This window comes from Thrips palmi, unplaced genomic scaffold, assembly GCF_012932325.1.
Source record: "Thrips palmi isolate BJ-2018 unplaced genomic scaffold, TpBJ-2018v1 HiC_scaffold_10, whole genome shotgun sequence".
NCBI lineage: Eukaryota > Metazoa > Arthropoda > Insecta > Thysanoptera > Thripidae > Thrips > Thrips palmi.
Genome location: NW_023144621.1, coordinates 3345958 through 3462277, shown reverse-complemented (window position 1 = coordinate 3462277; position 116320 = coordinate 3345958). Strand labels below are relative to the sequence as shown.

Sequence of the window (116320 nt, the reverse complement as noted above, 5' to 3'; positions counted from 1 at the left end):
TCTGTGTCTCTCTCTGTCTCACTCGAGCAGGAAATAGGGCGAGCGCACGGCCGCCTGTGCACCGCCTGGGCATCTTGGTACACTGTGTCAAGTTGGAACGCCCAGTGCCCCAGCTGTGTTTACTCGGTCCTTCCGTCCTCCATCCGCCAATGATCGGCGACATTCGCGCAGTTCCTCCGATGCCGAAGGGGCGTGCAGGTTACGTGACACTCTGGGAGGAGGTGGTCCACACCACCTGCCCCAGGGACGGGGTCACGCGCCCTTCGGACAGGGGTTGCGGACAGCCTCTTGGAAGAGAGCGCAGGGGGTGGACGGGCCCGTGGCTGCCGGCTGGGGGAATGCCACGGGCCCGGCCAAAGGGTCGGCCTCCCTTCGGCACCGCTTCGCTGCCCGCTGGGGGAATGCCACGGGCCCGGCCAAAGGGTCGGCCTCCCTTCGGCACCGCTTGGCTGCCCGCTGGGGGAATGCCACGGGCCCGGCCAAAGGGTCGGCCTCCCTTCGGCACCGCTTGGCTGCCCGCTGGGGGAATGCCACGGGCCCGGCCAAAGGGTCGGCCTCCCTTCGGCACCGCTTGGCTGCCCGCTGGGGGAATGCCACGGGCCCGGCCAAAGGGTCGGCCTCCCTTCGGCACCGCTTGGCTGCCCGCTGGGGGAATGCCACGGGCCCGGCCAAAGGGTCGGCCTCCCTTCGGCACCGCTTGGCTGCCCGCTGGGGGAATGCCACGGGCCCGGCCAAAGGGTCGGCCTCCCTTCGGCACCGCTTGGCTGCCCGCTGGGGGAATGCCACGGGCCCGGCCAAAGGGTCGGCCTCCCTTCGGCACCGCTTGGCTGCCCGCTGGGGGAATGCCACGGACCCGGCCAAAGGGTCGGCCTCCCTTCGGCACCGCTTGGCTGCCCGCTGGGGGAATGCCACGGGCCCGGCCAAAGGGTCGGCCTCCCTTCGGCACCGCTTGGCTGCCCGCTGGGGGAATGCCACGGACCCGGCCAAAGGGTCGGCCTCCCTTCGGCACCGCTTGGCTGCCCGCTGGGGGAATGCCACGGGCCCGGCCAAAGGGTCGGCCTCCCTTCGGCACGCTGGCGGACCGCTGGCCCTGCGGCGACTGCAGGTTCGCTCGTCGTTGGAGGCTCGGCGCGCCGCACGGAGCCCCACGGCCATGCGCAGAAGCGCGCCCCGCCCCCATCCCCGCGACCCCCCTGCTAGAGCCCCTCGGCGAGGACCAGGCCGGCCCCACCAGGCTACGCCGCTACGCCAGGGTCTGGCCGCGCTGGCTGTAGGCGCGCTTCTAGTCTCCGTGTGAATCGGGTGCGCGAACGTCAAGTCAGTCCGCCGGTCCGCCAGACATGGCCAACTTCCTGCTGCCCCTCGGCGCCGTGGCGCTGGTGCTCGCCCTCTTCTCGCAGCCCGGTAAGCACCCCGTCAGGCCGTCGGCGGGCCGTCGGCGGGCCGCCCTGCGGTGCGTGCTGCGTGCCCCGTGCTGCGTGCCCCGTGCTGCGTGCCCGCCAGACGGCTTGGCGGCTTGGCGGCGAGGTACCTCCTCGGGTCGAAGCGGCCCGCGGCGCGGCGGGGTGGGGGAGGCGGGCAGCGCGGCGGGCTGGGTACCGCACCGCCGCCCTGCCGCCCCCTGGCCACCCTCGGCCGCCAGCCCCGCCACCCCGCCAGCCCTGCCAGCCCCGCCAGCCCTCGGGAACCTTTGACCCTTCGGCGCCGCGGGTCTCCAGCCGCCCGCCCTTCAGGCCCTGCAAGCCCTGCAAGCCCTGCAAGCCCTGCAAGCCCTGCAAGCCCTGCAAGCCCTGCAAGCCCTGCAAGCCCTGCAAGCCCTGCAAGCCCTGCAAGCCCTGCAAGCCCTGCAAGCCCTGCAAGCCCTGCAAGCCCTGCAAGCCCTGCAAGCCCTGCAAGCCCTGCAAGCCCTGCAAGCCCTGCAAGCCCTGCAAGCCCTGCAAGCCCTGCAAGCCCTGCAAGCCCTGCAAGCCCTGCAAGCCCTGCAAGCCCTGCAAGCCCTGCAAGCCCTGCAAGCCCTGCAAGCCCTGCAAGCCCTGCAAGCCCTGCAAGCCCTGCAAGCCCTGCAAGCCCTGCAAGCCCTGCAAGCCCTGCAAGCCCTGCAAGCCCTGCAAGCCCTGCAAGCCCTGCAAGCCCTGCAAGCCCTGCAAGCCCTGCAAGCCCTGCAAGCCCTGCAAGCCCTGCAAGCCCTGCAAGCCCTGCAAGCCCTGCAAGCCCTGCAAGCCCTGCAAGCCCTGCAAGCCCTGCAAGCCCTGAGCCGCAAGCCCTGCAAGCCCTGCAAGCCCTGCAAGCCCTGCAAGCCCTGCAAGCCACCTGCAAGCCCTGCAAGCCCTGCAAGCCCTGCAAGCCCTGCAAGCCCTGCAAGCCCTGCAAGCCCTGCAAGCCCTGCAAGCCCTGCAAGCCCTGCAAGCCCTGCAAGCCCTGCAAGCCCTGCAAGCCCTGCAAGCCCTGCAAGCCCTGCAAGCCCTGCAAGCCCTGCAAGCCCTGCAAGCCCTGCAAGCCCTGCAAGCCCTGCAAGCCCTGCAAGCCCTGCAAGCCCTGCAAGCCCTGCAAGCCCTGCAAGCCCTGCAAGCCCTGCAAGCCCTGCAAGCCCTGCAAGCCCTGCAAGCCCTGCAAGCCCTGCAAGCCCTGCAAGCCCTGCAAGCCCTGCAAGCCCTGCAAGCCCTGCAAGCCCTGCAAGCCCTGCAAGCCCTGCAAGCCCTGCAAGCCCTGCAAGCCCTGCAAGCCCTGCAAGCCCCGCAAGCCCTGCAAGCCCTGCAAGCCCTGCAAGCCCTGCAAGCCCTGCAAGCCCTGCAAGCCTGCAAGCCTGCAAGCCCTGCAAGCCCTGCAAGCCCTGCAAGCCCTGCAAGCCCTGCAAGCCCTGCAAGCCCTGCAAGCCCTGCAAGCCCTGCAAGCCCTGCAAGCCCTGCAAGCCCTGCAAGCCCTGCAAGCCCTGCAAGCCCTGCAAGCCCTGCAAGCCCTGCAAGCCCTGCAAGCCCTGCAAGCCCTGCAAGCCCTGCAAGCCCTGCAAGCCCTGCAAGCCCTGCAAGCCCTGCAAGCCCTGCAAGCCCTGCAAGCCCTGCAAGCCCTGCAAGCCCTGCAAGCCCTGCAAGCCCTGCAAGCCCTGCAAGCCCTGCAAGCCCTGCAAGCCCTGCAAGCCCTGCAAGCCCTGCAAGCCCTGCAAGCCCTGCAAGCCCTGCAAGCCCTGCAAGCCCTGCAAGACCTGCAAGCCCTGCAAGCCCCGCGGCCCGCGACTTTTAAACGGGGCGTAAAGGGCTGGCCGCGTGCGCTGAAATAGGAAAGTGCGTTGCCTCAGTTGTTGGCAGCGCGGCTGCCCTCACGGATTTGCATGAAATCCATCGATTCAAGGCCGCTTTGCGCGCCCCCTTCTGGACGGGTGTCTGCACGATACCTAACCTAACCTAACTGCACGATAATCCGTGCACCGGAAAAAAGTGGTGCGTTGGTTCCGCCTGAGCGCACGCGTGCTGGCGCAGCGTGGGTAGCCCACAAGGTAGCCCACCTCGGCCCACCTCGGCCCGACCGCCAGCGGCAGACAGCCGCACCGCACCGCCGATGCCAAAGCGCCAAAACAGCGACAGAGCGGGTAGAGAAAAACAGAAATCGCGTCACGAGACTTATAAATAGAAACACGAGTGCGGCACATTCGTCTCGCCGCCCAAAGAGAACGAAGAGCACGCCAGCACGCCCCCGGTGCGCTTATCGTCGCGGATCACCACTTTCGTGTTCGGGCTCTATTTTCGCTGCAGACTGATTCCGAGAGTCTCTCTCGCACTCGCGCGGCGTTCCGTGTGGGTGCGAGAGGGACAGCGCGACGGACTCGACTGGGTGCGCTCGGTACTCGCTGACCGCCGAATGAATGGAGGGGAAGGGGGCACTGTTTACATTTTGATTCGCGTGTCGTTGGCGCGGCGACAGGAGCAGGACGTCGGCGATGTCGGCGCGGCCATCTCGCGAACTCCTGGCGGCGGAAGGAAACGATGTCGTTTCTTTTATCGGCGTTCGTAATGCTCGGCGACTTATCGGCGGTGGCGCACTCGCGACTGCACCCGTCGCTCTGTCTCTCTCCCACCCATGGCGTCCGTAGGGGTGCGAGAGAGACAGAGCGGGCGGACGGCGTCTCCCGGGAATCGCCGGCCGAAGGCCAAAAGGTGCACCCGCGTCATGCTGCATATTGGCGCGCTGCAGTGGCGCCTAAATCCACTCCGTGGCACGCTGTGCGGCCTGGCCGACGGACGGCCTGGCGCGAACCCCGCGAGTCCGCGTCACACTAGCTCGGCCGCAGAGCAAGTTCCTACGGTGTGTCGTCGCTCTGTCTCTCTCGCACTCACGGGGCGCCGCGAACAGGGCACCGAAGGCACGGCTCGGTTTCAGCCTGCTGCTGGCAGGCCCGGCAGGCCTGGCAGGCGTCATGGAGGAATACGGCCTTGCACAATGGAGGCGGCAGTGCACCTGCAGGCTGAGCCCTGCACCGGCCCCGGGACGCGGACAGGACACGGAGGTGACGAAAGCGGGGGAAGCGATGGAGAGCGAGAGAGACGAGGCGACACTCGGTGAGGCGGAACCGAGCCGAACGGGCGCGCCTCTCTGGGGCCCGCCTCTCTGGGGCCCGCCTCTCTGGGGCCCGCCCTGCGCGCCCTGCGCTACACTGCCCGACACTGCCACGCCGCGTGGGTTCGAGTCCCCGCAATGCCTCCTTTTTTATCGCCCATACGGCTAGCTTGCGCGGAGCGGAGTGCATCCTTTATCCGCATCCCCGCGCCGACTTTGACTCGGAGCAAACCGGAGAAAACCAACCTTCGTTAATACGCGGCCCGCGCAGTCGTCCTCGCCGATACGCAACTCTGTCTCCATGGCGCCAAGTTTGGCGGCCGCGTGCGGTGCGGTGTGTGCACTGATAAGACGAAGGGCGAGAGGGCGAAGTGCCCTCTCACACTAGGCGACGAAAGGGCCGCAAAGGGCCTCCGCCGCGCGGAGGTTCGAACCAACGAACCCGATCGTGGCTATGCAGCCATGCGGCTAGATGCTCTGCACGCGCACTGACTCGCAGTGTGGGGCGGCGTTCTCGGACTTTCGGCTGCTTTCGGTGGATCGGCTGACTGAAGCGACAGGGACCTGCAGGCAGGGCAGGCAGTCGCCGGCTGAAAATGAGACAGCACGGCGTCGGTGCCTGTGACAGGTCGCTCGCGTCGCTCGCTCGACGCGCAGAGTAGACGACCCCCTTCCCCTTCCCCTCTCACCTTCCCATGCCAGCTCTGCGAGCTGCAGCAGTCGCTCCAGCTCCGTGCCTTGCCGTGGCTTGCCGGCCGACTTGGCAAAAAGTCCGAACTCTGCCGCCGCAGTCGCGCAGCTTCCTCCACCCGGCGCGACCCCCTCGACCACCGCGCGCGGTCCGCGGGGCACCGGCGGGATGCCCGGCTGATTCCGGACAGTGCCTCCGTCTCTCTCGCACTCGTGGCGCACCCCGTGAGCGTGCGAGAGGGACGGAGCCGCGAAAGCACTGTTCGGAATAACCGCGCTCTGGTGGCCGAGATCTGGCCAAGGCCATCGTCGCCATGCTTCTCCCGCTGTCATCCCCAGACTCCCCGATCCCCAGTGAGCGCCCCCGCCCCGCCCCCGGCCGCACCCCGCCGCCAAGTTGAAACCGCCAGGACCGGGTTCGCGCCGCACCGCCCTCCAAAGGGATGGTCGGAAAGGTCCGAAAGCGGCCTTCGCGCCCCGCCGGCCTCCTGCAGACTGATTCCGAGAGTCGTCCTCGCCGCTCTGTCTCTCTCGCACTCATGGGGCGCCCCGTAAAGGTGCGAGAGAGACAGAGAGACGAAGGACTCTCGGCGGGTCGTTAGCGCGTGGAGACATACCAGAGTCTCGGCCGTCTGTCTGCCTCGGCCGTCTCGGCTGTCTCCATGGTTAGCGCTGCGCTGCGCTGCGGGGCTGTTCCTCTATTTACTAATCAGCCAGGCGGCGGCGCGGCGCGGAGCGGCCACTTTCGAGTTGACGACCACGTGCGAAAGCGAGGCGTGCGTGGCGGTCGGCCGGCCGCATCTCGAGGGACCGTCCCGTCGCCCTGTCTCTGTCGCTCTCCAGGGGCGTCCCGTAGGGGTGCGAGAGAGACAGCGACGAAACAGGCCTTCCGAATCAGGCGGCTGGCTGGACCACGCGCCTCTTTGCCCCATTGATTCGCTGCCATTCCCCGCGACACCGAATCTGAAACCGCTTCTCCGCGGCGTCCTCGTCGCCCTGCCTCTCTCGCGCTCCTTCGGGACGCCCCGTGAGTGCGAGAGAGACAGAACGACGAGGACACTGTACGGAGTGAGCCGTGTGTCGCTGTGCGGCGGCGACACGCAAGTCGCCTCGCTTTGCTTCGCTTGCGGTCGTCCTGCCAGTGTGGCGGTGCAGTGCCTCTGCCCTGTCATCAAGAGTGTCCTCTAGAAGGACAGCCTGCCCCAGGCCTGCCCCCCTGGCGTGCGGACACACTCTGCGGCCGAGCCGCGAGGACCCTGTCGGTCGTGGCTGTCTCTCTCGCACCCATGAGGCATGTCTCGCCAGTGCGAGAGAGACAGAGCGACGAAACGACTCTCCGGAACCGCTCGGCTGGTCTTCCCTTTCTTCGCAGTGCTTCACGGTCGCCGTAGTCGCCGGGAAGCGACAACGCGCTGCCCAATAAAAAGGACCGAAACTGGTGGAGGGGGGGGGGCAAGGTCGCAGCGGCCGCCACCCTCCGCCGCCGCGGAGAGGGCGAATGGGAACGTTATTCCCGCTGGAGTGGACCGGTTTTATTTGGTTTCGTCCCGCGGCGGAAAGAAAAAGGAAAAACCGAACGGTAGAATGGCCACTAAACCCACTTCTCCACGTCGGACATGAAATGCGCTGCTTGGTTCAAGGTTTCCCATTCTCAGAGATGCGTGCTCGGGCGTTGCGGGAATCGATGACTTTGAAAACAATAGGGCCAAGTTGGGCAAAGTGAAGGGGTAGTGTGTCGGGGTGGAGGGCGTGGAGGGCGTGGAGGGCGTGGAGGGCGGCCTGGGCCTCGGCCTGGCCAGGGCCCTGCAGGGCGGCGCGTTGGATCGTTGGATCCCTTGGTTACCATACCGCGGGATTGAGGGGGGCGTTATGGCGCGCCACGTGGTATGCTGCGTCCGAGGGGCGGGGGAAGGGGGAGGGGGGAGGGGGCCTGGGGGGGGGGGGGCTAGGCGTCAGGGGTAAGGGGGTGCCCCCTCCCCTCCTATCGACCCGGAGGAGCCGGAGGCGGAGGCTGCGGGGACGTCCGCATCGCCTCGCCGGCTAAATACGGGTCACCGGCGTGGTGCCGCTATCAAACCCCCCTGGTCCTGGTCGTCCTCCATCGCAGTCGCAGCGGCGTACAGGAAAATCGGCCAACAGAGCATGAGCCCCGTGCCATTTGAGGCCCGATGGACTGGGGCCCAACCAGAGCCCCAAACGAACCCAGACTTGCGATTTCACCTGAGTTCTAAGGTTTAAACCGGTTTGGGGCTCGGTTGAGACCCAAGTTCCAGTTAGGGGTTTCCACCCGCAGCCTGAGGTTTGCTTCACATTCTGGACTCAGCTGGGTTGGTAGCCCCAGGTCGGGCCTAAACGAGGGCCTAGCCGTCGAGGCTCAAACGGGATGAGGCTCATGTCCTGTCCTGGTATGCCGCAAAGTTTTGCATTTCATGTCCCTTCTTGTTCGAACCGCGAACCAATTCGCAACTCTCTTCCTCCTGCGCAGGGTACGGGCTGACGTGCTACGAGTGCAACTCCAAGAACGACAGCCGGTGCGCGCTGGACCTGCCGCCGGACTCCCTCAAGAAGGACTGCAGCGAGCACATCGAGGGCTCCAAGTACACCATGTGCCGGAAGATCACCCAGTCCATCGACTTCGAGGTCAACGGATGTAAGTACAGTGCCAAGTAGGGCTTGGCCAGGCTTGGCGCGCGAGTGAGGCGGGCCGGGCGGCAGCGGAGCGGGCCGAAGCGATCATTTGTGGTCCAGCCATTAATCGCAATCGCAATCGCCTGCAGCGTAGGCACCCGTCCGGGCTGCGTGCGCGTGTGCCGTGCCGCGGCCTACCCTCCCGGCGCTCGCCCCCGCCCTCGCCCCGCTCGACTCGCACGGCTTGTTAGTTTTATCACGCTTCGCGCCGCTGCCCTGCGGACTGTTTCCGAGAATCGTTATCGTCGCCTCGTTTCTCTCGCACCTATGCGGGGCGCCCCATACGTGCGAGAGAGACAGAGCGACGAAAACGAATCTCGGAATCGGTGTGCTGCAAGCTCACGACTCGCACGGGGCGCCTCGCGTGTCGCGTGCGCGGACGGCCCTCGGCCCTCGGCGCGGCCAGGCAGGCAATGCGGCCGGGTACACTGCCGAAAAACAGGACTAGCTTTTCGAGAGCCGTCGCATTAAATATTTGAGTTGAGGAGGTATCGACCGGGGTGCGAGCGGCCGGCGGCCCTGGCGGCGCACTGCACAGCGTCCCTCGGCTTACGTCGCGGCCTAGGAGGCCCCCATGGCGGCACCACCGCGGCCACCGCGGCCATGGTGTGACCTTCGCGGTCGCCTCTAGCCCTTTAGCCCTCTAGTCGCTGCACCCCACTGGAAGTGGAGGCCGGGCGGCCGGGCCGGGCGGCCTGGAGGGACGCGCCTCGCACCTCACGCGCCCCGTCCGGTCGATACTCGCGCCGTTCTCGTTCCGCCTGCACGACGGCCCCTCGACGGCCCCTCGACGGCCCCTCGACGGCGTGCTCACTGGTCGTTGGTTGTTGTTGCAGTGCCGCCGGACAGCCGCGTGATCCGCAGCTGCGGCTGGGACGAGTCCTCCTACAAGGGCAAGTGCTACCAGCGCTCGGGCTTCGGCGGTCGCCAGGAGGTGTGCTCCTGCCTCACCAACAACTGCAACGGCGCGGCCAGCGTCGCCGCCAGCGCGGCCGCCCTGCTGGGCTCGCTCTTCGTGGCGGCCGGCTACGTCCGCTACTGAGTGCCCCGTCCGCCGAGGAGCGACACCCTGAGGCGCTAGAGCGCCACGCCGAGGAGGTCGAGGCCCTGTGACGGCCGCCGGCCAGGCCTTGGGGCAGGCCTTGGGGCAGGCCACCCACCACCGCCGTGGCTTCCACCGCCACGCCCCGCACCTGGCCGGGGCGGCTGACGCGAGCCTCCGCCTTGCAGTGTGCCGGGTGCCGCCGGGCGTCGTCCGGGCGGTCCGGGCCGGGCCTCCCCGCCGTGGACGGCCGTGGCCGCGGACGCGCGCACGACGTTCGGCGGGCCCGCCGGCATCGCGTGCATCGGCAAGCTTGTGCCAGGGACTAAGACGATAGTGATCTCGATGGACACCATCAGAGCGGGAGTGGGCCGACCACCCAAGCCCGTCCCAGGGGCCGCTGCGGCAAGGACAAGGACGGCCTCTCCCGAAGAACAAGAACAAGAACAAGAGCCACCTCGAAGGACAGCCCTTGCCGCGGGGGCGGCCAGCGGCCCCGTGGGCAACGACAGCGGAGCCGCGGAGCCTCTAGACTAGACCTTAGTGATCTCGGATGTGATCGCGTGGCGTGGTGCCGGCGGGCCGACGATGCTGGCGGGGCGGGGCGGGGCGGGGGGCCCCGAGGGGCGACATCGGCCTCGGCGCCCAGCCCCAGCCACGACGGCCTCGGAGGCCTCGGCCCGCCGGGACGACGCGGCCACTGAGTGTGGCGCACGAGACGGGACAGAGACGAAGGCGCACGCCATGCGCACGCCGTGGGCCAAAGCCTTCGCCCATTCAATTTCTGTTGTTTTTTGTTTGTTTTGTTTTGACAGTGTGCTGGAGAGGTCCGCGCGGCGCCGCCCTGTCCGACTGCGCGGCGCGGCGCGCGGCCGACGGTTGGCCGCGGGGTGGTGGCGCGCGGACAAGGGAGGGTGGAACCCGAACCCGGTGCCGGGTTCAAAGGGGCAAATCGGACTGAGCTCACCTTTTGAAATCGTATTGCTCAAATCTATCTTTGTCCTTTGTTATTTTCCACCTTGGTAGATTTCTCGATGCGGTCCGCATAAAACAATTAGTTCCTAAATCGTGTTCTGAAATGCGGCTACCACCAATAAATTAATAAAATTGCAACTCCAAATAATATCTTCTTCTTTCTGATTATTTACACCAGTAATCGTAATTTCTTGGTTTCGTTTTAGAGACTGCGTATCCAAAACGTCGGATGTGACGTGATGTATATATCATTAAATTAGTTAAAAACAATGTTAGAGGAAATATGGAAGCCCGTGGGTCGCCCTTCAGGGGGACGAAAATCGCCCCGAAAAAATTCCCTCAACAGTTGTGCCGGCGACGGCACGACATGTTGAAACTCAGTCATTCCGTCTGTCTTTGCAACCCCTTTCTGGCCACGAACTGCGACTCCACACTGCCACACTTGAACCAGCTAATCGTCACTCCGATATATGGAAGAAAAAGTCGGGTAGATAAAGTAAAGTAAAAGAAGCTAGTCCTGTAAAACGAATTAGGTGATCACAGCAGTGGTAGAACCCGGTTTCCTTTCTGTACGACTTTTATGTTGCAATGCACGGCTTGTTCTGTTGCAACCTTTTAATTTAGGTTTATATTATTTTTAAGTAATTTACAGTGAATGTGTTGCGAATTTTTTTTCCGGAGATTGAATAGAGATTAAGTTTTCTGGCATAATGAACGCATTTGGAACGAAAGTGCCGCCTTGAGTTTAACAAGGCCGAACGAGACGTGCGAGGGACGAATGGGTTTGGAAATTACTGAGGAAAGAGGCGTTACATTAGTGTACAAGGTTGTTTTTTTTTGTAATACTTTATTTCTCGTTTCGTTGCCTCCTTTATGAAATATGGCGAACATACTACTTGTTCAGCGTACACCTGTGATCGCGTGTAGATTAAATAAACTAAACTGAAAATTCGTACATTGTGCAGTGGTTCTTTCTTTTTTCACAACTCCTGCCTGCACTACCACATTACTTCTAGACGCACCGTAGCACAATATAATTAATCACTTGTCACAACTATTAACACTTTCATCACTCTGCACCAGATCGAGCAACTATACTGAACACAAACGGGCATAGCGACACTTGACATGCTAAAAGACAGTCATTTCGAATCATCAACAGAACAATCATTAACAACATAATAGAAAATCTTTTACAGGGATGGTTCCTTCCGAGATTCACTAATTCAAAAACTAACAAGCTAACTTGAATGGAGGGAAAACCACGCTCGTCGAAAACCGAGTGGAGCGCACACTAGAACAGCACTTTTAACTATCTCTATGCACAGCGCGTCACGAAACGGGGGCGTGGTAGAGCCTGTCACAAGGCGGTGCCGCCTGCCTCCTTCGAGGTGGTGGTCGAGGTGGTGGTCGAGGTGGTGATGGAGGAGGTGGTCGAGGTGGAGGAGGCAGTGGCGGGCGTCGGGACCACGGCCAGGCCCGCCTCACTGTGCAGCAAGTGGTTGAACGCCTCCTCCAGCGACTTGGTCCTCTCCGCGCACACTGCGGCCGACTCCTGCCAGAGAGTAAGTCACGTCAGCGCGTCAGCAGCGTGCTGGTTCAACGGGCGTTTCTGTCTCTGTCGCACTCAACGCGCGTTCCGCAAGGGTGCGAGGGCGACAGAGCGATGAGCGTGCTGGCGCCAAGGAGGCGAAGGCAGTGCCCTGCCGTGGCCCATCGGGCACGCCAAGCCGCGCCAAGCCTAAGGCCAAGCCACTCACCCCGCTGCACTTGGTGTGGCTGAAGAGCGCCCGCCGGAAGTCCTGTTCGAACTGGTCCAGGCTCTCGTACGCGCGCCGCTTCAGCTTCCGCGACATGGAGTCCAGGCTGATGCAGCCCGAGCTTCCCTGGGGGTGAAGGCCAATGAGGCGCTCCGTTACCTCGCCAAGAGCCGAGCCAAGAGCCAAGCGCAGCCAAGCGCAGCGTGCACCGCCGCCACTCACCTTGACGCTGTCAGAGGGTGCGAACTTGACGTCCTCGGCCTCCTGGAGGTCCCACAGCGCTTCCAGGATGCCCCTGGCCTTGCGCGCCGAGGCCGGACTCAGTTGCGAGCGGGGCGCTGCAGCCAAGCCTGGCGCCAAGCCTGGCGCCAAGGCCGACGCTGTCTGCGGGAGAGGCTGCGACGGCGCGGCTCTCGTCCAGGAGCGACTGCGGCGGAAGACGCCACCCTGGTTCGCCCTCTGGACCGCCTGCCGCTCGGCCTGCCGCTCGGCCTGCCGCTCGGCCTGCCGCGCCCGCTTGCCCTTGGACTCCCTGTCCGACGCGGAGCCGGTGGAGCCCTTGCTGGCCTTGCTCCTGCCCGGCGTCGCCGTGGCCTCGGCCGCGACCTGCAGCCCCGACTGCAGCGCCGTGTCCGCCGCAACGGCGCCACCAGCTGCCTCCATGTCGTCGACGACGGCGACGACGGCGACGCCACAGTCTGGGACGCCCTGCGAGCCCCGCGGTGCCGCCGACTGCTCGGGGTTGGTCGGGACCATGACTGGGGTCGCTGCTGAGGCTGCTGAGGCTGCTGAGACCGGGGTCGTAGCTTGAACCAAGGCCAGGCCTGTGGCTGGGGCTAAGGCTGTGGCCAAGGATGGGAGCGGGACCGGGGCCATGGATGGGGCCGGGGCCATGGATGGGGCCGAGGCCATGGATGGGGCCGGGGCCATGGATGGGGCCGGGGCCATGGATGGGGCCGAGGCCATGGATGGGGCCGGGGCCATGGATGGGGCCGGGGCCATGGATGGGGCCGAGGCCATGGATGGGACCGGGGCCATGGATGGGGCCGAGGCCATGGATGGGGCCGAGGCTAGCACAGACGCCGCTGAGGGTGGTACCGCGGCCGGGCCTTGAGGCACGCCTTGAGGCACGCCTTGAGGCGCGCTGGGCTCGTCGGGGCAGTGCATCGCGTGCAGCGCCCTGCACAGCGTCTCCGCCGAGGCCTTGGCGGCCTGCCAGGTGCTCTCGGACACCAGCAGGGGCGGCGCCGGGTCGACGGACGGGCTGCCCAAGTCCAGGACGGGCCCGTCGGCGGGCGGCGCGACGACGCGGCGCATGGGGACGTCGTAGCAGCCCGGCTTCATGTAGGCGCCGTCCTGGAACTCGTCCAGGTCCAGGACGCACCGCAGCGCCGGGCCGCTGCCCCACTTGCGGGCCGCAGTCTTGGCCGTGCCGCTGCTGCCGCTCGGAGGGCGGCTGCTCAGGCCGCTCAGGGGCCGAGACAAGTTCCGGGGGCTGGTTTCCGAGAAGTGCTGCACCGGAAAGGTGACGTCCATGCTCGAGGCGGGGGAGGGGGAGAGAGAGGGGTCCGCCGCGCCCGACCCTCGGCCCGGACCGAAGCCTTCCATGCCGGAGTGCTTCTGGCTGAAGACGGTCTTCCAGTGGTCTCGCGCCCGGAACGCCGCCTTGCCCTCCTCCATGTCCAGCAGCGCGTCGTCCGCGGGCCACATGCCTCGCGGGGACCCCTTCCGGGCGCGGGGCTCCGACGCGGCGGCGGCCCAGCTTCCCTTGACGCCCTGCCTGGCGGCCCTGGACGTGGGCCTGGCCGCGGCCGCGGAGTGCGTCTTGGACCAGGGCCGGCCGGTCGCGGACATGCTCGGCGGCCGCCAGGGCGGAGCGGCGTGGTCGCCATGCACGCCCTGCAGCCCCTGTAGCCCCTGCAGTCGCTCGCGCAGCACGGGCACCCTCCTGAGGATGGCGACGATGACCCTCCGAGAGGCCTGCTGCCACTCGCGGAACGCATGGCCCGCCGAGTGGCCATGGCCCAGCTCCTGCTGGCAAGGGAACAGGCCCAGCCAGCAGCTCACGAGGCGGAAGAAGGCAATGATGAGGGTGCGCGTCTCCTCGCTCGGCGAGTCAAACTCGAGCGACGCGGCGGACGACGCCTCGCGGATGGCGTGGCAGAAAGACAGCAGGTCGCCGATGTAGGAGTACTGCTTGTGGCCGCGCAGGATGCACTCCAGCTCCAGGCACCCCTTGACGACCAGCTCGCGGAAGCTGAGCCCGCCGTGGCCGCCGTCCGCCAGCTCGGCCTGCACGCCGCTGCTCGGAAACGCCCCGTTCCTGGCGTAGTTGGCGTCGAACTGCCCGCCGTCCACTGGAGCGCAGCGGTTGGGGAAGGCCGCGAAGTACGGAAGGGAGGCGGGGGCGGCGTCGACCGGCGGCGGCGCGGCCAGCGGCACGTGCTGCAAGCTGAAGGGGCCGCGCTGCTTGGCGACCGCGGGGGCGGTCTCGCTCAGGGACACGTCGGCCAAGTTCAGGCCGGTCAGGTCCAACCCCAGGTCCAGAGCGATCCCCGGGCCCTCGAAGGGGAACGCGCCCAACGGAGTGCTGTCGATGTTCGGCACGGGCTGCAGGACGTCCTTGAGCACGTCCTTCGAAGAGCTGCACAGCTCGAACACCATCCTCTCCACCTCGATGGGGAATTCGAAGTCGATGGGGCCATCGCCGTGCTCGCCGTGCTCGCTCTGCACGAGGTCGACGGGCTGTCCCTGCGATGAGTAAAGTTTCAATAATCGGCCGCGTTGGAATCAAACGACTGGGTGTTGGCGTTGACCGACCAGCGGCGCCCCTAGCGCCTGCAATCCAGCGGGTAGGCCAGCCCGCCGAGCAGCAGTGCGGTGCGGGCGGGTCTGGCCTCTCCGGCAGGCGGCAGCAGGCGGCAGGGCAGGGTTTGGGGTTCTTAAACTTGAGAGTCTGATCCACAAACGGTGGTCGAATCCCTTGGGATTCGGTACCTCTGTGTGCCTGGAGTGCGAATGTTTGTCTATGCCGCTTGGGGTTCGCTACCTGGGAGGCTGGGCCGTGGTACGGCGACGGGTCGTGGACCCTGCTGTGCGCGCTGTGCGCTGCCCCCAGCCCCGCGGTCGCGAACGCTGCGCTGTTGGCCTGGAAGTTGACGGTCTGGCTGAGCTGCTGCCAGGCGCAAGACATCCCCAGGCGAGGCGGGGCGGGCGGCTCGCTCTACGTGCAGTGGACGGCGTTCCTGCCGGTCCAAACAACCACAACCCTGTTGCAGAATCCTTTTTCGGAATCCGACACGGATCCAAAGTGCATCCCGGCATTCCTCTCCTTACCTGGCTATCATAGCTCAAGGCTGGCTACGTGCATTCTTGGCAGCTTCAAGAGATGCTGGGCTGGGCTGGCCTGGGTCAACCGGACCTGCTGTTGCCTTGACAACTCCCACTCCGACCAACTCCGACTCCGACCCGAACTGATATTGTTGTTGACCGCGCGTGGTCGCGCGCCGCAAGTTACCCTGAGAGGAGCGATTGGCGTAGAGGCAGGGGCATTCAAGGAACCACCACGGCCAGCTTTGCAGTTCTAACCAGTAACCGCTTGATTTCGGGCGCCAACACGGCCCGGCAGCGGCCTGGCCTGTTGGTTCAAAGCCGCATGGGCGTAGTGCGTAGCGCGTAGCGGACTTGTAGGCAAGATAGAGTTCCCGGCTTCGAGCCCCTTCCAATTCAGTGCCCTTTCGGCCGAGCACTACACGGATGGGTTCCAATGGGTTCTCCCAGTAAACAAATGACTAAGAAATCTGATGGACTACTTTCTCTCCATTTTCGATTACTATTGGTTTTGTTAGTTTTTGCCCGCCTGTTCATTAGATTCTGAACACACGAGTCAAGGAGTCAACAAAAGTAAAAACTATAGTTTTATTAAATTATTTTTGTTTTAATTATTTTCAAGAAACTCAAAACAAAATAAACAACCAATGAACAATAATGTGCAACGTAACAATGTGAATGATTTGTAACTTAATATATTTTATCACATCAACAAAAACTTGCACAATAGTGGAGTTCAACAACTATCGTAACAAGTATGATATAAACAAATCTGATGCCATACATGTACAATGTGCTACAGTTCCAGTATGAGATTTCTTAAGCTTGAATATGAGATTTCTTACCAACAATGATTGTACATATCAAAGAAATAAGGGAGAGGGCAGAAATAAATTCACTTATGACTGTTTTATGACTAGTAATACTTAGCAGCTTAAATTTTTAACACATTCAGGAATGAAATCTAAAGTGGCTCAACAGGGCAACAATTTGTAACTATTACTGACATCAGCATTGGTTCAAACGTGATGCAAAGACTATAAATATCACAAATACACTTGAACACAGGATTAACAATAAAAACAACACAATATGCTGAAAATAACCATATGAAAAATATTGCACTTTATGATAAAAATATACAGGTTGGGACAAACAAGTAATGCCCAAATTCAAACATCAGTTGTTTTACAACCCTTTATCTGATTTCCTTAGTGGTTCACACAAGCAAAATCTGACAAATCAGCTACCTTATATCTCGATTGTTAAACGACAAAGTCTTCATATTTCGTGTGCTCTGACATTGGTCGCAATTAGCTTACAGAATGAAAGGCATGAAAATTTTGCAGTCAAACATTAGGTGTTATGCCAATGTAGAGTGAGAAAGATGGGCATTATGAAAATATCTGCACATGAAGTAGCACCTTACAGTTAATACGGCTACACACTTCACAAAAAAATTCCTCTAGCATTTAAAAAAATACATTTCATTATGCTTAGTGATAAAAAATTAACATGGGAACACAAACCAGTTTTAGTCAACACATATTAGACTTAAAATGAAAGGCAACAAGCTGCACCTAAAGCATACAACACTTCCAATTCCAATGGAATGTAAAGATCACAGAACAGAGTATTAACAAGACTCGTATCTAGTACAAACAAATACCAATTTTCCTTAAACTCAAGTTCCAAACATGGAATAGTATGTACGGCACAATGGGGAGCACACCAAAAGTGTAAATTACAGTAATTGAGATTTGACAGAGGCTGCTGGATTTTAAGTTGAAAATTGCATACTGGAGGAAGCAGGAATGTTTTCTGCAGCACTTGATCCTGCTGTCTGATTGGCACATTTGACTTCTGGAATAACCTGCTCCCATGATGATAATACCTATGAAAATAATTTGACAGATAAATAAACATTCAAAACTAAATCATGGAAAATTCAACGAGTTGGTAAGAAGAAATTAACATTGCAAACTTACATCTTCATAATATTGAATTTGTTGGTTTGCCATACATAATAAGAGATTTCGAATATCCTTCTTCTTTTCAACATGCCAGCGCTCCAGATCCGACCGCAAGTTTTCATTTGCACATTGCATTTTGTCTTGATTTGCCTGATGCGGCAAAATTAAAAACACAAAATAAAGTAATAATTACAAAAAAAGTCAAATTTTTGAATTTTATTTATTTATGCACAGTTTTCTTACCTCAGCTTGTCTCACCAAATTGGGAATCAACTGACTTAATTTTTCAATTTTTTCGTCTCGAGCTTCGGCTGGCTTTTTCCAAAGATTAAAAGCACTACTTGCTCCACCAGATGTCCCCTCAAGATTTACAAGCTAAAAAGTGAAGACCAATGGATACAATAATATGAGGTCCGGACAGACAGGACACAAAAATAGGATCGTGTGAGCTCGAAAAAACAAATGCACATACCTGTTCCTTTTCATTCCTCTTCTTGTTCAGCTCATCTACTGCCAGTTCATACTCAATTTGTACAGCATCTCTTCTTTGTAGAGCCTCTTTCACAGCATCTACATAAAGCAGGTACTCCTTCAGTGGCTGAAACAGAAAAGAGAACAAACATAGAAACTAAAGGCTCTATACAAAGTCTTACAGAAATGAAATGAACAGGAAAAATAGATATTAAGGAGCATACCTGTTCAAAAGTTGCAGAGAATGAATCCAAAAGGGTATTTTGCTGGCTTGCTGTATTTCTTTCAATTGCTGATGCAAAAGCCAGGAGAAGAGGGCGAAGTTCAGGTTCAGATGTGGCCCAGACAGTAAACAACTGCTGAAATTGATTAAGTTCTCCTTGGTAGGCTGGAAAAATACATTAAAATTAAAACATGGAAAACATAAAATGCACACGTAAAGCAAAACAAAAAATTGATTCCTCTAACAAGCAAAGAACACATGTACACACCTTGACGCTCTTTTTGCAGTCTTCGACCAACTTTCTCTAGTTGAGTCAGTTTTTCGCCCAATGTATTAGCATAATCCCTCACAGAATCAAACTCAGGAGATCGCTGACGAACTAAATAATTTGTAGTCAAGTTTTGTAATGAATCTGTCACACGGCCCAAAATACCTTGCCCACTCTTGCGGTGAATATTAAACTCCTTAACAAGAAAAAAGATTTCAAATTATATTAGTTTATAAAATTTATGAGAAGATTAATAATACCCGAAGCACAGTGTAATAAAAAATCTTACCGATGGCTTAGCAGTAAGAAAAACATACAAACTCATATTATAGCTCAACACAGGATGGGCAACAACTCTGGTGAGGAAGCGATGAAGCATTGCCAAACGAGCCAATACAAAATTTTTAGAGTAACGGTCAAGCTGGGCTAAAAGTGTGTGTTTGCCTGGAAGAGGCTGAAAAATAACAAACAGGATTTTTTTTAGTCATTTAGTCAGTTTAGCAGAACATTACAACCAGGAAAACCTATAGTTAAAACTCACAGGTATCAAATGAGTTGGGAATGACTCAACCAACTTCTGGCGCAACCATACAAAATCATTGTAACGGCGTCTAACTGAGTATTCACTCTCCTTATACTCAACTCGAGATTCCTGAAACAAGACAGAGAGAAATTGCAAAGCATAACAATTTGGCATTTAATACACTTAAAATAACGAAAGTTGCGGCGCAATACTTACAATGTTTACACGCGTGCATATTCTGAATGTCACATAGGTTTCAAGTGTATCCAAGTGCTTTTGAGGATTGTCCACACGAACTTGCAAATCTCCTGCATCAGCATCTAAACTGAATTCTAAATCTTCTTGATCTGGCAGCGTGGAGAAGCTCTCAATCGATGGAGATGCAATCTATCGAGCACAAAGGAAATAAATTATTTTAAGCATGTTTAATTCTATTCCTATTAGTGACACGTATGGATTCAACCATTATAAACAAAGTAAACAACACAGAAATTGCTATATAGATAAAATCTTATAAAATTTTCAAAAGAATCACTGTTTTGAGAGCTTTACATTAGAGAATTTGAACATTTTGACAGTTGTTGACGGACTTGGTAGGTTAGGCCGCACTGAGGAACGGAAAGAGAGGCAGGGTCGCAAGTCGACCAATTAGCAATCATGTGTCAAAATAAGTACGGTACCTGCTACCCGCGAGCAAACGCGCTCGACCACAGAAAGAACTCCTCGAAACACGTGAGAGTTGACACTGTCCCAGCTCCTATACTCACCACAGATCCTTCGAATGATGTGCTGCCGTTTGACACATCTTCTGATTTACTTCCATTGCTAATTTGTGTCGGTTTGTCCACCTCCATGACAGCAGTTTCTCCAGACATTTTGCTCCGACAGATGGTGTTTTCAGGAAATGGAGATGGTCATAGATTTTCCTTCCAAGAAAATCCTCGAGACGTGAACACTTGTTCACCACCACTGCGACCGCCCCTCCCGCCCCGCTACCTAACCCTTCTACCCCGCCCCACCCCGCACCCCGCCATGCCACCGACAACTCCCCCTCGTGCTTCGCGCTGCCTAGCGCTACGCCGCTACGCCACGCCCTCCTTTACCGCCGCCGCCTCCCCTCCCCGCACCCTCTCATTCTGCTTGCAGCTGTGTGTTACTTTTACATGTTGCTCCCCGTTTGAAATGTCGTTCCAGTATTCTACGGTATTTCTTTTGTGTACAGTAAGACCCTCTCACATATCTTTCCTCCTGTTAGTGTCTCGTTGAAATGTTTTGGTTTGCTTTCCCTGTAAACGAAGGGAGAGGGAAGTCTCTTACTCGTCACCTTTAAAACAGAACCCCCATGAAGCAAATCGAAGGAACAACTGAGGATAAAACGTAAAACAACATTAGTTTAATTCTTAAACTCTGAGAAGTTAGTGCATACCTTACTGTTTATTGATCCAGCATAGAGAGGTAGTAAGCACCATAAACTGAATTAAATATACATATTATTTGTAAAAAATTCAACATAGAATATAATATGATACTGATTTAATACAAAATGAATTTTCAACCTTATGACCAATTTATATAAATATAAATGTAACGTCTCATCTACTAATCGCTTGTCACAAGGAAGGCACATCAGTCAATCTGTTCAAAAGATATAAACCAGTCGTAACAGGAAAAATATTCTTACATTTATTTAGAATATTTTGCTTTTTTAATTACAAAGAAATAATTCCACAACAGTAATAATTAGGAATTCACGTAAACAGGAAAAAGGTTCACAAACAAACAAGCTGATCCAAGCAGAATGGTGCATCACATGCCCCATAACACAAGATATCTTGAGGCATTTAGTGATGTCCCAATTAATCAAACTTCAACATAGTACCAAATTATTGGCATAAATATTCTCTCACAAGACACAATGAAGTTTTTAAGTGCAAAAATGATATAACAACAAAATAATTCCAAACTATGGGTTTTGTGCCCCTAAGAACAAATCCTATGATACAAAATTAGGGTGCGGTGTAGATCTTTATTCAGTTTTCATAAGCTATTAGAAAATAGGAATCAGGACACACAAACATTCTTCTCTTTCACAATAAAAGAGAAGTGTCCCATAAATAGGGTCTTTCTGAAAATAAAAATGAAGTCATTTCTCACTGTGATGGAAGGGAGTAGTGCCTACCTAGGAAAGGTAGGCAGTGGAGTCGGAGTCCTTGGCCTGACAGACTTTAGTGGGTATCATGTCACAATAGACGAAAACACCATTCGCTTCACTTATCTACGCTGAAAAGAAAACAAGTAAAGTGACGGTCTACCAGCATCTATCAAGAATTTGCACAGAGTTTTCCAGTCCAGACCACATTATAATGGGTGTCCTTATAACAATAACATATACTTTGATTTAAAGTGCAAACTTAAGCTACACGTTACAATTCAACACTTCAAAATGGTGTAATGAACTTAAAAATAAAGTGAAAGAGGATATAAAAATTCTGATCAATTTTTAAAATCTGTATGCCTGGATTACACAGATCTCCTAGTAAAACAATTATGGTAACCCCTTGAACCAAATTTACTTGGTAAGGTATAAATGATTGCACATTGTTAATAAAACATGACGATGCTTGGCAGTGTCACAGACTCTCCCTATATACAAATTCAAAACAAAACAATAGTACAACTTGCAGCAATAATAAGTCATATTTTACATTGGTCAAAATGCGGTTTTGCATTCACTAAGGTGTATGCAATAAAATAAAATAACAAAGACACAATAAGTAAACTGACCTTAAAAAGAAGTGAGTTACAACTGATAGAAGATCAATTTCAATATCTGAGGCACTGTAAATTTCTGTAAATAATACAGAGTAACTTTTAGCATTGGTAGCAAAAATTTAAAACAAATTTGCGCATTGAAAAGTACATATACAACATCCTTTTCTGTGGAAACCCTGTAATTACATTGAACTTGTTCAAAACAAAAGTGTTGTCCCAAAAATATTCATACATGCTTAGTAGTGACAAATTTAAAAAATATAACATGATACAAGTATATAAGGCCTCACTTACTTAAATCTACTATGTTTTACCATTCTGTGATTATTAAACACAGATTCATACCCTTATACCCAAACATTAATGTGGAACTGCTTTGCAATCCAAGCGGGCCTCATCTTCTTTCCTTTTTTTAAATTGACATTCAATAATGGATATGCTAGCATGCTAGCACACACTCAGTCAGCTCTGGAATTGGCAACAAAGAGTTGTACCCCGTCCTTGATCTGAACAAAACCCTAAGCATATAAAAATATATGATGAATTAAATCAACTTCACCAGAGCCCTGTTTCAGCTCCTCTACAACTAAGACACCGTTCTCACTATTTATTGCTTTCTCGCCTTTAGGATCTTGGTTCAGAATGTCTCTTTTAGTTTTGAAGCTCCATAGAGTATAACACTTGTCTCAAAAAAAAAAAATCTTTGGTCACTCCAATAATTTAAAAGAACTTGATAGCTTCTACTGCCAGAGAACAAGACATGAGGTCACTCACAAAAGCAAATCTAGACAATACAAGTACAAAAACCAAGGCACACATTTATTGGAAACGCACTACTCATATGTCAAGAAGTATACCTCAAAGGGAAAGGGTGTATTGAATTTGGCAAACGGAGTCCACTTTACAGTACAGAAAAGTTACAAAGGCACTAGTGACAGCTTTGCTGCCTGAAGGAGATACTCTGGGAAAGCGAGGCGAGACGCTCTCGGCCTACTGGTAGCAGGTGTTCTTGAGGTGCGAGTTGAGCAGCGCCTTGGACACGAAGCCCTTGGAGCAGTGCGGGCACACGTAGGGCCGCTGGCCGGTGTGGTAGCGCTTGTGGATGACGAGCGTGGAGCGCTGCGAGAAGGACTTGCCGCACGTGTCGCACGTGTAGGGGCGCTCGCCAGTGTGCACGCGCTCGTGCAGCGTCAGGTTGCCCGGCTTGCTGAACGCCTTGCCGCAGTACGAGCACGCGTGGGGCTTCTCCCCCGTGTGGATGCGCCGGTGCAGGTTCAGGTGGTCCTTGTTGGTCAGCGACTTGCCGCAGATATCACAGATGAACACGTTCTCGCCGGTGTGCGACTTGATGTGGAGCGAGAGCGAGTTGCGGTGCGCGAACACCTTGCCGCACGTCTTGCACTCGTTTACCTTCGGGGGCTGCTTCTCGTCCGGGTGGATTGTCTTCTTGTGGGCTGCCAAGTATCTCGTGTAGGGGAAGGCCTTCCCGCACACGTCGCACTGAAAGGGCTTCTCGCCCGTGTGGAAGTTCTTGTGCTCCATGAGCCACGTGTGCACGAAGAAGCCCTTGCCGCAGATCTCGCAGTGGTACTTGTACTCCTGGCTGTGGCGCCGCTTGTGCGTGTTGAGGGCCGACTTGTAGATGGTCGTGTAGTCGCACTCGTTGCACTGCAGCTTCTTCTGCTCCGTGTGCTTGCGCTGGTGCATCTTCATCTCGTAGGGCCGCTTGTACGACTTGTAGCACACGTTGCACGTGTAGGGCCGCTCCTCCGTGTGCACCACCTGGTGCATCTTGAGCGACTTCTCCGTGCTGAACTCCTTGTGGCACTGCGTGCACTCGAACATGGGCAGGTTGGTGGACACGATCTCGTCCTCGCTGCCCGAGTGCACCTCCACCTTGACGGCGGCCGCCACCGCCGCGGCGCGCATGATTTCCTCCTGCTCCTCCTCCTCGCGGCGCTGCTTGCGGCGCTCGGGCGGCGTGACCGGGGCCAGCAGCGGGGTCTCGTGGTGCACCTTCCAGTGCTGCGTGAGGCGCTGCCGGCTGGGCAGCACCAGGTCGCAGTCGGGGCACGGGTAGCTCCGGGTGGCGCGGCTCAGCGAGCCCGACTGTGCAGCCAGCTTCAGCATGGCCGCGATTCGGTTGGCCTTCTCTGTTAGGATTGACCTAAAACAAGCCAGGATGATGGAGGTTTCAGGTTTTAGTCTTGAGAGCTAAAGGGCCATGCTCGAGGCGGGGCGAGGGGCCAGACGAGAAAGACGAGAGACTAGAGAAGAAGACTGGATGCTGGGATAGTGTTTGGAGTGGCTTTGTGTGGTGTTTGTCAATTGTTTCCATTTCTTAGTATTTGGTGGCGGTTCATGGTAGGTGTCAGTTTGTACGCATTGTATTGGATGAGGGATCTACAGAGTTAATCACATTGAACAGAAAAGTCGTGACATAAAACATAAACTTTTTAATCTTATTGTAAAATAATGGACATATTATCACAAACTGTAAGTTTCTACCACTTTGCTCACAATTATCATATCATCACAAGATACCCGCTTCCCAAATTCTTTCCAATATAAAAGCAAAATCTGTGAAAATCAGAAATTGGGTATACAAGGGAGCTGTAATGGCACATCGGGTATCAATGCCTCAGGAACATCTTCACATATTTGTCTCACTTTGGTGGTGTGCGCCTCACTACTTAAATGGTTTATCAGTTCATCTCTAATTTTGAAAGTTATGTCACATGATGAACATTGCAAGCCATTACAGGATTTCTTTTGATGTTTCGTTAATGCCCCCCTTTGACTAAACCCTTTCTTGCAGCCAGAGCAAACATACGGCTTTTCCCCCGTGTGCACTCTATTATGAACTGTCAGGTTTTTTTGGGAACCGAAAGTCCTTCCACATGTTTCACAGACAAAAGGTTTATCCCCAGAGTGGGTTCTTAAGTGACACTCCAGAGTGGCTTTGCTGCAAAGGCCTTTTTGACATATGTAGCAAGTGTAGTTACTGATCCCAGTATGAATGCGCAGGTGCTCCATAAGAGATGATGAGCTGTGAAACAATCTATTACAAGACCCACATTGATGCTTGGGTTGCCTTGGTTTAAAATTTTGTGAATGAGATTTTAAATGAGATATAAGAGCACTCTTGCGGCTGTAAGATCTTGCACAAGTTGTACATTTATGAGGACGGACACCACTGTGTTTTAATTTGTGAGCTTGAAACTCAGACGCGATATAAAAACCTTTCCCACAAAGTTCACAATTAAATTGATACCTCTTCAGATGTCTGTTTAAATGAGAATCTAATGCTGACTTCTTAGCGAATGATTGATCACAAATGTTACACGGGTAGTTTTTAATACTTAGATGGGTTTTTAGGTGGACTTTGTAGTCTGCTATAAGTTTGAAGGATTTATCACAGAAGTCACATTTGAATGGTTTATCTTGGGTGTGGACACGAATAGTGTGACAATTTAATCCATCCTGAGAGAGAAAAGCTTTGTTACAGAAAGAACATAGATAAGATTTTTTTTCATGTGTCTTTGAGTGTCTCTTTAGTTGGAATGGATATGTGAATACTGCTCCACATACAGAGCACTCCACAACAGAAAGTTGATGAATTCCCTTATGACGTAACAGAGCTGCACTGCTGGCAAAATCTATATTGCAAATCCCACATCGATGAGATTTTACTCCTGCATGAGTATGAGGAACAGGCTCTTGGGTGGTAATTTGGCCTCCCGAGCACTCACAGCTGACCCAAGCACCGGGGTCAGCGACACATCTGCAAAGAAATGTATTCTGCTAGAGCTATGCCAAGGAGACTTTTAACAACTAAGTAAACCGCTCTTGTCTCATCATCAGTCAAGACAATCCTGATTGAAACGGACTCAGATAACAAGCAAAAACAGAAAGTAGTTAATTTGTAAAAATAAAAGACTTCTATGTACTTTTATTATAAAAAAAAAATAATTAAATTACATAGAATGTAGGAAATGAAGTTAAGAACACATCCAATGAGCCTAAGTAAACATAAACAAAGAAGGGCCAAATGAGTCACATATGAACACTAGTTTCCTGAATTTCTACCTGCCCTTCTTCAAACAAAATAACTTAACTCAACACTAATATGCCAGCACAAAGTTGCGTATGATAATCAAATCAATTAAGACATGACATGACATGACAAAAATGGAAACACAACAACTGTTGAACACCTCTATCTAAAAACAAGTATTGGTTAAGAAACGGGTTATTCTTCTCTCAACATAGCAACATGAAACTAAGAATCAAACCATTCACATCCTTGAATTAGGTATGCACAATGCATAAACAACATCAACATAGAAAAATACAGTCAAATATGTCACTGGAGAGTATTACTCTCTAGTTTTAAAAACTAGAAAACCACGTAAATTCAATCATTTAATAAGGCCACACAATTCAAGAGCTAGAGCTCATTGATACAACTTAAAACAACAAACTACAAATGTGATGTTATTATCAGACCATTATCAGATAACGGCACAATTCAAATTCTTTGACACCATTGATATAACTTAGAGACAAAAATAGCAACTGTAATGTTCCAATCAGAGACTACAATGAAAAACACTGAAAAACACATCATTCTGAATCAGAGGGTTCATTTTTGACAAGTTGGTCATCCAACTGACAGGAATTTGCCCTGTGAGCAATCAAATGGTCTTTGTCAGCAAACGTTTTCTGACAAGTAGAACAGGAAAATATTATTTTTCCTGATAAATCTAAACTACCATAACAGGTGATTATAACATCATCTGTAGTCATAGGTGAGGTTATAACAATAGTTTCATCAGTTACTTCAGTTTCTTGAATGGATGTCTCATCAAGTTCATCTTGTTCTACAAGACACTCATCACTGTCAACTTGCATTTCAGCATAGTGGTTGGCACTTTTCTGATGCGATTTTAATTGGCAACGAAGAACAAAACCTTTACCACATGTGGGGCACTCATGGGGCCGTTTTCCAGTGTGATATCGAGAATGAACTATCAGAGTTGAATGTTGAGTAAAGCTCTTACCACAGACATTACATTTAAATGGCTTCTCACCCGTATGAGTACGTATGTGGGTGTCAAGATATCGTTTTGAGGTAAACATTTTCCCACATACTTCACAGATGTGAGGTTTTTCCCCAGTGTGTGTTCTTGAATGCACTTCTAATATGGCCTTACTAGAAACAGACTTTCCACAGACATCACAGGTATACGGTCTAACTCCAGTATGTTGCCTCATGTGGACCTTCAAGCCACTATGTTTCACATAACTCTTTCCACAGATGTTACATTTAAATTGTCCAACAGGAGGTTCATAATTAGGATTATGTTTTTTCTCATGGATTGTCAATCCATATTTGTGATGGAATTCTTTACCACACACTTTACATTTATGGGCAATATCCATGTGAGTCATTCTGTGCTTTTGAAGTTCTTGATTTGTGTAACACCCTTTATCACAAATATCACACATAAATTTGTATTCATTACTGTGGCGCTTTTTATGAATGACAAGGTTTGACTTCTGCACACAGGAGTAATCACATAAATCACACTGATAGGCCTTCTCGCCAGAATGAATTTTCATATGCATATTCAACTCATTGTTGCGTTTAAATTTTCTCTGGCACACATCACAGGAGAACGGTCGATAATCAGAGTGGCACACCATGTGACTGCGCAAGGCCTTGTAATTTAGAAAAGATGTGCCACAAAGAGGGCAGTCAAGAGCCTTCTCACCAGTGTGTGTTCTCATATGCACAGGCATAAAGCTTGCGACATATTTTTTCCCGCACACTTGACACGTTTCTTTCTGAGTCCTGGAGGGAGCCTCCCTCTTCCCACTAGTCTCATTGGAGCCACTGTCTCTGCAAAGAAGAGATTGCTAAAGTCACACTGGGCAAAGCTTTGTTACTGGTGGGCTGCTGAACAGGCAGACTATTGGGTGTGTGCGTAGTGCACCTGTGTGCCCTGACCCTGACCCCTTACTGTCATGTCAAGCTGGGTTAAATTTGGCTCTAAGGCAATTTACTTAACAAGAAAATGTGTTTTTTTGTATGTTTTTTAAAATAAAAACTTAAGTCAGGAATTGAAGAACTAGAGGATGGTGTGAATCATACAATCCAGAGAAAAACAAGACCAAACCAATGAGTTATATGGTTTCTAAACTGGAAATACAAGGGACGATCTTTTGAAGTCATGCTAACCAAGCTGGCCAAGTAGGGCTCAAGCTGGTCTACAGGGAAGAAAAAGGTTGGGTAAAGCTGTATTTGACTGTCTACCTTGGTCACCCAGGCCACTCTTCGAGCAACAGTAATGAAACATGTGAAGTGTTCAGTTCATACCTGACACATACAAAATAAATAGATTGGAAAAAATAAAAAAGTTTGAGTGAAAATATTTGTACAAGTTTAAAAGAGCTATGCCCAGTATTAAAACAAAAACCTGACCTGATTCATTTACAAGGGCTCATTAGAACAAGCTGCACATTAACAGAACTACACAAAGAAAAAAAAAGGGGGAGGGGGACTGAATGCTAATAGACAAATTATAACAGGGAAGGGGATACACTGATCCTGTAACTAACTTGAAGTTTGGTGCTTTAGGTGATGAGACAACATCAAAGTTTTAGTCACAAATCCCTTGGAGCACACAGAACATCGATATGGCCTTTCACCAGTATGGTATCTTCTGTGTACAGTAAGAGTTGATGACTGAGTAAAATTCTTGTTGCAAATATCACACTTATAAGGTCGTTCACCAGTATGTATTCTTTGGTGAACAACATAATACTTTCGATGAGCAAATGTTCGGCCACATGTTTCACAACTGAATTGCTTTTCACCAGAATGCATGAGTTTATGACAGAGAAGTGACTCTTGACTAGTTAGGTTTTTACCACAAACATCACAGGAAAAACTTTGAACCCCAGTATGAATACGCATATGCTGAACAAGTAACTGTCTTGAAGTAAAGGTTCTATGACAAACTTTGCAACTTAAATTGATGTTGATATTTCTCACAGAGTCTTTATGGCTCTTGGAATGATGATTGTAAGCATTTCTTGTAGAAAACCGCATGCCACAAACCAGGCATAAAAAGCGATGGTCATCTTCTTCATTAGCATGAATCTTCTTATGAGTTTCCAAGGTTTTCAGATACCGGAAACTACTTCCACACTTGTCACATGTATGAGGGCGAATTTCCTCGTGCATCGCACCATGCATCTTCAAGTGGTGTTCTGTCAGAAATTTCTTGAGGCACAGCTTGCATTCAAAATTACGTTCCTTATGAATTTTGCTGTGCTGAACCAGTTTTGCATTAGAGGAAAACTCTTTCCCGCACTCAGTGCATTTTAAAACTTGTCTCTGATGGCTGCCCTCACTGCCTCCATTCCTCACTGCTTGGACGACTGGCCCACTGCTACAATGAACACCAAGCACGCATAACAGGTTGTCAAACAACAACATAAAACTGACTTGAATCACAATGGCAATACAATGGCAAATGAAACCTCGCTCAAATTAATAATAATTGCAAATAAATCAAGATTAAAAAAACAAATAAAGAAAGAAATTAAGAAACCAAAGCAGACTGTGGATCAATGTAGGTTAGGCCAGATCTTATGCCTTCAGGGCCGGCACAGAACCAGGGCAGCCATTTAAATTACATATCAACGATGAACACATATGAATTGCATTAAATACAAATCAATCAGAAATCTTATCTATAGTAGTATTGTGGTTTTTTTCTTGTTTTTTTTTTAGTGTGTCATTTGTGCTTTGTCTGTTATTTCAATTGTTTTCTCTTTTTATGCTGACAGGTCATGTTAGTGTACCTACAATGACAGTATCTATCCTCAGACAAGAATGAGAAAAGTTGAAATTGAAAAGAAACAGAGAATATTACAACAGTAAACATTATTGATTCCCAGTTAAGTTCTGTAGGGATCAATTGATCACGTTCACCACACAGAAATCTTGTGCGATCTGAGAGATTATGTTATATACCACTACCTTTCCCCAACAGCCTGTGCCAGCACCCACCACATTAATTTTCACATAGGTTTATCAATAAGATAAATTAAAACACCAAAAACTGAGAAAAGCAAACTCATAAACACAATTTAAAAAGAAAGGTGAAAAGCATTCACAAGTGTCGTGAAAATCAAGAAAACTACCACCAGCAATATGTTATGGTTTGGACCAAACAGAAAATTAATTTTCTCTCCCTCTAAAAATATTTTTCAGGGAAAAGAAAAGAATTGTCTGAGATCAGCACACCAATATATTGTAGTAAAATGCATGAGTGAAGGCAACCCCATCAAATTTTCATTAATCAACCAAGTACTTGAAAAAATAAAGGATATTCAGTAGTGAAACAATCTCAGATCAAATTTAAATGGGGCAGAGGTAAAATTTCTACTATGTACATGGAACTTTAAACTCAGGAAAATTACTGCACACACTGATAGGACCAACTTTCTTTTTTTTTTTTTTTTTTATTAACTTGGCCTTGGTTTCATCAAAGTCAAACCTTTAAGTCTCACCTCATTGTCAATGACTTTTACTCAATATGAGCAAATAGGAGAGAAAACTGATGGGGTTGAGAAACATGGTCTTTTTGTGGTAAAAACTTGACAGACTTTGTAGCTAGAGCTGAAAAATAATGCCTTAATTCCAATGAAAACTCGTGAAATTAGTGACTAAATTTGTGAAAAAATGAAAACGTCAGGCATTATTTCTTAGCGTCAGTAAGCATGATATACACCTGAGACAGTCATTCATCATTAATGAATTTAAAAAAAAAAACACAGAAAAACATGTAAAATCACAGGAAATTGAAATAAGTATCACTAGTCTTGTTTGCATTGAATTATTGATAAGCAACTGTCTCCGGCTATACCAAAAGAACTTAGAGACCAAGGAAAATTAAACAAGTTGAAGCTTACCTGCATGCTTCTTTGTCGATGACTGGCGCAGTTGTGGTTGAGTTATATACTTGAGGGGGAGGCGGTGGAGTCAGCACCAAGTGTGCAGATTGGGCTGGCTTCAGTCCACAGAGGCCCGATTGAGAGGTCTTCAGTCCAGTTAGCGCTGACAGAGATATTCCTGATATACCAGGTATTCTAGACGGCCCGGACAGTATAGAAAGCCCAGTCAGAGGTGTTGTGTTGGAGGTGCTTGGTAGCGGTGGTATGATGATTGGAGGTTTGACGGGAGGGTTGAGAGGAGGATTTACGGGAGGGTTTACAGGAGGGTTTACGGGGGGATTAACAGGAGGGCTGGTGGTAGGCTTGACAGGTGTCTTAGTTGTCGTCTCTTCTTGGCCTCCACCAGAATCCTCCTCCGGCTCCTCTGGATCCTCCAATTCCTCGTGGTCCTCCCCGTCTTCTGCTCCACTCTCCTCCTCACTTCCTTCTGGGCCATGATGGCGATGGTGATGGTCCAAAGGGTCTTGTGAATCATCTAGATCCATCTCTCCATTAGAATCCTCTCCCATCTGAAATTTTAAAGTATATTAGGAACACTACTTGCAATCTGAAAAACCAAAAGAAAGGAAGCACATGGCTGGAAAACAGGCTCACCATTTCAGTCTTCAGTACATCCATAGGTGTCCTATGGATAGGTTCACTAAAACCCAACCAATCGTATAATTGCCTCTCAGCATTGACAGCAGTATTCCAAAAATTGTATACCAGTTCCAATTTTTCAGTGCAGTCATCACAAATTTTCTTTGGGAGAGGGTCATCGCTGGCAAGCTGTAAAATATTTTATTTTTTAAAATTACTTCTTTGGGATTAAAATCCTTCGAGCGAGAGGCAAGTATGAAGAGGAAAAACTTTCAAGCAACAATATGTTTCTTAATGTGCTGGGTTCAGGTGATGGACAAATTCAGTTTAAGTGACATTTTAACCAAGTAAGGTTATGAACTAGTAGAGAGAGGTATGTATCAAAGCTCCTAAAAACGTGACCAGCCACAAACAAAGCCAATTTTCAGAGCTAACGCAAAAGAATATATGCTTTTGCCCCACAAATATAGCGGTAACATTTGAATAATATTCCCGAAAAGAGATTAACTCTAAATTGCATAACCAATACATGATCAATTACAAAATTACCGAAAGAGAGTCAATAATTAGTATCAAGCCGAAATAGAAAGAGAGTGCAGAGTAGCATTGATAGAATGAGATACACGTAGGAAAAGGCTGCCTTTCTTAGAAGAAGGGCGAAAAAAACAAACATGAATACCTGCACCACTGAAAGACATCTTACCTTCACGGGAAGACACGATCCTATTTTATGATACAGCTCCCGATCCACACCTTCCCCTTCAAATATTGGTATTGTAACTCTTTCTTTGTCTAGGCAGAGCCGGCAGGCGTCCGCTAACTCTGACGCATCCATCTTAAATAAGAGTTACCGTGTAAATTAAAGTTAAAAATTTGGGACGATGACGCCCAACGACGCCAACTCCACTCCGATTTCCCCTCTCTCCCTCTCTCCACCCTTCACCTTTCCCCCTGCCCCTTCCCTTCTCCACGTACTCATCCGGGCAAGGTTGCCACGTTTCAAAGCAGATTTTTTAAAGATAGTAGTAATGAATGGGATAGACGTCTGAAAAACAAAGATATGAGTCTAGAATATTAAAGCAATGTTTTTTCTTAGGTAAAAAACATATTTTCAAGAATCATTATTTTCCTTGATTCGTTTTCGCCCGATCCGGCAACACTGTCGTGTTGATGTGTTCTAGTCCGCGGAGTTTTCGAATGAAATTATTCGTCTGCCGGTCTTCAAGTTGAATAAAAGTTTTCATAGTCCTGTTGGATTTCCTAATTTTGTCAATATGAGTGCGGTAAGTTCCCTGTGTTTTTGTGACTGATAAATATGACCTGTCCCATCATAAGTTTTTCACGAATTGGTGTCGTTGATGTTAGAAAAGAGGTTAGGGTGCAACCTAGTGTGCATGTTTTTATTCAGTCAAATCATGGGACGAAGCGTTATAAATTGGAACTGTATTCTGTATCAGTTTCAGAAATATTTTTCTTGTCCCGTAGTTGAATTATGTATGTGAACTCTATGAGCTGTCAAATACGGTTGTTAATTCCATGCCTGGCAAATGCTTTTCTATTAATTTTTCTGTTTTCTTTCAGAGCTCTAACCAAGCGCAAGGGGGAGATCAGAAGGAGAAGAAAAGAAAGGAGAGTATTCTTGACCTTTCTAAGTACCTAGAGAAGAACATCAGAGTGAAATTTGCTGGAGGTCGTGAGTGCGCGGGAACTTTAAAGGGTTACGATCCTCTATTGAATCTTGTCCTCGACAACACCACAGAATATTTAAGAGGTATTTTATGTCAAATGCATTTATCTGTGATCACCTTTGCACCTTTTCATTTTGATTTAACTGTGCTCTTGTTTTGGTTTTGATAGATCCTGATGACCCATACAAACTGATGGAAGACACCCGTATGCTTGGCCTGGTTGTATGTAGAGGAACGACTGTTGTTCTAATCTGCCCTGTAGATGGAATGGAAAGTATTGCAAATCCTTTCGTTGCACAGGATGGTTGAATCTGTTGCTCTGCGTACTTTGTTCTTGAAAATATCTGTAAGTAATCAATTCCGTGCCCCTCAACTATGATACACAAAGAAGTGTAATTTTAATTATTTTTGTAATATAAGTTTTCTCTCCTTGACAACTACAAAATTATATTGTTTAACAGTTTACTGTTCTTTTTTTGTTTTTTGGTTTCCATTTAATGAGTGAGTCACGCTATTCCATTTTTTTTATTTAGCTAAATAAATAGAACACAGATGGTACAATGTAAAATTATTAAATTAAACTTTGAAGAATGGATGTGGTTTTTCTCTTTTACAAACACAAATGGCAGCAACTCCTCACTAGGTTAAAAATAAATGTTCCAGGTAATGTACTTTTTTCATTAATGTCAAGCCGGATACAATGGCTCTTTCTTTTATGAGCATTCTTTCCCATTTCAGTCATTCTGATAAATACAAATCTTAACTGGCTGAGCTTATTCTATTTAAACTACAATTCTACATTTTTACATCTCATTCTCTAAGAAAATCACAGTTTTATGATTGCAAGTGTTGTGTTTTAACGCATCTCCCTTGAAACAATCACTTCTACTCCCACATACTGTATAGCTTTTTGTGACATTGTTTCTAATTGCTAGCCATTTACTGCTCCACTAATTTTTACTCCTTGGTCCATATTGATAAAAACAGGAGTTATTTCTTGGCTTACAGCATTATAGATGTATCTGGTACATCAGGGCAAGAGCAGGAGATGTTGAGTTGCTTAGTCCAGTTCTCTCAATGCCCTACTGGCCATGTCACTGGTTCAAAATCAAATCAAGTGTGCAGTCTTTCTTCGAGCAACAAACTCTCTTAGGTACTATGTAGTATGACTGTTTTTGGCCAAAAGTTAGCGGCTGTCTAGGCCGAACTCGTTCCGAATCCATGGGTACTGATTCGGACACTCAATGCAGGTGCTTAAGTAGCGTTCACCTTGAAGGATGCGGCTCGTCAGCTTGCACGTCTTTGGTAAATTACAAGCAATCTCATGAGGCTCAAACTGTGAAAGAAAAAGTATAAGTGGTACTACAGGCAATTAGTTTTCTCCAACTGTCTTTGGCAAAACTCTGTCGACGATACCTTGTGCTTCTTGCAGCCCCAGGGCTCGAAGGAACCAATATGGCTAAGTGGAGTTGGCTCTCTCATCCATTGAATAGCCTGCCAGTTTGTGACAAACCAGACATCTTGCATCTTGCCCATGTCATTCAGAAATTTCTGTAAAGGAAAGAAAAATGTTCGAAAGGCAGCCAGCTTGCGAGCTGAGGAGTCTATTTCCGGTAGCCTGCAGCAGATTGATTCCAAAGAGTCGCTTTCGTCGCTCTGTCTCTCTCGCACTCATGGGGGGTTCCCTGTGGCGACGGCGACAGAGTGACGAAGACGACACTCGGAATGAGTCTGCAGGCGCGCACGTACCTTGAACGCCGCCAGGTACTCCGGCCGCTTGAACCACGTGGTGTGGAAGTACAGCCCGAACGGCGCCCTGTTGGTGTTGTAGTGCCGCTTGAAGTTGCTGATGAGCATGCGGTACACGTCCTCGCCGGAGAGGTGGGGCGGGCACGAGTCCACCATGGCGCACGTGTAGCCCTGGCCAACCACCAAATGAGCTCGCTACAGTGCCTTGCCGTACCGAGCGATTCCCAGCCGTCTGATTCCGAGCACTGCTTTCGTCGCTCTGTCTCTCTCGCACTCATGGGGCGGTCCGTAGGGGTGGGAGAGAGACAGAGCGACGAAGCAGTGTTCGGAATGAGACGGCAGCGATCGTGGCGTCGCTCTGTCTCTGTCGCACTCGTGGAGCGTCCCGAAGGCCTAAGGGGTGCGAGAGAGACAGACCAAAGAAAAGATCCTTCGGAATCGCTCGGCTGTGCTTCTCCTGGGAGGCAGGCCACACACCCGTCACCATCACTCCCCCAGCAGTGTCGCAACATAAGTAGGCAAAAACTCCCACGATGCAGGCCTGCCCTCAGGGCTAATTCTCGAGAGCTAAGTCCAGATATTGCCCAGTGGACCGGCTGGGGTCGGCGACCCTTTCTACCCTTGCAGCGTGCGAGCTGTCGACCACTCGTAGGGCGACACTGCCTTCAGGGAAGTTGGGCGAAGTTGAGCCTACCTCGATGGTGACCTGGTTAAGGGGCATCTCCCAGATGCCGGGGTAGGCCCTGGACGGGCAGCGCTGCTTGGCGCCCACGCACTTGTGCGGCGGCTTGTGGTCCAGCGTGTAGGGCCACAGCGGCGGGTCGGAGAAGGGCGCCACCATGGACGCGTCGTAGCGGAAGCCGAACTCTTGCATCATGAGGAACTGGCGGTTCCAGCCGACGCGCAGGAACGGCACGCGCATGCCTGGGGGAGCCGAGCAGAGCCGAGCCATGGCGGAGCCGCCGGTCACTTGGGTTCACGTCGCACAGTGGGTCAGAAGACCGGTCGAGGTGGTCAAAGTCCCGGACGCGTTTCGAGCTCCAGGGTCGCTAAATGGTACTCGAACCGAACGTGTGACCCCACCAATGGATTGCTCTTCGAACGAGGAATCCATTGGTGAGGTCACACGCTCGGCTCGAGTCATGTTTGACGACTTTGGCCGCCGGCGCCGGTCTTCTGGCCCACTGTGCTTTGTGCTGCGCGGACGGGATGTCAAAAGGAAATTGGATCGAACGGTGGGACGGTACCTCGAATGTCCTCCATCCGGACGCCGGCGAAGTGGTTGATGATGTTGGCCTGCCCCACCATCTCGTCGAACCAATCCTCGATGGTGGCGTTGCGGCTCCACCAGTCCTCGGGCCCGCGGTGCCTGCAAGCACGTGCACCCCAGGGTATGGTCCATTCAGTGAATCCTGTCCTCGCGGCTGCAGGCCTTTTCTTGGTGCCATCATGAGTGTGGCAAACAGCCTCGAAACAACGAGCAAAACAAAAGATCGAACCCTTATAACGCACCGGAACAGCACTCCGACCATGAGGCCCCCAGTGGGGCTGTGGCTGTTTAACTTCCCTTTGAGCGCGGCGAGGACAGGGTTCACTGAATGGACCATACTGCACTGGCAAGGCGAGCATCCTTTGGCCCAAATTCCTACGATGCATGTCGAAAGGATTGCCTACCTCTGCATGTCTAGCTAGAGAAGGGGGGCGTGGGATTTACGTAGGCCTCTAGCAGGTGCCTTCCTTTCCTCCCAGTTTCGCCGCTCTGTCTCTGTCGCACTTCCGCGTGGGAGCGAGAAAGAAGGGGGTAGGACTCTTACCGAGCGAGACAACGCAGGCCTCGCCAACCCTCTCGACACCCGTGCATCGTGGGCATGTTTACCAGTGTCTTGCCGATCCTCCAGACTGATTCTGAGAATCGTTTTCGTCGCCGTATCTCGCTCGCACTCGGGGCGTCCGCTGAGATAGAGTGGCGGAAACGAGCCTAGGAATCAGTTTACCGTCGGGCCTACTCACGTGATGGAGTGCACCGCCACCTCGTGGCCGTCGTTCCAGAGGCGCTGCACCTGCTGGTAGTTGGTGTACTGGTGGCTGAGGTAGAAGGTGGCGCGGATGGGGCAGCCGTTGGGGTTGCGGTGCTCGTCCGTGAAGAGCTCCCGCGTGAACAGGTCCCAGTTCTCCGAGTTGACGGCGTCGTCGAAGGTGACGACCACCATCTGCGGCACCTGGCCGCGCTCCAGGTCGCCGGGCACGCGCGTGCCGTCGCGCGAGCAGAAGCAGTCGGGCAGGCGGCACGACCGGGGGTCGCACGACAGCGAGCCGTTGGGGTCGTTGTCCACGTCTGCAACCAGCGCGGCGTTTAGCGAGCGGTGTTGCGGCAGTGCCGAGGCGGCAGCATGGCGGCAGCATGGCGGCAGCGAACTCATGCCGAGGGAAGTCCCAGCGGCAGACTCATTCCGAGAGTCGTTTTCGTCGCTCTGTCTCTCTCGCACTCATGGGCGCCCCGTATAGGCGCGCGCGAGAGAGAGGCAGAGCGACGAAAACGACTCTCGGAATCAGTCCGCAGTCCCAGCGAGGTCGCCGTGTGCCGTCACTACCGTCACGGCGTCGCCACGGCGTCGCGTCATCGGCCGCGTCCTGCCAGTCCGTCCCCCTCGTCCACGCCGGCACGCGGCACGCGGCACGCCCACTCCACGTAACCCCGCTTTCTCTCTCACTTCCTCTCCCAGCGTTATTTGGACCACCGCATCTGGTTCTGGTACACAATGAAGCACTTAGGCGAGGGGCGCAGCGAAGGACCCCGGACGGCGTGGCCGAGAGTCGGCTTCATCGCTGTGTCTATTCTGCACCTATACAGGGCGCCCCATGAGAGCGAGAGAGACACAGCGACGAAAACGACTCTCGGAAGCAGCCTGCAGGCGTGCCTGGGCCCGCGCCCCAGCGACCGAGCCCGGAACTGATTAAATAAAATGACGGAATTTGAGAGGATCGCCCACGTAACCCATAACAGGGAATGACCCCGACGATACTTGATGCGTTTGTGGGCGGTCTCTATGGTGCACGAGTTTCGCCGGGGCCATTTCCTTGGCGTGCAACAAGGCATGCTGACCGATTGGGGCGCAGGGGCGGATCCAGGAGGCGGCGCCTCCCTTGGAGGGCGGTGAAGCCGCCTGAAAGATGGGCAGAAAGTCACCCTTTGCCCTTGCGAGTAGGGGGGGGGGGGTCTGGCCCCGTCCCTGGGTCTGCCTGTCCGCCCTCGCTGGGGTGGCTTCGAGAAGGTGTGTGTGTGTGTGTGTGGGGGGGGGGGGGGGGGGTCTGGCCCCGTCCCTGGGTCTGCCTGTCCGCCCTCGCTGGGGTGGCTTCGAGAAGGTGTGTGTGTGTGTGGGGGGGGGGGGGGGGTCTGGCCCCGTCCCTGGGTCTGCCTGTCCGCCCTCGCTGGGGTGGCTTCGAGAAGGTGAGGAGGTGGACGTACCGCACCAGCCCTCGTCCGAGCCGTCGGGGCAGTCCACGCTGCCGTCGCAGAAGTACTCGGCGGGGAGGCAGGAGCGGTCCGCGCAGCCCAGCTGGCCCTGGGCGCACTCGGCCGCCTCCAGCAGGGGCCGCGGCACCACGGCCTCGGCCACCACGTCGCAGTTGTCCACGTTCATCTTGAAGTCGCAGATCTGGCGGTTCACGTCGAACAGCAGCCCGGCCGAGCACTTGAACTCGAACACCTCGCCGTCTGCGAAACAAGATGTGTCAGGCTGGCGTTCACGTCGAACAGCAGCCCGGCCGAGCACTTGAACTCGAACACCTCGCCGTCTGCGAAACAAGATGTGTCAAGCTGGCTGCAGAGTCGCCGTGCCCTCTCTCTCTCCTCGCACAGCACGTGCCTGATGCCTCATGAGTGCGAGAGAGACAGAGCTCAGAGTCATGAGGTTGCAAGCTGCAGGCGCCGCCATGTGAAAAACGACAGCGGTGGTCGAAGGCTGGCGCGGTTGGCGCGGCTGGCGCCATAGACCATAGACCGCGCGCGGCGGCTGCGCGGCGCACTCACCAAGGCACAGGTAGTATTTGGAGCACTCGCCGTTGGTCCACACCCTATGAGGCGCTGGTCGCGGATTCCTGTAGAAGCGGCCATCCTCCATGCATGGAATGTTGGCGGCGTCTGGAAAGGAGAAAAGAGGTTACGACCTTGCGAAAAGGGGGGTCGATGCGCGAGCCACCTGCCGAGCGATGCCGAAGGATGGGCTCGTCGCTCTGCCTCTGTCGCACTCGTGGGGCACCCCGTAAGGGTGTGAGACAGGGCGACGAGACCATTCCTCGGAATGACTCGGCTGTCAGCGCGTGTCACAGTGTGTCACAGTGTGTCACAGTGTGTCACACACGTGTCGCTCGGCATGGTGGTTCGCGCCGCCGTGACAGGCATGGCGACGAAAAGGCTGTCCGCGGCCCGCCGTCCGCGCCGTAAATCGTGTCTCTCCGTTTCCCACGGCGCGGGGCGCGCCGCCGGGCGCGCGGGGTGAGTCCGAGCAGAGTTTCGTCGCTCTGTCTCTCTCGCGGCCCTGCGGGACGCCCCATGAGTGCGAGAGAGACAGAGCGACGGCCGAGGCGACGACGAAAGCCTGGGCGGCGCGGACACAGGCCGACACACTGCGAAACACGAAACACGCGCGCAATGGGAATCGCGGCACCTCGGGCACCTCGCCGCCGCTTTGTCCCTCGACACACCAACAATGCCGCCATGCCGCCAGCGCCGCCAGCGGACGATTCCGAGAGTCCTTCTGTCTCTCTCGCACTCATGGGGCGTCGCTCGTTGGTGCGAGGGAGACGGAGCGACGGGAACGACTCTCGGAATGAGTCCGCTGACATGACATTGATGCAGCACGCGCGGCGCCGCCACCGCCGCCGTCATCGTGGAGGTGCAGCCGGCGCGCGCGCACACTTTGGCGCGCGGCGAAGGCGAAACTTTCTTCGCCGCCACTCGGCCGCCACTCCACACGATACCCGATCGGCCGGCGACACGCCGCACGCCTCTTCGCGCCGCTCTTCGCAAACCGCTCTCCGCGCGCGTGTTGAACCTGCAAACTGATTCCGAGAGTCGTTTTCGTCGCTCTGTCTCTCTCGCCCTCGTGGGGCGTCCCTTATAGGTGCGACAGAGACAGAGCGACGAAAAGACTCTCGGAATCAGTCGACAGCTCGTTTGCCGCCGTCGTATCCCTCTTTATTTTTGCGAGTGCCTTATTGTCTCCTTTCACTTTGGCGCGCTTTGGCGGCGCGGCGCGGCGGGCTCTGGGAAAAGGTTTGGGGCGGGGAGGGGGAGGGGATTGGTGAGCGCATAGTATGAGTGGCTGCGCGACTCCAAAGTACCTTCGCGGTGTATTGCGCAATCCGCGCCGCACGTCCCGGGGGAAGGAGGGAGAAGGGGTTCACTCAGCCAGCCAGGCGGTCCGCGCGGCCTGGCCGGCCTGGCCGAGGGCCTGGCTCGTGCAGCATCACGGCCTGCATCGCGCAGCGCCAGACAGCGCCAGCCGTGTCGCGAGGAGTTCCGTGGTCGCTGTCGCCAACGTCGGCAGTAAAAACCAACTGGCGTGTTACGCTGATTTTCGGCCGATGCACCCCACCATGCCGCTACACAACCATTCCACCATGCCACCACGCCATCCACCACGCCACCATGCCACCACGTCACCATGCCACCACGCCACCATACCACAATTCCACCACGTCATCATGCCACCATGCCATACTGCATCATCACACCTGCAGGGGGCAACAAGAAAATGGGCTCACTTGGCCTCCGCCTAAAAGGTGGGCCAAGAGGCACTCTTTGCCCCTTAGGCAGGAAGTGCTACTTTGGCCCTCCCTCAGGGTGGGTCTGGATCCGCCACTGACTCATCCACCAGGCTGGAGTTGGCACCCTTTCGACAGGCAGGGCGACTGGCCACCGGGGCCACAGACAACGGGAGGGACTTGGCGGCGCTGGCATTGTCCACGGCCTCAACGCCTGCGTAGCAGCGCCTGCGTAGCGCCTGCGATGCGTCGGGTAGGCAGCACCGCAATACACCCGTGTCACGCGGGCTGGCCCATCCTCCGCTTGGCAGGCGCTTTGCTACTCCAAGTGCCGTTATGCCAACCAATCAGAGTACAGCGCCGTTACGTCACCTGCACGTCGGCTGGCTGTTTGGCGGGAATGCGATGTCGTCGGCGGGCGGCGCGATGTTTTGAATGCCTCCCGGCGCTCTGCTGCTGCATCGCGTGGTGCGGCGCGCGCCGACAACGGCCTCTGTCTATATCTACCGCGTCGCCTCGACAAGTCGCGCTACGGCTGTGGCTTTCATGTGCATCAGACGGGCGGTTTCAGACGGGCTGTCTCAGACGGGCTGTCTCAGACGCGGGCTGTCTCAGACGCGGGCTGTCTCAGACGCGGGCTGTCTCAGACGCGGGCTGTCTCAGACGCGGGCTGTCTCAGACGCGGGCTGTCTCAGACGCGGGCTGTCTCAGACGCGGGCTGTCTCAAACGGGCTGTCTCAGACGGACTGTCTCAGACGGACTGTATCAGACGGGGTGCAACGGTAAGTGGCCGCTGCAGGCGCTGGCTGGCTAGATGCCTCATGCCGCCCCGCCCCGGCCGCTGAGCACTGACCCTGCCGCCCGGCGGGCCCCTCCCCCGCCCTCCCCACCGGGCCAGCCCCGCCAGCCCCGCCAGCCCCAGCAGCGCTAGCGCCAGGGACCACTGCCGGTCATTATCAAGAGCAGTTTGAACCCGGGGCACCAATCAGAGGCACCGGGCAGCGCGGCGTGGTGTGGCTCGTTACGAAACCCGCGAGAATGGAATTTTGTGACGTGTCCGTCCTGTCCGCTCCGCCCGAGTCCGCCGTGAAAGCGGTGCCGATGGTCTTAACAGTGTCTTAACCGTCACGGCGTCAACAACACCGATAGGGCGGGCAGGCTGCCTGGCTGCCTGCCGGGCCGGCCGGCGGAGGGACCTGAGAGTGGCCATGCTGCAGACTGATTCCGAGAGTCGTTTTCGTCTCTCTGTCTCTCCCGCACCCATACTACGGAGTGACGAAAACGACTCGGAATCGGTGTATACTGCGGCCTCGTGGTCTCGTGGTGCTGGAGGAGCCAACGGAGTCTGCATGGCGCTGGACGGTCACCACGTAGAGAGGTGGGGCGGGGCGGGGCGGGGCGGGGCAGGGTAGGGCGGGGCGGGGCGAGGTGGGGTGGGGCGCCCTCGGGCGGCACTGCTGCCCCACTCGAGGCGCCATGGCGTAGGTGCAGTTAGACACGTAGTACGCGTGTCATGGTGTCTGTCGCACGCGGGCTACGCGGGCGACGCGGGCCCAGTGGCCTCATGCCCTGCTAAACTCAGCTAAACTGCACCGACGTGAGAATGGCCCGGAATGGCCTGCCGCTGCCGCGCTGCCGCCGGCCGAGCGCAGCCGAGCGGGGCAACGAACCTCCCCGGCCTCCGCCGCTCACTCTGGTACACCCCCGTTCGCACACACGGGCGCGCATACACACACGCGCATACACACACGCGCGCACGCACGCGCTGCTACCGGGCAGGTCACGCCCCGACCAAGGCTGCCATTCCATTCATGCGCGCGCCACGGGTGCGTACGTGAGTGAATGGGCGTGTGTACTGTTCGCCATGCCTAAGAAGAACAACAAAAACAAGAATAAGCGGAAAAAACGGATATGTAATCGGGATGCCGTGGCAGCTGCACGTCGATACCCGCGACGGGCGGGGCGGGGCGGTCGGGCGGGGCGGTCGGGCGGAGCGGGCGGTCGGGCGGGCGGGCGGTCGGGCGGGGCGGGCGGTCGGGCGGGGCGGGGCGGGCGGGCGGGGCGGGGCGGGCGGGCGGGGCGGGGCGGGGCGGGGCGGGCGGGCGGGGCGGGGCGGGCGGGGCGGGGCGGTCGGGCGGGGCGGTCGGGCGGGGCGGCCCGAGGCCCGCGTCGGCCTGAGGCCGCCCGAGGGGATGGCATCAGTCTGCGCTCCGGGCCACCACGTAGGCCGTTGTCGTCGTCACGCGGGACGCGGGTTCGACTCCACGCCGCGCTCGCGTTTCCTTTTCGCTTCCCTGCCGCCGGATTCCGAAAGGATCGTGTTGTCGCTTTACCGCTGTCGCACTCCTTGGGCGCGATGCAAGGGTGCGAGAGAGAGAGCCGAGCAGAGCAGCAACCAAACGATTCTTCGGAATGATGCGGCCGCATGCGGCTGGTGGCTGCGCGCATGGTGCTTTCGTCGCGCTGTCTCTCGCGCACTCACGGGGGCGTCTTGCGGGGGTGCGAGAGAGACCAGACCACTATGTATGCTGTCCGCTGGTCGCGCCGGACTCCGCGACGACGGAACGGACGGAACGACGGGACGGGTTACGGTGGGAGGCTCAAGGCGTGATGCTCGCCGTGACGCCGTGCTGCCAGTGAAAGTAGGCCCGTCCCTTCCCCGCCGCCCCTCGCCCCGCCCCGCTCCGCCCCTGCATCGCCTCGCGTCGTATCGCAGGTATCGCGAGCATCGTGCACGAGTCCCGGCCGTCCAGTGACTGGACTCCAGTGACTGGAGTCTCCAGTCCCGTCCTACGGCGTCCCCGCCGCCCCGGCCGGCCACTCCAGCACGTGAAGCAGTGTATCGCTCGGCGCCACGACGCCGACTGGAAGACTGAAAGTCTGGAAGCCGAGTCCCGCCAGGGCGGCCAGGGCGCTGCCAGGGCGCTGCAGAGGGTTTGGTGAGGTCACGGCTGGCCTGACCTCACCGTACCCAACCCGTTGGCTGGTGTTGTTGACATAATGGTCCTCTCGGCGAGTGTAGCACGCAAGGCAGGGCTACTCAATCCGAAGCCTCCGTGTGCCGTAGCGGAGCCGCGCGCCCCATCGCTAGGCTGCCATAGCACAGTGGGCCAGAGGGCCGGTGGAGGCGGCCAAAAATACCGCACGCGTTTTAGCTCCAGAGTCGCTGAATGGGACGCGAACCGAACGTGTGATTCCACCAATGGATTGCTCTCCGAAAGAGGAATCCATTGGCGGCGTCAACGTTCGGTTCGAGTGCTGTATAACGACTCTAGAGCTCAAAACGCGTCTAGAGTTTTGACCGCCTGCGCCAGTCTCCTGGCCCAGTGTGCATCACTAGACTGCCATAGGGCTGGCGGCTGAGACTCCCATGGGGGCGACAGACGGAGCGGCGACACGACGTGGTGGAATCACGTGTCTGCGCCGGGGGTCGCTGACGGAGACCTAAACGCACGCCTGCACGACAGCGCCACGGGGCGGCATGGCGGCAGGCAAGGTGCAGTCGGGTTGGTTTCGCGCAAACGGCGTGCCGCGACGCAACGCACCGACATGTGGGAACGCAGAATGCAATGCCACTGTCACAACAACAACAACAATAACAACAAGCTCAACAAAAAGAAACAACGCCGCCATCGACAACTTTGAAAACAGCTTCACCCCACTTCGTCGTTCGTCGCCGGCTGTCTGCGGGGGGCCTGCGGGCGCCTCGGTGGTCGGCCGGCTGGGCCAAATCACGAGAGGAGGACGCCCCTCTCCTAAGGCCAAATGAATCCAATTTGCGGCGATAAACCGAAAGCACGCGACACGACACGCAAATTGAACTGGCGCCACTATCGCCGCTTTCTCCCCCGCGCCTCCCCTGGCACCACCGTGTGGCCATGGCCATGTCCACACCACCCCCGGGCCAGCCTGAGCGGAGCCCCGTCACTTTTCCCCTCGGCCAGTGTGCCCGCCAGGCCCAGGCGCCCCCGCGGGCCACGCCGCCACACCATGGCCACACCAACCCCGCGGCCCGCGGCACACCCTCGGACCTCGCCGACAACCGGCCACGCCGAGCACCGGCGCCTCCTCCATGCTGTGCCCACCTGCAGTCGCGAGGCCGCAGGAACGAGCGGCGACGCGGCACGGAGGGGCTAGCGGGGACGGCTGGCGGCGCAAGGTGCAGTCGGGGGTTTGGCGCGCGGGGGCCGCGACCGCTTGCACCGACAGTGGGAAGCAGCATGCAATGCAGTGTCACAAGCGGCAACAGCCCCAAACCACCACCGGCTCACAAAAAGCACCTGCCGCCCCGCAACTTTGCAAACAGCTTACCCGGCGTGGGGTTCGTCGCCGGCCTGCAGGGCCCTGCGGGCGCCCGGCGCGGCCGGCTGGGCCAAATGGCGTAGGAGCCCCTCTCCAAAGGGTCCAGTGAATCCAATTTGCGGCGATAAACCAAAAAGCACGCGAAAACGACACGGGAATGAATTGGCGCCACCAAGTCGCTTTCTCCTCCCGGGTACCAAGAACCACCGTGAGGAGGCCATGTGGACCACCCGGGCCACCAGCGGAGCCCCGTCACTTTTCCCCTGGTCATTGTGCCCGCCACCCATCGCGGATCAGTCGACATTTTGCCATTCGAGTACTTCGCGTAACCCCGAGGTCGGACTTCCCCGTCAACCGGCCACGCCTAGACTGCGCCTCCTCATGCTGTGCCACCTGCAGTCGCGGACCCGCAGACGGCCGGGGTGACTGGTGATAGGTCCCTCCGGCTGGCGATGCCGGCGGAAAGCCCGCCAGGCCCGACGGGCCCCCGCGGGGCTTTGGCGCGCCGGACGCGCTGGACCAGCATTTGTGGTGTCGGCCAGCACCTTTAGGCCCGGCATGCCGGGCATGCCCGGCACAAGTCCGTGAAAACGTGCGCGCCACTGCGGATGATCCCTTCCCGCAGTCCGCAGCAGTTTCGGCTTGAAGTTGAGACGCCGGTAGTCATTCCTGAGACGCCATTCTTGCCTCTCAACCAGTGGTTTCAGGTCCAATCTAGAGCCAAAGTCGTCCAGGCTCTTACCCGATTTCATTTTTGCGCAAAATGTCGAAAAACAGTGGAGATTTTCGGAAATTTTGATGTTATTTCCGGTAAAAAAACCTCCCGACGAGAGACCGAGTGATAGGGACGACCTGTGATTGGGCTATTCCTATACTTCTTTTCAGTGCCACCGCAGCAGCGGCTGGTTGGGATGTTATCAAGTCACTCGATGGCCACGGCGCGGCGCCATGCACGGACTGAGGACGGAGGGGAATGACTGCACCCACTCGACCCTCCTCACTGAACCACACAACTTGTGAGTGATTACATTAGAGGTTTGAAAACACAGGACCACGTTCCATATTTTTGGGAAGAGGATCGCCTTTTGACTATGAAGGACAGTTGTACGTTGGGCTCGTCGGCCGATGGACTCTCTTTGACAACCCCCACTGGCGACGGTCGAAAATAGACTGCCAGACATTAGAGCCTTGAAGTTGGCCTCATCGGTCCAGTCCTGGCTCGGCGCCTGGCGGGTTGGCCAGCGTGGGCCACGCGTGTACGAGGAGCTGCCTACCCATCCGGCGCTCTACCTGAATTCTGTTCTCAATTCCCAACGGCAGGTGTCTGGTGCCAAAATTATGTCAATTTTCGACAATATCGAGGCAATTTTGAATTAACGAAAGTGGACAAATAAATAAATGGCGCTTTCGACTTCTTTATTTACTCAAAATAATTGACATTTTGTTTGGTCGCACAATTTAGTTCATTAAAGGAATGGTATGAGGTTAATAGAAATGGAATAAAAAATGTTCAAAGCCTGGACTAAAATTGAAAAACAAATAAGCTCAGTCATGACACAAAAGAAAATGTGAAATTAAAAATTATTCACCTCAAAAGAGGACATCATAGGATAAACAGGAGCTGGTGAACAAAATCAAAAACAGTAGTATGATTGAATGAACAATCTAATGAGAAAGGAGATCATGAGATTACAAAACCTAACACATAAGTTTTCTACATCTGTGGATTTATACATAGGAGCTTATACTTCATAGGAGTTATCAATGATGCTACTTTCATTTGCATCATCACCACCACCAATCATTTCCTGGAAAGAAGGAAAAGTTTGATTAGGAATGAAAGAACAGTTAATTTGAATCATTTAGAAAAAAGTTAATGACAAGATGGAGACAGGTACAACTTTTTTGAATCAGTTGATATCATTTGAACAGCAGAAAACAAAGGGCAAGTCTTACCTTGAGGACATCAACCAGAGTTTCTGACTCTTGCAGCAGCTCTTTGGCAACTCTATTTTCCTCTTCCAAAAGTGTAACTTTCTTGGTGAGCTCTTCATTTTCCTTATGGAGTGCCTCATTCTCTTTCAACGTCACCTCCAACGCTACACGACGCTGCTCAGCAAGGCTATGCCAGTAGTTCTCACTGACATTATCACTCTCTGTAGTTAAATCTTCCGCAGTAACTGAAGATGATGCTGTCTTCTCCTTGCCTGCCTGGACACCTTTACTGATTGTTTTCTTACGCTTGATAAGTTTGGCTTGATCAGGGGTTTTGTCATTTTCATTGACTTCCCTAGGAGAAAAGAGATGAAAAATGTCAAACAACAATTCACTTAGCAAATAACAAAAATGAGAGAACAGATCATGGATTCATTGTCATCCATAAATTAACTTACCGCAAGCTTGCTTTCAGATTGTCACGGTCAACAATGCTCAACATTCTTCCCGGTCCAACCAGGTTTTCTTTGTCTCCAGCAGCGGATTGCAGGGGGTGCAGTGTTTTGCGTAAACTCGTCATCTGCGGAAATAAAACTACATCAAAACCCCCGACCAAGCATTCCAGATCAAAACATAGAGGGGGATAGACTATATTTAAAATATAAGATTAACTATAGGAAGAAAACTTGCTTTCAGAGGAGACTAACTTTGGCGTAGTATGCGCAAACAAATACGCAATTGATCTCATGCAAAAAGCCATTGTACAATCCATTGGAGTGCAATTGATTTTGAACAATGATACTGGGCGTAAAGACTCAGGTTAGAACCAATAGTATGTAAAATACACATTGAATGACAGTTGGTTGTCAAAGTGGGGTTATCCCACTAGGACAATAATTTTGACATTAAATGAGTGCTTACAGGCAAACCTTCAAGGAAGAGGATGGAAAGGGCATCCAACAGCAGCCAAAGAATGGCCGATTGAGAGAAAGTGGACAGAGAAACAAGAGATAACGGTCTTCCGAAGACGGCCGCACACTCGCTGCGCTACAACAGCAAATAGAAATGCGGCGTTAGACCTACCCTCAAAAAATCAAACTGAAAATTCTGAGAACAGCTCTAAGGAGAGCTAGCCTCAGAAACGTCAAGAAGTGTTAAAAATCCCTGTGCTGCGACAATCTTACACTGCCAACATCAGCTGAGTCTGTGCATTCGGCTCCGACTGCGCGGCACTTTTCGCGGTGAATCACTGTTTAAATCCCAACCACAGCACCACTACACAAACAAGAAAAGACATCACCATGAGGTAGTTGAATAGGATACGGATAAAGCCGTATAATAAGTTATTTTACATTTAGTGAAAAGTGGAAACGCAAAATTAGGTGTAAGACATCGCTTTTGTGCCCAAATAGTGATGTCTTTTTGTGGTATACATTTTGAAAATGTTGGCAAGTTTGGAGAGCACTTCGCTGTGTAGTGGTGGGGGTTCATAAAGCGGCAAGGGGTGAGGGGGTAGACGGGGTTGTTTGTGTTGATAGCATCACATGGGTGAAGGGTGAAAGCCGAAAGGTGATCTTAGCAACCAAATCTGCATCGATCCAACGCCTCTCGAAGGTGTCTGTTCTGCAGCGCCCCTTTCGACAACTCTGCTCCATCTAGTCTTTGACCGGGATCGGTTCTGTCGAGTGAAGCTATTTGACTTTTCACTTTTTACAGGACCTGTGTGCCTATCAATAACCCTCCTTTGTAGTGTTTGTTTCACTGTGGTTCTCTGCTCTGTCTTGTTAATCTGCTCATCAGACGAGATTCTCTTCTGTCTTCCTGAAATATTGGCATGCCTTTTTCTTCTCAGTTTGAATTTATTAATTGAACACTAAATTAATTTTGAACCCGACCGCAGGTATTTGTTAAATGTAGAAAACTCTTTATTAAATGTAAGAAAACTCTTTTATATAGTCACTTCATGGATCATTTCTTGTGAATGCATTGTTAAAATCAACAGCGTTCATCTATTTTTGTTTTAAATCCTTTGTTTCTTGTGGAACTTTTGTCGTCCCTCTAGCGAATGCACCTGTTACTCCTCATCACTTTCCCCCATATCGAAGTTGGGTTTTCAGTTAGTTCAAACTCCATCCTAGGTTTATGAGCAGAGGACTCTTGTCTGAATTTATTTTCCTATATCCCAAGTGCTTTTTGTTTTCAACACTTTTTAGCTTTAAAAGAAATCCAAGCTAATCTCTCATTTTATTTTTTCCTCTTTCTTCAATATAGTTTGCATAATGGGACGCAAGGTTACTGTAGCGGTGTCTACCCTGAACCAGTGGGCATTGGACTTCGCTGGAAATGTAGCCCGAATTTTAGAAAGTATCCGCTTGGCTAAAGAAGCAGGTGCTACTTATCGGACAGGGCCTGAACTTGAATTATGGTATGCACTTTTGATGAAATATTACTGTTCTATGATTATATATCCTATAATTTTTACTTATAATCAAGTAACCCATTTTTGTTTTTCATTTATTTTAGTGGGTATAGCTGTGAAGATCACTTTTTGGAGAGTGATACACTTCTTCACAGTTGGGAGACTTTGCTAGAAATATTGATCTCCCCTGTTGCTGAAGACATGCTCATAGATGTGGGCATGCCTGTAATGCATCGAAATGTCACTTATAATTGTCGTGTTGTATTTTATAACCGGAAGATTTTGCTGATCCGACCAAAAATGATTCTTTGTGATAGTGGGAACTACCGTGAATCTAGATGGTTTACCCCATGGCAAAAAGCAAGTACCAGCCAAAATTTTATGTACTGTATTTTGTCTAGATATAAAATTGAGGTACACCCATCAATTTAGATTTATTTGTTAAAAAAACGTTTTGTTTTGTTCCTAATTTTTCAGGAACGTCAAATTGAAGATTATTGCCTTCCCCGAATTGTGTCAGTGTACACAGAGCAAACTGTGGTGCCATTTGGAGATGCTGTTATTTCTACTGTTGACACTTGTTTAGGCTTTGAAATTTGTGAGGAATTGTGGAATCCCCACAGGTAAGTAATTAACTACATTGTTTCTTTATGCTCATACATCATCTTGCACTTGTTCTCACGTTAATTTGTTTTACCCAGTACCCATATAGGTCTTGCGGAGGATGGAGTAGAGATTATTGTCAATGGTTCAGGGTCATATTTTGAACTCAGAAAAGGCAATGTCATTGTAGACCTTGTGAAGTCTGCAACCTCAAAGGTAGTCATTTGAAATGACCAGTTTGCCTTTAGTAAAGTCTGATACTCGGTAAATTCTTATCTGTCTACATCTGTTGTGTTTGTTTCCAGGCTGGAGGCTGTTACCTGTACAGTAACCTAAGAGGATGCGATGGACAGAGAGTCATCTTTAATGGCTGCTCATGTATTGCTGTCAATGGTTGTGTTGTAAGCAGAGGCAAACAGTTTTCCTTAAAAGATGTGGTAGGTGTTGAATTTCATTTGACTTTTTTTTTTTTTTTGGGGGGGGGGGGGGAAGAAATGTTATTTATGCAAATTTGTGAATGTTTTCTTTTTATCCCTCAGGAAGTAACAGTTGCAACTGTAGACCTTGAAGATATAAGAACATTTCGCAATTCCAAACGTTCCTTAGCATTCAAGGCTGCTGCTTCTCCATCCTATCCTCGGATTTCTGTTAACATGGTCTTGGGTCGACATTCAAATGATACTGGCCCTGTGAATGCTCCTCTTGACTGGATTTATCACACACCTGAAGAAGAAATTGCATTGGGTCCTGCCTGTTGGCTGTGGGATTATTTAAGGTCTGTTATGCACTGTTCCTGCATGTTTATATGGAGCTTGTTCGCATTTGATTGTTCTGATGTTACTCCATGAAGGATGATAGATCTTTTCAAAGTCGTTGAATGTCTTTGATTTCAGACGATCAGGGCAGGGTGGCTTCTTCCTTCCTCTAAGTGGAGGAGTTGATTCGTCATCAACAGCCTGTGTGGTTTATTCCATGTGTTGTATGGTTGTAGATGCTGTGAAATCAGGTGGTGTGTACACTTACAGTTTATCAAATGAAACTTCCTAAATATTGCAATGTACTCTCTTGCTAATGGATGGCATCTTAAAATCGTCACAGATAATCAAGTACTGGCTGATGTTCGTAAAATAGTCTGTGATGTTGATTATACTCCAATACAACCCCAGGAGTTGTGTAGCAGAATTTTTTTCACATGCTACATGGGGAGTGAAAATTCATCTGTAGACACTAAAAATCGAGCTTCAACTTTGGCTCAACAAATTGGAAGGTATTTTTGTTCCTTTTTAATACAAGTAATAAAATTGCTTTCTCAAGCAGTTATTTATCAGTTTTTATGGAACCTGATTTGTTTTTCTAACTATTGTTTTACTGTTTAGCTCTCATACAGGGATTACAATTGACTTGGCAGTTCAAGCAGTTCTTGGAATATTCACATCAGTGACTGGACTTGTGCCAAAGTTTGGCTCACATGGAGGTAGCCCCAGAGAGTCACTGGCTCTTCAAAATATTCAGGTGGAAACTTGTAAGATAGCAATGTGCATGGTGTGTTGCTTCCTTTAGTAAATTTTATTCTCTCCTCCCCTAGGCACGCTTAAGGATGGTTTTGGCTTACCTCTTTGCCCAACTCATGTTGTGGGCCAGGGGTCGTTCTGGTGGACTCCTTGTACTTGGTTCGGCCAATGTTGATGAAGCTTTGCGGGGATACCTGACCAAATATGATTGTTCAAGTGCAGATGTCAACCCAATTGGGGGAATTTCTAAGACAGATCTTCGCGGATTTCTTCTCTACATGCAAGAAAAGTGAGCCGAAGTACCAAATTTCGCTAATATCTTGATAATTTCCTCTTTTTTCAATTCTCAATTTTGCTTCCTCCTCAATATAGGTTTAAACTGAAGGTTCTTGCAGAAATTATATCAGCACCTCCCACTGCTGAACTAGAACCTCTTGCACCAGGTGGGAAAATTGCTCAAACTGATGAACAGGACATGGGTATGACTTACTCAGAGTTAAGTGAATATGGCCGTCTTCGGAAGCAATTCTTTTGTGGACCGTACTCTATGTTCTGCAAGCTGATGTCACTTTGGGGATCTTTCTGTTCACCAGCTGTGGTAAGTATTTCTAAAATAATGCTTGAAAATGTGGATACATCTCCCAGTAAATTTGAATATATGTTTTGGCAGATTGCAGAAAAGGTGAAACACTTTTTCCGGTGCTATGCCATTAATCGGCACAAAATGACAGTTGTAACACCATCTGTTCATGCTGAAAGTTATTCACCGGACGACAATCGCTTTGATCATAGACCATTCCTGTACAATAATAAATGGTTGTGGCAATTCCGTGCCATTGATCACAAGGTAGAAATTTTTTTAAATATAAACTTGTTAAAAGATTAGGAAAATGGCTTTTGTAACAATTCATGTACCTACAGGTTGAAGAAATAGAGAGTGAGAACGCTGAAAAGGCTCAAACAGAAAACAAGATGACCTCATCACGTAACACTACTCGCCCTACAGCACAAGTGGCTGCCTCTATCGCTCCCCTTCTTACTAGAGGGCGATCTGGTCAGTATGGATTTGTTTAAAATTAGATTCAACCACCAACTGCACATGTAGTTCCCCCCTCCCTTCTTTTTTTTCTGTAGTTTCACTCGAGCACAATATTGTATGTTACAGGTAGTAGTACCCCTGGTGTGGTTGTGTAGCACAGCTGCATTTGTTTCAGACTGCTCAACATCAGAAGAATCACCTCCCAAGATGAAACGCCACCACATTTGAATGATGTAGTTCATTAAAATAGTAAGGAAAAATAAATCAGCAGGTTTTAACATAGAATCATATGTAATTCTTAAAATACAAATGGAATGACAGCACTATACAATGAATTTTTATGGATGAAAATGGCGAACAAGAAGAGGCATGGGTGGCATAGGATACTTTGGTGATGTAATGAATTTCAACAAAAGATAATTCATCTCAATTATTTGAACCTGTAAAACTAACCTTACCTAAAAATTCTATACATACATGCTGTAACGACTAGCATAACAAAGGCCACACATTTCTCATCTTATTAGTTCTCCTCCACGCAGATTTAATAGCGCAAGAACTTTTTTGGTGGAAGTTAAAAAATTAAAGTAAAATAAATAGTAAGTACCTCACAACCAACCCATGCCACAATAGATTATCTTTCAAATTTTGATTCAAGAAACAGGTAAAGAAACCTTGACCTTGTAGATCAGCCTTAGGGGCACCTTGTGCGAAGGATTAAAAGAGTCGAATAGACGAACACAATGCAGATGTATTAAAATCTACTGGAATTTCAACATATAGGACAGACTTGTCTACTCTTCCCAGCGATGTTTAAAAAGCATTACACACTCAATTCATTAATTTAAGAGTACAAAATCTGATGAAATATTATCAAATGATTCACTATAGCACATTTGGTATTTAATATAAGAAGACATTGAGAAAATCTTTTCAAACCTTAAAAAAAAAAGAAAAAAAAGGGAAGAAATATCAACAGGCAGAAAGGAACCGGAGATAATATAGAAAGTCACAGTCAAGGACTTACCACGAACACAAATAAACTACATGTCAAGATAAAAAAATATTGACAAAACACACAATTCAAAATTTGTGGTATTTCACACATGGCCCATCAGTCTTACAAAAGCTCTTCTACTTAAAAGATTAAAATTAGTTTCACATTCATTTAAAATGTAAATTTAAAACAATCATGTCAGAGGCATATTTAATTTGATTTAAGATGAACAGAGGAATTTGGTAATTCCATAAATTTCTTCATAAATATTTTTTTTTCAAAATGATACCTCTTTTAAAACAGATGAAACAAGCAATCTAACCTGTAACAGACAAACCTGCCAGGTTATAAACATGATTCATTATCAGAAAACAACAACAACAATAGCATCAACTACATGGGAAATTACCATGAAAGCTTTACATAAAGGAAAAGACATTAGCCAAAGAATAGAGGAGAGTTCATAAATAAAGTTATTTGAAGAGCATTGGAGGCAGCATCCACATATTTACAAACATGGCTGACTTCTACATTCAGCTTCACGGCATAGGACACGCTGGCTCGGTTTCATTCTTATTCTTAGTTTGTTTATATATATATTGTTACTTTACAAATCATTCACAATATTGCTCAGACACTTAAGAAATAATTCTAAATTTATGTACAAACAGGATGACAAAGTGGAAGTCAGACGGCCCTACATTCAGTTTGCCAATTCCTTCCATCTATATCTACAATCATACAATGTTCACAGAGTAAAAAAACACTCAGTCGATCAGCTGGCCGGCCACACGGTCGTCCTTCTTGATGAAGTCTGTGTTTGCAACGGGCAACGTGCAAGGAACAATTCACAACCCTCCCTTCAAACAGAGAGCTGATTGGAAGAGATGTTCTTCACAGTCTCTTCACTGGGAATAACTTTGCTAATCCATTGCTGTAACAGATACAACAAAAAGTGATGTTGATTGTACCCAGTGACAGGCAACTGGTAAATGACTCAGAAACAACTCTCAAACAATAATGAAATGAAGAATAATGAGACAAGTCGATAGGAGAAAGAGAATATACAAGGTGAAAATCAGATGATAGGATTCGACTAAAGCACTACACATGATAATATGAGAAAAGGATAATTATGAGTATGAGTACAGCAGAAATGAACATATAAAAGGGGACTATAATTTATTACACACAATTTACATGGTTTTAGAAAAAATTTCAGTCTACACAGAAATTCTTTAAAATTAAAAGCAGCATTAGGTCTAGCATAAGACCTTGACAAAAAGTAAACAAAAGGCAGTGAGGGAAAAATTGCAACAAAAGTTAGAAGATAGGAAAGGAAATTCAGTATGGTTTGATTTGGTTGTTAGATCAATGCAGGAGGGGCAGAAGATGCAGATGTGGAAGCTGGGTGGGTACTTTCACAGGATGATAGTGAGGGAATGAGACAAGGATTCAGACCACCTACAAAATAGAAAAAGGGGTCCAGTGATGTGAAGGTGAAGAAAACTTCACATAATGTGAGAAATAACATCAACTTACCTCAGAGGATACCATTGGTAATATATTGGAAGCCATCATAGAGCTTAGTGGATAGTGAGTGTATTGAGGACTCCACCAGCCCATCCACCAATAGCTGCAGTTGCTCTTCAGTCTGATTTAGGTGGAACCTATTCTTAAGCCCCTGCGTTGTGGCTGCTCCAGATTTGAAGCAAGGTAGTTGAGAACCTGCAATCAAAAATCATAATACAGGATTTTTTTTTTCAAATTTAATACTTAATAAACTAAACAAACATCATACAGTATTACTTAATTACTGACCTGATCGCATGATCTCCACAAGAGAAAGAATCTTGTCACTGTGTTTGCGAGCAGCTACAAGCCCTTGCAGAATCAATATTTTAAAATACTCAAACATATCCGACCCAAGTCCACCCATAACTTCTACGAGTTCCAGTGTCAACTTAAATGGTGATGTTTCAAAGCCCAAGTTACGCGGGGACAGCGACAGGATAAATCCAAAGTCAATGTGGATCAAGTGCCCTTCACTGTCCAGCAAAATATTGCCATTGTGCCTGTAAATTAGGATTATTTATTAAAATCTTGTCCCTTCAATTAAACAAAACACAAGTCCATTGCTTCACAAAAATTGTTGTTGTTACCTGTCTTTTACTTGCACTAAGTAACAAATGAGGCAATATGCTGCACATGAACGAACAAAATTTCTCTGAGCTGTTAAAAACTCCTCTGAATTACGTGGGCCATATTCTCGAAGGAAGTATTCATAGAGAGAGAGCTGGCAATGCTTCTTGATTTGATGTAATGAGACGGTGTTCAACACTGGTTCAATAAGACCAGAATCATTTGACAAACACAAGATCCTAGAAAAAGTTTGAAAGAAAAGAAAGTTAGTTCAAGTAAAATTTATTTTAGAAATTTAGAAAGTTAAAAAAATAAAGAAATTGAATAAGGACAACTTACTTGTATGGCTGAACCCACAGGGGTACCCTTTCCTGTTCCCAAATACGCTGAAGCATAGTGAGAAGTTGAGATGCCAAAAGCTCTTGCCGCAAATCATCTCCACACTTGACAATCACAGATAGAAGGCGCCAGGAAGCCAAATGTCCATAGGGTGAAGCTTCTCTCACTCGAGTTTCCTTTTCTTCCCACGGTTCCTGAAAGAAAATGTTTATAAATTTAGGAACAAATTTAAATTTAAGAACTGCTGACAGCAAAACTTAGTGGGATGACAAACCTTTAACACATGAGCAGATGGGTCCTCAGCATCTCTAGTAAAAGTTGACCGCTGAGAGTCATGCAGAGACTCAGATAAGCGCCTTCGAATCTCGCCAGCTGCAATTAAAACTGGAGGTTCTCTAGAATCACTAGATTCTTGAGATAGCTGTGATATGGTATCTCTATCCATAGGCCTTCGCAGTTGTGTGTACTGAAAAAGACATTGAATTACCAATAAGAGGTAGGACACAACCTTTGAAAAGAAGGGAGTTTCCCAAAGAAAAAAATGGAAAAGAAAGAACTAGAACATACTTGCTGAGAGATTTCATCATCCTCCTGGCTCCAGCAGTCACCAGTTGTCTCCTCGTCGGGGCTACTGTAAATGCTAAAAGCTCCACAGTTTGAGGGGCGGTCCACAGCAGAGTCATTGGTACCAGCTATATTTTCCTCAGATCGTGTATGCCTTAAAGAGGACATTGCTTTGGGAGGAACAGGTGAAGAGTGCAAATCCTCAACTTCCACAACTTCAACATAAAGAATGTATGGTGCCTGAAATAAACAACATCAATTAAAATCTGATGCAGCATGGTGATTAAAACTAATATAGTGTGAGAAAGCTTACTTTATCTTTACTGTTGAGTACTGCAGCTGCCTGGGGAGGGATTCGCACTATATGATGAGGAATATTGGCATGAATTGGTAACCAAACTCGGGCGGGCAGATTGAGGTTGAGCATATTGATTTCGGCCATGAGTCGCGCTGTCTTCCCTTCTTTGGTGGGAATACTACTCAAGAGCTTTCCAATTGAAATAAGGCCCTTAATAAATTCTAGCTGAGGAGCTAACCTAGGCGCCTGTGGAAATATGACAAAAACCATTAGTACCATATGGTAAAATTGGACCTAAAGGCAACATTAAACTCTTCTTACATCACAAGAACAATGTGTCCTTCTCCCCCTGAGGTCATTCACTACTCCAAGACAGGACTCAAAACAAATGCACCCGTTGTCAAAGGCACGGCCTGAGCTCATATCACCTAGGCAGACTTTGTTACTCACTGCAATAAAATACAGAATTGGTTATAATGATGTTATGAATATGAAATGTGTGGAATCCAGAAAAATGAGAAAATACCAACCAGCACTGAGTACTCTGCGATTGCTTTGAATGAGACCTGTGGCATCAGATCTTGACCGCTGGTGTGTCTTCTTCCCTGAATATGTGACATTGGAGACACACATGGGGGGTAATGGAGGGGGTAAGGGGACTTGTGTTGCATCAACAACACTTGGTCTTGATCTTCTTTCTTGAGCATTTGGTCTAAAGAAAACCAAACAATAAAAAAATTAAATTGTTACCCAAGTTTGTAGAAATTCTACAACTCAAAACTTAACACTTACCTGTATTGATCTGCAAGAATAGCACTCTTAAGTTTTGTACCATGTGACTTCTTTTTGGAGGGTACTGGTGCATCTGAGCAATATGCTTCAAGGAGCCAAGCACACTTGAGAGAAAAATCAGCTGATTGACGACATCTGCACAGAAACAAAGATGGCATAAGGTGATGATTTGAAAAACAATACATACAGGGAAAGTTCATATTGCAGTACTTACCTATGTACAAGGTAAGGGTGAATGACTTCTGCCACATCATGCATTTGAATATACATGCTGACAAGTTGAGGAAGGTAAAAGTCTACATCTGCATCCGGAAAACTGAACATTTTGTTACCTGATGAAAATTAAAAAAGCAATAATTACATGATGGCTCAATAAAGTCACACTAAGTGCAGAAAGACAAAATATGGACATAAAAGACGTACCAATATAACTTTGTACTCCAGGTTCCTTTGATTTGAAAAGGTATGTTATGGCCATAGTCATGTCAAATAGTTTAGACTCAAAAAGCCTTAATAGAAAGCTCTTGGCCGCTTCTGGAGGAGGGTTGATGTGATCACTAGAGTTATTTGCAGCAATGATCGAACATTCTGAGGCTTCATCACAACTGTGTTCCGCATCACAACATTCTCCCCCATTCATACCAACCTAGAATTCAAACAACATTTCCTTAAGATTCACAGATTTCAAAGAAACACTAAAAAGTATTCCATTCTGATGTAAACATACCTCTGAAAGGTCACAATCCCCTTCCATGTCATGGTCGCTATCACTAGGTCGTGTTTCCCTTTCACTGAAGCTTTCTCTGCTGTGGTCACTATCACTAAGTCTTGCCTCACGGTCGCTTAGACTCTCCCTACTATGGGCAGCCAGTTGCTCTACACTTGACTCACGGGTGGTAGCAGTGTTGACATCACTGTCTGAGCCACACAAAATGCCAGAGTCGTCTGACCCTAAGCTTGTTAGGTCTTCTCTATTGTTGGGCTGAGTAAATGAGAAACCAAATCAGCATACAGACATTCTCTCCACATAAAACAAATACTTCTGTATGGATTGAACAGTTGTAAACTTAGTATTGTAATTACCTTTCCATTTACACATGGTTTATCTACCGCAGAGGAACACTGCACTCTGCCAGTGACAGATCGGTCGGCATCACACTCAGGACTTGGAGTGACATCAACCTCTGGTATTCTCTGTAGTGCACTATCTAAGCTTCTGTTGCGATGGTGAGCAGTAAGGTTAGGCCCAGCAGTTACTTGGGACACAGGGGGTAGGAGAATGCCCATAGACCTAAAATAAAATACCCGACAGTATTTTAGTTGTAGGTTTCACTTAACCAGTACATAAAATCACATGCTGTTCAAGATATTGTCATACAGCATAACTCAGTGACTTTGAATAATGAGTGCCAACAAGTTCTACAGAACTGTTTTACTTGTCAGCATGACATATTTCGGAGCATCACAGTACATACCTGAAATCTAAGCTGAGGTTCCGTTGGTGGTTGGACAGTCTTGTCCGCATGTGGAGCTGAGCGGGGTTGGGGGCGGGCCTGCCATGCACAGGTGGAACATTGATGGATGCAGAACAGCCTAGCTTCTGCCGCTTGAGCAGAGCAGCATCAGGCTGACGAGCCAGTGCTGCCGCCACCTCACTCATGTTGCTAGGCAAGACTGACCTCAGCTACAGTCATCTGCTACTTGGCATACTGTCCATACACTCTTTCACCTTTCTGTTGGAAACAGAAAAAAGGAGAAAAAGGTATAAGAAGCATGTACTGACACCACTGAAAGGCATAGCAAGGCTATAAGACAAGACTAAAATATAGAATCTTAAATTTAAACAATTTCATGATTATTTGATTTAATCATCTTCCTTTTTGTAACTATCTCTGATTTACAAGGTACTGTATATTTAGATACAAGCCTTACAAGCATTTCTTAAGTTTTGAAGATGTTTCGAGTGAGTTCTATGACAATGGCATTTGTTTCACTCATATGATATTTAGCTACGATACAACTTATACAGTGCACATTCAATGCAAACACCATAAGATGACTTAAGTACAAAGATACCTTCGATGTGCAAAAAGAGTACACAAGTCTCTCCAAACAAAACCAAACTGAGACAGTATAGTTAACAATAAATACATACAAACTTTGTGTTAGATAAAAAACTGCTGACATGTGAGGGACATGATATTACCTCAGCAACAGTTAAAATTTTAGAACAAAAATTGACTGTGTCAACTAGGACCTCCTCAATAAACAATAAATTGAATGGCACCCTGCACTATTAACCGAACCATTTGGTCAATTGAAAAACACTAATCCACCCGAATGTTTATCACAAATGAGCTAATTTTGAGAAGGATCAAAGGATCTGATACACCATTATGATGTGCAATATATTATGATTGATTTCTAGTAGTCTCACAAGGGATTGTGGACAACAACACAGATAAAAGAATAACAGCTAATCCTTTGACTTAACCAAGAGAAATAAATATGACATGAAGTTCAAAGGACAAAAATGTCAAAAAGGGTAAGAAAAATCACAAGTTAATGAATGAATAAAAAGGTATTGAAAATGGTTTTACGGCTGTTCTTTGCTGTGCCTTATTGAACTAATCCACTTATCTTAGGTATAATTTCTACACAAAATGTATTTAAATCAAAGCACAAGAAAACAGCTTACTATAAAAACAAGAGTTTAGGGGATGAAGTCATCTCTGTCACTTTAAGATCGATTAAGCTATTGAGGCAAACTAAAGCAAATCTTTGAAAGATGTATCAAACAATGACTACAAAACCACATCACACGATAATAAGGTGCCACTGCCATTGACCTGGGGCAGCGAATTTTAAATGTATTCTCATATCATGGTCACGGGTACCCGTTAAAACTTATGAACAAATGTAACCACTGGGGCCAAATTTAAATTTAGTTTCAAGATGCCTGAACAGATATTCTTTTAAAGGAAGCCAAGAGTTATTTTTCTCTGAAATGCATGGTAGTTATTTCTCTTTCTCAACATTGAGAGAAATCTAAGGCAGGCCTTGTATTTTGTTATTTGATGTGGAATGGCTTGTTAATATGTCATGTTTGTTTAAATCTACATTACTTAAATAGAAGTGTTTAATTAAAGTTCTATGGTCTTTGAAAGTAGACAAAATAATCATTAAAATATTAACATAACATGACAAACATGACATAACTAGTATTAATCTTTGGCTGCTTTGAAGACAAACAACTGACAATTTCTATGAATTTGCACATCGTTTGAGAGTGGCTTGGGACCGTGAATGATAAATCTAGAGACCCAAGTCATATCAAATAATTGAGGTTCAATAAGGGTAGGGCATGTAACATTGTTAGACGAGGCATAAAATGAAAATACTGATTCAATGGGATAAAAATAGGCTCATGAAGGGCATGTCTTAGGCGTTTGAGAATAACTAAACAGTTGAAACAATACGATGATGAAGTTACCACAAATACCTTATAAATAAATACAATGTTCAAGTCATGAACAACCTTACTCACGGTACGATGAAATACACCAACGGCGAGTAATCCAATAATGGTAATCCAATGACACTGGTATCCAATAAGAACTCACTTCTTTCGGTCTGACATTGTTTGAAAACAAGCCATAACCTCACACCACAAAATTCCGACGAGCAGAAGAACATCTGCAGCACTTGAATTCACTTCACTTCACTCGTTTTTAACAAAACTCACTTGATTTCAAACGTTTTCAATGGTTAAAATAGTGGAAACCAAAAAATAAACCATAACATATGATCACTGGTATCATCTGACATGAATTGGCACTTCACTCGTTATCACTGATGGCTGGTGTTCATGTTCACTTTTTAACACCCACGAAACAGCACAAAATTTGTTCACGATGTACGATGCACAAAGATGTCAGTCTTGAGGCGACGATGGGTAATCCGTAATCCAAAAGGCGAGTGATGACAGGACAGGCTGGATTCTTGAGGTGGGTGTGACCGTGCAGCTGCAGACGCTCCACGGGATCAAATTCCGCGCGAAATTTCACTCACAATATTTTTACCACACGAAAACGATAGAAATCGCTAGGAAAAACCTCACGGCGAACGAACAGCAAACCACCTCCATACATTTTCGAACTCCGAAACAGATCCCAAGAAACAAAATCAGTTTATTTGGGTTTCGCTTTCTAACTCCCGACCGAGTCGAAAAGCAAGCCAAACATATCCAAAATGCGTCCTGGGAGCTCAAGAAATGGTGGAAGGTTGTTCGCTGGTGTCAAATCGTTCTCCGCGAGAGGAATCCGAAGCAAAATTTCTAACTCACCCGATAGATGTTTCCCTCACGGCATGCGTAATTTCACTGAAACGTATTCGGCCGAGTTCCTGCCAGCACTGCGAGTAGCCATACTAGTCAGGGGGCACTGCTGCCAACTCCCGCCGCTCGGCGCGTCCCCACACAACGGCGCCCGCTTCGAAAACTGCCCATTCCTAGGCGTGTTGCTGCTACTCCATGTGCTGAAACCGAAAATCGGAGTCCGATTGTGGAGCAACTAGACCTGAAAACAACGCCGTCAATTTACCGCGCTTCGGTATTTTGTTGCGCGCGTCACGTTGGCAACGGCCAGCTATGTTTGGGTGGGGAAGGTCACTCGCTGGGCCGCGTCCGAAGGAAGGCCGGGAAGGCCCCGCGCGGCGCGGCGCTCTGTCTCTCTCTGTCGTTCCCGCTTCGGGGACGGGGTGCAAGAGAGAGGGAGGCTGGAAAAACTCGCGCGCATTTTTCGGAACCGTGGCTGCACTGAAGTGAGCTCAATTTTTAGGAGCGGCGGGAGAGGGGTGGCGAGGGGTGGCGAGGGGTGGCGAGCGGGGCAGGGGGAGGGGCGGGGCGGGACCGCCTGGCGGGACTGGCGGGACGCGGAGGGGGATACAGAAGGAAGGAGTACGTTGGGGAACGCCAGGAGGGGAAAGGAAGGTGAGGAGCAGAGTGATTGTGTGGGGGAGAAAGGAAAGGTGGGATGGCTGGGCGTGCAGGGCGTGCTGGGCGGGAATGAGGCTCTCGGCCCTCGCCGCCCTGCGCGTCGCTGCGCGCTGCGCGTCTCACGCCGAGGGAAATCCCACGTGACTGAGGCCCAAATATATATCGCTGAGCGCATTTGGGTTCTGATTCTTTCCATGAAAGGCGACGGGTAAGAGGGTTATTGGGGGCATCAATAGAAGGCCGTCTGGATGTCTGGAAGGATTGTGGCAGCCTTCAGCCTTGGGGGAATGCAGGATGAGGCTATGTGGCCCTGAGGAGGCTAGCCGGGGGTGCGTCCACTGCGGGGGACAACAGGCTGATTTCGAACAGTGCACGAAGCACTGCAGGGCGCCCTGACCGTGGCGCGGAGTGGCGGACAGTCGGATGTGGATCCCGGCGGGGCCTCGCGGTCCTCGCGGATTCGGTCGCGCACCATTGCCTTCGTTCTGTCTCCGTCACTCCGCGGGGCGCCGCGGGGCCTTGGCTGGACTCGTCGGCTGGTCGGCGTGTATTGTGGCAGGCCTGGCAGGCAGCGCAGCGGTGCACTAAAATGCTCTTTGCAATGATGGGCTCGGCCAACTCGGCCGCGCCGCACGGCGAGCGGGTACACTGCACTGTCTCTCTCGCACTCGCGCGGTGCTCCTTACAGGTGCGAGAGAGACAGAGCGACGAAAAAGACTCTCGGAATCAGTCTGCCTCGCGCCGGCTCGGTGAACGGGCAGCAGACACGCGCGCGTCGGTGGTCGCCTACAACCATCACGGCGCCCGCCATCCAACGCATCGATGGATGTCCAAAGGCGAACCGAGGGTACCGGGGCAGTCGCAGCGAGTCGCTGGCACTGCCTGCCAGGCAGCCACGGGAGGCTCCAGAGGGTGTGGGCGTGTTGTGGCAAAAAATTGCCTACCTACACTGATAGAAAAGATGCTGTTAATTAACAGCATATATCCTGTTAAGTTTTTTAGCAACACTTGTTGTAGAAGAACGGCATATTGTTGGAGACTGAGTCGTTATCCAACAGCAGTGTTGTAAAAAGGGATGATGGCTCTCTGTATCTGATCTCTGACAATAAGTTGTTGTGTAACAGAATTACCATTTCCAAATGGCACCAACCTGTTCATAAACAACACTTTTCTGTTTTCAAACAAAAAAGTTGTTATACATTTACAAAAAGAATGTCGAGGGTCCTAATAGTCTTATCCAATACTAGCAGTCATTCAGAAACGCTCTTTTCTGTTTACAAACAGCACTGTTCTTCAACGCGGTCTCTCTGTTATTCACAAAAAGGAAATAGGAGTTTCCTGACGGCTCAAACAAGACATTTGTTTTGTAACAGTTCGTGCAGTTCTTGGACAGTTCACCGCTGTTTAAAAATTGGAAGTGTTGCTAAAAAACTTTACAACACAAATGCTGTTCAGAAACAACAGAATTTATTTTGACATAGTTGGAGTTTGATTTGAGCCGTGAGCTGCAAAATGCTCCGGCAAATCTTCAATTGAATGGTGTTGTTTTTAAATGACAGGATACCGTTCCAAAACAGCATATATCATTAATTTTACAAACAAGATGTTCTGTTTTCCAGCATTGGAAATCGACTATATTTGTTGTTTTCTCCAATGATGAAACTTGCTGTTTCCTAACAGCATTTGTGCTGTTTTAAGTTCCGATGACACGTGCTGCTTAAAAACAAATCACTCGTTGGTAAATGTGCTGTTTTCCTACAGTTTCTTTTAACAGTGTACAGGCGCAAAGAGTGACCCTTTGCCTACCTACAGGCGCAAAGAGTGACCCTTTGCCTACCTACAGGCGCAAAGAGTGACCCTTTGCCTACCTACAGGCGCAAAGAGTGACCCTTTGCCTACCTACAGGCGCAAAGAGTGACCCTTTGCCTACCTACAGGCGCAAAGAGTGACCCTTTGCCTACCTACAGGCGCAAAGAGTGACCCTTTGCCTACCTACAGGCGCAAAGAGTGACCCTTTGCCTACCTACAGGCGCAAAGAGTGACCCTTTGCCTACCTACAGGCGCAAAGAGTGACCCTTTGCCTACCTACAGGCGCAAAGAGTGACCCTTTGCCTACCTTTCAGGCAGCTCCCCCTCCCTTTTGCATTCCCACCAGGAGGCAGCCGAATGGCCCCGCGAGCAAGCGAAGCAAGCGGGCCCCTCCGGCCCCACCAGCCTGACTACGTACCACGTGGCGGGCCTGGAGTGCTGAAATGGTCCTCGCGGGCCGCGGCACGGCGAGCACGGCGGCCACGGCCACTGACCAGTCGGTATGTATGGGGCACGGCACGGCACGGCACGCCACGCCACGGCACTGCATGGCACGGCACGGCAAGGCACGGCACGGCAGGGCACGGCACGGTGACGCGCAACACCGCCGCCGGCCCTCGGGTCACGTTCCGCGCATTGAGCCTCTCGCGGGGCTGTGGCTCCATGCTCGCCTGCTCGCCATGGAGGGGCCCAGCAGACTGATTCCGAGAGTCGTCTTCGCCGCCCTGTCTCTCTCGCGCCCACAAGGGAACGTCCCGTGAGTGCGAGAGAGACAGAGAGACGAAAGCGACCCTCGGAATCAGTCTGCAGAGGGGCCCAGAGGGCCGGTGCCGCCGTGCCTCAGCCTCCGCTCTACGCAGCGTCCCCCGCTCCAATCCGCTCTGGAATGTCGCATTATGTGGGAGGCACGCCGGGGGCCCCGCGGAGCCAGGGGCGGCCAGGGACAGGCCCCCCGGGGGGCGCTTATTGGGCGCGGGCCCACGCATCAGCAGCGCCCCACCGGGCCCCACCGGGCCCCACCGCACCTGTCGAGCGACATCCCCGGACTCGGATCGGGTCGAACTCACTCGCCGCGTCAACACACAGTAAATTGAAATGGCAGAATCTGTAGTGGTCTGAGAGCCCCAAATCGCAGAAACCGACAGGTAAATAGATCCGGGGCGGTTTTGCACCAAAACCGCCAACGGCAAACCCATTCTGCACACAGCCGACGGAATCCGTGCACTCGCCACGGAATCCGGACAAAACTGCACCGTAATCGTCAATTCCGATTCCCTCCACCTCGCGACTTTGAGATGTTATATTATCGGAAATAAAGAGTGTAGATGTACCGCGTAAGGAAAATATTAATTTATAGACTTGTCAAAGCAAGAAAAAGTATGCACACTCATCAAAATATGTAAATAATGTCCAAAACAACAAAAGCATCCAGAGACACAGTGAGGTTAGGTTGGCCAGCAAGACCGCAACCCCTTAGCAGTTTCTGTGAGCCCATCCCAGTTTCTGTGGAGCCTTAGTCAGTTTCTGTGACTACCAAATTCAGAATCATTTACTGGCGGTTTCTGTACCGAACCGTTACGGATTCTGCCATTTCAATTTACTGTGCACTAACAGTTACCGCGCCGCCGCTCGCACCGCCATTCCGAGACGCGAGCACACGTGAGCACGTGTCCCCATTATGGGGATCGGGATTGCGCGGGTTGCATTCATTGTATTCAGCGCGACCATCGTTAGCGTTTTCCATGCGAATTATCGGTAACGACACCACGCAAGTGCAAGTGCATGGCAAACACACACACACACACACACACACACACGTACGCCTAAACACACGACAAGCGGCGAGGCATGCCACTGTGCGTCGCGTCGCCAAAGGTCACGGACGCTGGTGGAAGCTCGTGATTGGGACGCTGTGTGTGTGTGTGTGTGTGTGTGTGTGTGTGTGTGTGTGTGTGTGTGTGTGTGAGCGAGTGTCTGCGTGTTGGTGGGACTGGGACTGACTGTGGGACGAGCGGGTGACGGTTTGAATGCCGCGCGTTCAGCGCGCGCAAGGTCCTTGAATGCTCGTCGCGACGGCGGACGGCCGCGAGGGCCGCGAGGGCTTTGGCCAAAGGGCCGCGAGGGCCGCCAAGGGCCACGACCCTTATCCCGGCACGGCCGGCACCGCCACGCCGCGCATTTCTTTCCGACGAAAAATAGCGCCGCCGCCAGCCATGACCAAAGCGACCAAAAGGCCTCTGAGAACCAACCTTGTTGTTGTTGTTGTTGTCGTCTGCCCCTTCTCCCTCGCCTCACGCAAATGAAGCAGAGGGCTCAAGGCGTGAAAGTGAGTGACATCCCCTCCACGCGTGCGTCTGCGTGTCCCCAGCCAGCCCGCGGCAGCGCCCTCGCCTCGTTCCCAGAGAGCGATAAAAAGCTTCGCGTGTATTATTAAAGCCGCCCTGGCTAGCCCTGGCCTCCCCGAACTTTTTTCCTCGTCCACCCTCGGCAAGCCCCAAGCCTCGTACTGCCGCGCAGTGCCGCGCAGCCCGGCCAAGGTTTGCCTTTGCCAGGGTCGCTGGGCCGCTAGGCTGGCCTGGGCGGCCCGGCCGACTGTCGTGTTGGTTGAGCCTTGAGTCCGGGTGGAGCCATAGGGGGTCCTCGCCACCCCCGCCCCGCCGCGCCCCGCCGCGCCCCTCCCCGGCGTCGAGACGGACGTCCTCGTCACCACACTGGCAGCACGCATCTGCCTGGCCAACGACGCCGACGCCCAAGGACGCGGCGCGTCGCGACGCCTCGCCAAAGACTCCGCACCCTCGTCGGCGCCACGCCCCGCCGCGCCATGCCACGCCCCGCCACGCCCTGGCCCGCCCGCCGGCGTGGCCGTCACGCAAGGCGGTGTGGACGATGGCGTGCGCGCTGCGCGGGGCAGGGCGTGGCGGCGTCGCGACGCTCGCGGCGGGGACGGCGGGCACGGGACGCCCCTGCAGTCTGATTTCGAACAGCGTTACCGTCGCGCTGCCTCCCTCTCACTCTTACGGGACGCCCCATGAGTGGGAGGGAGACACAGCGCCGTGAGCACTGCACGGAATCATCCTGCTGCTCAGCGTCGCGACGCGGCGTGCGTCGCGTCGCGTAGCGTGCTGCACCGAGCTCCGCCTTGGCTCCGCCAGACCCTCCGCTCCGGTGTCGTGTTCGGTCCCTGCGCGGAAAATGGCAAGTGCGATGATGCAGACGACACAGCCAGGCGTGCCAGCGTGCCAGCGCGCCAGCGCCCTGAGACAGCTGGAATTCTCCGGATTCTCGTTCCACAGCAGCTGGCTCGGCTGGGCTGGCTGGCTGGCTGGCCCGGCTAGTTGGCACTGATAATGAAGTACATAGCTGAGTCCAGCAGCAGCTTTCACTACTCGGAAGGGCAATGAGTCAATGACATCTGCGGCAGCACGCGTCACTCCTCCCACGCCGTCACCAGGCCGTCACCAGGCCGTCACCAGGCCGTCACCAGGCCGTCACCAGGCCGTCACCAGGCCGTCACCAGGCCGTCACCAGGCCGTCACCAGGCCGTCACCAGGCCGTCACCAGGCCGTCACCAGGCCGTCACCAGGCCGTCACCAGGCCGTCACCAGGCCGTCACCAGGCCGTCACCAGGCCGTCACCAGGCCGTCACCAGGCCGTCACCAGGCCGTCACCAGGCCGTCACCAGGCCGTCACCAGGCCGTCACCAGGCCGTCACCAGGCCGTCACCAGGCCGTCACCAGGCCGTCACCAGGCCGTCACCAGGCCGTCACCAGGCCGTCACCAGGCCGTCACCAGGCCGTCACCAGGCCGTGACCGCACCAGGCCGTTCACCAGGACGTCACCAAGCACCAGACCGTCACCCCGCCGTCACCAAGCACCAGGCCATGACCACGCCGTCGTCGCGGCGCGGGGTTGTTTGCGGCTCAGGCTCAAGGGGTGGCGACGGCCCGACGGGCGGCCCTTTTGCTTTGACCACATTTCCGACTTTCACCGCGGGATTCCATTGGGGGCGTTGGGCCGAGTGGGCGGACGCCGGCGGCCGCGGCCAGTGACGTCGTCCGCGGCTCCGCGGCGGTGGCCGGGTCGGCGGTTGGGTCAGCGGTTCCATCCCGGAGAGACCGCGCCTCATCACGCTCGTTTGAAGCGCAATCAGATTTGGCACAAGCAGACCGGCGAGACGAGGCACAGTCCAGTGCGCCTCACTCGCATTAGGCCGATTAGGCCGCGGGTTCGGTCGTTTTTGACGCGGCGCGCAGCGGACTTGCAAGGGCCTTCTGGTTGCGTGCCAGCATGGTGCCAGGCAGCGTGAATGCGCCCGACAGACACGGGGCATTACTTTTTGGGAGGGCTGTTGGGTTGTCTGAGGCCAGGCGAAGCGAGGCGAAGGGGCTGCGGTGGGTGGAAGGTCAGGGGTGGAAAACTACCCGGGCCAGTGCAAGGCCGAAAACGCCTAACGGGTATGTACATGTACACTAGAACGAGGTATTTTTTAAAAGAGTGTCCAGAGCTGTTCCTAAGCTACGTAGTGGGGCATGTCCTCCCATCGCGTTGCCCACCAGCAGGCGCGGCTGCAGAAAGGGGTGGCGGTAACAACCTTTCCCCCGGGTACTGCACAGGCCTGGAAGGTGGGCAAAATGCACTACTTTGCCCCTGTAAGTGGGCAAGAAGCCCCCAGCAAACTTCTAGAGCCACGCCTGCACCATGAGGGCGTTACTGCACATTTTGAGACTGCGTTTTTCACCGGGCATGAGGCAATGCAGTCATTTCCAACGAGCCGCAGAAAGCTTCAGCCGACCGTGGAGTTCCTTCCCGGCCTGGTCGAGTAGATTCCCGACATGCCCATGTCAGTCTGTAGTGCGGCGAGTAGCCCCCCTCCCCTTTCACCCATTTGAACCGGCCGACCCCTGACTCGGGCCGAAGGCGAAGGCCGAACCGGTTCCAGACGAACTCGTTACAGTTCGGCGGCTTCCTTCCGACACTCGAAATACACGGCGAGGACGACGGGGCGAAGGGCGAAGGGCTTGGGTGCTGTCAGCCGCCTGCCTCCGGAGGGCTGTCTGGTCGCCCTGTCTCCGTCGCACTCACGGGGCGTCCCGTGCAGGTGCGAGAGAGACAGAGCGACCAGACGATCCCTCGGAACCGGGCGGCTGGACCGCAGGGCGAGGGGCCGCAGCCACGAGACGCATGCAGCCCTTCTAAATCCACTCGGGAACGTGCCGCAGGGCCGCAGGGCCGCAGGGCGAAGGGCCGCAGCCACGAGACGCATGCAGCCCTTCTAAATCCACTCGGGAACGTGCCGCAGGGCCGCAGGGCCCCGCAGGGGGGCGCGACGCCAGCGACGCCCGGCCAGCCCGGCGAGGCCCCGCGGGGGGCGACACACAATAAAAGTCGTGTTTTCCTGTCGAACATGCGGCGGCGCGCCGGATTGGGGGATCGGGGGGCAGAGATATGGGCGCCTTCCTGCCGCCCGAGGAAAAACAAGGAGCAGCAAGCGGCAGCCTTCTGTCTCTCTCGCACTCGTGGGGCCTGCCGCAGGGTGCGAGAGAGAGACAGAGCGGCGGAATGAGAGTGCAGCAGGGTAGCCGCGTGCCCCGTGCGTGCCGCGTGGCCGTCAGTGACGTCATCCCGGCGCCAGCCCCTGGGTCCTGGGCTCGCCGCCACGCGGGCGGGACGCCTTGCCTGTTGCCCATTAGCCGCGGCATTTATTATTCACGTTTAATCACCGATTGGAGGGCGTGGCCGCGCCGTGGCCGCACTGTGAGGTGGGGGTGGACTGCAGCCCGCCGGCCTGCCGCTCCACTGTAGGCTCCACGCGGCCCGCGCTGCAGCGCTGCCTGCACCCAAGGCGCGCCGCGTAGCGCCGCGAGGCTCTTGCGGCGGACACCAGCCGCTTGCCGCTTCCGCTGCACGCCGACTCCAAGAGGCGTCCCGTCTCCCTCGCACTCATGGGGCCTCCCCGAGTGAGCGAGAGAGACGGGGCGACCAAAACGACTGTCGGAATCAGTCTGCCGCTCTGCTGGTTGGAAAAAAGTGCAGCAAGGTGGGGGCAGGGGGAGGGGGAGGTAGATTCACCTCTCAGCCCCTTCGAGCCTTCGGGGAGCCATAACTCCCTATCCGAGACGAACCGAACGCCTCGAGTGTTTTCAGAAATAACTCCCTTCCGGCGGAGCGTGCGGCTGTGTGTGTGTGTGTGTGTGTGTGTGTGTGTGTGTGTGTGTGTGTGTGTGAGCGCGTGTGCGTGCCACCGTGCGTATGCGTGCGCCCGCCACAGCAGACGAGCTGAAACAGGCGGACCCCCTGCAGGACAAGGATGCGCTCCCAGCGCAGACTGATTCCGAGGTCGTCTTCGTCGCTCTGTCTCTCTCGCACCCATACGGCACGCCCCACGAGTGCGAGAGGGACCGAGCGACGAAAACGACTCTCTCGGAATGAGTCTGCTGCGAGACCATCGCGTAGAGCATGGCGCACTTGGCGATGGGAAGCGCCCCGCGGCGAGTTGCATTGACGCGGAGGTCACGTCTTTGGCGGCGCCACGGCCCCTTCATTTCATTTCGGGCGGGCTGATTCCGAGCGGGGCGGCCCGTCGCGCTGTCTCTCTCGCACCCCCAGGGGACGCCCCGAGAGTGCGAGAGAGACAGGGCGACCTTCCACTCGGAACGAGCCTCCAGGCCACGCTGCTGGACTCGCTGCTGGAGGCCGGCTCGGCGTGCCCTCGCCTCCTCTTCTCCTTGACTACTTACTTCGCAGCGAGCAGCTCCGAACAAGTTAGCGCGCTCGCAGTGTGCCTGCAGTGTGCCTGCAGTGCAGTGCGCATGCACATGAGATGCGAGTCACGCGCCGCCGATGGTTTACCGTCGAAGTGTTCACCAAGAACACCAAGTGCAGACTAGTTAAGGCCCGACCCGACTCCAGGGCCGGATAACGGAAGCTCGCTCCAGCAAGGAACTGCACTGTGTGGAGCTCAGGCGCGACGCGATAGGAGGGGTAGACAGACAAGACTTTATTATTGTAGGCCATGAGAAGTTGGCATACCACAACACTGTAAACGCTCATGGACGCCTCCCCGGCCGCCCCGCCCCGCCCCGCCCCGCCCGTCCCTCGGCCTGCCCAGACGGGTCAGTAAACCGATATAGCGGGACTGCCGGACTTAACCCCCACATACAATACCGCGTTGTTGAGCTCGTTCCTGACGGCCCGACGGACGGCCCGACGGCGACGGCGGGGCCGGGGCCTCGGCCGGGGCCGTCTCGGGGCGGTCTCGTCTCTCTTTGACGTGATTCAACCGTCGGGGAAGCCTTCCTGTCCGGCCGGCCAGCGGACAGCCGTCTGATTCCGAACACTTCTTCGTCACTCTGTCTCTCTCGCACCCCTACGGACTGCCCCATGAGTGCGAGAGAGACAGAGCGACGGCTGCCCCGCGAGGAATCAGACCGCCACGCCTCCGCCTCTGCCCCGCTCACACTCGTGTGGTTCGCCGAGCGAGGGAGCGACGAAACGCTGCCGGAATCGGTCCGCAGAGCGATCCCTTGCCACTTGGCAGGGCAGCGCGTGGACGTGAGCCGCGGTTGGTTCGGGCAATCATTCTCAGGCGCAGATCCGGGGGAGGGGGGATGGGGGCGATGGAAGCCGCCTGAAAAGTAGGCAAAAAGTCGCACATTATCCCTGTAGGTAGGCAATTTTCGCGACATCCCCCCCCCCCAACCCGTCTCTGGACCCGCCCTTGATCATTCTCCACGCGGTTGTCCATTCCAGACGCCCCCGCCACCATGGAGGCGTCTGCAGACGCGGATTCGGAGGCCTAGGCAAACAGTCGCACTTCGTCCCTGTAGGCAGGCAACTTTTGCGACATGCCCCCCTGGACCCGTCTCTGGACCCGCGCCTGCCCGCCCCACGCCGACCGGCCGGCACGTGTCTGCGCGCTCCTCGCTGGAGCCCCTGTCCGAATCGGCGGCTTGTGGTGTGCTCGCGTTTGTCGAGCGGCGTGCGGCGTGCGCCCACAGCCACGCCTTGGCCCACGCTAGCGGCCCACCCCGCCACCGATTCGGCCTGATGGACGAGCCGCGGCGTAATTAGTTTCAATTTTGGAACACAATGAAAGTTTCATTTCGCAGTTGGGCAGTTGGCAACCCTCGCCTCGCCCGGGTCTCGTCGTGAAGACGTCGGCATGCACCGCCAGGCTTGGATCCAGCTTGAGAGCAGGGCGCCCTGGATGGAGTGCCGTCGGCGGCGGCCGAGAATGCTGCTTTGGCCACTCATACACCACTTTGCAGCCGCAGTTTTGATCGGACGCCAATTTGGTTTGCACCAAGATTCAGAAAGGTTCAATGCGCGCACTGATTGAGTTTGTTGTCGAGGAAGGCGTCGAACGCCTCCTCTCGTGGATCCAGGGAAGGCGATGGGGGCGTTTCGTCTGTGAGGGGGCGAAGCCGCCTGGGAGGAAGGCGAAAAGTCACACTCTGCCCCCTGAGAGTAGACCACTTTGGCTGCAGCCCGCCCTAACCTGACTCTGGACCACCCCACTGCATTGCGCATATTACGCCTCCATTCACTCCCGGTGGGCAAAACGCTTCACATCGCAGCTCGCCGCAGTTAGACCAAATTACAACAAATTGCATTATTAACACGTGTAATCGCGCCCCCATGCGGTTGCGGTTTTGGCGCGTTTCGAGCACGCCGCGTATCAAGGCGCCGGAGGCAAAGCGTCGGCGGTCACCTGGCCATAGAGCAGCACACTGATTGCGAGAGTCGCTTTCGTCGCTCTGTCTCTCTCGCACTCGTGAGGCGTCCCGTCTGGGCGTGAGAGAGACAGAGCGACGAGAACGACTCTCGGAATCAGTCTGCAGCGCATGTCACGCGTGGAACGCCCGCCGAATATAGGTTGGCACGACCAGCGGAATAAAGACAATTCCGTGTCGGTCCGACCGAAAATGGAGCAGCAGGGAGGCCGCGTGTGGCGACGCGGCGACGCGGCCCGACCGAGCCATCCGCACCATCCGCGCCTCGAGCGGCCGGACCAGGCCGGGCCAGGCGAGCCAGGGACACTGGGTCAGTGTCAGTACAGCCTTGGCTGGCTCGGCCAGCACAGGCGCCCGCCCAGAGCCCAAATTGAGGCAATCATCGCAGTGGAGGTACCTTTGCCTTTCCCGGCGCGGGCAGTCCGCTCCGTCTCCTCCGTCTACTCCGTCCAGCAGGCCGATTCCGAGCACTGCTCTGTCGCTGTCCCTCCCGCCCGCTTACGGGCCGCCCCATGAGTGCGAGAGAGACAGAGCGATGAGGGCAGTGCTCGGCATCAGCCTGCAGGTCTTCTCTGCATGCCGGGGCATCCGAACCGCGGGCAGCTCCAGTGCACCTGACCTGAACGCACCGGTCCAGGCCGCGCGGCTTGCCCACGGTCGCTGGCACCACACTGCGAGGCGAGGACAGGCGCACCGAGGCCCTCTAGAGGCTTTGACAGGTCCCCGCCGCGCGCCGCCCAGTTCGTCCCGCGCAAGGGCAAGGACGCCGCCCTCAAGGACACCACACCGTCGTGGCGCTGGAGACGCGCGCGGCGAACGCGGAGCGCGGCACATGTCGATCTGTGGCGTCGGCGTGTCTTCCCTGAAATTGTGTCCCTGGCAGTCCCTGGCAGTCCCTCTGGCAGTCCCTGGCAGTCCCTGGCAGTCCCTGGCAGTCCCTGGCAGTCCCTGGCAGTCCCTGGCAGTCCCTGGCAGTCCCTGGCAGTCCCTGGCAGTCCCTGGCAGTCCTGGCTGCATGGCTGAGGAGCGCGGGGCCCACTCTCGGGCCGGCTCGGCCCGTAACACATCAGAAGGCATGCATCATGGATGAACGAGCAGCGGGGCGGCGGCGTTGGCGAGGCGTTGGCGGTGGCGCCTGTCGAGGTGCGCGTCGAGAGTCTACCGGCGGCGGCCCGCGGTCGGGTTGGCGGTGCGCGCCAGAGTGCGAGGCAGTTTGGGGTGTCGACTTGTCGACAAGCTGTAGCGTCCGAGTTCACTGTTCATGGGGTGTCGGTGACCAAGGTCAAGGTGTCCGTGTTATGGTGTCGGTGTTCATGGTGTCGGTGTTCATGGTGTCGGTGTTCATGGTGTCGGTGTTCATGGTGTCGGTATTCATGGTGGCGGTGTTCATGGTGGCGGTGTTCATGGTATCGGCGTTCGAGGTGTCGGCGTTCATGGTGTCGGCGTTCATGGTGTCGGCGTTCATGGTGTCGCCGTTCAAGGTGGCGGTGTTCATGGTGTCGGTGTTCATGGTGGCGGTGTTCATGGTGTCGGCGTTCGATGTGTTCATGGTGACAGTGTTCGGTTTGGTGTTCGGTGGTCGAAGTGTTCACGTTCGGTGTTCGTGTCGTGTTCGGGGTGTGGGCATTGTGTCGACCGGAGGTGCGTGAGGAAAAGTGAAAGGATGGAAGACAAAGGGATGGCCCCACAGGAGAGGTGAAAGGGCGGCCGTACTGGTCCGCCCCGCCCCGGCCGGCTGGTACTGCTGGTACTGCTGGCACGCATCAGGCACGGCCCTTCCTTCCGAAGGGCTTGAACGACGATGGCCGGGTTTATGGCGCCGGGTGGGCAGCACGCACTGCCATGCACTGCCCAAACGGCCGCTTGCCGTCCCACCGCATTCCCGTCGTGGAGGTGCAACACAGCGAGCCCATCTATCGCCTCTAGCCGCCTGCTGCAGGCTGATTCGACCAGTGCATCCGCCGCTCCGTCTCTCTCGTGCTCACGGGGCGATCCGTGTTCCTTGACGGTGCGAGAGAGACGGAGTGATGACTGCGGCGATGCGCGGTGACGTCACAGAAGCCCAACGGCCGACATCACGTTGCGCTGCGCTGCAGTCTCCGCGCGGTTAAGGTTAGGTTACCCTTCGTTTTCCTTGGCTCCGTTTTGCATGCAATTATTGTTCCGCGTGCCGCGGGAAAGTGCTCCCCTGGCGGCCGGGCCCCTCCGGAACCACGCCGACCACGCCGCGGCAGCCCGCCACGCCGCGCACCACGCCGCGCACCACGCCGCGCACCACGCCCTGCCCCGCGGACGTCGACGTCACTGCGCCGTGGGCGGCGTGGCGGGCTGCCGCGGCGTGGCGGCCAGTGGCGGGGAAGGGAAGGGGGAGGCAGGGGTTGCCTCCCGAGCCATCATCTGCGGTACCGGGCGCGGCGTGATGCGGCTCGTCCAAAACAAATGATACGCTGGGGCCGCGATGCCCGCCCCGCCGCCCCGCCCCGCCCACCCGCCCGCCACGCCCCGCCCCGCCCTACCCCGCCCCGCCCCGCCCCGCCACGCCCACCCCGCCCCGCCCGAGTGGCCGCCTGGGCGCCGCGGTGCTCGCGGTCGCCGCCCGCTCTGGGCAGCGCTCAAGATTTCTTTTTGATTGTGGCGCCGATTTGGAGTGGAGACATTCGTCTGTGGGCCTCCAGAGCGTCGGCCGGCCGTGCGTGTGGCACACTGTGTGCGTGAGCGGCGCGGCGGCCGGCAGGAACATGACGCGTTCGGCTCGACCTGCTCACCAATTTGGGGGTGTCGTTGGAGTGGGCGCGACGGCCCCGCGCACCGAGCCCCATGTCCATGTCGCCGCCACGGCCCGCACGACCCGCGGAGAAAACAAGCCAGCAGACTGCGCAGAGAGTCGTCGCTCTGTCTCTCTCGCACTCATGGAGTGTCCCGTATAGGTGCGAGAGAGACAGAGCGACGAGAAAGACCCTCGGAATCAGTCTACAGACAGAAAGGAGAGGGACTGCAGAGGGATTAGAACCCGCGCCCCGCTGCGCCGCGAGTCGACGAGACACCAAACTGAAGGCCTACTTAGGCGTTTCCAAAGAGGGCTTCCGTTTCTAAAATTAGTACTATGACTCATGAACCGCTTCTTTTCTCAAGGTACCACCGCTGCTCGTGTCTTTGCAGTGTACGCGTACGCCCCCTGGTTCAAGGAGGCCTATCTCTCAACCGACATGGCGCGCCGGCGGCAGTGTGGAGCTCGCGGCGAACCCCGCCGGAGCTGGAACTACAGAAACTAGCAGCGCCTCCAGCGCCCAGCAGGCTGACTCCGAACACTGCTTCGTCGCTCTGTCTCTCTCGCGCCCCCACGGAGTGCCCCACGAGTGCGAGAGAGACAGAGCGACGGCCCAGGCTGCGGCCCAAGGTGAGGAGGCACTGCACTGCCTCGCGAGGCGCGCCTTGCGGCTGCCGGGTCATTACCGCACCGCGCGCCGCACCGCGCGCACACGCCGAATGCATGCCGAGATTGAAGCGCGCCTCAAAATGGGCGGCCGGGATTTAATCCGCAGCACGGCGGCCGAGCAGCCCACAAACCACCTGGTTTTCTTCGGCCGGCCCAGCCGGCCCATACGGAACGGGCCGGCTAAGACGGTCGGCGATAGAGCCGCCGGCGGCAGTCTGATGGTTCGCTTCGTCGCTCTGTCTCTCTCGCACCCCTCCGGGGCTCTCCGTGAGTGCGAGAGAGACGGCGCGCTGCCTCGTCGATTGCGTTATCAATGCGCGGTCCAATCAGGGAGGCCGCGCCGGCGACATCAAGGAGGCCGTGGTGGAGGCGCGAGCCAGCGGCAGGCTGCGGAGAAAGAGCGTAAGCGAGGCCAGCGAGGCTGGGGACAGATAGGAATGCGTTTACTCTCAAGGTATCGCGGGCGGTTGTCCCGCGGCGCCGTGACAAGTTCAAGTTGAGGGGCAAAGGCGCCTGGAGGCAGGGGGAGTGCCGCCTGCCGGGCTAGGGACGAGTCGTGTTTATTTCGTGCTCCGGGTTTTTGCTAATTAGTAGTGGTATAAAGTCAGTGTTGTGGTCAACATGTGGTATCGATCGATGTGGTTCGCGTCCGGGCGTCGACGTGTCCTAGTGCAAAGTGGTTTAGTGCAACGGTGTCCGAGTAATCAGCAATTTACCCCTGGCGTCTTTGTCCGGGCCCTTGGCGTCCCCTCACACATGGCGCAGCGTCTGCAGGCCTGGGCGTGGGGTGGGGGCTGGGGCACGCCGCCCTGGGCCAGCCGAGCCGGGCCCCGCAGCCGCAGCCCCTCGCCAGCAGCGTGTGCTCCAAATCAGTGTCCGTCGACGCCAACATCAAGCGAGTACCGGTAGCAGGTAGCAGTGCAGGCATCCCAGCGCAACTCCAGGTAAGAGCGCGGCCGTACCCCTGCCGGCCCTGCTGACCGCGGTCACCCCCGCGCCTCGCGACGCGGGCCCACCACCTGCTGCGGCTCGCGGACCTCCGTCATAGCAGCGAGGCTCAACGAGGGCGGCGCAATTGCATCCCCGCGCACCGACGCCGTGGACGCGGTGGCATCGGTTCTGGTGGCTTTCCCTGCGCCGGGCCGTGGCGACGCGCACCAAGACGCCGTGCGGTGGCCTGGTGGCACGCAGTCGCTCCCCCTCTGGATTCCAGCAGGAAGTGGCGTAGCACGCAGCGTCGCCGCCCCAGCCTCGTTCCTGTCAGTTCACAGCAGCCGGACCTCCTAGCCCTAGCCCACCTACGCCCATGAACATATGAGCGAGCGTCGTCTGGGTTCTGTTTTTCGTCACGGTCATTTGCATTCTCCCCCTCCCCCCGCCTCCCCCGCCTCCCAACGTCGCAGCGCAGCAGGCCGCCGGCCGACCCCCCCCCCCCCTACTCCATCCCCCGCCGTCAAAGCAGTGCGTCTCCGTCGCAGGTCCAGCAGCCGCCTCGCAGCCCCCCCCCCCCCCGGGGCCCTAGTCCTCGTTCGCAGGTCGTTTTTCTACAGCTGGCTCACTGTCCCGGGAACTTTTACTTTCCGCGCGCAAGATCTGGCACCATCGGGACGGTAGTACTGGAGTCATCGGTCCGCGGCAGGAGCTCAAGTACTTCAGTGTCGCGGTCAGTCTGCGAAGCGGCGCCAGCGGACATCACAACGCCGTCTAGACCCCTATCCTTGCGACCGAAGAGGATCAGCCCTGCAGTATCTGGCACACCTACTCGCGGGCGCGCAGTGCGGCACAACCGCACGCAGTTAACATCGTGGGGGTGGGCCTTGGGCCTCGCATCGTTCTAGGTCTCACGACGAAAAGTCGCAGATGCCTGTACGGCAATGCATTTCAAGCCTCACGACGCTGCGGACAGATACCACAACTACACGGTCGCATCAAGAGGAGGGTAGGAGTGAAGAGGCTGAAGCAACTAGAAGACCTGCTCAACACAGCCCCTAGAAACGGGGTGAAGAAAGACGAGTGTCAGACTCGGATAAGGTGTGTAGGGGTGGACGGCCAAAAGGCTGTCCCCGCTACATACCCAGATTCGTGGGCGTATGAACCCGGTCTACCGAGAAAACCACTCCTCTCAGTAGGGACGCACCGTCACGTGCTGGTGAATCACCGACATGGCGGGGCGGGCCCGAAAGCCAGACGATCAATTGTGGTCCAGGCATTAATCGCAATCGCAATCGCCTGGAGGCAGACGGTCCCGCGGCGCACGTCTGCTCGACGGGCCTGCCTGCACTGCCTGCCGCCAGGCGCCATCGCCCCTTACGGCGGGGACGGGGTAGTCAGTCCCGTCGAGCAGGCGTGCGCCGCGGGACAGCATTCTGGAAGGCGCCTGCGTCGTCTTCCACCAGACCAGCCAGAGGAATGCTTCCACTCCACTGTTGTTCGGCTGTCACCGATGGTATCGGGCATCGAAGCCCACGGCAGGGAATGTTCCTTTCGGCGTGGCGACTGTGGTGGCGGTGCCGCCCCCGGCCGCCCCCGGCGCCCGCATCTTCCACGCCGCCATCGGGCCGGCGGCCCGGCGGCGGCGGTGCGTGGGCCGGCCAGCAAGGCGGCAAGCAAGTCAAGCAAGGCGGCAACTGGACCAGACTCCGCGGCGCTGCCTCGTGCTGCCGAAATACACGTGTCGCTCCTCGGCGAGGCCGGCGACTCCGAGCAGTGCTTCGCCGCCCTGTCCCTCTCACAACCTTACGGGACGCCCCGTGTGCGAGAGGGACAGAGCGCCGAAAGCACCAGCCCGCAGGATGCGCTCCGCTCCGCGTACACTCCGTGTCGCTCATGCTGGCCCTCGGTGCAGGCCGTGCACGCGGCCCGGATTCCGCCGTCATCCCCCCCTCCCCTCCGTTCCCCGTTCCCCGACGCGTGCAGCTTGCTGTCTCCGTCCCTCCGAGCGCCGAGCCTCGCCGAGCCTCGCCGAGCCTCGCAGTCTCGGAGACACGCCGAGACACGCACAGGAAGCCCGCAATCTGCATGCGGTCCGGCGTGCAGTCCGCGGCCCGGCCGGCCGGCTGGCCCTCGCGGTCCTTGTGCTGGTGGGACCGCAGCGCACCGCCGCCGTGGCGGCGAGGCGTACCCGTTGAGGCTCATTCCGGACAGTCGCTCTGTCTCTCTCGCACCTACACGGGACGCCCCATGAGTGCGAGAGAGACAGAGAACGACTCTCGCAATCAGTCTGCTGGAGATGATGCTGGCAGGCCGGCTGGCGGAGATGCGCACAATGCACCCGCATGCGGCATGCGGCTCGACTAGGTAAGACAATCACATAATCACAACAACGACACCAACGACCACGGCCGCTTTCAAGGCAAAAAAAGGAGAAAAACAAAAAGAGACAGGAAATTGAAAGATAAACACAGACGAACCTTACGCGACCATCTGTTGATTCATTACACACATTCCTCTAGTTTTTAAAGCTAGTTGGCTTGGCTGCACCTTTGGCCTCACACATCAAATGGACAGAGATTAGAAACTCGTTATAATCTTTTATCATTAATTTTTTGTGATTATCGGAAAGGAAGAACCCCGAAATAACAACAAAACTACACACGCTCTGTCTCGAGCCCCTCATCGGAAAGAAAGACTGAGATTGCCGTGCAGGCGCGGATTCAGTGGGAGAGCCAAAGGACCAAGAAACCCCCTGGGCACCTCGACAGCCACCGGGAAGGTAGACAAAGGCCACGCTTTGCCACTTGTAAGTACGCAAAACTTCGCCCCTGCCTCAGGCCGGCTCTGGATCTGCTGCCATAAGTTGGCGGCCTACCCACAATGCTGTTTGATTCGGCCGGGCGGGCCAGGGGCGGGCCAGGGGCGGCCGCGTCGTCGAGGCGGTGAGGCCACGCCAAAGCGGTGTCGCAGCCAATTGAATTACACGCCATTCGAGACGTCTCTCCCCCCCCCCCCCCCCCCGCCCGCTTGGAGAGCCCGAGTAATTGAGTGAATAGAGGCTGGACTATTTGGGATGCGGGCAATAGGGGGTGGCTGTTAGGCTATTCATGCCGTATTTTATGCCGGTCGAACTCTAATTACCGGGACAGATATCATGATCACCGAGATTGATATCTACAACCAAGGCTGTAAAAAAAAAAATTGTATCATCTGCTAAAAATGCATATTCAAATTATATCAGAGATTGGACTGCTAATTGCATCTCCTTCTCTTCTCGATGTGTGTATATGTTAATGTGTGTGTGACTGTGGGAGTTGTTCACGCGCCGCAATCCCATTTGTGTAAGTGCCGCGAACTTTGGACGACTCCCTTTGAGACGCCCAGCACGCCTCCTCAGGAAAATGATCAGCATGGACAGCACCCTCGTACTCGTGTTGGCACTCTGTATCCAATTTTGCGGGCGTGGACAATGTAAAAGAGTGCGTGCGAGTGAGTGTGTGTGAGTTGGAGGCGGCCTGTCACGTTCTGCCCAATATGCCAAGGAGAAGGAGGCGCCTTCCTCGCTCCAGCCGCTCCAGCTCCACATGCCGCCTTTTGTCCGCCGCGGCCAGTTAGCGGCGGCCTCGTTGGACACGCGGTCTCTTTTTTCTCCCTTCGCGGCGCCAACTTTTGAAAAAAGTGTCGACTAGTAATCCCAATACCACGCTCCAGCGGTCGCCGTGATGGCGATGGGCACCGCGTCGGACAGGCCGGCGCGCGTGGCGACGACGCGACGTGTTCGGTGCCGTTTGCTGCTTTTTGTCCGTTTGCCGCCCCTGCCGCCCCTCTCACCGCGCCGCCCGATAAACATCTAGTGGCGCTGTCCATATCGGAATGTCGCTCAAGCACTCGGCCCGTCGCGTTCGCCAGGTGTCTATTCGCGCGCGCGTGTGTGTGTGTCAGAAGGACATTTGACCCTCTCCTGGCCCCTCTTGACGGTAGGCAAAAATTCGCACTCTGTCCCTGTATGAAGGCATAAAGTGGTCCTTTTCCTCTCCCTCAAGCCGGCTCTGGAGCTCTGGAGCTCTGGAGCCGTTCGCCGGTATGCACGCGTTCGAAACGCCGGCAATGCCCGCTGCTCGCTTTTCCAGTGGATGCGACGCGGTCCTCCGCGCGGGGAGTGACGTCACCGAGTGAGGGATTTTGGCGTCTCACGCGCTGCAAGGGCATGCCCTTCCTAATTAACGATATTACCGTGCCGTGCCGTGCCGTGCCCTGCCGTGCGCGCTGCCCGTAATTCGTTGCCCGTTAGACTCCCCTTTTCTACGTCCTTAACGAAAATTACCCATCGAGTGTAAAAAATTGCCTTCATTACTTGCGGTGTCCGCGGCGAAAAGGGGCGGAGGAGAGCGAAGAAAGGGGAGATCTTCGTCCTTGAAAGCAGCATTTGGGGGCGGTCTGTGCGCGGTTGGATTCCAGTTAAATTAACTGTGGGGGTTGTCTAAGACGGAACTTTAGGACAGGATTTCATTTTTGTTTACATTTCTCAAAACGTACAAATCTCGTGAAGTGGGGCCATCGATCGCAAAAAGAGCTCGCACGGAAAAAATAATGTGTCATCTGCTAAAAACTCACAAGAAAGTGCTGATTTTTGAGATTTTGTGCTCAGCAGCTGCAGTGGCCGATCAGTGATGATGACGACGAGAGGTCTGCATTGCAAGTGATTGCATTATTGCAAAAAGGATTGGGGTACAACACAGCCAGGGTACAGTACACAAAGCCGTGCAGGCAGGCAGCCGTGCCGTGCGAGTCGGCCGGTGGGCCGGTCGGGTCGGCCGGTCGGGCCCCAGCGCGCGGACTTTGTGTTTCATCGCATCAGCATATCGTGAGGCAAATCGTCCCTAAGACTCTAAGCCGCGCAATGCGGCGCTGAGCGGCGCCCCGGGGATCAGGCTGACGGCCCTTTCACTGCAGGCCGTGCAGCTCGGCGAGCATCGAGGCGCCAACCTAACTTGCACACTCAATGGTTGTGGACTTGGGCATAAGCACGGTTCGTATAAGTTTGGTTAAGATACATTCATACTCAAGGTTGATAGTTGTGGACAATAAAAGTACATAGTCATTTGGTGTGTAACCATCTTCAGTTGCTATCTCAATGACCGAAACGCAACGTCACGCCTCAGTCCTAACGGTGTCTAACCTAACCTACACTGTAACAAAATATTTCCCTATAGGGTGCAACGGCAGATCTCTCGGTGGCTGACCTAACCCCACCTAACCCCAGGACTTGCCTGTGGACCATGGCAAACCGCACTCATGTCGACCGGCCATGACTCGGGAGAGGTGCGTGGCGGGAGGTGCACTCGAAGATAGTTCTCGCGAGTCCTCGCGGCACTATCAGTTCATCTCCGTGGCGGCCCTTGGAGTGCACTCTAAAAAAAGTTACAGAATTTTGTATCATTTTTGATGCAGGATTTTGTATCACCTGCATTGGTTACAAATATTTGTATAAGTGATACAGAATTTTGTAACAGATGTGCCGGTTACAGAAAAATGAATCATTTTGGAACTTGATAAAGAAGTTTGTTACATGAAGGTTACAATATTATGTTTGTAACATAACCGATACAGAAAATTGTAACTGGATACTAAAGTCTGTATCAGCGATTAAAACATAAGGTTTTAACGGCAAAATTGAACAGCAGTGCCCATAGAGAGAAGTTAAACTTAGAGTTTTCATGTGCTTTTATTTTTCCCGACTCTGAATAAGAGATTCAGTCTCGTGTATGCTTGGCTGGCAAGGCCTCCGTCCCTTACCACGCGCGCCTCAGGTCACTGGCTACCTGCGCCGCTCCCTCCACGGCGTCCGCACAGCGCAGTTGGTAGCGTGGCGGGCCGCCAACCCAGAGCTCAGAGTACCTGGGAAAGTTGTGACTCGAAGGATGGCATAAGGACCTTCAATCAGACCCACGGAGACTACGTTCGAACAAAATTCTCATTTTGAAGCTTGATTTGGAAGAATAACGACTGTTTACAAATTTTGTGACCGTTACGAATTTCTGTAACCAAGTTACAAAGAAAAAAATTGTATCCATCGTGATACAAATTTCTGTAACACGTGTTATTGAAAAAGCTGCGTAACCATGTTACAAAATTCTGTACTGATTTTTTTAAGAGTGTGGTCCCTCCGAAACGCACGTCAATCTAAGAAGCAGACGCCAATTTCCCTGAGTGGTCTTTGACTCCCTTTCGCAAGCGCAGCGCAATGGCAGGGGAAATTTTGGCCTGTTTCTCTCGCACTCCTTCCCATTGCACGTTCCGTAGAGAGGAGAGACACGGAGCGACGAAAGAACTAATCGGAGTGAGCACCCTGAGGGCCCTGAGGGCCCCGCCCGCCCGAGGAGTCCCGCCTTCGGAATGGTCGCCTCCAACGCGAGCGTGAGGCAGCCGTGAGCATTGTGGAGTCGCACGGCCGGCACGGCCGGCACGGCCCCATGACGCGATTATCTGGCAGTGTTATGCAACGCGATGTACAGTCTACAGACGGCACAAACGGTTCCATATCGCACCGGCAGCACCGCGGCGCCAGGAGCGCCAGGTAGAGTCCTAAAGGCCCTAAAGGGGAGATCCGCGAACTAGGAAAATGTTCTGATTTTGCATCTCATACTCTAAGAAAGTGCTATGCGTAATTCCTCATAGTTTGCTGTGATGTTTGTGTCGTCTGCTGGGGCCTCGTGAAGCCTAGAGCCCTGGTAGCACTTCGAACAAGTCCTATAAACCTCCTCAGCTCTCTATAATAGTTGATTGAAGACCCCTTCAATATAGCATGTCGACAGTTTAGACGTTTCGAGGCTCATCACGGAATTTTAGAAACCCACGCCGGAAGCGGAAACGCACGGCGGACATTTTGTTCGTCACCGACGCTTTGTTTTGATGTTGTGTCGTCTGCTTGAGGCATCTTGGGATCAAGGGACTTGACGGCGCTTGGAACAAGCCTAAAAAGCTCCTCACTTCTCTAAAATAGTCAACTGAACAGTTCTTGAACGTCAGATGCAAACTGTTTAGACGTTTTCAGGCTCTGCCAGACGAATCCTAAAAACGCAAGCCGGAAGCGGAAGCGCATGGCGGACATTTTGGTCGTCAGTATGAGCACCAAAATCGGTCAGAAGTCAAGACGCGGTTGGCGGATCTCCCCTTTAGGGCCTTTAGGACTCTAGCGCCAGGTGTGGGTGCGTCACGATTTCTCATACACTTCGTGTCGGACCGCCGCCGTGCCGCCCGCACAGGCAGTACTACAGGTGCAGGGGTGCGCAGTTCGGGCAGATGCACCGCAAAATTACCGCATCCGTCAAGCTTTTTTGGCAGAGAGGTATTACGCGCCAGCGCACACATTTTGGCGGGAAAGATAAGCGGTCGGGAAACATGTTGGGCGGCGGGGCATCGCATCATTTATTCAAGACGCATGAAGAAAAACTTGGTTCACCTCATGAAGACCATTGAACTTGCTTCACATTTTTCAACACTTTCTTCCACTAAGAAAACCTTACAAACTATTTTAGGCCTCACAAAGAAAAGCAGCTTGTGATACATAAGTTTACAAAGAAAATACTTCGTAATTTACGAACTATTTCTTCGAATAACAAAGTAAATTACTGTGTATGCTCAAAATGCTTCGCAACGTTTTAAGCGTGTACATCTTTGCTCTTTTTACACTCTTTTTTTCATTTTCCTGGAATTATCTTGAAATGAGTGGGTGAGTGAGCAGGTCGCTTTCTGGCCTGGTTGAGGCGTTCGTGGCAGTGATGCCTGAGACACTGCAGCACCGCACTGCCGAGCGTGCCGCCTGGCCTGCCGGGGGATACAGAGCATACCCTGCAGGAAGCGTTTTCTAGGTATAATGGCGGAGAGGACCTGAAACAGCACAGCGACGCAGAGCCTTGTGTGTCGTGGTCGTCGTGGAAGACGCGCTCCTTGAAGTAGGCCACGCATAAAGCTCGACGTTTTGCGGACTTCGCCGCGGCTATCAGTTATCGAGCCGTTTATCCTTGCATCCGCACCGTGTGTGTGTGTGTGTGTGTGTGTGTGTGTGTGTGTGTGTGTGTGTGTGTGTGTGTCACAGGAAAACAGTGTGACGCGTGCCACTTCTTCGTTACGCCCCTGACGCGATACCCGCACTCAAAAAAGTCCGCGAACAAAAAAGGCATTGTAGAATTGCTTCGTATTATGAAGAAGGCCCCTCTAGGCCCCTCTAGGCCCCTCTAGGCCCCTCTAGGCCCCTCTAGGCCCCTCTAGGCCCCTCTAGGCCCCTCTAGGCCCCTCTAGGCCCCTCTAGGCCCCTCTAGGCCCCTCTAGGCCCCTCTAGGCCCCTCTAGGCCCCTCTAGGCCCCTCTAGGCCCCTCTAGGCCCCTCTAGGCCCCTCTAGGCCCCTCTAGGCCCCTCTAGGCCCTCTGCCCTCTAGGCCCTTCTAGGCCCCTCTAGGCCCCTCTAGGCCCCTCTAGGCCCCTCTAGGCCCTCTAGGCCCCTCTAGGCCCCTCTAGGCCCCTCTAGGCCCCTCTAGGCCCCTCTAGGCCCCTCTAGGCCCCTCTAGGCCCCTCTAGGCCCCTCTAGGCCCCTCTAGGCCCCTCTAGGCCCCTCTAGGCCCCTCTAGGCCCCTCTAGGCCCCTCTAGGCCCCTCTAGGCCCCTCTAGGCCCCTCTAGGCCCCTTCTTAGGCCTCTGGCGCGGCGTGGCGGCTTGGCGGCCGTGGCGCCTCTGGGGTCGGCGGGCCGCGGCGGGGCGCGCCCACGCATAGGATTATTAATTAGCAACCTGCAGCAACATTCGCCGCTCTGCAGTGCTCCGCTACGCCTCGACGCGTCCCCGCGGCACGCCACGCCACGGCTCGTCTCTCTCAAAAGCACGAATTAGCGGCGTGCTGCTCCCCTTTCCCGGTGCAATCAAATGCACACTTTGTGCAACGCGCGCGTGCGCCGAGCCAAACGCGCCACGGTGTTGTTGTTGCGGGGGGCGAGCCTACCGCCCGCCTGCCTGACGACGACGTCAGGAGCACAGCCAGGAGCTGGGGCCCAAGTCATTCGGATCCAGACTCATGTCAGTCGGGAGGAAAGGCTCGCGTCGATGAACGATGTGAACGCGTTAAGTGGTTCAATCATTCTATGCTATCGATTTTGTCAGCGCAAGTGGGTTGAAGAATTCTCTACTCTAAGCCCCGAGAGAGAGAGAGAGAGAGAGAGAGAGAGAGAGAGAGAGAGAGAGAGAGAGAGAGAGAGAGAGAGAGAGAGAGAGAGAGAGAGAGAGAGAGAGAGAGAGAGAGAGAGAGAGAGAGAGCTGACGAGAGCCCTGTTGCGGGAATCAGCCTGCTAGCCGTTTCACGGCCTGGAGTTGATTCCCTGGCCCAGGCTGCGCCAGGCCCGCCAGGCAGGGGCAGCGGCAGCAGGTGAAGTCGCGTGTGAGGTTTTGATGTTTTGATGTTTTCACGAGCCACCGCCCTGGAATGGCAAGTTCGCTGAGAACGGTCCCAACGAGCGAGAAGCACACCACACACCGCTGCGCGCTGCGCATGGAGCCCGGAGTGATCCTGAGACACAGTCGCCCAAGCGCGGAGCCATGGCGGAGGGGGCGCCAAAGGACAATGGCCCCTCCCTTGACCCCGAGAGAGCCGCCTGGACGGTAGGCAGCAAGCCACTCTTTGCCGCATGCAAGAGCCAAGTAGTGTTGCCTGGGGTTGCCTGGCCATCCCCTGAGGCCGGCCCTGGATCCGCCACTGCAGGAAACCCCCACCGGGCCGGATGACCGGTGGGGGCGGCCAAAACCCTACTTACTTTTGAGCGATAGAGTCACTGGGCTTGAACCGAACGTGACCCCACCAATGGATTGCTCTCCGAACGAGGAATCCATTGGTGGGGTCACACGTTCAATTCGAGTCCTGTTAAGCCTTTCAATGGAGCTCAAAACGCGTCTCTGGTTTTGTCCGCCTGCACCGGTCTTCTGGCAAATCCACTGTGCGCCAGGGGGCGGACACTGCTCGCGACCCAATTACCCAATTTAACATGGCTGTTTCGGAAAGGCCTCGGAATCTAGGGTGAGCGTCTCGGGTAGGCACTGCCTGGCCAGGCGCCGCCACTGTACTCTGCGACTTCGCTGGCAAGGTCCACTCATTAAAACAACTCGGGCGCCAATTCAAATTTTTTGGCAAAGATGTGCCTTTTTGTGTCTTAATGGCGCTTCCTTTGGCACGTACATTGTGTCTGTGTGAGTGTGTCTGTGAGTGTGTGCGTGCGCGGAGGCTGGCCGCTGGGCCGGCCCGCCACACCACTTTCTATTTTTGTTGAAGTGAGCTACAGTGTGCCGCCGGCTGCCGCCACTCCCTTCCCTTCGGTGGCGATCTCAGTAAATTCCTCCGCCCCTCCCCCCTCGTCCTCGTCATCACCATCCTCGGCGTCGTCCGGACGACGTCCCTGCACACCAGCGAGCTCCTCCGTCGTCGTGTCGCCGGACTTGTAAACCCAAGTGAATAATTCTCGCCGAAGGGCTTGCTCCGAGGACGGCGACGAGGACGGCGACGAGGACGGCGACGAGGACGGCGACGAGGACGGCGACGAGGAGGATGACGGCGGCGGGATTTCACTTTCCACGTCCCGGCGGCCTGGCGGCCCTGGCGGCCCTCCGAGGCGCTCGGCGCCGTGCCCTTCCTGCCCGCCGCGGGCCCCCGCCGCCTTGATGAAGATAGAGAAGACACCGGACGGACGTCGCGACGCCTGCGTCTATTGCCACGTGACCACACGGAGTCCCCTCTGGAGGGCCGCGGGGACGGAGACGGCCTCGGAGACCTCCTCCTCCGCCTGGTGGCCACATTAATTAAGCTGGGATCAAACGTGCAAGCCAAGGGAAACGCTGCCGGTGGCGGTGAAGACCCTCCAGGAGGACGATCAAGCTTTCATTTTTATCCCTTGCAGTTCGAGTTATAACGAACGACTGAGTGCTACTGAACCCTGCCACTTGCTACTCGGATTTGGCGACGACGGCGACGCGGTGCCAGCCAGATCAGCAGCTGGGCGAGTTTGACCCAAAACACCCCGTCAAATGAGGGCCCACTGCTGCAGAGCGTGACAAAATGTTATCAATTTTACCTCCCTTGACGTGAACATGACTTTTTCCTGTTCCCTGGGCCAGGCACGACGCGCAAAGCTTGGCGTGGTGTGGTATGGGGCCCTCGGGGCGGGCTGACTGACCACCTGGGTGTCACCAAGCTGTCGCTGTCTCCGGACCTCCGCCCCTCCAGGTCGTCCTTGTCGTCGTTCTGTAGACTGATTCCGAGAGTCGTTTTCGCGAGGGGGCAAAAACTCGCGCAATCATGTGTACACGGCCCCCGAAATCACACGAGAATCCCGCGAAATCAAGTAATCCGAAATCAACCAAAATCACTAAAATCGACCGAAATTAGGCAGAATCACAGGAAACCAGGCCAAATCAGTCCGAAATCATTTCTTTCCGAACACAATCACACGCAATCACGCTCAACATCACCCTGGTGCGTCGCGAAATAAGGCAAAATCAGCCATGAAATCAATTAAAACCATGCGCAATCATTGCGTTTTCCGAATCATGTGTACACGAAAATCCCGAGTTTTTGCCCCCTCGCGTTTTCGTCGCTCTGTTTCTCTCGCACCCATAGGGCAGGCCCAACGAGTGCGAGAGACAGCGTGACGAAGACGACTCGGGGGCAGTCTATTGGGTGTCACCAAGCTGTCTCTGGACCTCAGCCCCTCCAGGCCGTCCTTGTGGCCCTTCAGGTCCTTCTGGCTGCCGGCCATTTAACCGAGGACCCCCCGCGAGCATTACGGCACATTACGGAAAGGGAAAACAAGCCGTGGTGCGGCATGGCAGGCCTGGCGTGGAGGGGCCAGGCGCGGCGCGGAGCCAACGACCGCAGCGCCGCGGCGGGGCGAGGAAGCACGCCACCGAACCTAACCTAAACGGCACACCGAGGTGCGGAAGGCGCACAGTGGATTTGCCAGGACACCGGTGGAGGCGGCCAAGGATCTAGACGCGCTTTGAGCTCCAGAGACGCTAACCAGGACCCGGACTGAACGTGTGACCCCACCAATGAATCCCTCGTTCGCAGAGCAATCCATTGGTGGGGTCACACGTTCGGTTCGAGTCCCATTTAGCGACTGTGGAGCGCAAAAGGCGCCTAGAGTTTTGGCCGCCTCCGCCGGTCTTCTGGCCCACTGTGCGGCGCGCCAAACGACCGCAAAGTGAGAGAAGCACGCCGCCACACGCCCAGCCGCCCCTTGACATTCCTGCTATTCGGCAGCTAAGCCGGTGCGGCGCGGCGCGGCCGACACCGCGGGGCGTGGCGGCTCACGACCCCGCTTGGCTACAGCCCTAATCCTAAACCTCACCTAACCTAAACCGTTGTAGGGCTCAACTTCACGCGCGGCTGCAGTCCCGGTGCGTCTCAGCGGCGTAACCCCGGAACCTATCGCCGATTTGAAAGACACCATCCGATGCAGGCAAGCGGCCCCGACGCACAGTGCACGGTAAAAACGGTTCCTGGTTTTCCCAGGAACTCCCTGGAAATCGCTTATGCCTTCACCATTGGCTTCCTGGGAAAACCAGGTTCCGTTTTTACCGTGTGGGCCAAAAGACACCATCCGATGCAGGCAAACGGCCCCGACGCACAGTGGGCCAAAAGACACCATCCGATGCAGGCAAGCGGCCCCGACGCACAGTGGGCCAAAAGACCGATTGAGGCGGTCAAAATTCTAGGATCGTTTTGATCTCCAGAGTCGCTATATCGAGGGGTCCTATTTAAAAGATCTTATCTGGGCGTTCCCCCCAAGACAATCTTATCTTAAACGCCTGCAAAATTCACTCATTTCGATCAGTCAGAATAAATACGACGGTAAGCGAAACATATTTCTACATGCACTTTTGGTTTCTTTGATCTTTCATCTTAAGGTTACTGTAAGGTGAAAAAACTATCTTCCAAAGTATAGGTGGCAGTGCTTTGGTTTTTGGCGAGGTTTTTGGTGATTTAGTTGCTTACTATGAAAAACTTTTACAGCCACAGACTGGACTCCCAACTCCCATTAGTTCCAAAGTTATGAGGGTTTTAGTGTTATTTTAGTCGTTTACTAAAAATTCTCCTTGCGATGAACCAAAAAGTTTACGGAGGTGTGACTTTTTATTTTAAGGCTTAATGGACATGCAAACAGACTAGCAAAGCCGGATTTGACAATATATGCATAGATAAGCTGTAATTACTGTTTGGGAAATGCTTTGTGAATTTTTTACTTAAATTTGGTAAAATTTTGGTATTTTTTGGTGTTTTTTTGAGTTTTTTGAGAAAAATTCCTGTTTCATGTTGGAATTTTGGAAATCCGGCTATGCTACGAGATAGGCAAATCAATAAAGAACTTGTAAAACAAAAATCAAGTCTCGATAACTTTTGGTTCATCGCAAGGAGATTTTTAGTAAACGACTAAATTTGTTACGTAAACTGCAATAACTCAAAAAACAATGGGAGTTGAGTGCCTCAACTTTGGGTTTAAGTTCATCTTATAGTAAGCAACCTGAAACCTAAATACAAACATGATGCCACAATTATTTTGGAAAATGATATTTCACATTTTTTCACTTTACAGTAACCTTAAGATTTACTTGAACATACTCACAAATTACATTGATATGTAGCTGTATCAAATGATCAAACTGTGTGAAATTCAACTACGTTTAAGATAAGATTGTCTTGGGGGGAACGCCCAGATAAGATCTTTTGAATAGGACCCCTCGAAATGGGACTCGAACAGAACGTGTGACGTGTGACGGATCGGTCCTTAAAAGAGGAATCCATACGGGGTCACACGTTGAGTGAGTCCGATTAGGTGGCTCTGGAGGTCAAAACGCGTCTAGAGTTTTGACCGACTCCAGCGGTCTTCTGGCCCACTGTGCGACGGCGCATGGACGCCACCGCCCTGCCGTCGACCTCGGCGTCGACGGCCTGCTTGACCTGACCCGGCACGGCGCCCTCCTCGGGGAAGGCCTCCCCGGGGGTGGCCTGCCGGGCCTGCCCACGCCGTGCCTGCGGGTTTGTGGGTCAGCTTGCCATAGTGGAGCCCCGGGCGGCGCGGGCGGGGTGAGCAGGCGTAGCGCGCCGGGGACTTCCGTCCCGGCCCAGCCCAGGCCAGGCCTGCTTGATAGAGGCCTAGATTGTTTTTAGGCCGAGAAGTAAACCAACAAGGAGGAAGGAAGCAGCCCCCCGGGGAGCGGGGCGGGGCGGGGCGGGGCGCCTAGAGAAAGGTGCAGCGGCCTCTAGGCCTCTGACCCGTGCCCTGGCCGTGCCCTGGCTGTGGCCGTGCCAGCCCGGCGGTCGGGTCCGAGAGTCCGCGGGGACAGGTGCAGGGCGCCAGGGCGGCCGGCGCCAGAACGGTTTCGAACTGTCTCTCTCGCACCCCTTCGGGCCTCGCCATGAGTGCGAGAGAGACAGAGGCGCACTGTTCAGAACCAGCTCCTGTAGGGCAGGCGGCAAGGCAGGGCGTCGTCGCGGCGAGTGCGCGGCGAAGGCGAAAGTACCGACGGCGCTACCGTGCTGCGGCCACCGCACCGGCCAGCCGCACCGGCCGGCACCGCACAGTGGGCCAGAAGACCGGTGGAGGCGGCCAAAACTCTAGACGCGTTTTGAGCTCCAGAGTCGCTAAATGGGACTCGAACCGAACGTGTGACCCCACCAATGGATTGCTCTCCGAACGAGGAATCCATTGTAGGGGTCAAACGTTCCGTTCAAGTCCTGTTTACCGACTCTGGAACTCAAAAGGCGTCTAGAGTTTTGGCCGCCTCCACCGGTCTTCTGGCCCACTGTGCACCGCACGGCTCATCAAAGACTTAGCGCGGGCGGCACGGCGCGGCGCGGCGCGGAGAGCGCGCTCCAGCGAGCGCCGGCCGCCAGGTATTTGCTCTGTGTCATCATCCGCCCCTCTCCTCTCGTTTTGCATGCCCGCGCGCGCAAGTGTGTGAGTGGTGTGTTTGTGGTTTAGCTGTGTGCGTGTTTGCCGTGCGAGAGAGCGGCACCGCACCAACACATGTCCGCGTAATCATGTGTGCCATCGTCACCGCGAGCGGCGCAAGCTCAGGGACTCGGGAGGGACTCGGCCAAGCCAGGCCCGGCCCAGCACGGCCTGGGAGGGAAGACGGCTAGAAGGCATGTGTCGCGTCGCGTCGCCTGACATGAGCCGCGGCGTCGCCAGCATTACGCCGATGAAGAAGCCGTTGGCGTGACGCTGTCTCTCTCGCACCCTTACGGGCCGCCCCATGAGTGCGAGAGAGACAGCGCGACGAGGGCAGTGCTCGGCATCAGCCTGCAGGGGTTTCTAGCCGTTCGTGTTGGGCAGCGGGGACAGACTCCCTCTCCCGAAGAATGCTCGGTCGTCTCGTCTCGGCCGTAGGCAATGGCCTAGGCAGTGGCTCAGCCCCGGGCCATGGGCCACGCCATCGCAAGCCATCGCATGCGATGCAGCCCGCCAGTCGGTGTCAACGCGCCGGTATGCCTTTGCCAAGTCTCGGTGCAGATCCCCGCCGGCGTTCTCCACCGCAGGCTGAGCGTGCCGTACCGCTCTGCCTCTCTCGTTCCCTGCGGTTCACCCATGAGTGCGAGAGAGACAGCGACGGCAGCGCCTTCGGATGGCGTCACGGCGACGCGCTCGCCGGAGGAGAAACGTCCAAACTCCGGCGAGACGACATCGGCAGCGAACGCGTCACGCGGCGCCGTAATCACGCTAATTCCACTCCAATACACTGCCCACGACACGACAGCGTAATGAAAATGATGACTCGCAAGGAGGTCACGCAGGTCACGCTCTTGACGTCGACTGGTTCACCGACGCCGTCACGGACGTCACGGACGTCACGGACGTCACCGGGCGAGTCACGGCGCCCGTGTGGACCGCGCCCACTCACCCCGACCTGCATGCAGACCTGCAGACTGATTCCGAGAGTCGTTTTCGTCGCTGTGGCTCTCGCACGCATGGAGCGTTGCGTGTACAGGAACGAGAGAGACAGAGCGACGACAGCGACTCTCGGAACCAGCCTGCTCCTGCTGGCAGTGCTGGCTGCCGCCCTGCGCCGCGCCACCCTCCGCGGCACGCCACCGCACGCCCCGTCACGCGGCGCGACCGTCAGTCCGTCTGCCTGGCGCAGTGTCTCCACGCCCTGCACGCTGCATCCCCGAGACTCGGGTTCGCGCCCTGGCGCCTCCAATGCCGTTGACATTCTGCATGTGCGCCATCACGAAGGCGGCTGGTTCTCGGCGGTGCGCGGTGGCGGGGAGCGGACGGAGACACTCGGGACTGCCGGCCTGCCGTCGCCTTGCGTCCTCTCGGCCTTTCGGTGCATCGTTAGCATCCCCTCCGCGGGCCGGCCGGCCACACCACACATCCTGCCACGCCGCCCCGCCCTGGCGCCCCACCCTGCCGCCGCGCCCCGCCGCCCCGAGCGGCCGCCCCAATGCCCCAGTTTTGGTGTGTGTGCCGCGGTGGGTGGTGGAGTCAAGCAGCCCCCGCCCCGCCGGCCCCGCCAAGCGAGCCAAGGGTGTGGCGGGCCGGGCAGCCCGGCCGGCCGGCGTCGGGGCGTGGCCCTTGGCGCTACGCTGCCGCCCCGCCGCCCCGCCGCCCCGCCGCGAGGGTGGCGGCGAGCACGACGGACACCTCGCGTGATGCGCGCGTGGACAAGCCAGCCAAGATTGTGCCCAGGGCTCGGGGCTCGGCCCAGGGCGTGGCCGCGGACCCCACAGGGCACGGCACTGCGAGGCGCGGCACGGCCTGCAGTCGTGTTAATTGGAGTGTGTGGCAAAAGGAAGGAAACCGCGCCGGGCCGGGCCGGCCGGACCAGGCCGCCAACACCAGCATGGCCGCCAATTGCTTTACACACCCGGCTTTGGCGCGACGCCACGCCCCGCCGCGCCCCGCCACGCCACGCCCCACCACGCCACGCCCTGCCGCGCCACGCCCGCCCCGCCCCGCCGCGCCCCGCCGCGCCCCGCCCTGCCGCGCCGCACCACGCCCAGCCCGGTTTATTCAAAATTCCCACAATGCAACGGCGTGCCGCACCGCACGCATAAACACACACAGTCACACACTCTCTCACACAAACACACAAACACAAACACACACATCGCGCGGGCACGCCTCAGCGCACGAACCGGGCGTGTAATCACACTTCTCTGGATTCCCACACTCAAGCACGGCAGAGTGTGAACACTGCGCCCCCGAGTGGCTAGCCCGGCCGGCCGGCCCAGCCCGGCGGCGACCGCAGCCACCGACGAGGGCGTTGGCCAACGCGTTTGTTTTGAATTATTAGTGTGCCGGTCGGGTTTGAGAAACAGCGGGGCCGCGTGGACGCGGAGCCCCTGGGCCCGGCCGGGAAGGCGTTCAAGTTCGCGGCGTTTTTGTCGTGTTTGCCGGAGCCCCGCGGCCCCACCCTCGCAGAGGAGCCGCCGTCCTCGTGGGCAAACCGCAGCAGGCCGACTGCGAACGTGCTCCGTCTCCCCCGCTCCCGCACGGGATGCCCCAGAGTGCGAGAGGGACGCCTGCGTGGTGCCGCGCCTTCCAAGTCTTTCCCGCGCGAAGAGCATGCAGGCCGGCCGGCCGGGAGAGAGGCTCCGAGCACTGCCGCCTTGCTGCTGCGCGCTGCGCCCCAGGCCGGGCCCCAGGCCAGGCCCCAGGCCACCCAGGGCGTTCGGCTCGTTTCTAATTTCCCGGCCTTCCCGGCCGCGGCGCGCGCTGCCGGGCTGGGCTCCGTGTTTTGCGCACCGCGCACCGCGGTAAGGCACCGCGACCGACAGCGACGCTGGCGGACACAAGGATGCAAGGCAACGCAAGGCAACGCAAGGCATCCACAGCTGCGCCGCCCGAATTGCTCAAATTCCACGATGAAAAGCTCCCCCGCCGTTAATTGGAAAGGGCCAGCTCGGCCAGGGGCGCAGGGAAAGGGGGAAAATTGGGAGGGAGGGAGAGCCCCTCCCTTTCATTTAAACCTGGCCAACCCTGACATCAGAAAAGAAGCCGCCGAGATTCGAACAAACGCGAGTAGGGGCACGTTGGGAAGAAAATCACACCCTTGTGGAGATGATATCTTGACTAAGCCTCCACCAGTTATTTTAACTGAGCGTGAAAATTTGAGTGTGGAATCCCGGCGGGATGTGAAGATGCCTGCCGTACGCCACAAGGAGGGGGCGTCTTTGCTTACCCTGCACGTGTCGTCCCCCATGCGCGCTGAAAGTGCTCCTGAAATGGTAAGCCAAGACGGTCTGTCTCACACCGCGGGCCTGAAAAAACCCTTTCACAGCCTGCAGGGCTGCAGGGCCCTGGCAGTGCAGGCGTCTCACGGTGCCCATGTCGTCCACGCGGCCCTCCAGAAGAAGCACGCGGAGCGGGGGGGGGGGGGGCTGCGGGATTAAGCCGGCGGCGCAAAAATAGCCCCCTTCCCTGCGCCCTGCATGTGCCCCCCGGCCCCCCGCGGAGCCCCCCATGATGGCGGAGCCCCGCCCGAGACTTCATTCGGCGGGCGCGGGAAAAAACAATCCCCACTAAAAGCATGCCTCGGCCGGCGAGGCGGCGGCGAGTGGCTCATCAGTTACTGGGACTGCATGCCGACCTGCAGGGGGACGCCCTTCAAGGAGCGTCAGCACAAGGTGGCGTGTGTGTGTGTGTGTGTGTGGGGGGGGGGGGTGTTTGTGTGTGCGCGCGCGCGTCTTGTGATTGTTTGGAACTTATTTTACCTATACCCAATCTGCTCACGGGGATGAAAGGGCCGAAACCGCGCCCCACAGTGCCGCGCCCTAGCGCCGCGTGCACAGCCTTCAAACAGTGCTCCGCAAACAAGCGCTGCCGTCGCCATTTCCCCATCTCCCCGGGCAAACAGGACTTTAGGCGAGCCGGGCGACGCGGCGCGTGTTGGAGGGATGCGCGTTGGTGTTACGTGATACGTGCACACGGAACAGCAGCGGAGGACCCAGAACGGCACCCTGGGGAACGATGTAGCGAAAATGTCGTATATTTACAGATTTACAAGCGCGGCGTGTGAACTATTGGACTACCTGCCAGCTGGTGGTGAGTTCACGTTGGGCACCGTGGTGGCAAACAGACTGTTTTCCTGTTTTCGAGAGTCGTTTTCGTCGCTCTGTCTCTCTCGCACCCACAAGGAACGCCCCGTGAGTGCGAGAGAGACAGAGCGACGAAAACGGCTCTCGGAAGCAGTCAGCTCGATCGCAGTGTAGTACCGACTGCTCCCCCTCCCCTCGTCCCCTCGCGTTCCAAACGCACCCCGTCCGCATGACGAATTTCAACACGCGTCGGCGGGGGCGTGGCCACGGCGTGGCTGTGCGTGGCAATGACTTGCCCCCTAACGCCCGATAATGTAATTGCCTGACTCCATTAGCTCGGCTTCAAAACAGTTCGTGAAATCATTTTATTTCCGCATTACATCGCGCGCGCCGGGCTAGAAAATCGGAAACGAAATGGCAATTCAGAATCAATAATGTCATCATAAGGTTCATCGTTTAGGGCGGGAGTTCAGTAAGAAGTTGCCCTGGGGGCGGGCGACGCGGAGAAGTCCCCGCCCCTGCAGACGGATTCCGAGGGTAGTTTTAGTCCCTCTGTCTCTCCCGCACCTAAAAGGGTCAGCCCATGAGTGCGGGAAAGACAGAGCGACGAAAACGACTCTCGGCATCAGTCTTCTGCCCCGGCGTCGGGGCGGCAGATGTGGTTCATGGCTCGGAACTCTCAGGACGGGCGGCGCGGTGCCACGGTGCCATGGGGTGCGGTGCCGCTGCTGGCCGGCGTCGCCGTGGCAGAGCAGCGGGCCGCGCCGGTCCTTATTCAAAGTAACGACTCTTGTTTGGCGCAGAGCGCGGCGGTCTTCCCTTACTCCAGGGCCTGCTCCGAGCCGAGAGAGGCTGAGGCGGGCTGAAGCCAAGGCCCCTCTCGCCGCCCCGCTCTTGGCGCCGTCCACACTGTAGGACTCCAGGTCCGGCCGCCCGGCCCTCTCCAAGGACAAGGAGTGCACCGCGGCGCAGCGGGGCGTGGCGGGGCGTGGCGCACCGTGGGACCAGCAGCACCGGACTGGGGGAGGACTCCAGGAGGACGCCAAGCAGGGCCTGAAGGAGGAGCGTTCTTTGGCAGCGCGACCCTCCCCGTCGTCGCACCAGCCCGCCGTCTGTCTGTCTGCCAGACTTTCTGTGTTAGTGCCTTTGTGGATCTGCTCGTCTGCATTGTGGAGTGCTTGAAACATTATTCTGACTTTGGCTTTGCAAAGCTGTTAGTTTTTATGCCGGTGTCGTTGCGACCGTCGCGGACGGGCTGAGGACACGCGATGCGTTAAGACGCATTGTTTGTGCGACGCGTTCCCACAGTGGTGTTCCAGTCTGTTCCCCGCGGCGGAGGCTCCTCTGTAGGAGGCGCGCTTCTTGTAGGCGGCGAAGTGCCGTGCCGCAGCCTGCAGGCCTGCTTGCAGAGCGTGGCCGTTCTCACGGACGGTGCGGCGGCCCAGCACCGCGTGCTCTGTCTCTCTTGCACCCCTACGCATCGTCCCGAGGCTGCGGGAGGGACAGAGACGGAGAGACTTTCCTAGAGCCTCCACCGCTGTTTGTTTGTGCGAGGCATGAAGGGTGGCACCACCGCAGGGCGGCAGGGCGGCAGCGGACGGAGGGCTGCATGCGAGGGGCGGACGTTTGCGTTCCGAAAAGGGCGAAGCGAGCGACGCCACCATGACCACTGTCGCGGTGGTGGTGGTGGTGGTGGCGGTGGTTGTGATGGTGGTGGTGGCGGGTGGTGGTGATGGTGGTGGTGGTGGTGGTGGTGGTGGTGGTGGTGGTGGCGGTGGTGGTGGCGGCGGTGGTGGTGTTGGCGGCGGTGGTGGTGTTGGCGGTGGTGGTGGTGGCGGTGGCCGGAAGTGGTGGTAGTCGTGTTATGACAGGCTTAGCACTACATCGATCAATCAAACCGGCGCGTCGTCCTGACTCACAACATTTTTTTCGTTTTTCATTTCCACAGCTAATCTTCCCCTTGTGGGTCCCTGGCCCCTGCCTTGCTTCGCCACCCCGCAGGCCACCCTGGGCTGGGCACCCTGTGGGGCAGAGCCGGCAGAGCGCAGGCGTATCGCGCCACCCCGAGCCATTACAATTGCTGCAAGTTTGATCACTATGCTGTGCACACACACACACACACACGTGCGTCGAGGGGGATCAAGGAAAGGCACGCGCACTGTGCCGGTCACCCAGTCTGCCCAGCCCAGTCCGCCGCTCCTGCCGCACAGTGGGCCAGAAGACCGGTGGAGGTGGAGGCAGTCAAAATTCTAGACGCGTTTTGAGCTCCAGAGTCGCTAAACAGGACTCGAACCGTACGTGTGACCCCACCAGTGGATTCTTCGTTCGGAGAGCCATCCATTGGTGAGGTCGCACGTTCGCTTCGAGTTTTATTTAGCGACTCTGGAGCTCAAAACGCGTCTAGAATTCTGGCCGATGGCGAATCCCGCTTCTCATGACGGCCGGCCCGCCGCGTCGCCGCGCCCCGGCGATAATATTTACTCCTAGGCCTCCATGTCCATGTGGGGCCGCGCGGGGGCAACGCGCGGCGACAGCGAGACAGCGATTGCCATGCTGGGGAAAAGAAATGGAGTTGTTTTGTTTGGGTTTGGGAGGATTGGGTGCACGACCCGGCGCGGCGTTTTCGGCCGACCCGGCGCGGCGTTTTCGGCCGGAAGAGGCGCTCTTCCCCGTCAGGTCGCCGCGCCGTGCTGCGTGTGACATCTGCGGCCGGACCAAGCGCGGATCCAGGTGGGGTTAAGGTGGGGTGGGGTGACAAAACGACAGTTGCCCTGCCCCCCCCCCCCCCCCCCCCCCGCTTTCCCGTCTCGAGATAGCCGCCTGCAAGGTAGGCCAAAAGCCATGTGACTTTTGCCCCATGTAAGATGAAAGTGCTACTTTACCCTCCCTCAGGCTGCTCTGGATCCGCCACCAGGCCCCCCCCCCTTCAGGGGGGGGGGCCCTGTTTTTCCTCGCCTCCCCTCGCCCCGGGGCCGCCACCCCGGCCGGGGGAGAACACCCACCCCCTCCCCCCTTTGGGCCCCTTGGGGGGCCGGGAGGCCCCCCCCGGCCGGCCACTTTTGGGCCCCCTCCCCCGCCCCCCCCCTGGGCCCCGCTGGGGCCCGGAAAACCGCGGTTGCCTTGGGGAACGGCCGCGCGGCCCGGAAAAGCCCCGGAAACCGGGACGTTTCCATGGCCCTTAAGGGGGCCCGTGCATGAAGAGGGGGAAAGTACCCGGACCAAATTTCAGGGGCCCGGGCCCAGGGCTTCTTGTTTACCGCGCCCTCGGCGTGGAGCACCGCGTCTAGGCGCCAGACAGCGCAGCGCCAGTGCCGGCCGGCCGGCCGAGGGTTGTATTCTTATTTCGGCGTAAACGAACATCAAACGCGCGGGGCGCACTCGACGCGCCGCCAGAAGAGTACAGTCTGAGCAGCAACACATTCCCCGCCTCGTCTCAGCTCCTCAAAGGGAGCCAAGTCGGCCGGCCAGCAGACTGCTTCCGAGAGTCGTTTTCGTCGCTCCGTCTTTCTCGCACTCGCGGGGCGCCCCGTGCAGGTGCGAGAGAGACGGAGCGCCGAAAGCGACTCTCGGAACCAGTGCGCAGCCCTTCCCGGTCCTCCCCCTGCCACGCGCAACGCGCACGCATACAGCAGCGCGCGAAGGCAAGCAGCCGGCGGTTCCGGACGGCGTGTCGTCGCGCTGTCTCTCTCGCGCCCCTACGCGGCGCCCCGTGGGTGCGAGAGGGACAGCGACTGTTCGGCGTGCGGGCTGCAGGCCGCGTGTGGCCGGTCGTAAAAGTGCAGTTGGGAGATAATTGGAAAGGAGATCCGCAACGGGCTGGACCGCGCTGCCGACGCAGCAGCAGCAGTGGAAGGCGAGGCAGAAGGAGCAGTAAATGACAATGCTGCGAGTTGCAACCCCGCCCTCTGGCGAGCCCTCGCCTGCCCTCGCCACGCACTAGGCCCGATTCCGAGAGTCCTTTTCGTCGCCCCGTCTCTCTCGCACCGACACGGGACGCCCCGCGAGTGCGAGAGAGACAGAGCGACGGCCCGGCGGCCCAGCACGCCGTGGCGGGGCATTCCAGTCCTTCGCTGCCTCCTCGCTTGACGCCACGCTTGACGGCTGCTGGCTGCTATTAGTCGGCACGACATTACACTGCGCACTGCACTCGGATCGCCGCGGCGCGCTGCCAGCACGCTGCAAGCACGCCGCATAGGGCAAGAGTTTAAGAGGGGCGGGGAAGGGAAAGCCGGGGGTCAGGCAGAGGGAAGTGCCACACACACACACACACACACACACACACACACACACACACACACACACACAACACACACACACACACACACACGGGCATTCTGAATGGCTGGCTAATGCATCAACGTCCCTCCACTGGGGGACGGGCGTAAACAGGCGACGCCCCTCCTTTTAAGGCAATAATCGATAACAACGCAACGACGACCCGCGGCGGCGCAACCGAGTGTTCACTGCAGGCACTGCAGGCGGGACGCACTTCACGAGCCTCCCTGTCTATTACCAGTGCCCTGGTTCCCCCTCCCCTCCCCACTGTAAATGCCCCTTACGTGTTCAAAAGAACAAGCTCGTCGCGTTACAAACGGCCGCTGTCTCGTGTATGATGAATCCCCCGAGTCCGTGGGACGGACGCCGGGCACACTACTTGGAATGGGTCCAACCCCTTTTTGAAACGCGGAGGAGCGGTCAAAACAGCGGCGGAGTCTCGAGACTCTCTCTGCCTGCAGTGGCCGTGGCGGCGTCGCGGCGTCGCGCTAGCGGAGCCAAAGCGGAGCTCCGGGAAGCACGGAGCGCGCCGCGCCCTCGAGGAACGCGTCCAAAACGACCAAAAACAGCAGGAACGCCCACGCGCGTGGTTCCCCACCCTCCCCATAAATAATAAAAGTAATAAGGAGCGGGTTGCGGGCGCAGCGGGGCGTGGCGGCTGTGTTTGAATGATGCCGTCATCCCGCGGCCCGCGCGGCGCCGGGCACACTACTTGGAAGGGCCATTTTTGAAACGCAGGGCGGTCCGGCCGGATTCGACCCCCGGGGGCCTGCGGCCGTGGCCTCGCGGCGTCGCGCGGAGCGCAAGCGGGCTCCGGGAAAGGAGCGCGCCGCGCCCTGGGAACGCGTCCAAAACGACCAAAAACGAGGACGCCGTGCAGCGCGTGTATAAAGACGAAAAAAATAATAAAGTAATAGGTGGGTTGCGGGCGCAGCGGGGCGTGGCGGCTGTGTTTGAATGAGCCGTCACGCGCCGTCGGCCGACCCCGATTCGTCGGCACCTCGGCCCTCGGCCCCCGGCGTGAGCGATGTCGGTGGCAGGAGCGGCCGCGGTAGGCCGCCGGTCGAGGACGCCATCGAGGACGCCGTCGAGGACGCCGTCGAGGACGCCGTCGAGGACGCCGTCGAGGACGCCGTCGAGGACCGTCGAGGACGCCGTCGAGGGCCGTCGAGGACGCCGTCGGGAGGGGACGCCGTCGAGGACGCCGTCGAGGACGCCGTCGAGGACGCCGTCGAGGACGCCGTCGAGGACGCCGTCGAGGACGCCGTCGAGGACGCCGTCGAGGACGCCGTCGAGGACGCCGTCGAGGACGCGCGGCCCAGCAGAGGCTCCACTTACACGCTTTGTGTAAAAGGGGTGCCGCCTGCCTGCCCGGCTGCCTGCCGCCGCTGCCTCCTGTCTTTGGCTGTCTTGACCGGCACGGCTCGAGGCGCAAGCAACGGCAGCGGATGTGTGTGCGTGATGATACGGCCCGCTGGTGTGTGAGTGTGAGAGAGAGAGAGAGAGGCGGCGTTGAGTTCCCATGATGCAGGCCACGCAACCCCTTTTCCTTTCTCTGCCTCCTCTCTCCTTCTCCTCCTCCTCCTTGTCCGGCTCTTCCCCTCTCCCTCACACCCACGATTCACGAACTGCATGGCAGCGCAGTGCAGCCAGCCAGGGATGCGTCCTGGCTTGGCCCTGGCAGCCCCCCGCCACTCCCCGGACCCAAAGCCGCGCGAGTAGATAGCCTCGTTAAACGTTATCGTTTCTGCGGACTGCAGCGACCGCGAACCGCGGATCGAGAACCGAAAACGAGGTCGAGCGAGTCGCTGCAAATTGGAGGAACACTTCACATAGGCTCAGCCCGGGGCCGGCGGCCCCAACCAGCGCGCCACCGGGGTGGCTTCCCGGTGAGGCTCGCCTCGGACGCATCCTCCGGCTGGGCTTGACTTATGGCGGTCCGAACTGGACGTCCATTACCACACGCGTATGTACTCACGCATGCATGCATGCACACGCACCCCGCACACACACACGCACAGGGTAAACGCACGAGGGAGTAACGAGTACATTACTCCACTTGAACAGGAAAAATATATTTGTCCGTCCATGCATGTATGTATAAGCAGCGCGTTGGTTCGCGTTCGCGCGTGTTCCCCTGGGAACGGCAGGCAGTGCGGAGCAGAGCGGCACTGAGCCCCGGGCCGGGTCGGGCCCCGGACCCGCCCCGGACCCGCCGGGGTCGCGGGGGGCCGCGCTGTTTGGGCCGCGCGCCGCGGACGATGCGCCCTGCCGGAGCACCGCCTGCTGCAAGGCCTGCTTCAAGGCCTGCTGCAAGGCCTGCTCCAAGGCCTGCTGCAAGGCCTGCTTCAAGGCCTGCTGCAAGGCCTGCTGCAAGGCCTGCTGCAAGGCCTGCTGCAAGGCCTGCTGCAAGGCCTGCTCCAAGGCCTGCTGCAAGGCCTGCTGCAAGGCCTGCTTCAAGGCCTGCTGCAAGGCCTGCTTCAAGGCCTGCTGCAAGGCCTGCTTCAAGGCCTGCTGCAAGGCCTGCTTCAAGGCCTGCTGCAAGGGTGCTCAAGGCCTTCCCAAAGGGCCCGCTTCAAGGCCTGCTGCAAGGCCTGCTCCAAGGCCTGCTGCAAGGCCTGCTTAACCCGCTGAAGGCCTGCTGCAAGGCCTGCTTCAAGGCCTGCTGCAAGGCCTGCTGCAAGGCCTGCTGCAAGGCCTGCTGCAAGGCCTGCTGCAAGGCCTGCTTCAAGGCCTGGGGTGTCCCAAAGGGCCCGCTGCAAGGCCTGCTGCAAGGCCTGCTGCAAGGCCTGCTGCAAGGCCTGCTGCAAGGCCTGCTGCAAGGCCTGCTGCAAGGCCTGCTGCAAGGCCTTCAAGGCCCGCTCAAGGCCTGCTGCAAGGCCTGCTGCAAGGCCTGCTGCAAGGCCTGCTTCAAGGCCTGCTGCAAGGCCTGCTTCAAGGCCTGCTGCAAGGCCTGCTGCAAGGCCTGCTGCAAGGCCTGCTGCAAGGCCTGCTGCAAGGCCTGCTTCAAGGCCTGCTGCAAGGCCTGCTGCAAGGCCTGCTCCAAGGCCTGCTGGACGCCGGAGCGGAGCGCCCGGAACGGCCGCCGAGAGATAAGCCAGTTAAGACTGATCCTGATGAATGTCCTTGCACGCCTGCCGGCCTGCCGGGCGGTCGGTCGTTCACCTGCATTCCTACACCGTTCTGCAGACTCGCAGACATAGTCGCACAGAGACATCGCACAGTAATACAGACTAATCGCACAGACTTAGTCCGAGACATAGTCGCACCTGCACAAAAACAGTTCCACAATAGTCCAAAAGTCGCACAAAACATGCAGAATACAGTTTGCACAGAGCCAAATAGTCGCAAGAGCATTTTCCAAAGCCCGGGCAAACATAGTGACAAACATGACAAAACAGACAACACAGTTTTGGCATAGTCGCACAGGACAAAGTCACTAAGACAGACATGCCGACAGACATTGCCTGACACACATCCCTGTCAAACCGGCAGTCATGCAGACATATAGTCGCACAGGCAAAGTCACTAAGACGCATTTTCATGCGGACAAACATTGTGACAAACATACAAACAGACAACATACAGTCGCGCAGACAAAGTCACTAAGACGCATTTTCATGCGGACAAACATTGTGCCATGCAAAAGACACATCGTCCACAGGGTCCGACGCTTTTCATGCGGCAAGTGGGGTGCACTCGCGTAATAGCGGTCGCGACTCTACTGTAATAGCACGCGTAAAGGGGGCGCGTAATAGCCATTGCCAAATTATCAATTTTGGGGTGTTTTAGGCCGGTTTTAGCTAAATCCGTAATTTGTGGCGTTGGGGTACGTATAGCGGCCAGGTCGGAGCCATACCCCCTCGGGCAAACATTGTGCAACATACGCGCAACCGTAGGCTATTGCGAAAGCCGACGTGACAGTGCGGCGGCGCCTCGCCCTCTTCAAAGGGTGCGTCCCCTCGCAGTCGGCCACTCGGACACGGTTGGGGCTCCAGAGCCGAGGGATAGCTCTTTGCGTGCTGACAGGGGAAAGACGGCTTTCAGCCCGCCTTGCAGGTTGCTGTCTAGCGGCCAAGCGGGCTCAATTTCCCTCCCCCCTTTTCCCCTTGGATCCTCGCCTATTCGGCCATTCGGCATGGTGGCCACCGCCACTGCACTGCGGTCCCCGCGCCTCTACAATTAATTAAGGTCACGTGACGCGCGGGACACGCGTGGCGGCGCACTTCACCCGCCGTGACCTTTGCCGTGGCGCGGCACTCGATGGAGTCATGAGCGGCCGGCACGCGGGGCGGACGTCACTTCGTGGCGTCGCGACGCTCGACGCGCAGGTGGCGCCGTCCCTCTCGCACCCCTGCCGTCCTCCGGGCCGCGCCGCGAGCGCGAGAGGGACGGAGCGACCACGGCGGCGGCGAGGCGGTCGGACGCGTGCCGCTCCGAAAACGCACGGCGCGCCTCGGGCATTCGAGACATCGAGACGAGGCTCTGGTAATGATACATCGGGTCCGGCGAGGCGCCCTGGAGTTACGCCGAAGAGTTTCCCACGTCATTTGGCGCACGGAGCGCGCCCGTGAAATAGGATGAAATCTAATGCCCGTACGCAAGACCAAGGTTGAAAAGAATCCGTGGTGTTTTCGGCGGGCGTACACTAGTATTATGTCGTTGAAATTCGCCCTACACTGTTGCGGAGTTTCGGAGTTTGAACGATGTTTTAGAATACACTGGTAAAATAAAGGCATAAAAACTATGCCCTGCGATCGGCGACCTTCGAACGTCGTCAATTGGTGAATGCCGTGGATGGGGCGTGGATAAGTATAGGACTTGTAGGCAAAACTTTCAGTACCCGTCCAAAGTACCCCCTTAAGCTCTTGAGAGTTGTTATCCATGAAAACGCAGTTTTTGTGCTTTTGTTTTGCCAGTGTACTAGAGCTAATCAAAAGATTTCAATGAACGTCTAATTCCCGGCAGTGCTGTGTCAGGGCCCAACAATCACTTACGGCCTCGTTCGCCGCGCCACCTCTGCCTGTCGTTACTTTAATAAACCGCCCCGACAAAAACAAAACCACCACCCGACCAACGGGTGTCGCAGTAAACCTGCTTAGGCAAAAAACGACGCCTCGACGCGTCTCTCCCACGCGTATCCCTTCATCGTGGAAGGCCGTCCGGGAGGTTTATCGCACCACAGGAAATGAGGGGGGGGGGACTCCCCGGGGAAGGCAGAAGGCTGCGCCACACTCTGTGGCGTCCTGCACACCAAATTTCGCTAATCTGACGAATAATTCCTCAACAATTATTTTGCAAGGTGGTCATTTTCTTTCGGTTTCGGCGGCCGGAGTCTCTGGTTCTTCTCGCGGCCTCGCGGCTCTAGCGAGACAAGGCGACATCCATCATCCCCTCGCCGCTCGCGGCTCTGATTGGCCGACGCTTCCAATTGGCTGGAAATGGGGCGGCGCGGCTGCATTGGCCGGAGACGTTTTCGTCGCTCTGTCTCTCTCGCACTTCTGGGGCGCCCCGTTTCGGTGCGAGAGAGACAGAGCGACGACGGCATTGGCCTGGCCGTCTTTGCGTGGCCGCGTTTTACGCTCAATTGATACGCAAGGCGGGCCGTGGCGGCCGAGCAGGCCGAGCAGGCCGAGCAGGCCGTGGCCACAGACCGCGCTGCGCCCGCCTCGCCGCTGTATCGCGTTTCCGTTGCAGCACAAGCAAGAGCCTGGAGGAGGATGAAGGCCCCGCTGGGCCCGCACTCAGCCCCTCGGCCGGGCCGCCGGCACGCGCGTCTGGCGTCTGTCTGTCTTCTATGTGTGTTAGTCTGTTTGTTTCTTTGTTTGTTTTGTCTGTTTGTTTCGTTACTTTGTTTTTTCGTTTCGTTGTTTCTTTGATTTGTTTTTTGTTTGTTTTGTATGTCTTTGCCTGTTTGTTTTGTTCCTTGTTTAGTTTTGTCTGTTTGTTTTGTTTGTCTTGTCTGTTTGTTAAATTCCTTGTTTTGTTTGTCTTGTCTGTTTGTTTAATTCCTTGTTTTGTTTGTCTTGTCTGTTTGTTTAATTCCTTGTTTCGTTTCTTTGTTTCGTTAATTTGTTTTGTTTCTTTCTTTTTATTTATGCCTCTGTATGCCCTGTCCATGTTCGTATGAATGCATGCTGTCTGTCAATCTATCTATCTGTCTGTCTGTCTGTCTGTCTGCATGCGAGTCTGCGCCGCCTGCCTGTCTGGCGCGTGTCTGCCTACTCACCAGGCGCCTCATGCAGTGCAGTGCCACTGCAAAAGTGCAGGCAGCTCCCCAGCTCCATGCGACAGGGGGCTGCAACAACAACAACGCTAGAAAGGCAACAGAAACAACAACAACACAGGATTACATCCCCGCCAGACTGCACGCCTCGGTGCACCGACCATCCCCGCCACGCCTCATCCGGGCCGAGCGCGAACCTGCACGACACGCCAGGCCACGCCAGGCCGTGCTCTGGGCAGAGCGGGGCACGGCCACGGCACGGCCACGGCACGGCCGGGGCTTTGTCTTGCCGTATGAAAAGTGAATACGGAGACCTCACTGTAGCGTGACGCCCTCTGCAGCAGCACGGCGTAGCACGGCGAAGCACTCGTGGACGAGAAACTCGTAAAAGCGCCTGACAACTCGCGGGGAAAGACACACGCACGCGCACGCACACACACACACACACACACACACACGCGCGCACACACCCATACGCACGCACCCACGCACACACACACACACACACACACACAAAAGCGCGCACTCCCAGACAGACGCACCAACTTTGTTGCTATCCCAATTAACGCGCGTGCCATAAAAAAGGCCAGGCGAAACAACCTGTTCCCAGAAGTCTTGCAGCTGCTTATCCGGCAGCTTTTTCGTGAAAACTAGACCACTCGCTGTATAGGCGGGCGAAAGAGGGGGAACGAGTCTCACTGCCGGGCGCGAGGTTGATTAGCTGATCGGCAATCAAATTTAATTAATGTGTCAATAAGTTGCGTCGTCGTGAACGAGAGTCGATTTTCAGGCGTCTTTGAGGCCGGAAATATACGTGACCTGGCGGAGGGGACGCGACGCTCACCCGGGGTTACTGGACTGTCTCAACCTGGTCGCTCAACAGGTTACCGCCTCTCTCTGTTTCTCTCTCTCCTTTGTCTCTTGGCACGGCCAAAGAAAAGGACAGCGAAAGCATCACATACTGAACCACTCTGTTGGCTCCCCGGTCACCTAAAAACCAGGGGCCACTGGAAATTCTCCAAATTTCAAGAGAGGCAAGGACAACGCCTCACGTCGCGTGACTCGCGCTTGCCGTCGTGTTTTCGGACTTTCGGACTCATTCCGGTGGGAGTGAGACGGAAGCGTGGACGGTGTAGGGGCTGGTGAGGGGTGCACGTGGGCGGCCCGCCGTGACCTTGCCGCACCTGGCGCGGAGGGGGGGGGGGGACATCCTGGCTGGGTGGAGCTGCAGGGGCACTGCAAGGGCTGGGTGCGTCTGCATGCGGACGAGTCCCTTCAGGTGCGTGCAGCCACCGTGCAAGGAGCCTCGGGCCATCAAGACGAGGGGAGCGAGAGAAAAGGGGGATATTACCAAACATCGGTAAAATGTCGTTTTATTCACGCAATAGCGCTGTCGGATTACAATTTCAAATTTATGGACCACTCGCACTGGGAAGTGTAGTTCAAAAGAGTAAAATTCCTTGTCGATTAGCATAGTCTGCTGCGTTCAGAATAAGAATCTCTCTCTCTCTCTCTCTCTCTCTCTTCTCTCTCTCTCTCTGTCTGTCTGTCTGTCTGTCTGTCTCTCTCTCTCTCGTCTCTTCTTTCTTCTCTGGGCCAGTGTAGCGGACGGTTTTACACTGGATAATACAGTGGGGAGTCCTAACTGGCGCAGCGGTGGGCCGAGCTGTCTGGCGAATTCTAGAGAGAGAAAACCACCCGGTCGGTAATGCACCCCATGAAACCGACCGAATTCATCAATGTTGATTACATCCCGTCCATCTTCTTCGCCTTCTAAATCCATTTTTCAAAACCAGAACCTTCTAAGTTGCCCCAGTCAGGAGCTAAATGGTGGCAAAGTTCAGAAACTATCTCTTTCTCTCTCTACGATTCGCCGGACACCTAGTGCCACGCACAGAAACGCCCCGAACTCCGGAACGGTATGGGTTAGCTCCAATCTGTTTGCATCCCGTAAATCCTCACTCTTTTTGTGACAAGATGAGCTATTGGAAAAGTCTCTAAGTGGAAAATCAAGCCTTCAGGGCGTTGGCAAACAGAAAGGTGCAGCTCTAGTTAGGACTCCCTAACAGTATTACTCCAAGTTTGGCAGCGCGGGCCGGTTTGTGTGCGTGTGGGTAGGTGTAGCATGGACGTGACACAAGCTGCCGAAAAAGAACTGGTGCAGCACGCACACGTGACGCGGGCGGGACGGGAACTGGGCCGTCTAGACGTGTCTGGCCGGCCGTCTGCCGCGCGCGCCGCGCTGGCCCGTGTCCAGCCCTCGGCCACCGCGACGGGACTTCCCCGCCACTTCGGCCGCAAAGAAACAGTGCCGCACTGGTAAAACCACGCCTCATTACGCGCTGAGAAGAGCCCCGGTCGGTACGCTTCAAGAAAGGTGCCGCACTCTTAAAACCTTACGAACCGATGTGTTTGTAAGCTTGCGAAGATTCTGACTTGTTCGCAAAGCAAAGAACGCCACGGTAACGTGACACCTTAGTTTTAGCTGTGTCCTTTCAAGCCTTCATTCTTCGTCATTACAACTTTTTAACTCTCCGTGAATTTGTGTTTAAAGTGGTTGATAATATATTTCCTTCTGGGGGTTTTTGGTCTGTAGCCTCCGCTTAAAAATCATTACTCTGATGTTTTTGTTCTTTAAATACTTGGTGGCTCGAAGCCTTTACCTGTTGTTCTTGTACACTGCTAAATGTCAAAGCCACGACGACAATTTGGCAAGTCCGCGCCAGTCGAGCCGACAACAACCTGGTCGAAGCGTTGAACATTGACCCTCTGTTGCCAAACGGCGCCAAACGGGGTCGGGGAACCGAACCGGCGTGTCGCAACGCGGTAACCGTGGTTGCCATGGCAACGCCGGGCAACGCGCTGCTGGAAGAGAAACAAAGCAGCCGCTCGTTGCCTGGCGACGCGGGCAGTGCGGCGCAGCGCGGCCACCACCGCAATGGGAAGCTGGAAAAGAAGGCACCCTGTTGGAGAAGTGAAGGAAACTCCTAGAGAGCTTGTTGGGAGAAACGTTGCCTCCGATGTTCGGAAACTTGCAGAACCTCAAATAGCTTGCATGCTGAGTGAACTAAAACCGAAGGCCTCCGAAAATTGCCGACATGCTTCCCAGGATTTTCCAGTTTTTAACAGATGATACATTACACAATTTTCTTTTCGGCAGTGAGGTATCGGCCGTCGGCTGGTTCGCCTTCCCGCGGGCCGCGGGCCAAACGGCGCGGCGGAGCAGCCTGGCCAGCCTGGCGAAATGGAGAGCGTGGGAGACGCGGCCGGGCTGCTTCCGAAAAGGGCCTCTGCCTCCCTCGCACCCCGCTGGAGCGCCCCGTGAGTGCGAGCGAGACAGGGCGACGAAGGAGGCACGGCTCGGAACGACTGGGCCGCGGGCTGGAGCGCTGGCTGGGACGCTCGCGGGGCGGCGCAGTCCGCGGAGGGACAGTCGCGGCGGGGACCGCGGGAGGACCGACAGAACATAATCGTCTTATCTGGTAATTGAATCAGGGCAGTGCGCCAGGGCCGCCAGGGCCGGGCCGCCCTCCGCCGCCCTCCGCCCAGGCCGGAACGCGCAGTGCGGCGCAGTGCGGTGCACTCCCTTCGCGGAGAAACGCCGGGAAAGCACACTGCCAGCGAGCCAGGCCAATGCAGTGCACAGCATCGCATCGCACGCCCCTCGGCAAACGAAACGACACACGCCCGCGACTGTGCTAACTTGGCGCGGCGAGGTAGACTAGGCTGGTTTGAGGTAGTACCACTCTTTACATAATTACATGGGCTTCTTATCTACCTTTCGGGCGGCTGTCTAGGGGCGTAAGGGTTCAATTGTCCGCTTGTCCACTCTGGATCCACGCCAGTCTGCAGGCGAGAAGATGGAAGATAACCCAGTCTTCTCCGGTCGAGCGAAGTTGGCCCAGTCTGCCATGATTGAGCTTTACCTTCGTTTCGTTGAAGTGAATCAAATTGGCGCGGACGCCATCAGCCCAGGCGCCAGTGGTTCAGTGGAATGGGGTGGCGGGCGAAAGGACCACTGTCCACACGTCGACCCCTGAGAGGCAGGCAACATCCACACTTTGCCTCTGTAAGTCGGCAAAAAGTGCTACTTTGCCCTCCCTCGGACCGGCCTTGGATCCGCGAGTCGCAGTCGAGCCTGGCAAGGAAGGCAAGGCAGTGGACCATAACTCCACACGAATCCGGAGTGTGTCTGGGTGAAGCCCCCGAAGGAATACCTGGAGCCATGCCGTTCCCCAGGACTCCAGGCTCGTGCCTAGCTGGACCCGTTCCTGGACTCCGTAATCAAATTTCGGCTACTTTTGCCCCGAATAGCAATCATAGGCCGGAGTGGGTCGCTAAAGGACGTCTGGTGGAAGCGAGTCGGGCGGTTCAGAAGATCGGTTTGTCGCTCTGTCTCTCTCGCACCCTCACGGACAGCCCCGCGAGTGCGAGAGAGACAGCGCGACGAGACGACTCTTCGCTCGGCAGCCCAGCCGAAGCCGAAGGTGATGAGCGACCAAAATACACATCAGGCCGAAACAAAAACGGCGAAAGTCCGAGAGCAGCCCGAAGAAACTGGGTCCATCGGCGTTCGAAGTTGGGAGTGAGGCGGAGTCATGGCGGCGCCCAGGGAAAGCGAGAGCGAGCGGGCATGCGCGCTAGTTCGGCCACTTTGACCCAATGGGGCTCCGGTGCACAGTAGGGCAGATGATCGGCAGAGGCGCCCAAAACTCTAGACGCGTTTTGAGCTCCAAATGGGACTCGAACAGAACGTGTGACCCCACCAATAGATTGCTCTCCGAATGAGGAATTCATTGGGTCACACGTTCGGTTCGAGACTCATTTGGCCACTCTGGAGCTCAAAACGCGACTAGAATTTTAGTCACCTCCACCCGGTCTTCTGGCCCACTGTGCAATGGTGCCCCGATTGGCGGATCCTGGAAGTGCCTATCGTGGACGCGTCCGGTGCAGACCTAGCATGCTGTGCACAGCGAGCAGAGCGGCCAACACAAGTCAGTGGCTGGTACCGCACACACACATGCACAAACACGTGTACGCGCGCACACAAAACACTCAAAACACTTGGCACGGCTCTGCGTTGTGTCACGCGTTGGTATTCCGCGAACCGCCGTGGTGCTCGGTCGCTAAACATCCGTCTCTCTCTCTCTGGTTTGGGGGCGTCAATGTCCATGGCGCCGCGCAACCGCGCACCTACACTCGTTTTAGTGTTCAGTCAAACGAAACGACTCCTCCGCGCGAAACGCGGTCGCGGCAAAAAAGCTTTCTGCTTGACCCTCGAATCTTGAATCCGCAGCGCCGTGACGTCGCGCCTTCTTTTATCGCGCGAATTAAACTGGCAGAAAACTAGGCGACATGTGCCAGACGGGGGAGATCCACCCATTTCAGCAAGGACAGGCGGACTGGCGGTCAGACAGGCAGACAGACAGGCAGACAGACAGGCAGACAGACAGGCAGACAGACAGGCAGGCAGACAGACAGACAGGCAGACAGACAGGCAGACAGACAGGCAGACAGACAGGCAGACAGACAGACAGACAGACAGGCAGACAGACAGGCAGACAGACAGGCAGACAGACAGGCAGACAGACAGGCAGACAGACAGGCAGACAGGCAGGCAGACAGACAGGCAGACAGACAGACAGACAGACAGACAGGCGGACGGGAGGCAGGGGCTCAGGGAAATCGTACGACGGACACGGTTCAAAGTCGTATACATAACCGGGCACCGGGCGTTAGCCGAGGGGTGCGATTCTGCTGCAAGGAAATTCCCGTGACCGTGAATGCTAATTTTGCCTTCTGCCTTCTGCCGCGGCTCGGCTCGACTGCAGACGCGGCGAACAGGGCAAGGCACGGCACGGCACGGAAAGGCAAGACACGGCAACGGCAGCAGCAGAAGACGCGCCCCCCGCCACGCCCAGGGGGCTTTCTAACACATCCACACGCACGCATTCACACACACGCGCGCACACACACACGCGCGCGCGCGCGCGCACACACACACACACCACACACACACGCCGAGCCAGAAACCGCCTCGCCGCGTCACCGCTGCGAATAAACACGAAAGGCCCAATAAATATTGTCACTGGGTTCACCACGCCGTAATTCCTCCCCCCAGCCTCCCTGGTCCACCCCATGCCTCCCTGCCGCCATCATCCCCATGGGGTCGTTGCGCCCCCGGGCCATGCATCGGGAAGGTCCAGATTCACGCTGCAACCGCACCGCGGGGACCGCCGATAAATTACGCCCGCCCCCCCTTTCACTCCCGGGCGTCGCCGCGTCCCGCCCCTGCACTGCACGGGACCGAAGGCAGAGGCGACAGCAGCCCCATGCGAGCAGACTGCTTCCGAGGGTCGCTTTCGTCGCTCTGTCTCTCTCGCACCCGTAGGAACGCCCAGTGAGAGCGAGAGAGACAGAGTGACGAAAACGGCTTTTGAAATGAGTCTGCAGTCATGCGGGCCGGCAGGGTTTCGAGGTTTCAGCGCACTGATAATGTGCCGGGCGATTCTTCGCTGTTTCCATGGCGACTTGCATGCCGGCCGCGCGCGTGCCGCAATCCGAATCCCAACTCGAATCCGAACCCGAAGCCGCCGGTACGCCACCCGAGCGACCGGCCGAGCGGCAGTGGGCCAGCGCTGCGGAGGAGTGCCACCGCGTCCACCGCGCCATGCTCTCGCCCGGCTACGCGGCGCGAGGGTGTGAGTCGGCAGTCGGCGCGAGTAAAACCGAGAGGGAATATTAAAAGGCCGCCGCGCGCCGCGAGGATGACACGTCACGAAATCGGCCGTCATCATTCATGGATAAAGAGTTAACGGGAGCGATGGCCGATAGAGGGCGTGCAGCTCGGACACCACCAGGCGCGGATACGGGGGGGGGGATGGGGTTTTTGCCCCCCCATAGCCCCTAGATAGCCGCCTGAAAGGTAGGCAAAAAGTGCTACTTTGCCCCTGTAAGTAGGCAAAAAGTGCTACTTTGCCCCTGTAAGTAGGCACAAAGCTTGCCCCCCCCATAGGCCGCCTCTGGATCCGCCACTGGACGCCACACCGCGACCTCAGCATACCGGGCCAATACTATCCGATCAGATTGAAATTAAAACTGTCCTAGTAAAATAGTCCATAGATGACACCTACCAATTTTCAATCAAAAATAACAAAAACTTCCCGAGTTATGGCTTCGTCAATTTGGAAATATCTAACTCTGAAACTCAGACGATGGCTCAAACTCTGAAACTGTGAACCGGACTCTGGAACTCTGGATTGAACACTTAACTCTAAAATCAAGGACTCCAAAACTCTGCAACTCTGACGCTGAACTCTAAAACTCTGAGCGTAACTCTGCAACTCTGACGCTGGACTCTGAAACTCTGAGCGTAACTCTGCAACTCTGAATTGAACTCTGAAACTCTGACCTGAACTCTGAAACTCTGAGCAAAACTCTGCAACTCTGACAAAACTCTAAAAATCCAGAGTGGATTTACCCTAGTGACCGCGGCGGGGTGGTGACGGAGTGGCGGAGGGCCCCGCGGGGACGCCAGCGGACACCGTTTGGGGCCGCTGACTGGTGCCGCACAGCGTGTTGGCGCTGCGTCTCTCTCGCACCCCTAGCACGCCCCATGAGAGCGAGAGAGACGGAGTTCGGAATCAGCCTGCTGGGGGCTGGGGGGCGCCCCGTCAGCACTCTTCTCTCTCTCTCTCTATCGCGGGCTGCAGGGTGACCGGGCGCCCCACTCCACTGTACCGCCCCGCTGCCCCGCTGCACGGCAATCTCCGAAACGCGTAGAGTAGCTCGCAGAGCATTGTTGCTGGGCCGTGTCGCCGTGCCGCTGTGTCGCTCGGCGTGATGTGTGATAACGCCCCCTCCCCCCTCTCCCTTTCATCCACTCCAGGTCACCGCGCCTCTCCCCCCGGCTGCTGTCATGTACCTCGCATCTAACGCACTCCTCTCTCTCTCTCTCTCTCTCTCTCTCTCTCTCTCTCTCTCTCTCTCTCTCTCTCTTCTCTCTCTTCTCTCTCTTCTCTCTCTTCTCTCTCTCTCTCTCTCTCTCTCTCTCTCTCTCTCTCTCTCTCTTCTCTCTCTCTCTCTCTCTCTCTCTCTTCTCTCTCTCTCTCTGTGCCCGCGTGCTGCGCAGCCCCGTCAAGCACGCCACGCAGGTTAGGTTAGGTCGCGGCGCACTGCGCGTTGCAGTGGCGTGGCGCTGTCGCTGGAATGCGGCTGGCTGGAGGGAGCAGCCTGGTTCCGGACAGTGCTTCCGACGCTCTGTCTCTCTCTAACTCATGGGGCAACCCGCGGCGGTGCGAGAGAGACAGAGCAGTGTTCGGAATCTGGCTGCTGGCTGCAGAATCCGAAAGCGGCTGGGACGGGGGCCGCCTGTGAGGTAGGCAGCCGCCCTGCACTGCCGCGCTCGGCGGGCCAGTCGCCTCCACGGCGCTCCACGCGCCCCGCTGGCCGCGCCGCCGCCGGCACGGCTTCGAGGGGAGCAGTTCGACGCGCTGCAGGTCCAGCCGGCCGCTGCACAGCCTGGACAGCAGTTTGACGTCCCTCTCGCACTCATGGGGCGTCCCACACAGGGCGACGAAAACGACTCTCGGAATCGGTCTGATGTCTAGGCTGCGGCTACGCTCCGCCAGGCTCCCAAACGGGTTCCTCGCTCTTCGGAGGCATTCCAAGGCGTCGCGGGGCGGGGCGGGGCGGGGCGGGGCGGGGCGGGGCGGGGTGGCTTCGCGTTGGGCGTGGTTCCTTGCGCGTCGCGGGGCGCCGACCGCCGCCCCGCCCCGCCGCCAATTCTTCCCTTGGCGCCTTTTCCCGCGAGATAACACTTCCGCGCCAAAGCCGAACCGAACCGCTCCGCACAGATTAACGGTCGCGGAGAGGAGAGGCTGACTGGCGGATCAGATAAGGGGCAGAAGGAGAAGGAGGAGGAGAAGAAACCGGGCGGAAAATGATCGCGTCATCCCCGTGGACTGATTGCGAGATCCTCTGTCTCTCTCGCACCTGTGCGGGACGCCCCATGAGTGCGAGAGAGACAGAGCGACGAGAACGACTCTCGGAATCAGTCTGCTGCACGGGCAATTACGGCCGCGGGTTGCTGCAGTGGCGTTGCGGCGAGCCTGCTCGACTAGATGAGTGTGGACAACGCGCTAAGCGGCTGGCGGAACGGAGCGGGGCGGCAAGAGACAATGGCGACTCCGATTTCGGGCGCCGTTTTGCGTTAGGCGTTTAGCATTAGCCGTTTGCGGTTAGCGTTGCGTTGGACGTTTGCCGTTTGTCCACCGCGGCCACCACTGTGACTGCACGCGTTGCGCGGCGACGGGCTGGGACCATGCGCCGCCAACCGGTCCTGACGCGCGGTTTGCCGCTCTGTCTCTCTCGCACCCCCATGGAGAGCCCCAGGAGTGCGACAGAGACAGAGCGACGAGACGGTTCCTCCGAATCGCTTGAATGTCAGATGTCGACCACCGGCCCGATTTCTCGCATAACGGCGACGGTTCCTGCCAACGTCATTTCCTGGGCGTCAGTGTCGGTGCGGCTCACCTGAATCGGCCGGGGCGGTCACTTCGCCCTGTCCCTCTCGCACTCGTGGGGCGTCCCGCACCGTCCCGCAGGGTGGCATGGACGCCCCACGAGTGCGAGAGGGACAGAAGCGCCGTTCGGGCGACCCGGACGGCCCGGGGGTCACGTGCCGCATTCGGGACAGCGGCTTCTCAGCAGACCGATTCCGAGCGGGGCGCCGTGTCTCTCGCACTCGTGGCGCTTGCCTGGGTCTGCCTGGGCGCGAGAGAGACAGACAAACGGAGCCCACCGCTCGACATCAGCCCGAA

The 116320-nt window shown here is 55.2% G+C and overlaps 8 protein-coding genes across 20 annotated transcripts; 3 read left to right on the top strand and 5 right to left on the bottom strand.

Moving 5' to 3' along the window:
* The first annotated feature begins 1246 nt into the window (after positions 1-1246).
* LOC117654211 lies at positions 1247-10898 on the top strand. The gene is made up of 3 exons (XM_034400467.1): positions 1247-1404; positions 7724-7888; positions 8763-10898. The coding sequence occupies exons 1-3, from the start codon at positions 1341-1343 to the stop codon at positions 8966-8968; spliced, it is 435 nt and encodes a 144-aa protein (XP_034256358.1). The 5' UTR covers positions 1247-1340; the 3' UTR covers positions 8969-10898.
* A 4814-nt stretch (positions 10899-15712) lies between these two features.
* Positions 15713-19482, bottom strand: LOC117654036 (sorting nexin-30-like). 2 transcript variants are annotated; one of them, XM_034400166.1, is made up of 10 exons: positions 19259-19482; positions 18708-18878; positions 18510-18620; positions 18258-18422; positions 17969-18164; positions 17702-17865; positions 17479-17604; positions 17250-17381; positions 17022-17156; positions 15713-16927 (listed from the first exon to the last, which is right to left on the bottom strand). In XM_034400166.1, exons 1-10 carry the CDS (start codon positions 19364-19366, stop codon positions 16814-16816), a joined length of 1422 nt encoding a protein of 473 aa, XP_034256057.1. In that variant the 5' UTR covers positions 19367-19482; the 3' UTR covers positions 15713-16813. The 2 variants fall into 2 exon arrangements, with proteins under 2 accessions (XP_034256057.1, XP_034256058.1); XM_034400167.1 differs by lacking the exon at positions 19259-19482 and adding an exon at positions 19044-19123.
* A 380-nt stretch (positions 19483-19862) lies between these two features.
* LOC117647914 (zinc finger protein 2-like) lies at positions 19863-31799 on the bottom strand. 4 transcript variants are annotated; one of them, XM_034389910.1, is made up of 4 exons: positions 31576-31799; positions 30888-31061; positions 30252-30802; positions 19863-23430 (listed from the first exon to the last, which is right to left on the bottom strand). In XM_034389910.1, the coding sequence occupies exons 1-4, from the start codon at positions 31705-31707 to the stop codon at positions 22254-22256; spliced, it is 2034 nt and encodes a 677-aa protein (XP_034245801.1). In that variant the 5' UTR covers positions 31708-31799; the 3' UTR covers positions 19863-22253. The 4 variants fall into 4 exon arrangements, with proteins under 4 accessions (XP_034245801.1, XP_034245792.1, XP_034245783.1 ...); XM_034389901.1 differs by lacking the exon at positions 19863-23430 and adding an exon at positions 23700-25047; XM_034389892.1 differs by lacking the exon at positions 19863-23430 and adding an exon at positions 25179-27168.
* Positions 31800-31896: 97 nt separating this feature from the next.
* LOC117638935 (U6 snRNA-associated Sm-like protein LSm7) lies at positions 31897-33023 on the top strand. The gene is made up of 3 exons (XM_034374166.1): positions 31897-32155; positions 32454-32643; positions 32730-33023. The coding sequence occupies exons 1-3, from the start codon at positions 32147-32149 to the stop codon at positions 32867-32869; spliced, it is 339 nt and encodes a 112-aa protein (XP_034230057.1). The 5' UTR covers positions 31897-32146; the 3' UTR covers positions 32870-33023.
* Positions 33024-33097: 74 nt separating this feature from the next.
* LOC117638932 lies at positions 33098-44787 on the bottom strand. Its single transcript, XM_034374158.1, has 9 exons — positions 44771-44787; positions 38340-38450; positions 37776-38024; positions 36320-36644; positions 35557-35678; positions 35004-35233; positions 34310-34480; positions 33977-34111; positions 33098-33896 (listed from the first exon to the last, which is right to left on the bottom strand). Exons 2-9 carry the CDS (start codon positions 38428-38430, stop codon positions 33747-33749), a joined length of 1473 nt encoding a protein of 490 aa, XP_034230049.1. The 5' UTR covers positions 38431-38450; positions 44771-44787; the 3' UTR covers positions 33098-33746.
* A 985-nt stretch (positions 44788-45772) lies between these two features.
* Positions 45773-47587, bottom strand: LOC117638933 (geminin). Of its 6 annotated transcripts, none has more exons than XM_034374160.1 (5): positions 47497-47587; positions 47242-47359; positions 46771-46892; positions 46334-46667; positions 45773-46185 (listed from the first exon to the last, which is right to left on the bottom strand). In XM_034374160.1, exons 1-5 carry the CDS (start codon positions 47505-47507, stop codon positions 46120-46122), a joined length of 651 nt encoding a protein of 216 aa, XP_034230051.1. In that variant the 5' UTR covers positions 47508-47587; the 3' UTR covers positions 45773-46119. The 6 variants fall into 6 exon arrangements, with proteins under 6 accessions (XP_034230051.1, XP_034230050.1, XP_034230052.1 ...); XM_034374159.1 differs by having other exon boundaries at positions 47234-47354; positions 47497-47547; XM_034374161.1 differs by having other exon boundaries at positions 47242-47354; positions 47497-47544.
* Positions 47588-47813: 226 nt separating this feature from the next.
* Positions 47814-52169, top strand: LOC117638931 (glutamine-dependent NAD(+) synthetase). 4 transcript variants are annotated; one of them, XM_034374157.1, is made up of 15 exons: positions 47814-47881; positions 48584-48737; positions 48836-49091; positions 49209-49354; positions 49433-49550; positions 49640-49771; positions 49874-50109; positions 50228-50340; positions 50433-50601; positions 50711-50846; positions 50920-51134; positions 51218-51443; positions 51516-51692; positions 51767-51899; positions 52011-52169. In XM_034374157.1, the coding sequence occupies exons 2-15, from the start codon at positions 48592-48594 to the stop codon at positions 52037-52039; spliced, it is 2232 nt and encodes a 743-aa protein (XP_034230048.1). In that variant the 5' UTR covers positions 47814-47881; positions 48584-48591; the 3' UTR covers positions 52040-52169. The 4 variants fall into 4 exon arrangements, with proteins under 4 accessions (XP_034230048.1, XP_034230044.1, XP_034230046.1 ...); XM_034374153.1 differs by having other exon boundaries at positions 50228-50343; XM_034374155.1 differs by having other exon boundaries at positions 47828-47926; positions 50228-50343.
* Positions 52157-61518, bottom strand: LOC117638930 (phosphatidylinositol 4-kinase beta). Its single transcript, XM_034374152.1, has 17 exons — positions 61362-61518; positions 58492-58749; positions 58100-58307; positions 57744-57998; positions 57440-57662; positions 57231-57348; positions 57017-57151; positions 56755-56936; positions 56546-56673; positions 56240-56470; positions 55930-56166; positions 55637-55828; positions 55363-55556; positions 55044-55262; positions 54703-54956; positions 54424-54609; positions 52157-53815 (listed from the first exon to the last, which is right to left on the bottom strand). Exons 2-16 carry the CDS (start codon positions 58674-58676, stop codon positions 54425-54427), a joined length of 2946 nt encoding a protein of 981 aa, XP_034230043.1. The 5' UTR covers positions 58677-58749; positions 61362-61518; the 3' UTR covers positions 52157-53815; position 54424.
* Positions 61519-116320: the final 54802 nt, after the last annotated feature.

Excerpts from the sequence above, each read along its gene's own strand:
- LOC117647914 (XM_034389892.1), bottom strand. The coding sequence starts at position 31,707 with ATGGATGCGTCAGAGTTAGCGGACGCCTGCCGGCTCTGCCTAGACAAA. Across the intron at positions 30,803-30,887 it reads ATGTACTGAAGACTGAAATG|ATGGGAGAGGATTCTAATGG; the intron begins GTGAGCCTGTTT and ends TTAAAATTTCAG. Across the intron at positions 27,169-30,251 it reads ATCGACAAAGAAGCATGCAG|AGACAGTGGCTCCAATGAGA; the intron begins GTAAGCTTCAAC and ends TCTTCTTTGCAG.
- LOC117638933 (XM_034374159.1), bottom strand. Across the intron at positions 46,893-47,233 it reads TCTTCCTTGAAGGTTTGCCT|ATGACGAGTTTACGCAAAAC; the intron begins GTAAGCACTCAT and ends TTATTTCCGCAG. Across the intron at positions 46,668-46,770 it reads AATCTGAAAGCAAGCTTGCG|GGAAGTCAATGAAAATGACA; the intron begins GTAAGTTAATTT and ends CTTTTCTCCTAG.
- LOC117638932 (XM_034374158.1), bottom strand. The coding sequence starts at position 38,430 with ATGGAGGATGGCCGCTTCTACAGGAATCCGCGACCAGCGCCTCATAGG. Across the intron at positions 34,481-35,003 it reads TTAACCAGGTCACCATCGAG|GGCTACACGTGCGCCATGGT; the intron begins GTAGGCTCAACT and ends GTGGTTGGCCAG. Across the intron at positions 34,112-34,309 it reads AGTACCTGGCGGCGTTCAAG|AAATTTCTGAATGACATGGG; the intron begins GTACGTGCGCGC and ends TTTCCTTTACAG.
- LOC117654211 (XM_034400467.1), top strand. The coding sequence starts at position 1,341 with ATGGCCAACTTCCTGCTGCCCCTCGGCGCCGTGGCGCTGGTGCTCGCC. Across the intron at positions 1,405-7,723 it reads CGCCCTCTTCTCGCAGCCCG|GGTACGGGCTGACGTGCTAC; the intron begins GTAAGCACCCCG and ends CCTCCTGCGCAG. Across the intron at positions 7,889-8,762 it reads CGACTTCGAGGTCAACGGAT|TGCCGCCGGACAGCCGCGTG; the intron begins GTAAGTACAGTG and ends TTGTTGTTGCAG.
- LOC117638930 (XM_034374152.1), bottom strand. The coding sequence starts at position 58,676 with ATGAGTGAGGTGGCGGCAGCACTGGCTCGTCAGCCTGATGCTGCTCTG. Across the intron at positions 56,674-56,754 it reads TCGCAGAGTACTCAGTGCTG|TGAGTAACAAAGTCTGCCTA; the intron begins GTTGGTATTTTC and ends ATTTTATTGCAG. Across the intron at positions 56,167-56,239 it reads TACTCAACAGTAAAGATAAA|GCACCATACATTCTTTATGT; the intron begins GTAAGCTTTCTC and ends TGTTTATTTCAG.
- LOC117654036 (XM_034400166.1), bottom strand. The coding sequence starts at position 19,366 with ATGTCTGGAGAAACTGCTGTCATGGAGGTGGACAAACCGACACAAATT. Across the intron at positions 18,621-18,707 it reads TATGCACGCGTGTAAACATT|GAATCTCGAGTTGAGTATAA; the intron begins GTAAGTATTGCG and ends GTCTTGTTTCAG. Across the intron at positions 16,928-17,021 it reads AAATTCAATATTATGAAGAT|GTATTATCATCATGGGAGCA; the intron begins GTAAGTTTGCAA and ends TTATTTTCATAG.
- LOC117638931 (XM_034374153.1), top strand. The coding sequence starts at position 48,592 with ATGGGACGCAAGGTTACTGTAGCGGTGTCTACCCTGAACCAGTGGGCA. Across the intron at positions 50,847-50,919 it reads TGGCTCTTCAAAATATTCAG|GCACGCTTAAGGATGGTTTT; the intron begins GTGGAAACTTGT and ends CTCCTCCCCTAG. Across the intron at positions 51,444-51,515 it reads CTTTCTGTTCACCAGCTGTG|ATTGCAGAAAAGGTGAAACA; the intron begins GTAAGTATTTCT and ends ATGTTTTGGCAG.
- LOC117638935 (XM_034374166.1), top strand. Across the intron at positions 32,644-32,729 it reads CACCACAGAATATTTAAGAG|ATCCTGATGACCCATACAAA; the intron begins GTATTTTATGTC and ends TGGTTTTGATAG.